Raw genomic sequence first — 144179 nt, 5'->3', positions numbered from 1 at the left:
GAACCTGAACCCAGAGAGAAGCAAGACCATGGAAGGGAGGAACCCAGGAAGACTGAACCCTCACAGCCGTCAGCAGCCATCTTGCTCCAAATAGACTTTGGTGAGGGAAGGAACTTATGCTTTATGGCCTGGTATCTGTAAGCTCCTACACCAAATAAATACCTTTTATAAAAAGCAACCAATTACTGGTATTTTGCATCAGTACCCCTTTGGTAGAACGTCCCAAGACATAGAAAACATCTACGAGGCTTCCTAGTGAAGCAGTAGGGTCTCATCACTGGGACAGTTCCAAGGGGACGTGTCTATGTGCTGGTGATGCCTGAAGGTTGTATTAGAAACCAGGTCTTCAGGGGTGGGTAGATTAGAGGCACTGTTCTTTCTGCTCACTAGGCAGGGGACTGGACAGCTTCCTTCAGCTCCCTGAACCTCAGCTTCCTCGCCTGTAAAGTGGGCGTCACTCTAGCTCTCCTCCAGGACTCTTGTAAGGGTGGGAAAATGTAGCGAGGCATCCAGTGTGTAATGGGAACAGCCCACAGCAGCCACCTTTGGGCATCAGCACATGTCTCTGAAAACCAGCTGGCCCTCTTTCCTGCTCTCCTCCCACCAGGGCCCACTGAAATCATCCGTACTGTTATCTTCTCCTTAGTCGTCCTCCTTTCTGCCTTCTTCATCTACAAATGCAGCCCGTGTGGCGAGTCCCAGAGAACAGGGCTAAACCATTTGTGGAAATGGGAAAAATAGAAGACGGGGGCTAATCCCATGGGTTAATTCTTTCCTCTGCTTTTCCTTTTTTTTTTTTTAAAGATTTTTTCCCAGTTTTTTTTTTTTTTTCAAAATTAATATTAATAGATCGTAAGGAAAACTTTTCTTTTTATTCCAGGGGCAGCTCCTGACAAGATGGCCAGAAAGTAGAGATACTCAGAGAATCTTGTCCACCAGTACTTAACTCTTCTTCCTTCATTTGCTTGACAACCTTCTTTCTTATGTCAAATTTTCTATACCCAAGACCAGCTCCAATGGCCACCTTAGATTCCTCTCACTCTATTCCATATTCTTACATGGATCCTCCACTCCTCACCCCATTTTCTCTCCTTGGATTCTTTCTTCATGGTCCACATTGTGCCAACCACAACCTCCTCCTCAGCTCAGGACCTTTCTGAGCCTCTGGATTATGTGAAGACCCTAGAGTTGGACATATGAGCAGGAATAGGTGGAGAATAAACTTACAAAGACTTGTGCAATGACCTTTATTTACATCTCACTGCCACCAACACATAATGGTCTTGATTTATCCCTCCAGTTTCTTTAGTCTCCAGTGTTTCACTTTGTTTCTCTATCACAGCTCCCACTCTTTCAAGGAACCTGAAGAAGTGGTGACAGGTAAGAAACCTGGGGAATAAGTTGTGAGGGTTTATGTAGGTGTGTGCTTGTGCATATATCAATCTGTGTGGGTGTATTTTTGGGTGAACAGTGTGTGTGCATGTGCATGTATGGATGTACATGATTTGGCATGTGTTTGTGTGGCTTTGTGTTTATGTAAACACGTTGTACACCCATATGTGTAGATATATATTGTGCATTTGAATATGTCTGTGCAGATGGTAGTGTACCTGTATGTGTATGTACGTATGTATGCATATGTGTGTGCTTGTGTGCATCTGTGGATATGTGTGTGAATATGTGTGCATGTATTTGTATAAATATTATATGTGTGCACATGTGTGTAGGTATATATCTTCAGGTGTATAAGTGTGCAGGATGGTTAGTGCACTGTGTGACTGTGAGTTGTATGTGTGTAAGTAGAGTGTGCATGTATGTGTATGTGCTCAAGTGAGTATGTGTGTGCATAGGTTTGTGTCTGTATGTGAGAGTATGCATTTACATGCACACAGGCCTGTGTGTGTTTGTGTGTGCATGTTTCTTTGTTAGTGTGCATGTTGTGTAAGGTGTTTGTACATGAGTATGTGGGTTTGTGAGTGTTCAGTATGCATGTGTGTGTGTGCATGTAGAAATGTGGGATGTGAGCATGAATGCATGGCCCTGGAGCCTAGGAATGGAGCAATGATAATCTTCTCCCTCCCAGATGCATCCACAGAGATGAAGAGAGGCCTGCCTGCCTTGGTGAGTTTCCTCTTTGGTGTCTCCTCCTCAGCTTCTCCCTCATCCCGTGCTTCCTGTCACTTGCCCTCCAGTCTTGCCAGTGGTCTGGGTCTCTGCTCTGGCCCACCTCCAGCCCTTTCTCTACATTCCAGGAGACATGGCCTGGGCTCCCCTGTGCCTTTTCCTGACTATGGGACCATCAGCCCATGTCTTCTCCTGTCTGATGCATCCCCATGGGTAGGGTGGAACACCACTCTACTTGTCGGGTTAATGGAAGGTGTGATGAGCTACCAGCCACAGAGCAGATCCTAGAATGCCAGGCCCAGGATAAGCAGTGCCTTGCAGACCTGGCACACACGGCTCTCCCTCCGTTGGCCTCGGGGTCTTCATCTGTGCAGTGGAGACCATCTTTGCTGCCCCTGGGCCTTGTTGGGGGGCACACGGCGTCATCCTTCTGTAAAGCTCTCAACGGGGTGCACCACACATGGGGTCACACTCCTATTGTTAACTCAGTGTTCTTCTGGTAGCTGTTGCTATTGATTATGCTTTGCTAAGTAACAAATTGCCTTGGGACTGAGCTGCCAAAAGCAGGAACATTTGGCATCTCCCTGTACCTGTGGGTTGGGAATCTGGGCATGCCTTGGCTGGGCCCAAGGGCTCTGGACTCAAGAGGTGTGATAAAGGCTTTGGCCAGAGCTGCAATCGGGGCTCCAATGGGGAAGCAGCCACTTCCTTGCTCATTCAAGTGGCAGGGCAGAATTCAGTTCCTTCCTTGTGGGTTTTTGGGCTGAGGGCTACAGTTCTGTGTTGGCTGGAGGTTGCCCTGTCTGTGAGGGTCTCCATAGGGCAGCTCCTCATCAGAGAGTAAGAGAAACAGAGAAGTCAGAGTGAGATGGAAGCTGCTGTCCTCTACAGCCTTGCCTTGGACATGACATCCCGTCTCTTTTACGTACTGTGGGTTAAATACAAGTCACTAGGCCCAGCCAAGACTCAAGGGGAGGGAGTCCCCAAGGCTGCATACATCATTACCAGGAGGAGGGACCTTCTGGGGTCTGTCTTCAGAGGCTGCCTGTCACGTTGTTGTCATGATTGTTAACCTTCACAATCAGATACTCCTGGGGGCTGATCTTTTTCTCCTCGCTTGCCTTCAGGGTGAAGAATCTCAGGCCTTGAGAGCTTGAGAAGCCCATGGAGTGAACTATATTGAGTTGGACACTGGAGCCCTAAGCCCAGTCCCTCGAACCTTAAGGAGCAGGTTCTTGAGACCTCTGGGTACTGGGACATCAAGATGTAACCTGGAGGGAAGCAGATGTGACTCAAGTGATAGAGCTTCCGCCAACCATATAGGAGGATCTGGGTTCAATCCCTGGGGCCTCCTGGTGAAAAAGGAGAAGAGAAAGTGTGCCCATGCGGCAAGCCAGTGCCCATGCAAGTGCCGGCGTGGTGAGCCAGTGCCCCACACAAGTAAGTCACACAGCAACATGATGAAACATCAAAAGAGAGACAAGGGGAGAGTCAAGGTGAAGCACAGCAGAAATCAGGAACTGAGGTGGTGCAATTGACAGGGAACCTCTCTCCACATCAGCAGTCTCCAGGACCAAACCCCGGTGAATCCTAAAGGAGAGAAAATTAGAAGAGAAGACAACACAGACAGCAAAAACAGCAGGGTAGGAGGAGGGGCAGGGGAGAAAATTAATAAATAAATCTTAAAAAAAAAAATGTAGCCTGGAGTAGATCCTGAGCCCTTGAAGGAAGAGCTTCCCTACAAGGGAATGGGGATGGGGATGGGGTGGAGTTTCCTTAGGGAACTAGGCACATGTCTCCAACGAAGCCTTGCTTCTTTCTTTAAAATTTTATACTTTTTAAGAAGAAAGGTATAATTTACATAGGTTAAAATGCACAAATCTTAAGTGTACAATTAAGTGATTTTTAAAATATGGGAAGCGGACGTGGCTCAGCCGATAGGGCGTCCGCCTACTATATGGGAGGGTCCAGGGTTCAATCGCCAGGCCCTCCTGACCCATGTGGTGAGCTGGCCCAAGCGTAGAGCTGCCGCTGGCATGCAGGGGGGCCCCCCGCGTGGGGGTGCTCCACAACAAGGAAGGCGCCCGGCAAGGAGACCCACCCCGAGTGAAAAAAGAGGAGCCCACCCAGGAGTGGCGCCGCACACATGGAGAGCTGACCCAGCAAGATGATGTAACAAAGAGAGACGCATTTTCCCAGTGCCACTGAGGGTGCAAAGCAGGCACAGAAGGACATACAGCGAGTTGACACAGAGAGCAGACAAGGGGGGGGGGGGGAGGAGGGAAGAGGGTGGGGAATGGAAGAGAAATAAAATAAATCTTTAAAAAATAAAATAAAATATATGTATCCCTTGGTGTAACCACCACTCAGGTCAAAATATTGAACGTTTTCAGCATTCCAGAAAGTTCCACCGTGACCCCCTCCAGTCAGTTGCAAGGTCTCCTAAGATAAACCCTTTGACTTCTTTCACCATGGATAACACTCCCCAATTCTTGAACTTCATGCAGGTAGAATTACAGTGGGCATCCTTTTGTCTGACTGCTTTCACTCAACACGTTGTTTCTGAGTTTTATCCTTGATGGGGCAGGCATCAGTATTTTGTTGCTTTTTATTGCTGAGTGTTATTCCATTCTTTGATTATACCACAAATTGTTTATACATTCTCCCATTGATGGACAGTTAGGATAGCCCCAGTTTCTTTATGAATAAAGCTGACATGAGCAATCTTATAGGTGTCTTTTAATGCACAAATGCAAGCCTCTCTATTGAATTTGTAAGTAGGAGTGGAATTACTGTGTTATAGGCAGGTATGAGCTTAATTTTTTTCCATTTTTAAAAATTTGTTGAAGTATATCACTCATACATAAACATACATAAACAATAAGTGTATAATAATAGTTGTGAACTTAGAAAACAAACATATATAACATCATAAGGACTCTCATACCTCACCTTACCACAAATACCTTGCATTGTTCTTAAATATTTTTAACTAATGATTAAAGAGCACTGTCAAAATATTATTACTAACCAAAGTTTTTTCCTCAACTCACCCTATTACTATTTTTATCTTTATATCATTTACATATGAACATACATAAACAATAAGTGTACAGTAAAGTTGTGAACCTACAAAGCAAACATACATAACATCATACAGGGGTCCCAACACCTTGCATTGTTGTGAGACATTTGTTACAAATTATGAAAGAATACTGTCAAAATCTTACTGCTAATTATAGTGCTTATCCTATATTTGGTGTATTTTTCCCCAACCCACCCTATTATTTTTTTTCAATATTTTTTATTTATTTTTAAAAGATACATAGATCACACAAAATGTTACATTAAACCTTATATGGAAGGTTCAATGCGGATCAGCAGAATATCCATGTCTACATAAAATAACATGACTTTAAAATGCTGTTTGACCTAAAGTAAGGGGGAAATGGAAAGGAGAAATGAGTTTATATGGCTACGAGTTTCTAAAAAAGAGTCTGGAGGCTGGCAGAAGGATTGCCCTCATGCACAACTGAGCAGAGTCAGAGAGACAGATAAAGCAGATACAACCCCCAGATATTGGTTCCTTTGAGGGCTAAAGAGACCCATGGGAGTTATGGTCATGGCCGATGGGGTTAACTACCAGGGCAGATGGCCCCTCTTTGGAAATGGTGTTTATGTGTGATGAATCTGGACTCAGATGGGATCTCCCTTCATAAGACTTTCATGCTAATGTGCTGGAGGTGCAGTTAATGTTGGGGCTTAAGATATATTTAGGGGATTTGAATCTCTGGACTGACAATGTAATAGCCAGGTCCTGAGCCTCAACAGACTCCAGCACCTACAATCTGATCTATTGGACTTACCACACTCAGCTAAGATGGAGTTGAAGAAGGACAACCACCACACCATGGAGCCTAGAGTGATTACAACTGAAAATGGGAGGATTGCATCCAGCATCCATGTGGAATCTGAGCCTCCTCTTGACATAGAGGTGCAATGGACACAACCAATCCAATGTCCACATAGAAGAGGTGGCACTGGATTGGGAAAAGTGGACATGGGGGACGATGGGTATGGGGAAAGGCAGGAAGAGATGAGAGGTGGAGGCATCTTTGGGACATGGAGCTGCCCTGGATGGTGCTTCAGAGGTAATCACCGGACATTGTAAATCCTCACAGGGCCCACTGGATGGAATGGAGGAGAGTATGGGCCATGATGTGAACCATTGTCTATGAGGTGCAGAGGTGCCCAAAGATGTACTTACCAAATCCAATGGATGTGTCATGATGATGGGAACGAGTGTTGTTGGGGGGGGGAGAGGGGGGGTGGGGGGGTGGGATTGAATGGGACCTCACATATATATTTTTAATGTAATATTATTACAAAGTCAATAAAAAAATGTTACATTAAAAAATATAGGAGAAAAAATATAAAAATAAAAAATATATATAGGAGATTCCCATATGCCCCACTCCCCAGATCCCCCACTTTTTCCACATCGACAACTTTTTTCATTAGTATTGTACATTCATTGATGAATACATTTTGTTTTGTTTTGTTTTTTGTTGGATAATGTGCTTATTAAAATTTTTTTACACTTTTTAAAATTAAAATTAATAGCTCACAAAGAATGTTATAATAAAAAACATTAAAAAACATAAAAAACATAAGAGGTCCCATATATACCACCCCCCACTCCCCACCCCCCACCTATCATTTTTGTAAATTGTATTTTTTGAAGATATATACATCACACAAAAAATGTTACATTAAAAAAATGTAAGAGGTTCCCGTATACTCCCTATGCCCCTACCCCACTCCTCCCACACTAATAACCTCCTCCAACATTATGGCACACTCATCGCACTCAGTGAACACATTTTGGAGCACTGCTGTACCACATAGACAATAGTGTACCCTGTAGTTCACACATTCCCCAGTACATTCAGTGGGTTATGGCAGGATATATAAAGTTCAGCATCTGACCATGCAAAATCATTTAGGACAACTCAAAGTCCCCAAAATGCCTCCACATCACATCTCTTCTTCCCTCTTCCTGCCCTCAGCAACTGCTGTGGCCAGTTTCTCCACCTCAATGCTACAATTTCTTCTATTACTTGTCACAATAGTTTTATAGTAGAATATCAGTAAGTCCACTCTAATCCACACTTTATTCCTCCATTCTGTGGACCCTGGGATGGTAACGTCCTCTCCACCTTTAGATCAAGAGGGGGCTTAGATTCCACGTGGATGATGGGTGCAATTCCTCTGCTTGCAGTTGTTGGTGCTCTTGATTCCCTGGTCTGGTGGTTAACCATCTTCACCTCCCTGTTCGTTGACCAGGTAAGTCCAATGAATCAGAGAGTAGGAGTCACCATTCTGCTGAGGCTCAGGGCCCAGCTAGCACATGGGAAGTCCAGAGATTCAAGTCTCCTGAGTATGTACCATCCCTAGCACCAACCACAGCTTCAGTAAAAGTGACAGAGGATGCATGTATAGGAAGGTCACATCTGAGTCCAGCTCCGTCACACTCAGGAGCACAAATTCCAAAGTAGGGCCCTCTCCCATGACACAGAACTCCAAATCCATCTGCCATGACCATAGACCCTGTGGATCTCTGTAGCCTTCAGGAGAACCAGCACCTAGGGTTGTATCTACTTTGGCTCTCTCTGGGGTCCTGCTGAGGTGTGCATAAGTGTGACCCCTCTGAAGACATCCCGACTCTTTTGGGAAGACTCTTAGCCATATAAACTCATTTGTCTTTGCCATTTCCCCCTTTTATTCAAGGTCAAAAAGCAGTTTTTGACACTTGATCAAACATGTAGGCTGAGATATTCTGCTGGTCTGAGCTGATCCTTTTATTCGAGGTCTCTTTCTAGCTGTATCACCAGTTAGTGATTGGTAGTAATACCTCGGTGCTAGGGAGGCTCATCCCTGGGAGTCATGCCCTGTGCTGGGGGGAAGGTAATGCAATCACATGCTGAGTTTGGCTTAGAGAGCGGCCACATGTGAGCAACATTAAAGTTCTCAGGAGATAACTCTTAGGCACCCTGCAGCTCTAGGCCTAGCTTATATTTCAGGCACACAGACTCATAAGCAGACTCATAAGTATCAAGGGCTCATTATTGGACCATCCTTCTTTGATGGTCTTTGCCATTGCACTTGGAAGATTATTGTTGTTTCATTGGGGAATGTGACAGAGCTCCACTGGTTAGGAACGCAGCACTCCCTCAGTTGATGTTTGTAACTGTAACTACTACAAAAATATACAACATATATCAGAACATTTTTATGTCCCCTATATACATGCCCTGGAGAACTCCCCCCCCACTCATGTGCCCCCCATCAATAATACCCCACACCAGTGTTCCTCCCCTGCCATAGTTGTATGTCTCTGTGGTCTAAAACTTCTTCAAGCCTAATATACTGCCAAATTCAATCAATAGGAAATTGAAATATAGTGATGGGTTTAAAGTTTAGAAATAGAATACATAATAATTTAGAAATACTAAAATAAAATAAAAATAAATTGGTGTACTAGTAAAATGAAAAATATAAAGCTTTGTTTCAAACATTTTGCCTTTCATCACTGTAATAGGTGTTGCCCTGTATATACAGTGGCAAGGCACTTTATTTCATTTCTTCCTCAGTGTCTACATCATTTTTTTTCTAATTTTTAAATTTTGTCTTCAAAAAAGTTTTAGATCACAGTAATTCACATACACAATAAAGGGGACTCCCATATATCCAACATCAAACCCTTTACCCCTTTCCTCAGCCATGATCTTTTTACATGTTCATATTATATTTGCTGCAGTTGATGTACAGATCTTGAAACATAGCTATCAAACATGGTTCCATTTTGGTTTACATTATTGTTTATAATTTAGACTGTATAAATTTCTCAATTTTTAGCTTCCTTATGTTTTACATTATGGTTTACATTTTAGCTTATAGACTTTTATACAATTTTGGTGTAAGTTAACATGTCCTATACCCATCATTGCATGATCTTGTGGAGCACTTCCAGTGACCAACAGTTGCCCTGATTCCATCTATTCTATACCTCTCTCCCCCTCCACTCAGTGCCCACAATGACATTCAATCTTCACTACTTGAGGGACCAGATTTACAGATACTGTAACAATGCTGAGGGCTTGATATACTAGACTGCCCTAACTAATTGGGAGCCACCAATTCTCTCGATAGACACAATTCCCTCTTTTTCAGAACATCAGGCCTCCCCAGGATGTGGGTACACCTTCCCACTCATTGTATGGGTCTCCACCCAATGATATAACACACTATTAAAAAACGAGCACCCACATACTCCCTAGAAGCTATCCCCTGTACCAGATGTACCCCCTTAAGCACCCTAAACATGTAATTCTTCCTTATTATATTTTCTGAAGAGTTTTCTCAACATTATAGCTTCAAGCATATACTCGACATTCTCCCATACTCAACAGTTCCCCCAGCCCTCCCCCCAATTCCTTGGGCCATCTGACCCATCCTCCCAACCCTAGCCCCCCTCAAGCCCACAAAGCCCCACCCAGATGTGTTCCTATACCCCCATCTTAGCCCTTCTCTATACAAATACTTACCTCCAACTTATCATAGACTTCACCCATGTAGGCATCAGGTCACAAACTTCCTCTCCCCCCAGATTCCTTTAAGCCTATCTTCCAGTCTCTAGCTTTCTGAGACAGTTTGGTTTGCTTGTTTCATATCAGAGATGTCATGTAATATTTGTCCTTCAATGTCTGGCTTGCTTCACTCAACATAAGGTCTTCAAGATTCATCCATATTATCACATGTGCTTGTACTGTATTCTTTCTAATAGCTGAGTAGTGTTCCATTGTATGTATATTCCACCTTTTATTTATCCATGCATCTGTTGATGGGCATTTGGGCTGATTCCAACCCATGGCAATAGTGAATAATGCTGGTATGAACATTGCTGTGCATATATCAGTTTGAGTCCTTATCTTCAGTTCTTGCTGGGTTATATGGCAAATCTATACCTAACTTTTCTTTTCCCCTCTTTATTTTTTTCAAATGTTACATTAAAAAAATATGAGGTTCCCATATAGCTTCCACACCCCTCACCCCACTCCTCCCACACCAACAACCTCTTTCATCATCATGGGACATTCATTGAGAAACCACCAAACTGTCCTCCAGAATGGCTGGATCCTTCTGCATTCCCACTGGCAGTGGATGAGTGCTCCCATTCCTCCACATCCTCTCCAACACTTGTAGTCTTCTGTTTTTTGATAGCTGCCAGTCTTATGGGAGTAAGATGGTATCTCATTGTAGTTTTGATTTACATTTCCCTAATAGCTAGTGATTTTGAGCATTTTTTCATGTGCTTTTATAAATTTTTATTTATTTATTTATTTATTCCCCTCCCCCCCCAACCCCAGTTGTCTGTTCTCTGTGTCCATGTGCTGCGTCTTCTTTGTCCGCTTATGTTGTTGTCAGCGGCATGGGAATCTGTGTCTCTTTTTGTTGTGTCATCTTGCTGTGTCAGCTCTCCGTGTGTGTGGCGCCATTCCTGGGCAGGCTGCACTTTCTTTCACGCTGGGCGACTCTCCTTTTGGGGCACACTCCTTGCGCGTGGGGCTCCCCTATGCGGGGGACACCCCTGCGTGGCAGGACATTCCTCCTTGCGTGCATCAGCACTGCGCATGGGTCAAGGAGGCCCGGGGTTTGAACCTTGGACCTCCCATGTGGTAGGCAGATGCCCTAACCACTGGGCCAAGTCCGCCACTCCTCATGTGCTTTTTAGTCATTTGTATTTCTTCTTTGGAGAAGCATCTCTTCAAATCTTTTCCCCATTTTTTAAATGGGTTGTTTGTCTTTTTATTTTTGAGATATATAAGTTCTTTATATATGCAGGATATAAGTCTCCTATCAGAAAAATGGTTACCAAATATTTTCTCCCATTGTATAGGTTCTCTTTTCACTTTCTTGACAGACTCCTTTGAGATGCAAAAGGCTTTAATTTTGAGGAAGTTCCATTTATCTATTTGTTCTTTTGCTGCTTGTGCTTTGGGTGTGAGGTTCATGGAGCCATTTCCTATTACAAGGTCCTGTAGATGCTTCCCTACATTATTTTCCAAGGTCTGTATGGTCTTGGCTCTTACATTTAGGGATTTGATCCATCTCGAGTTTATTTTTGTATAAGGTGTGAGATGGAAATCCTCTTTCCTTCTTCTGCATATGGATATCCAATTCTTTAGGCACCATTTGTTGAAGAGGTCAATCTCTCCCAGTTGAGTGGGCTTGGTGGCCTTGTCAAGTATCAGAGTGTATATATGAGGATCTACATCAGAACCCTCAGTTTGATTCCATTGGTCAATGTGTCTATCCTTATGCCAATACCATGATGTTTTAAGTACTGTAGCTTTCTAGTATGTTTTGAAGTCTGGTAGTGTGATTCCTCCAATTTCATTTTTCTTTTTCAAGATGTCTTTGGCTATTCAGGGTCTCTTTCCTTTCCAAATAAATTTCATAGTTAGTTTTTCTAGTTCATTAAAATATGCTGTGTTGGGAAGCAGACTTGGTCCAATGGATAGGGCATCTGCCTACCACATGGGAGGTCTGCGGTTCAAACCCCAGTCCTCCTTAACCTGTGTGGAGCTCGGCCATGTTCAGTGCTAATGCACAGAAGGAGTGCCATGCCATGCAGAGGTGTCCCCCACATAGGGGAGCCCCACGCGCAAGGAGTGCACCCTGTAAGGAGAGCTGCCCAGCATGAAAGAAAGTGCAACCTGCTCAAGAATGGCACTGCACACATGGAGAGCTGACACAACAAAATGATGCAACAAAAAGAAACACTGATTCCCAGTGCCATTGATAAGGATAGAAGCGGTCACAGAAGAACACACAATGAATGGACACAGAGAGCAGACAACTGGGGGGAGGGGAGAGAAATAAATTTAAAAATAAATCTTAAATAATTAATTAAATAAATAAATAAAATATGTTGTATTGACTTTATTGGGATTGCATTGAATCTGTAGATCAGTTTTGGTAGTATACACATCGTAATAATGTTTAGTCTTCCTATCCATGAGCAAGGAATATTCTTCCATTTATTTAGGTCTTCTTTGATTTCCTTGAACAGTGTTGTGTAGTTTCCTGTGTATAAATCTTTTACATCTTTAGTTAAATTTATTCCTAGGTATTTGATTTCTTTTATTTACTACTATAAATGGTATTTGTTTCTTGATTTCCTCCTCAGAGTATTCATCATCAGTATACAGGATTTTTGTGCTTTGATTTTATACCCTACGGCTTTACTGAACTCATTTATAAATTCTAGAAGCTTTCTTGTAGATTTCTCAGGGCTTCCAATGTATAGGATCATGTCTTCTGCAAATAGTGAAATTTTGACTTCTTCCTTTCCCGTTTGGATCCCTTTTATATCTGAGTGTTGCCTCAGTGCTCGAGCAAGTACTTCTAACACAATGTTAAATAGAAGGGGAGATAGTGGGCATCCTTGTCTTGTTCTTTGAGGGAAAGATTTTAGGATTTCACCATTGTAAATGAAGTTAGCTGTGGGTTTTATATATATACCATTTACATGTTCAGAAAGTTTCCTTCTATTCCTATCTTTGAGGTGTTTTTATCAAGAAAGAGTGCTGTATTTTGTCAAATGCTTTTTCTGCATCTATAGATATGATCATGTGATTTTTTTCCCTTTCATCTGTTCATGTGGTGTATTACATTAATTGATTTTCTTATGTTGGACCATCCTTGCATACCAGGAATGAAACCCACTTGGTTGTGGTGTGTAATTCATTTAATGTGTTGTTGAATACTGTTAGCAAGTGTTTTGTTGATGATTTTCCCATCTAGATTCATTAGAGAGATTGGTCTGTAATTTTTCTTTCTTGTGGTGTCGTTGTTTGACTTTGGTATTAGGGTAATGTTGGCTTCATAAAATGGGTTCGGCATTGTTCCTTCTATTTCAATTTTTTGGAAGACTTTAAGCAAGATTGGTGTTTGTTCTCTCTGGAATGTTTGGTAGAATTCACCTGTGAGGTCTCTTCTTAGTTGGGAGGTATTTTTTTTTTTATTTATTATTATTTTTTTAAATTACATTAAAAAAAATATATGAGGTCCCATTCAACCCCACCGCCCCCGCCCCCCACTCCCCCCACAGCAACACTCTCTCCCATCATTGTGATACATCCATTGCACCTGGTAAGTTCATCTCTGAGCATCACTGCACCCCATAGTCAATGGTCCACATCATAGCCCAGACTCTCTCACGTTCCATCCAGTGGGCCCTGGGGGGATCTACAGTGTCCCGTAATTGTCCATGAAGCACTATCCAGGACAACTCCACGTCCCGAAAACGCCTCCACATCTCATCTCTTCCTCCCGTTCCCCACACCCAGCAGCCCCCATGGCTACCGTTCCCACACCCATTCCACATTTTCTCTGTGGACATTGGATTGGTTGTGTCCATTGCACACCTATGTCAAGTGAGGGCTTAGATTCCACATGGGTACTGGATGCACTCTTCCCGCTTCTAGTTGTAGACACTCTAGGCTCCATGTTGTGGTGGTTGACCTTCTTCAACTCCATGTTAGCTGAGTGGAGTAAGTCCAATAAGTCAAAGTGTAGGAGCTGAAGTCTGTTGAGGCTCTGGGCCTGGGTGTCATATTATCAGTCCAGAGATTCAAATCCCCTACATATATCTTAAACCCAGCACCAACTACAATTCCAATAAAGTAGCATGCAAGTCTTGTGAAAAGAGATCCCCTCTGAGTCCATTTCCATCACGCAGAAACACCAGCTGCAAAGAAGGGCCATCTGTCATGGCAGTGAACCCCTTCTGCCATGACCATAGAACCCGTGGGTCTCTTTATCCCTCAAAAGAACCAATACCTGGGGTTGTATCTACCTTATCTGTCTCTTAGACTCTGTTCAGTTGTACATAGGGGTATTCCTTCTGACAACCTCCAGACTCCTTTTTAGAGACTCACAGCCTTATAATCTCATTTCTCCTTTCCATTTCCCCCTTACATTAGGTCAAACCGCTTCCCAAAGTCATGTTATTATATGTAGACAGGTATATTCTGCTGTTCCGCATTGAATCTTTGATTCAAGGTCATTTTCTAGTTGCTTCTTCAGCTGGTATGTGGTAGTGATCCCTCGGTGCCAGGGAGGCTCATCCCCGGGTGTCGTGTCCCACGCTGGGGGGAATGCATCACATCTACACGCTGAGTTTGGCTGTGAGAGTGGCCACACTTGAGTAACATGAAGGCTGTCAGGAGGAAACCCCCAGGCACAATGCTACTCTAGGCCTTGTTCTTATTGCAGGTGCATAGGCTCAAAAGTGTAGCCATTAGTATCAAGAGCCCACTGTTGGGCCCTCCTTCCTTCCTGGTTCTTGCCGTTGCACCTGGAGGATTGCCGCTGCTCTCCCAGGGCCCAAAACAGTGACCCCCCGGCCAGGAGCCCAGTACCCCCCCAGCTGTTGTTTTTAATTGTTTCCACTATGAGTATATATAGACATTACCATATACCCTGGGCATATGCCCTGTATAACTCCCTGTCAACCATATATATCCTGTCAATAACATCCCATATCAGTATTCCTCCGCTGCCATTGTTGAACCACTCTGTGATCCAAAACTTCCCGTAAAGTGAATCCCAACATAATGCCAGCTTCAGAAGAGTCTTAGATCACCAAAATTCATATATACAATATACAGTATTTCCCCAGATCCACCATAAAACCTTTTCCCTTCCACAGCAATAATCTTTTAACTTATTCATATCATATTTCCTGAAACTGATGTACAGATTCCGAAACTATAGTTTTCAAACAAGGTAACATTTGTGCTTCCTATGTGGTCCATACTTTAGGTTGTACAGTTTTCTAAATTTTTTAGTTATCCTATGTTTTGTCTTATGGTTTTCATTATTAGTCTGTCGTCCCCTATATGTTTTTGGTGTAATATTAGCTGTTTTATATTCATCCTCGTGTACTCTCACGTAACTCCTCTTTTGCCCCCTTATTTACCTTTGTTCCATCCATTGCACGTCCATTTTCCCCTCCCCTTAGGGCCCACAACGCCTGCCAATCTAATGCCCTGGGAGCCGTCCTTTCTCACGAGAGATACAGTTCTCTCTATTCGACGGCATTAGTCTTCCCCAGGATATGGGTCCACCCCACCCAATGGTAGAACCCAGCTTGGCAAAATGAGCCTTCAGCTATTCCCTCCGGAGTCCGTCCCGCATCAGACCATACCCCCTGAGCGTCCTAACCAGGTAACCCTCCTACTTATACTATGATACGTTTTACTCAACATTTAGTTCTCAATGAACTTCTGGCACTCTCCCATGTTTGTATGTTGCCCCTCCCTCCCACCTATTTCTTGGACCATATTACCCCTCTTCCCATCCCCAGCCCCCCTCAAACCCAGAAAACCCCACCCGAAGGTAACCCCTTGCCCCCATTTTGTCCCTTCTTTGTGCTCATACTTACCCCCAGCTCATCACAGATTCCACCCCTACAGACATTAACTCACAGCCTTCCTCCACCCCCCAATTTCCAGTAAGCCACTTTTCCAGACTCTAGCTCTCTAAGGCAGTTAACTTATTTCATATCATTGAGGTCATATAGTATTTGTCCTTCAATGCCTGGGTTGCTTCACTCAACATAAGATTCTCAAGGTTCATCCATGTTATCACGTGCGATTGTAGTGTATTGGTTCTTACAGCTGAGTAGTATTCCATTGTGTGTATATACCACATTTTATTGATCCACTCATCTGTTGATGGACTTTTGGATTGATTCCAACTTTTGGCGATGGTGAACAATGCTGCTATGAACATTGGTGTACATATATCGGTTTGTGTCCTTGTTTTCAGATCTGATGGGTATATACCCAGCAGTGGTATTGCTGGGTCATATGGCAAATCTATGGATAATTTTTTGAGAAACTGCCAAACTGTCCTCCAGAATGGTTGGATCCTTCTGCATTCCCACCAGCAATGGATGAGTGTTCCCCTTTCTTCACATCCTCTCCAGCATTTGTATTCTACTGTTTTTTTCATGGCTGCCAATCTTATGGGAGTAAGATGGTATCTCATTGTAGTTTTGATTTGCATTTCCCTGATAGCTAGGGATTTGGAGCATTTTTTCATGTGCTTTTTAGCCATTTGTATTTCTTCTTTGGAGAAGTGTCTGTTTAAATCTTTTTCCCATTTTTTAAATGGTTTGTTTATCTTTTTGTTTTCGAGATCTATGAGTTCTTTATATATGCAAGTTATAAGTCTCTTATCAGATATATGGTTGCCAAATATTTTCTCCCATTGTGTGGGTTCCCTTTTTACTTTCTTGACAAACTCCTTTGAGGTGCAGAAGGCTTTAATTTTGAGGTAGTCCCATTTATCTATTTGTTCTTTTGCTGCTCCTGCTTTTGGTGTGATATTCATGAAGCCATTTCCTATTACAAGGTCCTGTAGATGTTTCCCTACACTGCTTTCTAAGGTCTTTATGGTCTTGGCTCTTATATTTAGGTCTTTGATCCATCTTGAGTTGATCTTTGTATAAGGTGTGAGATGGTAATCCTCTTTCATTCTTCTACATATAGCTATCCAGTTCTCCAGGCACCATTTGTTGAATAGGCCATTCTCTCCCAGTTGTGAGGGTTTGGTGGCTTTATCGAATATTATATGGCTATATACATGAGGTTCTATATCTGAACTTTCAATTCGATTCCATTGTTCTGTGTGTCTCTCCTTATGCCAGTACCATGCGGTTTTCACTACTGTAGCTTTGTAGTATGTTTTGAAGTCAGGAAGTGTGATTCCTCCTATTTCGTTTTTCTTTTTCAATATGTCTTTGGCTATTCGGGGCCTCTTTTTATTCCAAATAAATTTCATAGTTAGTTTTTCTAGTTCCTTAAAGAAGGCTGTGTTGATTTTTATTGGGATTGCATTGAATGTGTAGATCAGTTTTGGTAGGATAGACATCTTAATAATATTCAGTCTTCCTATCCATGAACAGGGAATATTCTTCCATTTATTTAGGTCTTCTTTGATTTCCTTGAACATTCTTGTATAGTTCTCGATGTATAAGTTTTTTACCTCTTTAGTTAAATTTATTCCTAGGTATTTGATTTTTTTATTTACTATTGTGAATAGTATTTGTTTCTTGATTTCCTCCTGATCTTGCTCATTATTGGTGTATAGAAATGCTACTGATTTTTGCGCATTGATCTTATAACCTGCGACTTTACTAAACTCATTTATGAGTTCTAGGAGCTTTGTTGTAGATCTCTCAGGGTTTTCTATATATAGGATCATGTCATCTGCAAATAATGAAATTTTGACTTCTTCCCTTCCAATTTGAATGTCTTTTATATCTGGTTCTTGTCTCAGTGCTCGAGCCAGTACTTCCAAGACAATGTTAAATAGGAGCGGAGACAATGGGCATCCTTGTCTTGTTCCTGATTTTAGAGGGAAGGATTTCAGGATTTCGCCATTGTAAACAATGTTGGCTTTAGGTTTTTCATATATACTCTTTATCATGTTCAAAAAGTTTCCTTGTATTCCGATCTTTTGGAGTGTTTTTATCAGGAAGGGGTGCTGTATTTTGTCAAATGCCTTTTCTGCATCTATAGATATAATCATGTGGTTTTTTTCTCTCAATCTGTTTATATGGTGTATTACATTGATTGATTTTCTTATGTTGAACCATCCTTGCATACCTGGAATAAATCCCACTTGGTCATGGTGTATAATTCGTTTAATGTGTTGTTGAATACGATTAGCAAGTATTTTGTTAAGTATTTTTGCGTCTAGGTTCATTAGAGAAATTGGTCTGTAATTTTCCTTTCTTGTGGTGTCTTTGTTTGGCTTTGGTACTAGGGTAATGTTGGCATCATAGAAGGAATTAGGCAGTGTTCCTTCTGTTTCGATTTTTTGGAATAGTTTCAACAGGATTGGTGTTAGTTCTTTCCGGAATGTTTTGTAGAATTCACCTGTGAAGCCGTCTGGCCCTGGGCTCTTCTTAGTTGGGAGATTTTTAATGACTGATTCTATCTCTTTGCTTGTGATTGGTTTGTTAAGATCATCAATTTCTTCTTTCGTCAGTATGGGCTGCTTATGTATTTCTAGGAATTTGTCCATTTCCTCTAAATTGTCATTTTTGTTGGAATATAGTTTTTCAAAGTATCCTCTTATGATAGTCTTTATTTCTGTGGGGTCAGTGGTGATATCACCTTTCTCATTTCTTATTTTGTGTATTTGCATCTTTTCTCTTTTTTTCTTTGTTAGTCTCGCTAAAGGTTTGTCAATTTTGTTGATCTTCTCAAAAAACCAGCTCTTGGTCTTGTTTATTTTTTCAAGTGCTTTCTTATTTTCTATTTCATTTAGTTCTGCTCTTATCTTTGTTATTTCCTTCCTTCTTCTTCCTGTTGGGTTACTTTGTTGTTGTTTTTCTAATTCCTTCAAATGTGCAGTTAATTCTTCAATTTCTGCTCTTTCTTCTTTTTTGATATATGAATTTATGGCTATAAATTTCACTCTCAGTACCGCTTTTGCTGCATCCCATAAATTTTGGTATGTAGTGTTATTATTATCATTTGTTTCAAGGTAGTCATTGATTTCTTTTGAGATTTCCTCTTTGACCCACTGTTTTTCTAAGAGTGTGCTGTTTAATTTCCAAATTGTCGTGTGAAGTCTGGGTCTCTGTCCCTTGCAAATTTCCAGCTTGACTCCACTGTGGTCAGAGATATTGTTTTGTATGATTTCGATCTTTCTGAATTCATTAAGCCTTTCTTTGTGGCCTAGCATATGGTCAATCTTGGAGAATGTTCCATGTGCGCTTGAGAAAAATGTATATCCTGCTGTGTTTGGGTGTAATGATCTATATATGTCTATTAGATCCAGCTCTTCTAATATACTGTTCAAATGTTTTGTTTCTTTAGTGATATTCTTTTGAGATGTTCTGTCCAGAGTTGATAGTGGTGTATTAAAATCCCCCACTATAATTGTAGATGCATCTATTCTTTCACTTAGTTTTTCCAGCGTTTGCCTCACATATTTAGAGGCGCCCTTGTTAGGAGCATAAATATTTATGATTGTTCGATCTTCTTGACAAATTGTCCCTTTCACTAAAATATAGTATCCTTCTTTGTCTCTCACAATTGTTTCGCATTTAAAGTCTATTTTGTCTGATATTAATATAGCTACTCCTGCCTTTTTTTGGTTGTTGTTTGCTTGTATGATTGTTTTCCAGCCATTCACTTTCAACCTCCATGAGTCTCTGGGTCTAAGATGTGTCTCTTGTAGGCAGCATATAGATGGGTCATATTTCCTTATCCAGTGTCCCAGTTGTATCTTTTGATAGGTGAGTTTAATCCGTTGACATTCAGTGTTATTACTTTTAGAGAGTTATTTATGGTAGCCATATTTTGGTTGGATTTGTGTTTGTTATATTTTGTTTGTATTATTTTATTTTCCCCTTCTATTTTTGTCTTTCTTGTTGCTTTTACACTCTCCTCCATCTCTGACTGTCCTGTTTCTTCCTTTCTTCCTGCAGAATTCCCTTAAGAATTTCTTGAAGGGGAGGTTTCTTGTTGATATACTCTTTCAGTTTCTGTTTATCTGTGAATATTTTGAACTCTCCATCATTTTTGAATGCTAGTTTAGCTGGATAGAGTATTCTTGGTTGGAAATTTTTTTCCTTTAGTACCTTGACTATATCATACCACTGCCTTCTTGCCTCCATCGTTTCAGATGAGAAATCAGCACTTAATCTTATGGAGCTTCCCTTGTATGTGATGGTTTTCTTTTCTCTTGCTGCTTTTAGAATTTTTTCTTTGTCTTGAGCATTGGATAATTTGACAAGTATATGTCTTGGGGTGGGCCTGTTGAGGTTTATGACCAGTGGAGTGCGCTGTGCTTCTTGGATATGTACATCTGTCTCTTTCAGTAGATTTGGGAAGTTTTCATTCATTATTTCCTGCAACACTCCTACTGACCCCTTTCCCTTCTCTTCTCCTTCTGGAATGCCTATAATACGTATGTTTGAGCGTTTTGCGTTATCATTCAGGTCCCTAAGTCCTATCTGGATTTTTTCTACCTTTTTATTGACCACTTCTACTATCTGTTTGATTTCCAGTGCACTGTCTTCCACATCACTAATTCTCTGCTCTGCCTCTTCTAGTCTGCTGATATTTGCTGCAAGTGTATTTTTGATTTCTTGAATTGTGGTGTTCATTTCCATCATATCTGTTATTTTTTTGCGCATGTCTGCAATTTCCCCTCCAAGTGTTGTCTTCACACTGTTAACCTCTTTCATTACTTCATCAAATTTGTCAGTGATAAATGTTCTGAGATCTTTCATTGCTTGTGCGAAGTCCTGCCCCCCTTCCTGATTTTCAGTTTGTTGATTGGATTCAGCCATGTTTTCCTGATTACTGGTTTGGTTTGTAGATTTTTGTTGCTGTCTTGTCAACATTTTTTCTTTGACGGGTTTAATCAGTTCCTTAGCTTCTTTGTCTAGTCTTGGAGATTAATTAGCTGTTGTTTTTGCGTAAGTGTTATATCTTCTCTTTGTCACTTTGTTCTTCTTATTCCAATTTCTTATTGCTAGTTAAGCTCACTTTAAAGGAAAGTATTAGTGCTGGGGAAAGTCAATTGTGTAAGGAAGGAGAAAGTGTGAAGTAGTATTGGTGATATATGTTTACAAAGCAACAATATGAGTTCTGGGAGGATGGAGGTTAGATCATGTAAATTGTGTAGAGTTATAGTAGTAGGAAAGTACCTATAATGAGGTAGACGACTGAATATGGGAGGAATGTGGTACGTACTAAGAGGCTATTGTTTTCGTGAGAGAGGGAAAGAGAAAAGAAAGGTAATCATTTCAGGGACGAATACCAGATGGAGAACTAAACAAAGGTATTAGAAATTAAGAGTTAGACACTTTGTGGATCAAAGAAAGGGAGATGGAATATAGGAGAGATAGCAGATGGTGGAGGATATCAAGTTGTAGGGGAAAGGGGATAGTGTAGATAGGCTAAATCTATTCACAGAGAAATGAGGCAGTGGAGGGTGAGGAAACCCAGCAAATGTGAGGTATTTCCTGTAGGACCTATTGTATTGTTAAGGTAAAATAGTATAAGAAGAATATTGGGGACAAGAAAGAGAGGATTGGAAAAAAAAAAAAAAGAACAACAACAACAACAACAACAACAAATAAAAAAATAAAAAATAAAAAAACAAACAAAAAAAAAACCAAAGAACAGAAACCCCGCCACCAGGCTCGGCTGGGCTCAGCTGGGCTCCGGTCCCCCGCCCGCCGCCTGCCGCGGCTCGGCTGGGCTCGGCTGGGCTCGGCCGGGCCCGGCCTTCCCGCCCGCCACCCGGCGCGGCGCAGCGCGGCTCGGCTCTCCCCCTCGCCGCCCGGCGTGGCGTGGCTGGGCTCGGCCGAGCTCAGCCAGGCTCCGCCCCTCCGCCCGCCGCGGCTCAGCCGGGCTCGGCCGGACTCGGCTACCCTGGCCGCCGCCCGCCGGGGCTCCGCGCGGTGCTAGCTGCCTCGGCTCCACCTACCCAAGGAGGGAATCTTCCACACGTAGCTGGGATCTCCGTGTATATTTCACAGATGGATCCTCTCTGTTACCTTCCCTCCAAATCAATGTCCAGACACCTCCAAACCAGGAAAATTCCCGAAATAGCTGGTCCCAAAGAGTCTCCGACGCCTCCCAGCCGATTCCCCCCAGGAGCTAGTAACCGGGAAGTTCACTCCGCCGCCATCTTACCTCCCCCTCCTGAAAAGTCCCAATTTATATCTTATAGACCAGTCCTTTCCGTTACCTTAGTTGGGAGGTTTTTAATGGCTGATTCTATCTCTTTACTTGTGATTTGTTTGTTGAGATCATTGATTTCTTCTTTCATCAATGCAGGCTGCTTATGTGTTTCTAGGAATTTGTCCATTTCCTCTAAATTGTCATTCTTGTTGGAATATAGTTTCTCAAAGTATCCTCTTATGATAGTCTTTATTTCAGTAGGGTCATTGATGATATCCCCTTTCTCATTTCTTATTTTGTGTATTTGCATCTTCTCTTTTTTTTTCTTTGTTAGTCTAGCTAAACCTTTGTTAATTTTATTGATCTTCTCAGAGAACCAGTTCCTTGTTTTGTTTATTTTTTTAGTGCTTTCGTATTTTCTATTTCATTTAGTTCAGCTCTGATCTTTGTTATTTCTTTCTTTCTTCTTACTTAGAGATTAGTTTGCTGTTCTTTTACTGAATTCCTCCAAGTGTGCAGTTAGTTCTTCAGTTTTAGCTCTCTCTTCTTTTTTGATGTAATCAGTTTATGGCTATGAATTTCCCTCTCAGTACAGCTTTTGCTGCATCCCATAAATTTTGATATGTTGTGTTATCATTTTTATTAGTTTCAAGGTAGTTATTTTTTTATTGATTTTGTAAAAATATTACATTAAAAAAAACAAATTATATGAGGTGCCATTCAACCCCACCACCCCCACCCCACCACTCCCCCCCAGCAACACTCACTCCCTTCATCATGACACATCCATTGCATTTGGTAAGTACATCTCTGGGCATCTCTGCACCTCATGGTCAATGGTCCATATCATGGCCCATACTCTCCCACATTCCAACCAGTGGGACCTGGGAGGATTTACAATGTCCAGTGATTGCCCCTGAAGCACCATCCAGGGCAACTCCAAGTCCCAAGGGCGCCTCCACATCTCATCTCTTCCTGCCATTCCCCATATCCATCAGCCACCATGTCCACTTTTCCCATTCCAATGCCACCTTTTCTCTGTGGGCCTTGGATTGGTTGTGTCTGTTGCACCTCTATGTCAGGAGGAGGCTCAGATTCCACATGGATTACTGGATGCAATCCTCCTGCTTTCAGTTGTAGGCACTCTAGGCTCCATGGTGTGGTGGTTGTCCTTCTTCAACTCCATCTTAACTGAGTGAGGGGAGTCCAATAAATCAGATTGTAGGAGCTGGAGTCTGTTGACGCCCTGGGCCTGGCTATCCTATTGTCAGTCCAGAGATTCAAATCCCCTAAATATATCTTAAACCCCAACACCAACTACAATTCCAGTAAAGTAGGATGAAAGTCTTATGAAAAGAGATCCCATCTGAGTCCAGTTCCATCATGCAGAAACACCAGCTCCAAAGAAGGGCCATCTGACATGGCAGTGAACCCCGTCTGCCATGACCATAGAACCTGTGGGTCTCTTTAGCCCTTAAAGGAACCAACACCTGGGGATTGCATCCACTCCATCTGTCTCCCAGACTCTGCTCAGCTGTGCACAGGGGCAATCCTTCTGACAGCCTCCAGACTCTTTTTTTAGAGACTCGTAGCTATATAAACTCATTTCTGCTTTCCATTTCCCCCTTACATTAGGTCAAACAGCATTTTAAAATCATGTTATTATATGGAGACAGGGATATTCTGCTGATCTGCATTGAACCTTTAACTCAAGGTCATTTTCTACTTCTATCTTCAGCTGGTATTTGGTAGTGATCCCTCGGTGCCAGGGAGGCTCATCCCCGGGTGTCATGTCCCACGCTAGGGGGAATGCACTGCATCTACATGCTGAGTTTGGCTTCGAGACTGGCCACATTTGAGTAACATGAAGGCTGTCAGGAGGAAACTCCCAGGCACAGTGCTGCTCTAGGCCTTGTTCTTATTTCAGGCATATAGGCTCACAAGCATAGTCATTAGTATCATGCTCTCCCTGTTGGACCCTCATTCCTTCCTGGTCCTTACCATTCCACCTGGGGGATTGCCGCTGTTCCCCTAGGGACCACAACAGAGCACCTCCGGCCAGGAACTCAGTACCCCCCCAACTGTAGTTTTTAATTGTTGCCACTATGAGTTGGTTCCACACATTTAACATCCATTTTCCCATCCCCTTGGTGCCCACAGTGACAGCCAGCCTCTGTTTCCCGAGGAGCCCCGTCCAGAGACACTTGCAACATTGTTCAGGGCCTAACTTGCTCAATTACCCCAATGCCCTGGGAGCCACCCTTTCTCTCGACAGATACAGTTCCCTCTATCTGATGGCATTAGTCTTCCCCAGGATGTGGGTCCACCCCCACTCTCATTACTTGAGTCTCTACCCAATGGTACCACCCACTCTGGCAAAATGAGCATTCGGACATTCCCCAGGAGCCCGTCCCGCATCCAACCATTTCCTCCGAGCATCCTAAACAGGTAACCCTCTTAATTATATTTTGATATGATTTTCTCAGCATTTTACTCTCGACCAACACCTGACACTCTCCTATGTTCATATGCTACCCTTTCCTTCCCCCCATTTTTTGTGCAATATTACCCATCCGCCCATCCCCAGGCCCCTCAAACCCGCAAAGCCCCATCCAAAGGCAACCCCTTACCCCCATTTTATCTCTTCTTTGTGTTCATACTTACCGCCAGCTCATCATAAATTCCATCCCTGCAGACGTCAGCTCACATCCTTCCTCCACCCCCCGATTTCCTGTAAGCCTATCGTTCAGTCTCTAGCTCTCTGAGGCAGCTTTCTTATTTCATATCATTGAGGTCATGTAGTATTTGTCCTTCAATGCCTGGGTTGCTTCACTCAACATAAGGTTCTCAAGATTCATCCATGTTATCACGTGTGTTTGTAGTGTATTTGTTCTTACAGCCGAGTAGTATTCCATTGTGTGTATATACCACATTTTATTGATCCACTCATCTGTTGATGGGCATTTGGGTTGATTCCAACTTTTGGCGATAGTGAACAATGCTGCTATGAACATTGGTGTACATATATCGGTTTGTGTCCTTGTTTTCAGTTCTGCTGGGTCTATACCCAGCAGCGGTATTGCTGGGTCATATGGCAAATCTATGGTTAGTTTTTTGAGAAACCACCAAACTGTCCTCCAGAATGGTTGGATCCTTCTGCATTCCCACCAGCAGTGGATGAGTGTTCCCCTTTCTTCACATCCTCTCCAGCATTTGTATTATTCTGTTTTTTTCATAGCTGCCAATCTTATGGGAGTAAGATAGTATCTCATTGTAGTTTTGATTTGCATTTCCCTGATAGCTAGAGATTTGGAGCATTTTTTCATGTGATTTTTAGCCATTTGTATTTCTTCTTTGGAGAATTGTCTGTTTAAATCTTTTTCCCATTTTTTAAATGGGTTGTTTATCTTTTTATTTTCAAGATATAGGAGTTCTTTATATATGCAAGTTATAAATCTCTTATCAGATATATGGTTGCCAAATATTTTCTCCCACTGTGTTGGCTCCCTTTTTACTTTCTTGACAAACTCCTTTGAGGTGCAGAAGGATTTAATTTTGAGGAAGTCCCATTTATCTATTAGTTCTTTTGCTGCTCGTGCTTTTGGTGTGATATTCATGAATCCATTTCCTTTTACAAGGTCCTGTAGATGTTTCCCTACACTGCTTTCCAAGGTTTTTATGGTCTTGGCTCTTATATTTAGGTCTTTGATCCATCTTGAGTTGATCTTTGTATAAGGTGTGAGATGGTAATCCTCTTTCATTCTTCTACATATGGCTATCCAGTTCTCCAGGCACCATTTGTTGAATAGGCCACTCTCTCCCAGTTGAGAGGGTTTGATGGCTTTATCGAATATTATATGGCTATATATGTGAGGTTCTATATCAGAGCTTTCAATTTGATTCCATTGGTCTGTGTGTCTCTCCTTATGCCAATACCATGCTGTTTTCACCACCGTAGCTTTGTAGTATGTTTTGAAGTCAGGTAGTGTGATTCCTCCAATTTCGTTTTTCTTTTTCAGTATGTCTTTGGCTATTCAGGGTCTCTTTCCTTTCCAAATAAATTTCATAGTTAGTTTTTCTAGTTCCTTAAAGAAGGCTGTGTTGATTTTTATTGGGATTGCATTGAATGTGTAGATCAGTTTTGGTAGGATAGACATCTTAATAATATTCAGTCTTCCTATCCATGAACAAGGAATATTCTTCCATTTATTTAGGTCTTCTTTGATTTCCTTGAACAGTCTTGTATAGTTCTCGGTGTATAAGTTTTTTACCTCTTTAGTTAGATTTATTCCTAAGTATTTGATTTTTTAATCTACTATTGTGAATGGTATTTGTTTCTTGATTTCCTCCTGATCTTGCTCATTATTGGTGTACAGAAATGCTACTGATTTTTGCGCATTGATCTTATAACCTGCGACTTTACTAAACTCATTTATGAGTTCTAGAAGCTTTGTTGTAGATCTCTCAGGGTTTTCTATGTATAGGATCATGTCATCTGCAAATAGTGAAATTTTGGCTTCTTCCTTTCCAATTTGAATGCCTTTTATATCTGGTTCTTGCCTCAGTGCTTGAGCAAGTACTTCTAAGACAATGTTAAATAGGAGCGGAGACAATGGGCATCCTTGTCTTGTTCCTGAGTTTAGAGGGAAGGATTTTAGGATTTCTCCATTGTAAACAATGTTGGCTTTAGGTTTTTCGTATTTAGTCTTTATCATGTTCAAAAAATTTCCTTGTATTCCAATCTTTTGGAGTGTTTTTATCAAGAAAGGGTGTTGTATTTTGTCAAATGCTTTTTCTGCATCTATAGATATAATCATGTGATTTTTTTCCTTCAATCTGTTTATATGGTGTATTACGTTGATTGATTTTCTTATGTTGAATCATCCTTGCAAACCTGGAATAAATCCCACTTGGTCATGGTGTATAATTCATTCAATGTGTTGTTGGATACGATTAGCAAGTATTTTGTTAAGTATTTTTGCGTCTAGGTTCATTAGAGAAATTGGTCTGTAATTTTCCTTTCTTGTGGTGTCTTTGTTTGGCTTTGGTACTAGGGTAATGTTGGCATCATAGAAGGAGTTCAGCAATGTTCCTTCTGTTTTGATTTTTTGGAATAGTTTCAGCAGGATTGGTGTTAGTTCTTTCCAGAATGTTTTGTAGAATTCACCTGTGAAGCCGTCTGGCCCTGGGCTCTTCTTAGTTGGGAGATTTTTAATGACTGATTCTATCTCTCTGCTTGTGATTGGTTTGTTAAGATCATCAATTTCTTCTTTCGTCAATATGGGTTGCTTATGTGTTTCTAGGAATTTGTCCATTTCTTCTAAATTGTCATTTTTGTTGGAATATAGTTTTTCAAAGTATCCTCTTATGATAGTCTTTATTTCTGTGGGGGTCAGTGGTGATATCATCTTTCTCATTTTTTATATCGTGTATTTGCATCTTCTCTCTTTTGTTCTTTGTTAGTCTCGCTAAAGGTTTGTCAATTTTGTTGATCTTCTCAAAACCCAGCTCTTGGTCTTGTTTATCTTTTCAAGTGCTTTCTTATTTTCTATTTCATTTAGTTCTGCTCTTATCTTTGTTATTTCCTTCCTTCTTCTTCCTGTTGGGTTACTTTGTTGTTGTTTTTCTAATTCCTTCAAATGTGCAGTTAGTGCTTCAATTTTTGTTCTTTCTTCTTTTTTGATATTTGAATTTATGGCTATAAATTTCCCTCTTAGTACTGCTTTTGCTGCATCCCATAAATTTTGGTATGTTGTGTTATCATTATCATTTGTTTCAAGGTAGTCATTGATTTCTTTTGCGATTTCCTCTTTGACCCACTGTTTTTCTAAGATTGTGCTGTTTAATTTCCACATCTTGGTGTGAAACCTGGGCCTCTGTCCCTTGCAAATTTCCACCTTGACTCCACTGTGGTCAGAGATATTGTTTTGTATGATTTCAATCTTTCTGAATTCATTAAGCTTTTCTTTGTGGCCTAGCATATGGTCTATCTTGGAGAATGATCCATGTGCGCTTGAGAAAAATGTATATCCTACTGTGTTTGGGTGTAATGATCTATATATGTGTATTAGATCCAGCTCCTCTAATATACTGTTCAAATGTTTTGTTTCTTTATTGATTCTCTTTTGTGATGTTCTGTCCAAGGTAGATAGTGGTGTATTAAAATCCCCCACTATAATTGTAGATGCATCTATTGTTTCACTTAATTTTTCCAGCGTTTGCCTCACGTATTTAGAGGCACCCTTGTTAGGAGCATAATTATTTATGATTGTTTGATCTTCTTGACAGATTTTCCCTTTCACTAAAATGTAGTGTCCTTCTTTGTCTCTCACAATTGTTTCACATTTAAAGTCTATTTTGTCTGTTATTAATATAGCTACTCCTGCCTTTTTTTGGTTACTGTTTGCTTGTATGATTGTTTTCCAGCCATTCACTTTCAATCTCCATGCGTCACTGGGTCTAAGATGTGTCTCTTGTAGACAGCATACGAATGGGTCATATATCCTTATCCAATTACCCAGTCTGAATCTTTTGATAGGTGAGTTTAATCCGTTGACATTCAATGTTATTGCTTTCAAGGAATTATTTGTGTTAGCCATATTTTGTTTGTATTTTTTTTCTTGTATTTTTTTCTTTTTTTGTTGCTCTTATACTCTCCTCCAACTCTGCCTGTCCTGTTTTTTCCTTTCTTCCTGCAGAACTCCCTTTAGAATTTCTTGAAGGGGAGGTTTCTTGTTGGTATACTCTTTCAGTTTCTGTTTATCTGTGAATATTTTGAACTCTCCATCATGTTTGAATGCTAGTTTAGCTGGATAGAGTATTCTTGGTTGGAAATTTTTTCCTTTAGTACTTTGATTATATCATACCACTGCCTTCTTGCCTCCATGGTTTCAGATGAGAAATCAGCACTTAATCTTATGGAGCTTCCCTTGTATGTGATGGTTTTCTTTTCTCTTGCTGCTTTTAGGATTTTCTCTTTGTCTTGAGCATTGGATAATTTGACAAGTATGTGTCTTGGGGTGGGCTGTTGGGGTTTACGACTAGTGGAGTGCACTGTGTCAAGGTAGTTATTGATTTCTGTTGAGATTTCCTCCTTCACCCACTGTTTTTCTAAGAGTGTGTTGTACAGCTTCCATATCTTGGTGCCACATATGGGTCTCTGCCCTTGCAGGTTTCCATCTTAATTCCACTGTAGTCAGAGAAATTATTTTGTATGATTTCAATCATTCTGAATTCATTGAGACTTTCTTTGTGGCCTAGCATGTGGTCTATCTTGGAGAGTGATCCATGTGCACTTGAGAAAAATGTATATCCTGCTATTTTGTGGTGTAATATTCTGTATATGTCTATTAGGTTCAGATCCTCTAATATATTATTCAAAGTTTTTGTTTCTTTATTGCTTCTCTTTTGAGATGTTCTGTCCAGTGGTGACAGTGGTGTGTTAAAGTTCCCCACTATAATTGTAGAGGCATGTATTCCTTCACTTAGTTTCTCCAGTGTTTGCCTCACGTATTTGGAGGCACCCTTGTTAGGGGCATAAATGTTCATGATTGTTCTTTCTTCTTGAAAGATTATCCCTTTCATTAATATATAATATCTCTCTTTGTCTCTCACAATAGTTTTGCATTTAAATTCTATTTTGTCCAATGTTAATATAACTACACCTGCCATTTTTTGGTTATTGTTTGCCTGTAAGATTGTTTTTTAGCCATTCACTTTCTTTTTTTTTAAGATTTATTTTTCATTTCTCTCCCCTTCCCTCCCCTCCCCACCCAGTTGTCTGCGCCCTGTGTACATTCACTGTGTGTTCTTCTGTCTGCTTATATTCTTGTCAGCAGCCCCAGAATCTGTCTCCTTTTATTGCATCATCTTGCTGCATCAGCTCTCTGTGTCTGTGGCATCACTCCTGAGCAGGCTGCACTTTTTTTGCACTGGGCACCTCTCCTTATGGGACACACTCCTTGAGTGTGGGGCTTCCCTACATGCCCCTGCATGCCACGGCACTCCTTGCATGCATCAGCACTGCACATGGGCCAGGTCATCACATGGGTCAGGAGGCCTTGAGTTTGAACCCTGGGCCTCCCATGTGGTAGGTGAATACCCTAACCATTGAGCCAAATCTATTTCCTGCCATTCACTTTCTCTCTTTCTTTTTTTTAATACGTGCACCATTTTAATTACCATACATTTCAATTTTTCTAAAACTTCCATGTAGTATTCTACAGGGAATTTGTTGGGTTTTTTTATTGATTTTTTTTCTTTATTTTCTTTTAAATGTTATATTAAAAAAATATGAGGTTCCCATATAACCCCTGCTCCCCCCCCCCCGACGCCACTCCTCCCACATCAACAAACTCTTCCATCATTGTGGCACATCCACTGCACCCCACGAATACATTCTGGAGAACCACTGCAGCATATGGACAGTGACCCTCATTGTAGTCCACACTCTCCCCCAGTCCACACAGTGGGCCATGACAGGACACACAACATCCAGCATCCATCCCTGCAGCACCATCTAGGACAACTCCAAATCCTGAAAATGCCCCCATACAATATCGCTTCTTCCCTCTCCTGACCATCAGCAGCCACCGTGGCCACCCTCTTCACATCACTACTACAATTTCTTCCCTTACTAATCACAATATTTCCCCAGCAGAACACCAGTAAGTACACTCTAATCCATACTCTATTCCTCCATGTTGTGGGCCTGGGATGGCTATGTCCAGTGCCCCTCTACATCAAGAGGGGGTTTAGATTCCACATGGATGATGAATGCAATTCTCCTGCTTGCACCTGTAGGTACTCTTGGCTCCCTGGTGTGGTGGTTGACCCTCTTCACCTCCCTGTCAGCTGGCCAGGGTAAGGACAAGAAACCAGAGGGTAGGAGCTATAAGTATGCTGAGGCCTAGGACCTGGCCGTCACATGGACTGTTCAGAGAGATTCAGATCTCCTGAGTATATACCAACCCAAACGCCAACCACAGGTCCAGTAAAAGTAACAGAAGAGGCATGTGTAGAAAGGTTATGTCTGATTTTTTAAAAAGATTTATTTATTTATTTAACCCCCTCCCCCCCCCAGTCCCAGTTGTCTTCTCTCTGTGTCTATTTGCTGCATCTCCTTCTTTGTCTGCTTCTGTTGTTGTCAGCAGCATGGGAATCTGTGTTTCTTTTTGTTGCATCATCTTGTTGTGTCAGCTCTCCATGTGTGCGGCACCATTCTTGGGCAGGCTGCACTTCCTTTTGTGCTGGGCGGCTCTCCTTATGGGGTGCACTCCTTGTGCATGGGGCTCCCTTATGTGGGGGACACCCCTGCATGGCATGGCACTCCTTGTGTGCATAAGCACTGTACATTGGCCAGCTCCACATGGGTCAAGGAGGCCCAGGGTTTGAACCGTGGACCTCCCATGTGGTAGACAGATGCCCTAACCACTGGACCAAGTCCACTTCCCTGAAAGGTTATATCTGAGTCCAACTCCATCACACTCAAGAACACAAACTCCAAAGTAGGGCCAACTGACATGACCCTGAACTCCAGTTCCATCTGCCTTGACAATAGAACCTATGGGTAACTGCAGCCCTCAGGAGAACAAGCACCTGGGTTTCCATCTACCTTGGTGGTCTCTGGTACCCTGCTGAGGCATGCATAAGCATTTCCCCTGATGACCTCCCAGTTCTTTTTTGGAGACTCATCACCATATAAATTCATTTGTCTTTTCCATTTCCCCCTTTTATTGAAAGTCAAAATGCAGTTTTTAACAGCTGATATCATGTGTAGGCTAAGATATTCTGCTGGTCTGAGTTGACCTCTTTGTTCATGGTCTTTTTTTAGTTACATCATCAGGTGGTGCTTGGTGGTAATCCTTCGGTGCCAGGGAGGCTCATCCCCGGGAGTCATGTCCCACCCTGGGGGAAAGGCAATGCATCTACATGCTGAGTTTCTGCCATTCACTTTTTTTTTTTCAGGTTTCTTTCTTTCTTTTTTTATTCATTTTTTAAAAAATATTGCATTCAAAAAATATGAAGTCCCATTCAACCCCACCGCCCCCACCCCCCACTCCCCCCACAGCAACACTCTCTACCATCATCATGACACATCCATTGCATTTGGTAAGTACATCTCTGGGCATTGCTGCACCTCATGGTCAATGGTCCACATCATAGCCCATACTCTCCCATGTTCCATCCAGTGGGCCCTGTGAGGATTTACAATGTCCAGTGATTGTCCATGAAGCACCACCCAGGACAACTCCAAGTCCCAAAAACGCCTCCACATCTCATCTCTTCCTCCCATTCCCCGCACCCAGCAGCCACCATGGCCACTTTTCCCACACCAATGCCACATTTTCTCTGCGGACACTGGATTGGTTGTGTCCATTGCACTTCTATGTCAAGAGGAGGTTTCGATTCCACATGGATACTGGATGCAATCCTCCCGCTTTCAGTTGTAGGCACTCTAGGCTCCATGGTGTGGTGGTTGACATTCTTCAACTCCATGTTAGCTGAGTGGGGTGAGTCAAATAAATCAGAGTGTAGGAGTTGAAGTCTGTTGAGGTTCAGGGCATGGCTATCATATTGTCAGTCCAGAGACTCAAATCCCCTAGATATATCTTAAACCCCCGCACCAACTACAATTCCAGTAAAGTAGCATGAAAGTCTTGTGAAAAGAGATCCCATCTGAGTCCAGTTCCATCACGCAGAAACACCAGCTCCAAAGAAGGGCCAACTGACATGGCAGTGAACCCCATCTGCCATGCCATTCACTTTCAATCTTCTTGAATCCCTGGGTCTAAGATATGTTTCTTGTAGACAGCATATAGATGGGTCATATTTCCTTATCCAATCTTCCAGTCTGTGTCTCTTAACAAGTGAGTTTAATCCATTGACATTCAGTGTTATTACTTTCAAGGAATTACTTATATTAGCCATATTTTCTTTGGATTAATTTTTGTCATATGTTGTTTGATTTTCTTTTTCTGTTTTTGTCTTTTTAATTGATCTTACACTCTCCTCCTCACTCTGCCTCTTCAAATCTGCTGTTATTTGCTGAGAGTGTATTTTTGACTTCTTGGATTGTGCTGTTGATCCCCATCATATCTGTTATCTTTTTGTGCATGATTACAATTTCTTCTATATGCTCTCCAAGTGTTTTCTTAATATACTTAATCCCATCCTTCACTTCATTGAATTGATCCATGATACATGTTTTGAGAGCTTTAATTATTTTTTTGGTGTTCCACTTCTCTTCCTGGTTTTTAGTTTGTTCATTGGATTGGGTCATGTTTTCCTGATTATTGGTATGGTGTGTAGTTTTTTTGTTGCTGTCTGGTCATCATTTTGTCTTGCTGGGTTTATTCAGTTGATTAGCTTCTTCGTTTCAGGGTTTAATTTGTTATTGTTTTTGTGTATGTGTTAAGTCTTCTCTTTGTCACATTTTTTCTTATTATTCTATTTCCTTGTTGTTGGCTAAGTTCCCTTGAAGGAAAATATTAGAGCCAGGAAAGCAAAAGGGGTAAGAAAATAAAATATAATAGTAGTATTGATAGTGAATGTTAGCAGAAGAACCATGTAAGATCTAGGAGAATGGATATTGAACTCACATAAGCTGTGTATAATTATAACTGTAAAAAAGTGAAGCATCTATAATGAAATAGTAAACTGAATATGGGGAGGAATATAGCATGAATTAAAAGGCCAATGTGTTCAAGAGAGAGGGAAAGAGAAAAGAAAGGACAGTAATGTAAAGAATGAATAAAAGATAGAAGACAGATTAGAGATATTAGAGATAAAAAGTCAAAAATATTGGGGGCTAAATGAAGAGAGGTGGAATGTAAGAGAAACAATAAATGATGGATGATTGAATGATGTAAAGGAAAGGGGATAGCATTGGTAGCCAAAATCAGTACACATAGTAGAGAGGAAATTGAAGATGAGGAAGTACAGCAAATAAATGTTGCCAGCATCACCTAATATTAAAAAAAAGAGAAAAAAATGGAAAATAAAAAATATTTTTTAAAAAGCAAGCAAGAAAAAGAGAAAGAAAAAAAAAGAGGGAAAAAAAGGCCATGATGGGGATAAAGAGGAAAGAAAAACAAGAAAACAAGCCAACAAGAAAGAGCAGACAAGTCTTCAAGGAAGGAATCCTCTTTGCAGTTGAATAAACTGCTTAGGAGTCTTACCTTCCCCCTTTCTCCTGTCCTCACTTCCCCTCTCCCAGGGCAGTAGGAAGGTTGTGTCAGGGCTCCTGGAGGAGATTCAAATGGGTCCCTGGTGAACCAACTCTCCTCAGAAAATAATGACTCTTAATTTCTTGAGAGAGAACACCCACCCCTTGCCAGGCACCCTAAATATGCTATTGGAAACCTGCAAAGCACAACCTCTGTTTCTCTCCCTTAGGTGTGCTACAGGGGACTAGTTAATTTTCTGACTCCACCTTCTCCCAGACCAAGTTTCCTTTCCCAGGGCATTTAGGTAAATTGGTCTCTCTCATCAGATTCACCTCTCCTCTATCCTAGGCTCTCCCCAAGTCAGCTGGTATGCTCCTCCAAACTCAATAAAAGGGGGGGACCAGAAAATTGAACCTGCACTCCTTGGGCTCCTCTGCATCTCCCACCTAAATTTTCCCACTCCCAGAGTTAGTCTGCAACCAGAGGGCTAGGGCAATGCCAGATATCCAGGAGTGCTGGGCTGGGGAAACAGAGCCCCGGGAGAATGTGGACTCAGGGTATGTAAATCTGCAAAATGTGAGTTGTAGAGGTTCAGGGAACACGGGCTTGGGGTTCACGTGTTTTGGGAACATGGGGTTGGGAACACTGCCAGATGACTGACAGCTCTCTCAGAGCACTACACCCTTAGCCCTAGGGGGAAGGAGTTTGCCTTCCCACGGCTTCCTAGGTCAGTGTTAGAAACCCACAGTTCTACCTTAAGCAAGCACTAATTCTGCTGCAGTCTCTCTAGATCAATGTCCAGACACCTCCTTCCCTGTAGGTTCACCAAACAACCCACTCTCGCAGAATTCTGTCACCACAAAGTTGGTCATTTGCAGGAGGATGATGATGGTGTGCTTACTCAGATGCCATCTTGCCTCACCTCTAATCCTATTATTATTTTAAAAATATATTTGTATGACAAGTTGTAAACTTATAAAACAATCATGCACGTATGCAGAATTCCCAAACAACACCCCTCTATCAACACACCACACTGTGGTAGAATATTTGTTTCAGATTATAAGATAATATCATCTGATTGTTACCACATCCATAGTGTGCATTTGGCACACATTTTCCATACTGTTCCATTATCAACACAGCACATCTTTGTCATAAGTTCAAGAATATTATATTCTTACTGCTAACCACAGTCCATAGGTCACTCCAGTTTTATTTTTCCCGTGCTTCTCCATTTTCCCACCACCCTCCAGTAGTGATGTACATTGGCTCTAGCTAGCAAAGGATGGTTGCATCTGTACCAGCAACCACAATTCTCACCCACCTCTTCATTTACCTTTCTATTCAGTTCTTGGATTATTCTCTAGTATTCTGTCGATTGGCATTTACATAACTAGACTACCATTTTCAACCACATACCCATTTATAAACTAGCTGTTACTCACTATGTGTTATCATCCACTCTGTATGTTTCCACACTTTTACAGTAAAGCTAATTAAACCTTCTACATACATTAATATCAGTAGTCCATCTCAGTCCTCCTCTTATCTCCTTTAAGAATCCACCACCTACCACCAGGTCTTGAAGATATTTTACTACAATTTCTTCTAGAAGATTTATGGTTATTGCTTTTATTTTTAGGTTTTTGATCCACTTTGAGTTAATTTTTAGATAAGGTATGAGATAGGGGTCCTCTTACCTTCTTTTGGGTATGGTATCCAGTACTTTCAGTACCATTTGCTGAATGGACTGTTCTGCCTGAACTGTGTGGGTTTGACAGGCCAGTCAAAAATCACTTGACTGTATGTATCAGCTTGACATGGCTATGAATTCCAAAAATAGATATTGGATTATGCTTGTAATCTGGTCTGTACCTGGGTGTGATTGAGTTATGATTAGGGCTTTGATTGGGCCATGTCATTAGGGCATTGAGTCCCCACCCCTTGGTGGGTGGGAACTCACAGATAAAAAACATGGTGAAGGACTGAGTTGAGGGTTCTTAATGTTGGAATTTTGATGTTGGAGTTTTTTTTTGTTTTTGTTTTTGTTTTTTATTGACTTTGTAATAATATTACATTAAAAATATATATATATGTGAGGTCCCATTCAACCCCACCCCCCCACCCCCCCTCTCCCCCCCCAACAACGCTCGTTCCCATCATCATGACACATCCATTGGATTTGGTAAGTACATCTTTGGGCACCTCTGCACCCCATAGACAATGTAAGTTTGATGCCGGTCTTAAACTGGAGCCCTGGGGAGAGAGACAGAGGTGTTCACGTATAGTTTATAGCTGACCTTGTGGAGAGAGGCAATGCCTAAAGAGCCTCATAGTCTGTAGATGACCTTGTGGAGAGAACAAAGAAGCTGAGCCCAGAGGAACCCAGGAAGCCTGAACCCTCGTAGGCTTCGGCTGTCATATTTCTCCAAAACATGAAAATAGACTTTGGTGAGGGAAGTAACTTAAGCTTTATGGCCTGGTATCTGTAAGCTCCTACCCCAAATAAATACCCTTTATAAAAACCAACCAATTTCTGGTATTTTGCCTCAGCACCCCTTTGGCTGACTAATACAGAATTTGTTACCAAGGAGTGGGGAAATGCTTTTGTAATTACCGAAATGCTGGAACGGTTTTATAAATAGGTAAGAGGTATTTTTTGGAGGATGCTTGATGGGAAAGGCCTAGATCACTTTGAAGAGACTGTTGATAGCAATATGCATGCTGAAGAGACTTTTAATGATGCCTTAGAAGTAAATGATGGGAAGTGGATTTGGCTTAACTGATAGAGCATCTGCCTACCACACGGGAGGTCCAGGGTTCAAACCCAGGGCCTCCTGACCCATGTAGGGAGCTGGCCCATGTGCAATGCTGAGGCACACAAGGAGTGCCGTGCCACACAGGGGTGTCCCCTGCATAGGGGAGACCCATGCACAAGGAGTGCACCCCATAAGGAGAGCTGCCCTGCATGAAAAAAGTGCAGCCTGCCCAGGAGTGGCACCACACACATGGGGAGCTGACACAGCAAGATGATGCAACAAAAAGAGACACAGATTCCCAGTGCTGCTGACAAGAATACGAGCGAACACAGAGGAACACACAGCAAATGGACACAGAGAGCAGACAACTGGGGAGGGGGGAAGGGGAAATAAATAAATAAATAATAAATTTTTTTTAAAAAAAGAAGTGATAAAACTGTTGAGAAACAAAAAGCATAACCTTGCAAAAATATCTGATGAGCCTCTCCTGCTCCTGTTTCTGTAAATCAGCCTGCAAAGTACAACCTTGCACCTGCCTTCTGCTTCTATAACCCCACTTGCAAAATTTTGCCTAGCAACACATTAGCCGATGAGCAAAAGTCATGCTGATCCCACATAAAATCCTATATACATCTATGAAAACTGAAAAATGGGGCTCAGAATTTGGAGATTGACTCTCCTCTGGGCCCACGCATAATGAACCTGTTCTACCGCCTCTCTGAGTGCCGTTTGGGTTACTCTGCCATTCAGAACTCCTGTCTCTGCTGCAACATTGGTTCCCTGACCCGGAATCTGAACTGAGAAGACCTTTTGAGAATCCGGTTTGGGATTGGTGGGCATGGCCAGTGGAGAAATTCACTCACAAATGAGGAGGTGCCTCGTTCCCTAGAGAGGGCCTCCTTCGGGGAAAGGATCCCTGTGGGCTGTGTCCTCTGGCCTGGCCTGACTCAGTGGAGAAGTGGATTGAACAAGATCAGGAGACATCAGAAAAGTAAAACCCTGGAGTTCTGAGTCCCAGTCAGGTTCATTTCCAGATAGAAGAGCAGACTGATCACTCCCAAAATCTCAAGATTTGAGATTCCAGGATAAGGTAGTCCCTCGGGTGGGACCGTGTAACCTCTGAGTGATTGAGTGAATGAATGCAGAGGCTGCCCTCTGCTGATCCAGTGTGTGGCTCCACAGCCTGTCCTATGGAGTCTGAGAGGGCCCCAACCTGCACTCTGCAGCTGCATCATATGGCATAACAGCTGATCTGGACTCTACACAGGTGCCTTAGTTAAGACGAGCCTAAGTTCTCATGAAAGACATGACAGGTGGGCTCCTAAGTGGCCTTGTAGAGGCACCCCTCCTTTTTTTGTCCTGTGGCACCGGTTCAGGGATAGGATCATCACAATCCAAACTCACAGTCTTAGATGGTATGTTAAAAAAAACTTCAAGAAAGGCTTTTCCAGGGATTATGGTGTCTGTATGTCCCCTGGAGCTCTCTGGACCTCATGTGAGTTAGAGTGGCCCACATTTGGTATTGACTGGCCCTCAGAAGGAACCCTAGATGTAACCAAGTTTCGTGCAGTTTGGCGTGTAGTCACTGGGGCCCCCAGCCACCCTGATCAGTTTCCCTACAGCGATTTGTGGTTAGAAATTGGCCAAACCCTGCCTCCTTGGGTCTGATTCTGTGTTGGAAAGAAGCATCAGAGTAGGGGTCTAGTAGCTCAAATGGCCAGACCTCAAAAAACTATTATTCTACAAGGACCTCTAGAGGAAGACACTTTACCCCCACCGTATGTTCCAACTGTTCCAGGGTATCTCCCTGCCCTGGAACCTCCACTAGCAGATCTCCCAGAGACTCCTCCACCTTCAGTCTCCCCAGGCATGTCAGAGCCCCCCTCCATGGATCCTGAGACCCCTTTGGCAAGAAGACTTCAGTCTGCACAGCCCACAATTCAGATGCCCCCTGTGACACAGAGTCCAGCCCAGATCGGTGCAGACGGGACTGTCCTACCCAGGAGGCCAATCCTGCTTTATCAGCCTTTCACAACTACAAATCCCTTAAACTGGAAGCACCACACCCCTTCATATTCAGAAAAGCCTCAGGCTCTTATTGACCTCATGTAGTCCACTTTCTAAACTCACCGTCCCACTTGGGATGATTGCTGCCAACTCCTAACCCTGTTCAATACAGAGGAGAGGCACCAGATCCTTGTGGAAGCCAGAAAGTGGTTGTGAGAACAGGCCCCCGCAGGTGTCTTGGAGCCAGAGTAATGGACCCAAGAGCCAGCACTAGAAGCCCAAATAGCCGCGGACTTTAACACAGATCAGGGGCGTGCTGCTCTTCAGCAATATCAAGAAGCCCTCCTCAGGGGGGTACAGGAAAGAACAAGGCAGCCCACAAACATGTCCAAAATGGCCTCCATCACCCAAAAGCTTCTTCAAGGCCTTCAGGATCTACACCCCCTTTGACCCAGAGGCCCCAGAAAGCCAGAGGATGGTCAACACAGCTTTCATCACCCAGGCTGTGCCAGACATCAGATAGAAACTTCAGAAGGTAGATGGGTTCACAGGGATGAACATCTCCCAGCTCCTTGAAGTTGCAAACAAAGTATTCATCAATCAGGATTAAACTGCTGAAAGGGAAGCAAAAAAGCAAATGAAACAGCAGGTCTCCCTATTAGCAGCAGCCTTAGGGAATCTAGACCTGATCAATTGAGGAGGGCCACTCCAAAAAGGGGGGAACACCTACAAGAGAGCACCCCTGGCAAGAGATCAATGTACCTACTGTAAAGAAACTCAGCCCTGGAAGAATGAATGTCCACTAAAAGGCCAGACTAACAAGGGAAATGCTCCCAGAGGACAATACTGGCCCAAACCCCAAGACCACCTGATTGGGCTAGCAGGACTCAACTCCAAATAGGGGCAACTGGGCTCACTAGAACTCGGCCCCCACAAGCCCATGGTCAAAGTAAACATTGGGGGCCAACCAATGGCTTTCATGGTAGATACTGGAACCAAATACCCAGTAGTAACCATGCCAGTTGCTCCCTTTAGTGGAAAGATGGCTAACATTGTAGAGGCAACTGGAAATCAGTCCAGCCAGTGGCCTTTCTGCCAGTCCAGAGCCTGACAGTTGGGTGGCCACAATGTAACCCATAAATTTCTGTATCTACCTGAGTGCCCAGTTCCCCTGCTGGGCAGAGACCTTCTAACTAAACTGGGAGCCCAGATCACCTTTAGACCTGAGGAGTCAATAAGTTTAAACCTCAGGACCAGCCTCACCCTCCTTGTCACCATTCCCCAGAGTGAGGAATGGAGACCGCGTGAAGAAGAAACTTCAAGTCAAAATCCAGAGAGGCTATTAAAACTGTACCCTGAGGCCTGGGCTGAAAGAAATTCATGAGGAATGGCCTGGAACCATGTGCCTCTCATCATAGACCTAAAACCTGTGATCACCCAGTCTGACAAAGGCAATACCCCATGAGGCACAATTGGCATGGTCGAACACATAAACTGCCTAAGAAAAGAAGGGCTCTTAATCAAATGCCAGTCACCCTGGAACACTCCACTGCTGTCAGTAAAAAAAAGCCTGATGGGATGGAATATCAACCCATCCAAGACTTGTGGTCTGTTAACAATACTACAATCACACTGCACCCAATATTTCCTAACCCATACACCTTAGTGGGGCAATTACCACCTGGGACCACCTGATTTACTTGTCTGGATTTAAAGGATGCTATTTTCTGCCTGTGGGTAGCTCCCAAGAGCCAGTCTCTATTTGTTTTTGAATGGGAGAATTCCAGGATGCAACAAAAGCCTCAGTTAACTTGGACTTGACTCACGCAGGGCTTCAAAAACTCCCCCACTCTTTTCAGAGAAGCCCCGGTGGTGGATCTGGCTTCCTACCCATGGGAAAACTTAAAATGTACTCTCCTTCAGTACATAGATGACCTCCTGCTGGCTAGCAAGATAGAAGAAAATTGCTGGGAGGGAACTCAGGCCCTTCTACAACTTCTAATGCAAACTGACTATAAAAGTGTCTTGGAAAAAGGCTCAAATTTGCCAGCAACAAGTTAGGTATCTAGGGTTCATCATTTCAAAAGGACACTGAACACTAAGACTGGGACAAAAGAAGGTAACTTGCCCTATCCCAACACCTACCACTAAAAGAAAGCTCCATGAGTTTCTGGGGGCTGCAAGATTCAGTCTCATCTGGATCCCCGGTTTTGCAGCTATGGCTAAACCCCTTTACAAAGTCCTCACAGGCCCAGAAAAAGAACCCCTCATCTGGAGTATAACCAACAGAAAGCCTGTGAAGAAATTTAAAAACAGCTCAGCCTTGCCCCTGCCTAGGACATCCGGATGTATCTTGGGACTTTAACCTGTTGTATGTGAGAAAAACAAGGTGGCGCTAGGAGTCCTCACTCAAACAGTCGGCCCTTGGCAAAGACCTATTGCCTGTCTATCAAAATAGTTAGATTCTGTAGCTGCTGGGTGGCCTCCCTGCCTGAGGGCTTTAGCAGCAAAAATAGCCCTTGTCAAAAAAACTACCAGCTCGCTCTTGGGCAAGCCATTCATGTCATGGTACCCTACGCCATCACCATTGGCTATCCATACCCAGGCTTACTCATTACCAAGACCTGCTTTGTGAAAACCCCAGATAACAGTAGAAACTGTGCACACCCTGAATCCTGCCTCTTTCCTGCCAACCAAAAGAAGAACTCCTGAACATGACTGTGCAGAAGTAACAGAAGAAGTGTATGCCAGGCACCCTGACCTCCAGGACAGACCACTTCCTTGCCTAGATCAAATCCTATTCACAGACAGCAGCAGTTTTATCAGAGATGGAGAGAGGCTTGTTGGATACACAGTGACCACAGCTGAACAAGTAGTGGAAGCAGCTCTCCTACCTAAAGGGTGGTCTGCAGAGTGAGCAGAACTCTGGGCACTAATTCAGGCCCTACAACTGCCTGCTGGGCAAATGGTAAACATCTACACTGACTCTAAGTATGCACTCACAACTGCACATATCCATGGAGCAATTTATAAGGAGAGGGGACTCCTAACTGCAGGTGGGGAAGAAATAAAAAATAAAGAAGAAATCCTTCAACTACTGGAAGTAGTCTGAAGCCAAGCCAGGTCGCTGTCACCCACTGTCAGGGATATCAGAAGGGAATAGATGCAGTTACTAAAGGAAATACACTGGCCAATGAAGTGGCTTGACAGGCAGCCAAGAAAGCCCTCAAACTGCAAGCCCCACCACTGGTGCTGATGTGGGCTATGGGTGGAAGGCTCTTTGTCTCTTCAGAGATAACTAAGTTGTTTGACTTGTGGGTGTGAAACGGTAAGAGGCTGCAGTCCTGCTCTTAGGGACCAGCAGGCTCCAGTCCCAGGAAATGTTTAACAAAGCAAGGGCTATAAACTTTAAGTATTTAGGGGAAATGCAAAAACCAAGGCTTATCTAAAATGTCTGGAGTCCTTGCTAAAAGCTTACCTAAGATGTGAAAGAGATATATGCTAATTGAAGCCTATTGAGAACTGAAACAAAGGGACCATTTGGCCTTTCCTCTCTGTATAAAAGACGTTTGAAAATCTTGTTCGGGGCTCGGGATTCAAACTGAAAGCTCCCGAGTCCGGCCGGCCGTCAATAAACCATTTTTCCTTCTCAAAATCATTCCTGAGTCCTGGCCTCTCTATTCTCAAATAATTGAACTTCTCTTAAATTCCACAACATTAATGGCAACCACGAAGGGATAAAAATGAAGGCCAGAGACGGTAGCATTTTGCTGCCCCTTCCAAATCCCCGAGGAAGCCGGGAGGACTCGGGTGAACCCCAAATCTGGGCGCCCCTGGATTAAATTTAATCCAGAAAAGATGTGGGCTCCACCAGAATCTTCCCGACAAAATCAAGGGGCAATGGAAGGTCTGAAGAGAAGGATTCTGGGAACGAAAAAGAGCTCCGAACATGGAAGGAGGTAAGACTCCCTGGGTGAGCAGAGTCTGGAAGGCCCTAGCTTTAATTGCTAGGAAGGGGAGGCTGATCACCTCCCGAGAGAACCCTAGTAGCCCCAGAAGGCTGGGGGGAAGCCGTTCTCTCTAGGCTTGGGAAATGGAGGAAAACCGGGGAAAAGCCCTGGTGTTTTGGGTTTGTCTAACTGCATGTTAGAATCTGGTACTGGTCTTATATCCACTAAAGGAGTGGAGTCGCGATTTTAATAGGAAGGGTATTTATAGGTTCGAGTCCTAATATCCTGGAAATTGGTCTAGATTAAGGAAAACAAAACTTGGTTACAGGAAAATGGATCGGCTTTTCTGGTGGAGCTTGGTCTGGGTGTAAAGTTTAACCAGTGGAAAAGTCTAGCTGAAATCTTTTGTTATGGTGCTAATTTGTGAATGAATTTGCTTTATACCAAATGTTAAGTGTTCTGAGGTTTGTGATGGCTGTGGGGGCAGCCGTGGTGAAAATAAATATATACACTTGTGAGTCAGATTAGTGACCTTTGTGCTTCTGTCTGTGTCAGCTCAATGTTAGTGTTGGAGTTGTGTCCTTACATGAAGTAGAATTACAGCTGAGCTGGAGCCCTCCCTTGCCATTGGCAAGGGGGTGAAATGATTCTGGGGCAAAAGCTGAGGAGTCTAGATGTTTGTGCATGTTCTGGTGTCTTGTCTCTGGTCTGGCCCTTTGCCGGGGCTTGGAGGCCATCTCTGTCCGCGCCAAGCACCCAAGTCTGTTGGGAATGTCCCAGTCAGGGCGGCTGGGTTCCTGGGAGAGTTGCCAAATTTGAGTAGGTTCTGTCTGCCCATTTTGGCTGAAAGCTGGAAAGGGGGGAGCGGCTTGCCCCTTTCCAGTGAGTCCACCCTTCTATTCATAAGCCGCATTCCTGTTTGTTGTGCACCCGACTGCCTGGAAGGGGGGGAAGTGAAGGAGGTGAAAAGCAGAATCAGAATAAATGCAGTAAAGTTCCCTCCTTAGGGTGTCAAAGCCAAAATACGTTTGCATTCTGCTCAGGTTCTTAGAAGGTATTGTAGTAACCTTAAGTAAGAGAATGTGTTCTGTGAAGGTAAACTTTGTATTAAGGGTATAAATAATTATAAAAGTTTTACAAAGCATTGTTTAAGGTATTTAAGTGGCTAATTGCAGAAAGTCATTATTTAACAAAACTGAATTGATAATAATAATAATAAAAGGCAATTTTATAACAAACTTATTCGGCAGCCAATCTCCCCTGCCAACTTACTTCCAAAAAAAAAAAAACTGTTTCTGGTATTACATGCTACTAAGTATTTAAAGTGAAGAAAAGTTCATTATTTTAACAAACTTGTTTAGTATTAATGGCAATTATATGTTGTAAGAAGTTTGCCTGGTAACTCAGTATGTGGGATATATGGAATGTGTTTTTATTGTTAAGGAAACAGAAGATGATTTTGTCCTAAGATAAAATGATTGATTATTGGAAAGAGTAGAGTGTGGGACAGAACCTGAATGAATACTGAAAGTGTAGAAGGTTTGTGGAAAGGAAATTTTTATGATTAAATTGAGTAAGATCAATATATAAAGAAAATCTTTTATCAATAGCTTCTTGTGCTTTAACCTCATCATATCCTCAATGTTTGAAGAAGAGTCTTACCTCTTTTAAAAGAACATTTTATGTTCTAGAAATCAAATCCTGAAAAGTAGCCTTTTATTTCAAACTAACTGCAAGAGATTTATTCTTTCACTTTAAAGGAAAAATTAAAGTAATGGTTAAGTTCATTTAATATGTTATAAGTTGAATGAAAGGTATTTAAAGGTGTTATAAAATTAATAGGTTTTAAAAAATTAATAAAAACTGTAACTAAGAGTTAAAATCATTTATAAATGCATTTATATTGTAAAACAGTGGAAAGACAATAACTGAGATTATAGCTGGGTGAATTTAGCCTGAAACTATTATTTAAGTGTAAATTCTACACTAACCTTTCCTTTGTTTATGGTTGCTTCAGGCCTAACCTCGCCCTTTGCCTTTGCCTGTGGTTATTTCATAATTGAGAAGAGCTGGGACATCACTGTCTCCTCTTCTGGTATTAGTAACCCTTTCTCTCATGAATTCAAGTGTAAACTAAATAAATTGCTGCCTGATAGAATAAGGTTAAATGGCCACTGGAGTTTTATTATCTCCAAAATCAAAAAGGGGGGTGGCGGGGGAGAAGTCTCCTGCCTTGACGGTCAGCGTTCCTAAGAGTGGCAATTCATGAGAGAAAGCAGTCTGTCTCCCTGAGGCTTCAAATAGCCTCAGTAAATATATATATAAAACTAATCTTGTTGCTTATCCAAAATTCTGCTAATTTCAAAGTAAAATATAAAGTTCTAAAACAAAATGGTGCTAAGGCATTGAGAACATTTTGGTTATTACAATCCATTAAGTAAGAAAGAAAATTCTTGTGGTAAACTGCATGGTCATAGTGCAAATTAAGAAGAGTTTCAAAAGTCTTTGAAAAGTTTAAAGTAACTAAAGTCATGTTGTTGTGTCAAACTATTCATGTCTGCCTATTTGCTCAAATTGTTGAGGTTAAATATGCAGTTATATAAGTAATATGTATTTCTGGACCCCTAATTAATTAAGTTAAACAGTATATAAAATAATGCAAATTACAAGTAATATCAATGAGTTGTGTTTGTGTCTAACTCTTTGTGTCTGCCCATTTTTAAAAAAAAAGCTCAATGTATGTCTTCATACATCAGGATAATATCAAATTAACAAATAAAAATTCTTAAAAGAGGTCTATTCAAATTGTTAAAAATTAAATATGCAGTTATATTTATAAATATTCTTAAAGCCCAAATTGAACTAAGCAGGATGAAAAAGTCATAGAAATCTGATTATGGAAACAATTGGGAAAGGGCCTCCTCTTTGCAAGAGCTTTTAAGGCAAGACTAGGTGTGGCAGATTAAACCTATCTACTAGGCTAGGGAATTAAGAATCAGTTTGCCTGGTAATTTCCCAGTTTAAACCTTTGTCAGCCATAAATTGGAAAAAAACAAAACAAAACAAAGATTAGGTTAATTTTCACAGAAGAAAAATGTTGATGTAACCCGGCGGCCTGCGGCCTCAGTCTCCCACTCCCGGGTTGGACAGCAGTGGAGGAGACCAGTTTAGGCCAGTCCTATGGGCAGTGGAAGGATGCCCAAGAAGGAGCTAACTAAGTCGGTGCCATTTCAGCACTAAATTCTATTCCTTATTTGACAAAGGGGGGAGCAGGTAAAAACTAAAATGGTTGGAATGTGATAGAAGAAGCAGTTAAATCAAACTTTTGCGTGGGAAAGTTAAATCTCAGATAAGCTGTAACTTCTGAAGTATCCAATCTATGGAAAAACAGGAAGAGCTTGCATGCTAGGCTTAGGGGTATAAATTGTGTCATTTTTCTTTGTTCGGGGCACCAGCCATATCTGGCTCTGCGCCCCTTCTTGCAAGATTGAGAATAAAGTATTTTCTTCTCCACAATCTGGTGAGCCTATTTTCCTCCAGAAGATTTCTTTCCAACAAAATAAGGTAATTAGTGGCTCTATTAACAAATTTCAGTAAGTAAAGGAAAGTCCATAAAAACTATGGAGAGATCTTTCCTGGGTTATGATTTTAAAAAATTAAGTAATTGTGTAATGTGTTTTGAAACCTGGAAGTCAGTATGCATGTGTTTTAAAACCTGGTAGTCAGTTATGCTTTTAAATTAATAATTTTCATAACTTAAAGAAAAGAAGTTTTTAGCTTCCTGTAAGGGAAAAAGAGAACATTCCTTGCATAAACTATTATGGTTTCAATTTTATTTAACTTGAGTGTAATCTCCCATAGTTAATTTATAAACTAAATTAACATATGTACAAAATCTTTACAGTAATGAAAATTGTAAGTGAAAATTGTAAGTTCACATTGGTGAAATTAGGCTAAAGGGAAAAGATTGTAGATATGCTCTCTTAAATAAAGAGTAAATTTCTTTCATTGGTAATTGTAATTTAGTAAGTTTATTTAAACATGAGGTGTCTAGTCAATGCGGTTATAGTCAATTATAAAGAGTTTGTAAAACATCTTCCAAACTGAAAATGTTTAAATAATTCTAGTTGTAGAAGTCATTGTTAACTAAAGAAACTTAGATTGGTATTGGTAGCAGAAATAACTTCATGATAATAAACCTGTCTGAAGGCCACTGCAAAATACACATTTAAGTAAATGGTAATAAAAAGTTGTCTTGATTCTATTGGAAATATTCTGTTTTCATTCTAACAATGAAAAGTATTTTTCCTCTATTACTAAAGTAAAGTACCTACTGTTATCTTCATAGTAAAATTGTGTAAGTAAATAGTCATTTGATATATGTATTGCGTTAAGTTGTTTAAAATATATATAAAACAAGGAATAAACTTTAACATTGTCAAACTCTTGTGCATTCGAACCAGGCCTTGTATACATTACAGGTGGCCTCTCCATGTGAGTTATTGGCTAGGCTGGTCACTGACCCCTCAATTAAAAATATGTGCTATATCAGTCTCTGGTTCTGCTCCTGAAGTTGATGGAAACTATATTGCAGTTTCAAGCTCCTGCAGCCAATAATGACTCGGTACAGCCAAGTGTACAATGGATATCGCCTCCAGACTGGCACTGTTCCATGGTGCCAGAGAGCACTATGCACCAGGCTAGTAGAATACTGGAAAATCTCTGGAATACTGGAAGGATGCTGCAACTTGCTCACTGCGTTGAAGAACATGCTGAGTGGAGCCATGATACCAGGAGACTGTAAGTAAAACTTGAGCACAATTGGCATTATGGCCTGCTCTCATGGAGAGATAACATGTAAAGTATTACAAACCTGAAACTCAAAACTAATAATGGCAACTCTGAATCCTTATGCATTAAGTAATACATTAGTTAATATTAAGTGCTGTACTTTTATCCTGTACTAAATATATGCCTAATAATTGTAATGTTATCTTTTCTATTTTGGATCAAGTGCAGAAGTATATTAGACATGTTAAATTCCTGGTAAAATCATTTTCTAAACAGTTAATAACATGTCTATAGAATAAGGTGGCAGTCTCAGCCAGTCTCAAGTTAGCAAAAGTGAGGCTTGCTTGCTGATGGTGAGTCACCTATTGAACAAGTCAAAATTGCTAGAAATTGTACAATGAAAACCAAGGTGTAAAAATCTTTATTCTGTAGTTCTGATCACTCCCACAGGTGAAAACTAAGAGTATTTCCAAATTAGTGTTCTAATCCTGCGTGAAGCCAGTTGCCCAAGGAGTGCCAGTTCACCAGGAGCATCTGACAGAGCGAATGAGTGTCAATCATTGAACAGCTTGGAATGTGTCTTCAGACAAAGCTAAGTGTCTGTTGCAATTTCTCTCTAAAGATGGATAACTTAAAAAAGAATATATGCTGTTCCCACCAGCTTTTAAGGAGTGCCATCTTTATAGGCACCTAACCTTGTCTACCTCTGTAATCCAATGTGTCCTCTTTTAAAAAAACGGGTATTCCAAATTTTTAATTAAGTTTGTTTCTTTCAGAGTGAACATCTTATTAACCATATGAAAACTTCATCCAACTTCGTACAGAATGCCAGATCCATCTTCCTCCAGTTAGAATAAATTAAGAGTTTTACACCTTATTAGGCAATGACTACAGCCCATGGCCAGCAGGAAGCAGTTACAGAAAAGAGATCGTCTCCCTTCAGCACCCCTTTTAAATTAAAGGTGTAAACTCTTTAAGAGTAAAAGAAAAGTAATAGATGGATCTGGAACCTGACTGGAAATCCACGTGAGTGCCAGTGGCAGCAGAATAACTGCAGGAGGCCCCTGCCCAAGATTCTGCTGTCCAGAATGAAAAGTTCTAAACTTCTAAAAACGGTCCTGGATGCTGTACTAAAGACTGATAAATAATCAGTCAAGACAACAAACAGCCATCCACCTCATAGCTCCAACAATAATTATGCCAAAGCTTAGCAAGTTAATCTTTGGCAGAAAGGGGGGAATGATGTGGGCTATGGGTGGAAGGCTCTTTGTCTCTTCAGAGATAACTAAGTTGTTTGACTTGTGGGTGTGAAACGGTAAGAGGCTGCAGTCCTGCTCTTAGGGACCAGCAGGCTCCAGTCCCAGGAAATGTTTAACAAAGCAAGGGCTATAAACTTTAAGTATTTAGGGGAAATGCAAAAACCAAGGCTTATCTAAAATGTCTGGAGTCCTTGCTAAAAGCTTACCTAAGATGTGAAAGAGATATATGCTAATTGAAGCCTATTGAGAACTGAAACAAAGGGACCATTTGGCCTTTCCTCTCTGTATAAAAGACGTTTGAAAATCTTGTTCGGGGCTCGGGATTCAAACTGAAAGCTCCCGAGTCCGGCCGGCCGTCAATAAACCATTTTTCCTTCTCAAAATCATTCCTGAGTCCTGGCCTCTCTATTCTCAAATAATTGAACTTCTCTTAAATTCCACAACAGTGCCTCACCTGTCCCTTTTAGGGCAACACATTGAAAAACTAAACTATACCCGGGAAGAAAAGGAGTGGGCAAAGAGAGAAGGAGGGCACCAGACCCCAGAGGGAAACTGGCTACTCCCAGATGACCAAGTCTTCATCCCAAAGGGGGCCACCTACACCCTTGTTCAACAATACCACCAGCTCACCCACCTGGGAAAGACTGCTTTAGGAGCCCTGCTTGGGAAATATTACTACATCACCTGGATAATCTTGCTCCGAACCCGTCAGCAGCCGATGCCAAACCTGCACTGAAAACAACTCCTCCCAAGGCCCCAGGTCCCAGTCAGCATCCAACACACTGGAACTTCCCCTTTTGAAGACTTAATGATGGACTTCACAGAAATAAAACCTAGTCAAGGGTATAGTTACTTGCTAGTAAAAACGTGCACCTTCTCAGGCTGGGTAGAAGCCTTCTCCAACCGCACTGAAAAGGCAAGAGAAGTAACTAAAGCTTTGCTCTGAGAAATATTTCCCTGGCACAGGATACCCTGATCCATAGGCAGCAACAATGTCCCGGCTTTCATAGCAGCCATCGTCCAAGAGCTAGCAAAAATGTTAGGAATTAAGAGGAAACTCCACACAGCATATAGACCCCAGAGCTCAGGGAAAGTGAAATGCATGACTCAAACCCTTGAAACCACCCTAGCCAAGTTCTGCCAGGAAACTGGCCTCCTGTGGGTAGATCTGCTTGCATTAGCCCTCCTTAGAGTCAGATGTACCCCTGGGCCCTCAGGCTATTCACCTTTTGAAAGTCTGTTTGGACAACCACCCCCAATTATTCAAACCTTCAAGAGAAATCTCAGACTCCTAGGAGAGACTGACCAGGATTCTATTCTCTAGCAATTGGGAAAAATCCTGGCCCAAATACACAAAACTGTCCTGTCTTAGGATTCCATCCCATTAGGCCACCCAGTACACCCACACTTACCTGGAGACCTAGTTTGGGTAAGAGACTGGAAGAAGGAGCCTCTCCAGTCTACCTGGATGGGCCCACATACTGTTATCTTTGTAACCCCCAGTGCTCTCAGAGTTTCAGGGATTGCCCCTTGAATTCATCATACTATAGTTAAAAAGGAAACAGTCCAATGAAAAGCAAGACAACTGGACAACTCACCCTGTACCTGACTGCCCCTTGAAAATCCGAATTGCCCAGAGCCGTTGAGAATCACCACCACCTGACTAGATGGACTCCTGTTCCCTGTGGTTCCTGCTCCCCTTTGGAAATGTTTGAGACTGGACTAGCAGCTACAGTTCCCAGAGACTGAAGTGTAGTTGAAAGGATACTAATCTTAATAATGTACTTGTGTCTTGTAGGATGCTTTGCTACCTTAAGTTGTTTTTCTTCACTTGGCTTGGGGTCACCACCAACTCCTACCCCCACTGTACCAGACGCTACAAGGCCATCATATCCATCACTATACAGAGGCTAAAGCAGCTCAAGGGACAATGGTCTCCTGTCCCTGCCTTTAATTATTACACCTATGGGCCAGCAAGATGTTATGATATCTGAGTTGTTACCCTATGTTCAGAAAACAGGCAAAAGTTCTGGACAGGCACAATGAAACACTGGGATGACAGCAAAACCTGGGGTAACTCAAGGGAGGCTGTATGCTGGACCTATCTCCCATGAGTAGACATGTCCAGTGGGGGAGGGGTGCAGGACCAAACCCAGGAAAAAGTCTTAGAACAGGCCCACACCAAATTTGTTTGACTAGCCGAAGGCCCCAAATATCAGTGGGTAAACCTCACAGGACCCCACCAACTTACTCAGCTCATAGCCCCTGTTTGGCAGATGGAGTGACTAGTCAACTCTACTTATACCCTCCTCCTTAATGCTCACCCAGATGCCAACATCTGTTGGTTGTGCCTGCCCCTCTCGAGGAAAACCTTTATAGGCAGCCCATCTCCTCTGAAGTGAACCCCCAACCAAACCTTAACTAAAATTAAAAATGAAATTGCCTCTATTGGCCCCATAGGCCTCAACACCTGGCTGGTTCTCTCAGAAGGCAATAAAAATAATATAGCCTGCTATCTGGGTAAAAACTCCAATCTAACATCAGAATCAGTCAGGACCATCTCTGCAAACCTATGTACTATCAATAAAACCCTAGCAAACAACCTGACCTGGTGTTGCCTCCCAGGATTGTTCTTCCTATGCAGAAGCAACGTGTATAGATGCTTAGAAGCCAATTGGACAGGGAGTTGCATCATGGTGTTCTTAACACCAGAAGCTTCAATATACACCAAAAATGAGCTAGAGCAAGCCCTAAACCTGCACCAAGAGCAGGCCAAATGAGCTCTGCTCACCACTGCCCTTATAGGAGCAGGTATAGTCATAGGAGTAGGAACTTGACTGGGAGAATTGGGCTCTTCCTTCAACCTTTATTACAAACTCTCCCAAGAATTAAATGAGGACTTAGAATAAGTTGCTGACTCCCTAGTCTCCCTCCAGAGCCAAGTCAACTCATTAGCCACAGTAGCCCTGCAAAACAGGAGAGCTCTAGACCTACTGACAGCAGAAAAAAGAGGAACATGCATCTTCTTCAGGGAAGTATGCTGTCACTACATCAACCAATCAGGAATAGATTATACCAAAGTGAAAGAGCTGAGAGACCAGATTCAGAAAAGTTAAAGGGAACTAGAGGAGTCGTGGAGCTGGAATCTGGACCATGGTCCTCTTGGCTCCAGCCGCTAGCAGGTCCCCTGATCACTTTACTCCTGTTAGTCACATTTGGCCCCTGCATAGTCAAAGCCCTTATCAGGTTCATTGAAACAACAGTAACCCAGAGAGCAACAGCAAGAGTTCTGGCCCTAAAAGACTATAAGCGACTTAGAATGAGTGATGCCCTATACATGCTAAGGGTGTCAAAGGGGGGGAGTTGTTGAGAAATAAAAAGCATAACCTTGCAAAAATATCAAAAAGCCACTCCTGCCCCTGCTTCTGTAAATCAGCCTGTGAGAACATGGCCTTGCAGGAGAATATCAAACGAATGACTCCTGCCCACCTCCTCTGTAATCTAACAAACTACCCCCTGCCCTCCGCTTCTGTAAATCAGCCCACAAAAGCAAAATTTCACCTAGCAACAATGAACAAAAGTCATGCTGATTCCACATAAAATCCTATATAAACATATGAAAACTGAAAAGTGGGGCTCAGAATTTGGAGACTGATTCTCCTCTGGGCCAGTGCATAATAAATCTATCCTTTCACCTCTCTGAGTGCTATTTGGGTTACTCTGCCATTCAGAACTCCTGGCTTTGCTGCAATAAAACTATTATTGGAAACTGGAAGAAAGACAATCCTTGTTTTAAAGTTGCAGACAACTTAGCAAGATTAACTCCTGGTGTTTTATGGAAGGTAGAATTTGAAAATGGCAAGTCTGGGCTTTAGCTGGAGAAATTTCCAAAGTAAACCCAGAGAATGCAGCTTGGCTTCTGTTTGCAGCTTATACAAAATGCTAGATGAGAGAGATATACTGAGGACTGAAATGTCAGAAAAAAGAAATCAGAAACTGATTTTGGAAATTCCAAGCCTTTGAAAATCAAGCTCCCAGATGAAAGTGCCCCATTGGAGGAGTTAACTAAACTTGGAACTTGCAAATCCAAGATTAAAGATGCAGTTATCTTGGAAAGACTTATGAAAAGCCTTACGTCTGATGGCTTGGACCCCTGCTTCTTGCATGCTAAACCAACAAGGTTTTTGAGAGAGCCGTATGAATAAAACCACTGTCAGCTTGGACTAAAGCATCATGGAAAGGAGAGCTTGAAGAAGAAACAGCTTTAAGAGGAAAACCATGGAAGCTGAGATCTGGAATTGAGACATCACCTTGGACCAAGAGAGGAACCCCACCCATGTGTATAGAGAGGGTGAGTTTGCCCGGGCAGTTGAAGAGGGTGGATGTTCCTGTCTGATGTTCTGGGAGAGTTTTGCTACCACAGAGTACAGAGAGGGTGGAATACATTCCCCAAGGATCACCCCACAGGTCTGAGAGGGGTGGACCTATTCCCCATGGATTAGGAAAGGTCAGGTGGTCAACTTATTGCTCTGAGTGGGTTGAGCCTCTCTGCCAAAGGTTAGGGGGAATGTTGTCTTTACATCACTGTGCTAGGAGGGTTAAGATTGAGTAAGATGTGGAAATCACCCCAACACTCTGGAGGGTGAGGCCTGGAGCTTGGTCGACACCCAGCTGCTTGATGAGGGCAGAACCAAGAAAATGGCTGTTGGCCAAGCCTGTGCAAAGAGTGGGTTCCCATAAGGCACCAAGGAGAAGAAACCATCATCTTAAGAATGACTCTCAGAGTCGAATGGAGGATGCCCTGCAGGTTTACTGAACTGTAGAGGACCTGTGACTCATATTGCCTTCCCAATTTCTCCTTATTTCAATGAAAATGCTTGTCCTTTGTCTGTCCATTTGTGTATTGGAAACAGATAAATTGTTTTGTTAGTTTCAGAGGTCTATAGCAGAGGTGACTTTACCCCAAGAAAAACTGTATTTCTTTAAATTGATTGTGATATGATTTAGTACTTGCATTGTTACTGATTCAAGTTTTTTTTTTTAAATTATAATGTCTTTTTGGAATTCAGAGGGTGGAGTATATCAGTTCGATATGGCTATGAATTCCAAAAATAGATATCGAATTATGTTTGTAATCTAGTCTGTACCTGGGCGTGATTAAGTTATGATTAGCGCTTTGATTGGGTCATGTCATTAGGGTACAGATAAAAGACATGGCAAAGGACAAAGTTAAGGGTTCTTAATGTTGGAGGTTTGATGTTGGTCTTAGGCTGGAGCCCTGGGGAGAAACAGAACCATTCACCGATAGTCTATAGCTGACCTTGTGGAGAGAGGCAAAGCCTAGAAAGCCTCATAGTCTACAGCAGACCTCATGGAGAAAACAGAAGAGCTGAGCCCAGAGGAACCCAGGAAGCCTAAACCCTCACAGACATCAGCAGCCTTCTTGTTCAAACACATGAAAATAGATTTGGTGAGGGAAATAACTTATGCTTTATGGCCTAGTATCTGTAAGCTCCTACCCCGAATAAATACCCTTTATAAAAATCAACCAGTTTTTGGTATTTTGCATCAGCACCCCTTTGACTGACTAATACACCATACATGTGAGGATCTGTTTCTGAACAATCAATTTGGTTCCATTGGTCTACGTTTCTGCTTTATGCAAGGACCATGCTGTTTTTACCACTATAGCTAGGTAATATGATTTAAAGTCTGGAGATGAGGGGTTCGCTTTTCCTTTTTAAATGTTTCTAGCTATTCAGGACCCCTTACCCTTACAAATAAATTTGATAATCTTGTTTTCAATTTTTTAAAAATGCTGGTGGAATTTTTTGTCAGGATTGCATTGAATCTGTACATCAATTTGAGTAGAATTGACATCTTAAGATATTTAGTCTTCTAATCTGTGAGCATGGAATGTTCTTTCAGTTATTTAGGCCTTTTTAGAATGTCTTTTAACACTGAGTTGCAGTTTTATGAATACAAGTGCTTTACATCATTGGTTAAGTTTATTCCTGACTATTTGAGTTTTATCAGTCATATTTTATTTTCACCACTCTTTTGACACTTTTACTTTTACTGATATAATCTTCATTTCTAGACTCTCTTCCAGGCCTCGCTCTCCTGTCTTTTCTTTTCAGGCTCTCGCACATCCTTTAGTATTTCCTGGAAATTGGTCTATTGGTTAGAAATTTTCTCAGTTTCTGTTTGTCTGTGAATATTCTAAACTTGCCCTCATTTTTTAACAGTAATCTAGCCAGCTATAAGATTCTTGGCTGGAAGTTTTTCTCTTGTAGTGTCTTAAATGTATCATACCACTGTCTTCTTGCCACCATGGTTTCTGATGAGAAATCAACATTTAATCTTATTGGGTATCTCTTATATGTTATGCATTGCTTTACTTTTGTTGCTCTCAAAATTCTCTCTTTGTCTTTGGCATTTGATATTCTGATGACTATGTGTCTCAGAGTTGGTCTATTTGGATTTTTTCAGATGGGAGTACATTGTGCTTCTTGGACATGGATATCTGTGTCCTTCAATAGGGTTGGGAAATTTTCTACCATTATTTCTTCAAATATTCCTTCTGTCCCGTTTCCCTTTTCTTCTCCTTCTGGGACACCCATGACATGTATGTTTGCATGTCTTTTGCTGTCACTTAGTTCCCTGAGACCTTGTTCAATTTTTTCCATTCTTTTCTTCACCTGTTCTTTTGTATGTTCATTTTCAGAGGCCATTTCTTGAAGCTCACCAATCCTTTCTTCTGCCTCCTCAAATCTGCATTTATATGCTTCCAATTTTTTTAATATTCATTCATTGTGCCTTTCTTTTCCATAAGATTTGCTATTTTTCTATGTATGCCTTCAAATTCTTCTTTGTGCTCATCTAATGTCTTCTTAACATACTTAATCTCTTTAGCCATCTCACTGAATTTATTAAGAAGATTTGTTTGAACATCTGTAATTAGTTGCCTCAACTCCTTTATGTCATCTGGAGGCTTATCTTGTTCCTTTAACTGGGTCATATCTTCCTATTTCTTGGTATGGATTGTCATTTTTGGTTAGTGTCTTGGCATCTGGCTTTCTAGAGTATTCTTTTTTTTTTTTCTTACACTTTTTTTTTTTTTAAGATTTATTTCTTTCTCTCCCCCTACCCCCTGCCCTGGTTGTCTGTTCTCTGTGTCTGTTTGCTGCGTCCGCTTCTGTTGTTGTCTGTGGAGCAGAAATCTGTGTTTCTTTTTGTTGCATCATCTTGTGTCAGCTTTCCGTTTTGGCAGCGCCATTCTTAGGCAGGCTGCACTTTCTTTCGTGCTGGGTGGCTCTCCTTACAGGGCGCACTCCTTGCATGTGGGGTTTCCCTATGTGGGGGACACCCCTGCATGGCACGGCACTCCTTGCGCGCATCAGCACTGCACATAGGTCAGCTCCACACGGGTCAAGGAGGCCCAGGGTTTGAACCGCGGACCTCCCATGTGGTAGACGGACGCCCTAACCACTGGGCCAAGTCTGCTTCCCTAGAGTATTTATTCTGGGTGCAGTTTTTCTCTTGAGTTTAGGGCTTCCTGCCCTTTCTCCTTTGCTGGTTGTCCAGTAGGAGCCAAGGATACTATAGTAGTTGGTGCTATAAGCTGTGGAGGCTCAAGCTGCCTTCCTTGCCCCAGGGACCAATAAAGCTTTTCCCAACTTTCTCCTTTGCTAGGTGTAGGTACAGGGTCACAGCTGTGTAGAATAATCCAAGTCGTGGAGACCAGGACTGTAGTTGCCCAGAGAAACTGATGAAGCTTCGCATCCCTTTCTCCCCTGCCTGGGGCTGGGATGGACCTGCAGGTGTGGGCAGCAGTCTATGCAGCGTGGGTCCAAGATGACTGCAGTTCCCCCAGTAGACTTCTGATTATTCAGTCTGCACTGCCAAATGTACCTACAGTTACCTGGATAGGCTGGTGCAGGGCTCACCAGCTTCCTCCCTGCTATGGTGAGGCTGAAGCCTAGCCTAGAGCTGCAGGCAGATCTGGGTGAAAGACACAGATCTCTAGCAGCGCTGTGATTTTCAGTCAGCCTGGCTTCCCCTCATTCTGGGGGCAGAGTCAAATGGCAGCTACTGGCCTCTTTCTGACTTGGACAGGTTCAAACTTTAGCTGTTCTTAGGGTTATACTTTAGCCAGCCAAATTTACTAATCACTAGCTGAAATAAGTGACCAACTGTATCTTCCTCCCCCTTTTTTGTGAAATGGAGTTTCCAATTCCAGCCACGAAATAGCTCCTGAGGTGGCCTGCACTGCCAGAGTAGGATGATTACCAGCCTCTGCAGCTTGACCGGTAATTTCCTGGAGATGCTGGCTCAGGTCCCTGCAGCTTCCTCATTGCCAGAGGTTGGGCTGGGGCTTGTGCTAGAGCTGTCCTCTGACCTGGATGGAAAGAAGCCAGTCCCCACCAGCACTATGATTTTCAGTCCACCCCACTTCCTCTCGAGTCAGGCACAGAGTTAAGATCGTGGCTACTGGCCTCTTTCTGACTTGGACAGGCTCAAATTTTAGCTGTTCTCAGGATTATACTTTAGGCCACCGAATTTGCTCATCAGTAGCTGAAGTTGGTGCCCAGCCCTCTCTTCTTTCCCCTTTTTTGGGAAGTGGCGCTCTCAATTCCAGTCACAGAACAGCTCCTGAGGTGGCTTGTGCCTCCAGTGGAGGATGGGCACTGGCCTCCATGCTGTGGAGCACTCTATTTATGAGTCTTCTCTGCAGATAGGCAGTCTCCTCCTTCCATTCCTTCAAAGATGCTGTAGGTCATGCTTCTGGTCTCCTGAAGCCCCCAAACAGGTGCTTCGGCTAGCTCCAGAGAGCTCTGGGTGATTACTAACTGCTCTGTAGCAGAAGCTGACTCTAGGAGCTCCTTACTCTGCCTGCCATCTTGCTGGTTGAAACTTGAATACATTTTGGAATAGATATTATGTCTGAGACACTTCTCTCAGGCTCAAAATATTTAGAGACTGAGCAAGACCTTGATTTGTGCATTAAAAAAAAATATTCATTCCAGAGACAAACATTTGTAAAGTGCATGTTTTAAACAAAAGTTGTTATATAACTTAGGCATTTATAAACCAAATATAAACGTTGTTATCAATGGATTAGTCATTAAAAGAATTATACAAAAAGCAAAATAGAGGTTAAAATAAAGGAGATAAAATGGTATATTAAAAATAACTGAATAATTTTTTAAAACAAAGAAATGGGAAATAAGGAAACATAAAAGAGATGAGAAAATAGAACAGCAAGATGTAAAGTTACATCTAACAATATTAGTAGTTATATTAAATGAAAATGGATGAAGAAATCGAACTAAAAGATTAGGTTAGCTGTTTAAAAAAGGACCAAAATGTATGCTGGGCTTTTTTTTTTCTGTCAAGAGAAATGCTTTAAATGTAAACAAAGATGAGTGAGGGAAACGGACTTGGCCCAATGGATAGGGCATCTCCCTACCACATGGAAGGTCCATGGTTCAAACCCCAGGCCTCCCTGACCCGTGTGGAGCTGGCCCATGTGCAGCGCTGATGCGCACAAGGAGTGCCGTGCCACTCAGGGTTGTCCCCCGCGTAGGGGAGCCCCATGTGCAAGGAGTGCGCCCCCGTAAGGAAAGCCGCCCAGCATGAAAGAAAGTGCAGCCTGCCCAAGAATGGCGCCACACATATGGAGAGCTGACACAGCAAGATGATGCAACAAAAAGAAACACAGATTCCCAGTGCCACTAATAAGGATAGAAATGGTCACAGAAGAACATGCAGCAAATGGACACAGAGAGCAGACAACTGGAGGGGGTGGGGGTCAGGGAAGGGGAGAGAAAGAAATTAAAATAAATAAATAAATAAATCTTAAAAAAAAAAAAAAAGATGAGTTGAAAGCAAAAGGATACAGAAAAATATACCATGCAAGCAAGAACCAAAAGAAGGCTGATATGGCTATATTAAAACAAAATAGATTTTAATGCAAGAAATATTAGATATCATAGCAGTTTAATATAGTCATAGATTCCAAAAATAGATATTGGATTATGTTCGTAAACTGGTCTGTACATGGGCATGATTAAATTATGACTAGGGCTTTGATTGGACCACATGGGTAGGGTGTTGAGTCCCCGCCCCTAGGTGGGTGGGAATTCACAGATAAAAGACATGGCAAGGACGGAGTTGGAGAGTTTTGATGTTGGAGTTCAATGCTGAAGACTTAAGCTGGAGCCCTGGGAGATAAGCACACAGAGGAAAGAGAAGCCAGCCCCAAGAAGAGAGGAACCCTGAGCCCAGAGAGAAGTAAGACCCAGGAAAAGAGGAATCCAGGAAGCCTGAACCCTCGCAGACATTGGCAGCCATCTTGCTCTAACATGTGAAAATAGACTTTGGTGAGAGAAGTAACTTATGTGTTATGGCCTGGTATCTGTAAGCTCTTACCCCAAATAAATACCCTGTATAAAAGTCAACAAACTTCTGGTATTTTGCATCAGCACCCCTTTGGCTGACTAATACAGTGAAAAATAGTCAATTCAAGAGAAATTGATAATAATCCTGGGTATGAACCTAATACAGATACAAAATCTGTAAAAGAAGTTCTGACAGTGCTAAAGAAGTCTAATAAGCCTATAGCCATAGTTTGTATTTTAACACACCTCTTTCAGTAACCACTTTCCACATAAAAAAAAATTCCATAGAAAAAAGAAAAAAAATACTATTCCAAAATATCAAAACCAAAAAAAAAAGTAAATAAAATACCATTTTCTTCTATCAATTTAACAAAAAAGTCTTGATACTAAAATATATTTTTGGATAATGCATAAACAGCTTTTAAGTTGATAAATCAATACTCGTTACCAAAGGGCAACTAAGTTATGAAGCTTAAATATCCCCCCAAAAACGTTTATATCTTTCCACCTGGAAATTTAACTTTCAGTAGTTTAGTCTATAAAACAGTTAAGGCTGTTTAAAAGATTTACAAATTATTCATTTCAACAACATTTATAGTAGGAAATAAATTGGAAGAAATCTAAATGTGCAAAAACAGGAAGTCATTTAATTGCAGGTGTTCACAGAGTAGAACACTATGTAGCAAATTAAAATCATATCATGGAAGTAATTTATAGCTATGCTGTGAAAAAGTATTCTTTGGCATGAAACAGTCTACAATTTATTGGTAAGTAAAGAAATAAAATAACAAACCAGGAGATACAATATCACTTATTTTAGGATTTTTTTCTCTTTATTAGAGAAGGTATGGGTTTAGAGATATAATCCTGCATAAAATACAGGATTCCTACATACCACCCTCTTATTTACCCCTTGCATTGGTATAGAACATTTGTTACAACTGATGAAAGCTTATTTTTATAATTGTACTATTAATTATAGTCCATGGTTCAACCTAGGGTTCACTGTGTAGTGTAGTTTGATGGATTTTTTTTTCCTAGTAATATATGCACAACTTAAAATTTCCTATTTTAATCACATTCAAATATATAATTCAGTGCTATTAATTACACTCACAACGTTGTGCTCCCATCACCACCAGTCACTATCAAAACTTTTCCATCACCCCAAACAGAAACTGTGTACCAATTAAGCACTTCTTATGGTAATGTTTGGATATACTCATAGTGGTAACAATTAAAAACCACAGCAGGGGGGGTACTGGGTTCCTGGCCAGTGGTGCTCTGTCGTGGTCCCTAGGGGAGCAGCGACAGTCTCCCAGGTGCAGCGGCGGGGACCGGGAGGGAGTGAGGGTTCAACAGTGAGCCCCTGATGCTAATGACTATGCTTGTGAGCTGATAAGCCTAAAATAAGAACAAGGCCTAGAGCAACATTGTGCCTGGGAATTTCCTCCTGTCAGCCTTCATGTTACTCAAATGTGGCCAGTCTCGAAGCCAAACTCAGCATGTAAATGCAATGCCTTCCCCCCAGCGTGGGACATGACACCCGGGGATGAGCCTCCCTGGCACCGAGGGACCACTATCAACTACCAACTGATGATGCAACTGGAAAATGACCTTATACGGAAGGTTCAATGTGGATCAGCAGAATATCCCTGTCTACATAAAATAACATGACTTTAAAATGCTGTTTGACCTAAAGTAAGGGGGAAATGGAAAGGAGAAATGAGTTTATATGGCTACGAGTTTCTAAAAAAGAGTCTGGAGGCTGGCAGAAGGATTGCCCTCATGCACAACTGAGCAGAGTCAGAGAGACAGATAAAGCAGATACAACCCCCAGATATTGGTTCCTTTGAGGGCTAAAGAGACCCATGGGAGTTATGGTCATGGCCGATGGGGTTAACTACCAGGGCAGATGGCCCCTCTTTGGAAATGGTGTTTATGTGTGATGAATCTGGACTCAGATGGGATCTCCCTTCATAAGACTTTCATGCTAATGTGCTGGAGGTGCAGTTAATGTTGGGGTTTAAGATATATTTAGGGGATTTGAATCTCTGGACTGACAATGTGATAGCCAGGTCCTGAGCCTCAACAGACTCCTCCAGCACCTACAATCTGTTTTATTGGACTTACCACACTCAGCTAAGATGGAGTTGAAGAAGGACAACCACCACACCATGGAGCCTAGAGTGATTACAACTGAAAGTGGGAGGATTGCATCCAGCATCCATGTGGAATCTGAGCCTCCTCTTGACATAGAGGTGCAATGGACACAACCAATCCAATGTCCACATAGAAGAGGTGGCATTGGATTGGGAAAAGTGGACATGGTGGCTGATGGGTATGGGGAAAGGCAGGAAGAGATGAGAGGTGGAGGCGTCTTTGGGACATGGAGCTGCCCTGGATGGTGCTTCAGAGGCAATCACCGGACATTGTATATCCTCACAGGGCCCACTGGATGGAATGGGGGAGAGTATGGGCCATGATGTGGACCATTGACTATGAGGTGCAGAGGTGCCCAAAGATGTACTTACCAAATCCAATGGATGTGTCATGATGATGGGAGGGAGTGTTGCTGGGGGGGGGGGAGAGGTGGGGTGGGGGGGTGGGGTTGAATGGGACCTCACGTATATATTTTTAATGTAATATTATTACAAAGTCAATAAAATAAAAAAAAATTAAAAAAATAAAAATTAAGCACTTCTTAATCATATGGCACAGTATTCACATTCCTAGGCAATTTCTCAGAGAAAGCTTATGTTCACACAAAAATCTATACATCAATGTTCACTGTAGCTTTGCTTGTAATAGCCCTAAACTGGAAACAACCCAGATATCCTTCAAGGAGTGAATGGATAAAGTAACTGCTGTGCATCGTACAATGGAATTCCACTCATTAATAAAAAGAATGAACTGTTACTACACACCCCAACAGGGAAGGATCGAAAAGGCATTATCCTGGGCAGAAAGAGCCCTTTCTAAAGATTACATAATGTATGATGCTATTTATATAACCTTCTCAAAGTGATAAAGTTATAGAGATGAACAGATCAGTGGTTGCCATGGTACCAGACTGGCTGTGGGGAGAGTTGAGTATAAGAGGATAGCATAAGCGATTTCCTTTGTGGTGATGGAACACTTCTGTATCTTAATTGTCATGGCGGCTCTACAAATCTATACAGATGATAAAATGACATAGAGGAGCAGGTGAAGCCAGTGGTTGAGTGCCCACTTCCCATGTACAAGGTCCCGGTTTCAATCCCCAGTATCTCCTAAAAAAAAAAAAGATGACATAGAACTATACACACAAACATACTAACAAAAAGGAGTATATGCAAAAACTGGTGAATGCTGAGTAAGGTCTTTGGCCTAGTTAACTTTATTTTGGCAATGTCAATTTCTTGGTTTTGGTAATACACTATAGTTAAGTAAGATGTTACCACTGGGGAAAGCTGGGTGATGGGCACATAGACTCCTCTGTGCTATTTTTGCAACTTCTTATGAGACGGTGACTGTTTCAAAAGAACAATCACTTATATATTACCACAATGAAATTTTAGAGAAATCATTTAAAAATCTTTCTTTGGCAGGACTTAGACGGGGCACAGAACTAAGGGTGGGTGGAGCCCTGCCCACGGAGGATTTGTGGCTTAAGAGGAAGATGTTGTCACTGATGGCTTCTTGGTTCCTGAGTCAGTTATGAGCAGGAAACTGTGCATAAGACAAGAACCAGAGGGTCAGAGAGAAAGCTTGACCCACGTATCTTGGGGACGAAGTGGGCAGAAGAGAGCTGAAGTCTCCCCAGCTCTTTGCTCTGCACAGCTGAAAGCAGGATCTTGGTTCAGGCAGAAGGAACGCTATGCTCACAGACTTCCTATGCCTGCTTTGCCTTGGTGAGTCTCCAGCACCGGGACAGATGGGTTGGGCTTGTTGGGAAAACTCATGGTAAAGTGGGAGTTAAGATGGGGAGCCTGGCGAGTACAGAGGTGATGGCCTCTGTGCATCGGGCGTGTGTTGGGGTCTGTGGGATGTGTCTTCACATGCATTCACGGTGCTCACACAGAGGCAGGAAAGCCAAGAGTCAGAGGTCTCTAGTGACATGCTCTGTTGACACAGCTGAGAAATGCGTGACTAAGATGGGACCTCCGAGTCTGCATCCTCCAAACACCACCGTTTAGGCAGGAACATTCCACAGGACTATTAGGGGGGCAGGGTTGAAAGTACAAAGGATGCAAAGCTCTGGGTTTGGGTATGAGGCATTAGAGAAGAGCTAGTAGTAAGGATGAAGGATAAGAAGGCATCTTTGTCTGCCCAGCCCCACTTGCAGGTCCATTTTAACCATCCTAAATTGAGTGTAATGTAGGCAAGGAGAGGTCAGTTTGTGAAAAGGAATCTCTGGACTGTGATCTTAGTTTGGTCCTTAGGCACTCCAGACGGGAGCCGGCAGCAGGTCCTAGCTCCTCAGTATTCTTCCCCTGTCTCTCCCTCCTCCTCCCTCCTCTGGCAGTAGCCTCTCCCTACACTCATTTGTGTTTAAAGATGACCTTCAGTCAGGACACCCCAAACCTGCCAGGGTAGTGCAGAGTAGGCTGGCAATCAAGGGAACGCTCTCTTCTGCCCTTTCTCCCCTGACCATCATCGTTGTTTCTGAGGATCGGTCTATCCTGCAAGAAGCTCCAGTCCAATTCTGTTGGAAGTTTCCAGAACCCATGTCGAGGTGGATGTTCTGCTCTCTGTGATGGGACATTCTGAAGACGTCCGCAGCCCTGCTCCAGGTCCAATGCCGCCAACATTCAGGGAGCTTAGAAATGGCCCGACAGCACTGAATCCGTGCATCAGGCGTCCTGGAGACCAGACATGCCATTGCACTGTTGGACATTGCTTACAGGAGCTGGTGCACGTAACCATTCTTTACCTTAATCTTACCCCAGATTTTTGATATTTGAGGCTATATATATCTTGACTAGAGAGGGTTAAAGTACCTAACTTAAATACTTAAAAATAAGTTTTTAGACATTTATTGAGGTAAAATTCACATTACAGTGGAGCAGGTGGAGCTCAGTGGTTGAGCACATGTTTCACAAATACGAGGTCCCAAGTTCAATTCCCAGTACCGCCTAAAAAAAATTCACATAATATTTTAAAGTGTACAATCCAGTGGCATTTAGCACATTCACAATGTTATGCAACCATCACCCCTGTCTAGTTTTTAAACATTTGACCACCCCAAAAAGGAATCCTCTACCCATTAAACAGTCACTCTCAATTTCCTCTTCCTCTCAGCCCTGGAAACCATTAATCTGCATTCCATCTCTATGGATTTACCTGTTCTTGATATCCCATCTAAAATGGTATCATACAATCCATTACCTTTTGGTCTGGCTTCTTTCACTCAGCCTAATATATTTGAGATTCATCCATGCTGTAGTGTGTATCACTTCATTCTTTTTATGGCTGAAAAATATCTTACATGAAAATTTTAAGCTTTCTAGATGATGTGTTTGAAAGGATCTGTCAAATTGTAAATACCCAGTAATTGGTAGTTTTCATTATCATCTTCTTTAGATGGTACCTCCTAAAACAAAAACAAACAAGCAAAAAAAAAAACAAATCTCACTGGGGAGCAGCTGTAGTTCTGTGACTGAGCACCTACTTCCCATGTACAAGGTCCTGGGTTCAGTCCCCAGTACCTCATAAAAAGAAAAGAATAATGGGAATTAGGGTCTGAAGAGAAGACTGGCTAGTTGCAGAGCTGAGATGTCATGAGTCTAAGTGCAGGAGTGGGGGAGGACCTGAAAGGAGGCCACGAGAACTGACCTCCTGGACCACCCATGAACAGATTTCCTACCATCCAGTCCGGCCATCGTCAGCCATGAACAAGCCCCCATCTCCTTCCTTCTCAGTGGAGCCTGGGGCATCTTATTCTGAATCGATACATGGGTCACGACAAGGCACGGACATCATCAGACACTACATGCTCCAGAAGATTTCAGGAGCTTTCCTCAGAAACAAGTCCCAAAACTGGTGTCCAATTAGTCCCACAGACTTATGGTAGAAGAGGATATAAAGAACAGAGCACAGAAAAGGGCAGAAGAAGAGGATGGCTGAATAAGGTAGAGTTCAAAGTTGTAAGTGAGAACATCTGGGACCAGAAAATGTCTTGAATTTCCTGTGAAGAGAAAGATCTGGTCAAAGAGAGCAAATCTCTCCCTCCGAATGATGGAGGAAACTCTTCTCTCATACTCCACAGTAAAACAACCTTTGCATTATTTAAGAAGTAAGGGTAAAAACTGCCATCACGCAAAATATGAGAAGAAAATGTAGGCGAATACTGAACAATTTCTAAATGGAAATCTCAATAAAGAAGGTCTAATGGTGAAAACCAACAAACAAAAAACATCAGAAAGGATTGCTGAGATTTTTCTACATAAACTTAACTTCTGAATGACAAAAAATGTGACAAAACTAAAAAGGTAAAAGATAAACCTGGGGAAATATCTACAAGGATTATGACAAATCTTGAGCAAATCGATAATGCTTTCTCAACGACAAATACATTATTCACTTCTCATGAAGGTTTCTCTTACAGGGCTATGTCTGGGTTATGAAGATGAGAAAAAGAATGGTGAGTGTTCTCCCACTTAAACTTTATTTCTTCATGCCTCCCAAGCTTCTTGTCATATTTCCTTTAGTCCTCTGAATTTCAAGGTAAAAAGTCAAATTAACTCTGAATTCTTTCCAGAGAAATTTCCCAAGCCCTCCCTCCTTGCCTGGCCCAGCTCAGTGGTTGAGCGCAAGAGCAATGTAACTCTCAAGTGCCAGTCTCCTTTCCAGAATGTTACATTCCTGCTGGAGAAGATGCACGTCCCTGGGTCCTGGCAGCAGAGATCATCAGGAAACGATGCTGAATTCCTCCTCACTGACCTGGAGCCCAAAGATGCGGGGAAGTACTTTTGTACCTACAACACAGCCACCTCCCACAAGTGGTCAGAAAAGAGCGAATCCCTACAGCTGGTGGTCACAGGTGAGGGGCAGCCTCAGATGTGTTCTTTGACTCACACATCCCCTTTCCTGGGATGTTTCCTGGCAGGGAAGAAGGAATCCAGGAAACCAAAAGGTGGAGGCAACATCTTCAGTGTTAGGGACCTGGGAAATAGGAGTGGAGTGTGGAGACAAACGGATTCTGAGTGGGTTTCAGTGACATGGTGTGGGGAGATGGTGAGTCCCCAGGTTCAGTGGAGGACGAGATGCCCTGGCCCCACCTTCACCTCCACTGCCTTGTTCTCTTCAGGATCACTCCTGAAACCTTCCCTCTCAGTCAGCATGGACCCCGAGAAGACCCCAGGTCAGAGCGTGACGCTCCGATGTCTGATTCCATACAATGGAACGGAGCATATGGCTATTGCACTGCTGAAATCCGGCACTCCAGGGCCATTACAAGTCGAGGAAATAAGGAAAAACCAAGCTGATTTCGTGCTCTCGACGTTGACTAGCAATGACACCGGAAACTACAGCTGTGTATATTACCAGTGGATTCCACCCCACTTGGGTTCCTTCCCCAGCAACAGCCTGGAGATCCAGGTGACAGGTGAGGATATGGAATAACACTAACATTTGACATTTGTCCAGAACTTTCTACATTCCAGTCTTCATGATAAATATTTACCTCCCATTAGCTCCTATGAGGAACTTCCTATGAGGATGGTTCTGTTGCTAGTCCTTTCTTGCAGATGAGGAAACTGAGGCTTATGGAGATTAAGTGACCTCCCTGATGTCATAAAGATAATCATTTCCACATTAGGTATTCAAAAATAAATGCAAAATCACTTCCTTTTTATTCTACAGCAGAAGAAACAGGAAAGGTGACCAGCACACCATGAGAGTTGCAGGGAAGGTGAATAATGGAATATGGGGGGCAAAGAGAATTTGTTGATGAGGGCATGGTGCAGGGAACTGAAAAAGAAAATAATAAAGAGAAGGAAGAGAGGATATATGTGGGAGGACCATTATGGTAGTGACCTGAGGTCACAAACAAGCAGGATAGGGGATAATTTCCTACACTGACCATCCATCCATCCATCATCTTTTCATTCATTAACCACTCAACAAAATCTTCCAATTGCTTAGAGTTACTTCCAGAAGGTCAAAAGGGCTGTGTCATGGACAATCCCTGAGGAAACCCCACAATCATCAGTGTTGTGTTGAAGTAGCCTTGTGCCAGCCTCAACAACTTACCTCGGGCTTGGGGCATGATGAGAAAATGAGCACTTAATAGCATTTCACCTCTGATTACCCTCTTTCTGAGGCTCACCTTCTCATCACTTTATGAAGCTGGGACCTCTTTTGTGGGAATAAGGTGCTCAACTACTTAAGCTCCATCTGCTCCCAACAATCTTACTACTTATGCTCTAAAAATGTGCTGATCACCCTGACATTGGTTTCATATGGATTTCCCAATAACTTTTTATTGCAGTTTTAAGAATTGTCGTATCCACAGTTAAACATCCCAAAAAACTGACAATGAGTTGCCACTTCCGACTCCATACCCTGGGGAATCATCTGATTTCCCCTTTCCCCTGAATTCTTCACCTCTATCTCAGTTATGACATTATTTCAGAAGATAAGCTATGGTGACAATTGTCAGTCGTTCATTTTCCAAGTCAGCCTTCCACATGCTGACTATACTCTGCTTTGCAAATCGCTTTATTATTCTGCTCACTACGTATTGACTAATGGGAATATGGATGCTTCTTGTGCAGAAGAAAATTAATTAAAAGCATCTTCACAAGATGTCTGTCCATTCCCCCCACAAATTCAGGAATTTTGCTATGTCCTGGACATACCATGGTGACTGAGGCAAATCAGGTCTTTGGACAAAAGATGTTTACATACTCAGTTGAAAGACAGAAATAAACAAAAATGTCAGATTAATATTACTCCATTACAGATGGAGAATAACTGAGCAATGTTGCATTCCTAACCTGGTCTTCTCCTTTGGGTTTCACGAGGTGTCAGCCAGGACTGGGCTTTCAGCTGGAGGCTCAGCTGGGTGGGCATCACTTCTTCACAGCCAGGGTTGCTGCCACCAGTCAGTTCCTTGCAACTAGGATTTCGAGAAACTTACTCAGAGCCTACAGGGTGAGACAGCCCCTAGGGTGAATTCGCCAGCAAAATGGAGTCTTACAGAACAACGAAATCACAGGAATGACATCCTATCACCTTTGCAATATCCTATTGGTTAAAAGCAAGCTGATGTCCCACTCACACCCCCTTACCCACAAGGGCAGGAGCACCAGGAGAGGGGCACACGAGGCCCACCTTGGGTCTGCCCACCACAGGCATGAAGGATGAGGATAAGGTCTGGGAGACTAGCAACGGCAATGTCCAGAGGTGTGAGTGTTGTTGGTATGGTCGAGAAAGGAGAGCAGAGAAGGAGAGGGTGGAATGGGGAGGGGTTGGGATGGTAGGGAGGATTCAGAGCCTGGATGCATTTGAATCTGTCCTAAAAGGACAAGAAGCCATTAGTCGGATTGAAGCAGGAACATGGAGTGATTTTATTTTAATGCTTTTAGGGTCACTCCGGCTGCATTTAGAACATAGGGGACTGAAGTGGCACAGAAGGATAGCAGTTGCTGCATTCCAGACAACAGGGTATTTTAATTTGAACTGAATGTCACTGAGGAGATAGTGATATGGATTGATCTTTAGACATATTTTTGAGATAAAACTCACTGCTATTGGAAATGGACTGGATGCAGTGTCAAAGGGAAGGGAGAAATATGTGAATTGCTCCTAGATTTTGAATCTAGGATATGGGCAAATGGTAGTGCTCCTTGCTTATGTAGGAAAGATTGGAAAGTATTAGGACTGGAAGGAGAAAGTAATGATGTCATGGAAAATAATACCAAAATCCAGGAGTATTAAGTGAAACGTCCTGAAGCTCTCGCCATGGTCTGGAGACACAAAAGTACGTAGGGGATGGAAAGCACCATCTCTTCTCCGCTCCACACAGAGGATGTGCAGTCCACAAGCGGGACATGAGGACCTGAGCCTGAGCATTTCCTTATAATCATTGTGACTTTCTTGCATCCTGATTCCTAGATGAAAATGGAGGACAAGGAGTGCTCTTAATTAAAAAAGCAGGTAAGACCATTAGGGCGTAGGAGCTCAGCCTGCCTCCTGGGGTGGGGGCTCCCCTTTGCTCTCTGTCCACACACAGAATCTTCATGCCCATGTCTACAATGGCACTGGAAGGGGAGCCCTTCCTTGCCAGGGAGATGACCTCTAAGGCACTTCCAGATTCTGAAAAAGCGGGCGAGTAGATATGATTCCAAAGAAACAACACAGAGACCATAATCTACCATTTTGCATAGTGACAAACTGCAGGGAGTCAGGGAGAGTCTGGGAGTCCAGGAACTTTGGGAATATGTATGATCTGGGACTTACTAAAATTTTAAACTTCTCAAAACACAGGTGAATATTAAGACTGTTTTTCTGATATTTTTCTAATGTTGCTCTCCCAGGAAGTACAGACTACAATTCTGTACTTTATACTCAAATTCTCATAAAATTAAGAGCCTCTGGCAACTATGAGCTAAAACAAGAACTTTTCCAGTCTTTTTAAATTTTTTTAAAAAGATTTATTTATTTATTTCTCTCCCCTTCCCCCCCCCAGCCCCAGTTGTCTGTTCTCTGTGTCTATTTGCTGCGTTTTCTTTGTCCGCTTCTGTTGTCAGCGGCACGGGAATCTGTGTTTCTTTTTGTTGCGTCATCTTGTTGTGTCAGCTCTCCGGGTGTGCGGCACCATTCCTGGGCAGGCTGCACTTTCTTTCACGCTGGGTATCTCTCCTTACGGGGCGCACTCCTTGCACGTGGGGCTCCCCTATGCGGGGGACACCCCTGCGTGGCACAGCACTCCTTGTGCGCATCAGCGCTGAGCATGGGCCAGCTCCACATGGGTCAGGAAGGCCCGGGGTTTGAACCGTGGACCTCCCATGTGGTAGACAGACACCCTTACCCCTGGGCCAAGTCTGCTTCCCATGGTTAAACATTTTGACGCCAATTTATATGGTCAAATTGGCCATTAAAGACTGGATAATGGGAAGCGGACGTGGCCCAGTGGTTAGGGCAAATGTCCACCACATGGGAGGTCTGCGGTTCAAACCCCGAGCCTCCTTGACCTCTGTGGAGCTGGCCCATGCGTGGCACTGATGTACACAAGTGCCCTGCCACATAGGGGTGTCCCCCCGCATAGGGGAGCCCCATGCACAAGGAGTGCGCCCCGTAAGGAGAGCCGCCCAGTGCGAAAGAAAGTGCAGTCTGCCCAGGAATGGTGCCACACACACAGAGAGCTGACACAACAGATGACACAACACAGATTCCCGTGCTGCTGACAACAACAGAAGCGGATAAAGAAGAAGATGCAGCAAATAGACACAGAGAACAGACAACCGGGGCAGGGTGGTGGGGGAGGGAGAGAGAAATAAATAAATAAATAGATAGATAGATAGATAGATAGATAGATAGATAAATAAATAAATAAATCTTTTTTTTTTAAAGATTTTTAACCATCCAGAAACTCATACTCTTCCTGTGATCTACTCCAAAGAGTCAAACTTGTTAAAGGAAGGATTTGTTTGAGTCTATGCTGGTGAATCAACTTTAAAAAGGATGCCAACCTGCAAATTAATTATTTATTTTTGAAAATATTTGATTTATTTATTTATTTCTCTCCCCTTCCTCCCCTACCCCAGTTGTCTGTTCTCTGTGTCCATTTGCTGTGTGTTCTTTGTCCGCTTCTATTGTTGTCAGCGGCATGGGAATCTGTGTTTCTTTTTGTTGCGTCATCTTGCTGTGTCAGCTCTCCGTGTGTGCAGCACCATTCCTGGGCAGGCTGCACTTTCTTTCATGCTGGGCGGCTCTCCTTACAGGGCGCACTCCTTGTGCGTGGGGCTCCCCTACGCGGGGGGACACCCCTGCGTGGCAGGGCACTCTTTGCATGCATCAGCACTGCGCGTGGGCCAGTTCCACAGGGGTCAAGGAGGCCCGAGGTTTGAACCGTGGACCTCCCATGTGGTAGACGGACACCCTAACCACTGGGCCAAATTCCGCGTCCCCTGAAAATATTTTTATTCACCATTAGCAGGCTTAAAAAATGACTGCTGCTACAGCTCTATGAACACAATTCACACCAGGAACTTTTTCTTGCAATGATCTGAGATCTGATAGTGTAGAAGAGGAAGGGCATGTCAGAAATGAGGTGGGAGATCTAGTAAGCTGTGAGAAAGAAATGGAAGAGAAGCTTTTCTATTTTAAGCTCTTGTATAATTTTTCTTTCTTTCTAAAATTGAGATATAATTCATACACCATAAATTCGTCCTTTTAAACTGTGCAATCCAGAGTCTGTCAGTATATTCACAAGATTGTGTAATCATCACCACTAGTGAATTTTGCTATATTTTCATCACTCCACAATGAAATCCCATACTGAGGTGAGGAGCCCCCGCTTCTCTAGTCAGGGGGCTCGGGGTGGGGAGGCGCAGGCGTGAGAGGACGCGCAGTGGCTCGAAGGACAACTGCAGAGACGAGGCGGATGGCGCAGGTCTACTTTATTGAGGAAGTACAAGCAGTTTTATAGAGTATGAAGAGAGGGGATTGGTGGAGGGTGATTGGGTTCTGATAGGCTAGATTAGCTGTTGTTGCCTTATAAGGGCATAGAGGCAGAACTCGTCTACTAGGCTGGTCAGTAGTTACTAGGGAGAGCTTAAATTTGAGAGGGCTGAGCTGGATAGCTCCCTGATAGGTGGAAGAGAGCAGGCGTGTCTTTACGAGGTAGGAGGCCCTGAGATTGGCCCAGACGGAGGTGGTGTGAGGGGGCTTGCGTGAGTTTCCCCTGCGGGGAGGCGTAGGTGCATACCTCGTCCTGAGGGGCCAACCAAGGGAGGCGTATTTCATGCCTCAGACCTCGGAGGCGGCCAGTTCTTAAACTTTTGCATGCTTGCCCTCACCATACCCATTAGCAACCACTGCTCTTTTCCCCACTTCCCCTGCCCCCAGCCCTAAGCAAACACTGCTCTATGTTTTGTCTCCATGGATTGCCAGTTTCGGGCATTTCTTATAGATGGAATTATGCAGATATGTGGCCTTTTGTGACTGGCTTCTTCCACTTAGCATACTATTTTCAAGATTCATCCATGTTGTAGCATGTATCAGTACTTCATTCTTTTTTATAACTGAATAATATTCCATTTTACATATATACCACATTTTGTTCATTCTTTCATCAGTTGATGGGCATTTAGGTTGTTTCTACATCTGGGCTATTTTGAATAATGCTACTATGAACATTAACACACAATTTTGTATGAACAGATACTTTCAATTCTCTTGGGTATGTACCTAGGAGTGGAATTGCTGGGTACTACGGTAATCTTATGTTTAACTTTTGAGGAACTGCCAGATCATTTTCCAGAGTGACTGTACCATCTTACATTCCCACCAGTAACACTTGTGGATTCCCACAGCTCCACATCTTTGCTAATACTTTTTCTTTTCCATTTATTATGGCTCCTAGTGTGTGTGTGTACATATGTACTTTCTTAAAACCTACTTTCTGAATTCAAATTTACACTATCATAATTCTAAACAGAATAAAATGTCCTTAAGTACAGGTGTGTTGTCCCCAGCCCATATTTGTACTCTTGAAGCCATCAGAAGGGGGCCCCAGACTCAACTACCATGAGAAAAGAATGATGAGTTTCATCGCCTAACCTTAACCCAAGGATAGACTTCCTTGGTGGTTCCTGAGACTTCATTTTTGTCTCACCTAAAACTGTATCCCATTGCTCTGTCTGCTTCCTTCAGACCAAGATCTTAGATATTCTGTAATTTGTTTGGGCTGTTTGTAACTAGTGGTGTGAAATTTGGCCAGCTATGTGGACATCACAGGGTGAGCCAAGTTCAGCTGGTTATGAGGCAGTATGAAGTGGGTACTGTTGCAAGAATCAACTTCTCTTATCTATAGAATTGCTGTGTGGAGGAATCTGTGGCTAGAAGAGGGGAAACAAAGGACAAGGCAGAGCTGCTGCTTCTCTGCTTCCATCAAGAGACCCAGCTAGTCCAGGAACTCCTGTATCAACCCAGCTTCCATGCATCCATGGGGCTGCACTGATAGGATTGTTATTTTGGAGGGGTACTTGGACTCAGTTTCACCGGAAGCAGACTCTTAGTTAAGGATTAGCATGAAAATGACATTTAAGGAAGTGGGGAAGCAGAAGTGGGTAGAAAAGGAGACCAAACAAGGGTGGGATATCAAAGTAACTTGGATGGTGTCCACTACTTATTCCTGAGGAATGCTGGAGATTTACTCAGGGAGACAAAAGACCCAGAGCCTTCCTACTCCCAAGAACAGCAGTCATGGGTAGAGGGAAGCCTGGGAGTCACATAAAGTCAAGATGCTTTGGCTTCTCCCAGGCAGTCCCCGAACAAGGAGATACACATGTATGCTTGGAAGGTGAAAGCAACCATGATTTAAAGTGCATAAAGGGAAACGGACTTGGCCCAGTGGTTAGGGCGTCCGTCTACCACATGGGAGGTCCGCGGTTCAAACCCCGGGCCTCCTTGACCCGTGTGGAGCTGGCCCATGCGCAGAGCTGATGCGCGCAAGGAGTGCCGTGCCACGCAGGGGTGTCCCCCGCGTAGGGGAGCCCCACGCGCAAGGAGTGTGCCCCGTAAGGAGAGCCACCCAGCGTGAAAGAAAGTGCAGCCTGCCCAGGAATGGCGCCGCCCACACTTTCCGTGCGGCTGACGACAACAGAAGCAAACAAAGAAACAAGACGCAGCAAATAGACACAGAGAACAGACAACCGGGGGAGGGGGGGAATTAAATAAATAAAATAAATCTTTAAAAAAAAAAAGGTGCATAAAAATGGTAAAAGGATCTAGATGAATATGGGTGGAGCAATGATAGTGTCTGTTGCAAAGGAAGATGGGTGCGGGTGGCATATTGGATGAGAAAATAATCATTATGACTATGATCTCCTTATCTTACAAAATGAGTCAGATTCTAAACTGGATGCTTTAAAGCCAGGATTTGCATCATTACCCAACTCTTCAAGTTGAGTATTATTATTTCCCTTCCCCCTCTTTTAATTTAACCAAATAATAACCTATTTCAGAAAGGGAAGGGGTGCTTTCAAAGTGTATAAGTTGGAGACCCATACCAGAACTCAAATATATCTTACACAAACTCTCCTCCATACTGGTCAATTAAGAAAGTACCTCATTTCAGAGATACAGATAGAGAGATATTCCAAGATAGATAGATAGATAGATGGTGGATAGAAGAGACATAGACATAGATGTAGACGTAGACGTACTCATAAACATAGTCATAGACATAGATGTAGACATAGAGTCATAGACATAGACATAGATGTAGACATAGTTATAGACGTAGATGTAGACATTTTCATAGACATAGACATAGATGCAGACTTAGACATAGTCATAGACATAGATGTGGACATAGTCATAGACATAGACATAGATATAGACATAGCCATAGATGTAGACATAGATGTAGACATAGTCATAGACATAGACAAAGACAGATATAGACAGACATGGATGTAGACATAGTCATAGGTATAGATGTAGACATAGACTTAGTCATAGACATAGACATAGTCATCGACATAGACGTAGTTGTAGACATAGACATAGACATGACCTAGACTTAGATGTAGTCATAGATATAGGCATAATCATAGATGTAGACTTAGATATAGATGTAGATGTAAACATAGACGTAGATGTAGATGTAGACATAGACATAGACGGAGATGTAGACATAAATATAGACATAAACATAGACGTAGACGTAGACATATACATAGACGTAGATGTAGACATAGGCATAGACATAGATGTAGACATAGACGTAGACGTAGATGTAGACGTAGGCATAGACATAGACATAAGCATAGACATAGACATAGACTTAGATATAAATAAATGTAGATATATAGATAGTGATGGGACCTAGTGAGGAAAAAGTCTAAGTTGAAAGAGCCAGCTGCTGTCTAGGGTCTCAGACCTGGCTTTGCAATGTAATCATGGATTTTCATGTATCTGGGAAAAAATTTAAGACCTGAATTTCACTAACAAAGACAGTGAAGGTCTTGATGAGGTGCTTCTATGGTTAATGAGAACACTGTCTTTAATCATTTCTCTTCATGCCTCCCTCTCCTCAGAGGTGTGTTTCTTTAGTCTGAGGTATCAGGAAAAACAGAGGGAGGGGATTGTATGGAATCTGCTGACCAGCCTTGATTGCATTTTGCTTGCTCTGAAGTAAAACATGGAGCTTTGGATTCAAATCTGAATTCCAATCCCAGGACGCACATATATGTGTGACTTTCACTAGTGAGATGAAGATATAAAGTTGTAAGAACTAGAAATATTATGACGTAGTTCTACATATAAGTACTGAGAAATAACCTGTTCCTTTTCTTGGTGGGAATTTCATCTCTTGAGAATGATGCTTTCTAATTTTACTCATTCTTCTCTACTCTGGACTAACACTGTTGTCATTATAAATCCTCCCTGAATTCCATCTCAATCCTGAAAGCCCTCCATACCCAAGTTACTCCTACTCATTAGCAAGCGTCAACGATCCCAGTGAAATGTGTTTGAAGTAAGAGCTGAGATCTTGCCCTCAGGATAGGACAAAGTATGGCCAGAGGTAGGGATGACCCATCATCACTTCCATCTAGGAACTGACTTCTTTATATGAATCGATGGAGCATGGGTGTTTGTTTGGAGACTCGGAAACACCAAGACCCCAAAAGGCACCATTTCTGGGAGTTAATTAGTCTGGCATGGGTGTCTATATGATGTGGAGTCCACTGGGAGGACAAGGAAGAGAAACAGCCTAGAAAATTGTCTAACCCTTTGTAGCATTTTTGTAATTGTGGTAAAATACATATAACATAAAACCTGTTTTAACCATTTTAAAGTGTGTAATTCTGTGGCATTAAGTACACTTGCCATCTTGTACAACCATCACCACTGTCTAGTTCTAGAACTTTTTATTCACTACAAACAGAAACCTCAGTATATACCTTAAAGAATTTAAAACATGTCAAGCAGAAACGTGTACATAAATGATCATAGTAGCACTATCCACAATCACCAAAAGGTAGAAGCAAACCAAGTGTCCGCCAATGGATGCATGGAGAAGTAAACTGGTATGTGCATGCAATGGCATGCTATTCAGCCATAAAAAGATATGAAATACCGACCCATTCTACAACATGGATGAAACTTTGTAGAGTTTTTGAAAGAACCCTCTTGAGAAGTCCAATGTCTGAGTCAACGTTGGAGGTTGCTCTATGCCAAGGACACATTCAAGTGACAAGGAGAACCCACACAGGGTCACAGAGAAAGTCAGGACCAAAGCCTAGAATCAAACCCTGTTATTTTTTTCTTACAAGCTGTTCCAGGTTTTATTAATTTTCTCTCCCAAGGAGTCTGTGTAGCGACTATAACTTAGAACAAGAAAGGGATGGTTAAGAGAATAAGAGGAAGAGAATCTGGCCAGAGAGGTGCAGGTTGGTTGTCCATCAAAGTAAGGGATATTTTCCCTCTTCTTGCTTCCTGTTTTTAAAATGAAGAATATCTAAGAGTGGGGATGATAATGAAATCATGGGCTTAGGTCCTCAGAATGCTTAAAAGTCTATTCAAGGGCCATCTGTTTCCAATAACAGATGCTCAGGTGGTATCTTGGGATTCAGGACTAGGAAGCCAGAAAAATATATAGCTTTGGGGATTGGATTGGTTCCTTCCTCTATTGCTTTTGACCCCCTTCTCCTTTCCCTCCAGCTCTGTGGGATGGGCTACATCATCAGCAAGGCAAGATTCACCCCTAACTATGGCTCTGCTTGTTTTCAGATCTGCTCCCCAGGCCCTCCCTCAGTGCCTCACCCAGCTCAGTGGTGGCCCCAGGGAGTCAGGTGACTCTCCGATGCTGCTCTTCTCACCAGGGTGCAACTTTTGTCCTGGGGAAGGTAGGAACCTTGGAAGTCGTGCAGCAACAGAGAGCATCAGGAAATCATGCAGATTTCTTCTTTCAAGACCTAGATTACAAAGATGCTCAGAACTATACCTGTCTTAATTATCTAAGGAAGGAGAACCTCATCTGGTCTGACTACAGTGAGTTCCTGCAGCTTATGGTTACAGGTGATCAAGAGACGCTTCAGGGTGAGTCTCAGCCTCACATGCTGCTTTGGTTTGTCAAGGCTACTGTGATAAATACCTCTCAAAGCATTGGCTTTGACCACTGGAATTTATTGTCACAGGGCTTTAAAAGCCAGAAGTCCAGAATCAAGATCTCGACAGGATGCGTTGTTCCAGAGTCTGTAGCATCTGGTGCTGGCTCGCCACAATCCTTGAGGCTCCTTGTCTTGCATCTCTGCCTCCATCACCTGGCTTCTCCTTCTGGCTTCTACATCTTCTGCTCAGGTTTCTGTGTCTCTGTCTAGATTTCCTCTCCTTACAAGACTTTAACATATAGATGAAAGCCCACCCTGAGTCAATTTGGGCTCATCTAAATAGGTTCCTCGAGGATCCTGTTCACAAATGAGTTCGCAGCTTCACTAATAATAACATCCTCAAAGGTCCTAAAACAAATGGGTTCAGAGTAGCACAGATTAAAACTTGAACATGTAGTTATGGGGGGGTGCATGATTCAATCCCCAACACATGCTAAACATTTCCCTCCCAAAATTTTGGACAAAAGGAGAAATGACACTCCCTTTTGTGTGTGTCACAGGGGAGAACAAAATTAAAACTCTGAGCATTCTAGGAAGACTTCTCTGTTCTAGAAGATCACAGAGTAAGAGGGACATTTGTCACCCTTTTTGTAAGTGTCCCTCTCAGAAACCAGGGGCAGGAGGATCCCTGACCTCATTCTTTAACTCTAGTGTTTCATTCTCTTCCAGAAACCTAGCCTCTTTGCTTTGACAAACTTCACATTGACTCTAGTGTAAATTTTAATTCAGAAAGTAGTTGACTCTATTCCATATGTCCCATGTGTATGGAATTTGTTCTCCTGGGTGATGGTAGCTCAGAGCCATCACAGCACCAGTCTAGCAAGTAGTCAGGCTACCTTCTACTCCAGTCTATGGCAGGCAAGGATCCTGGAAGCTACAGCTTGTGCCTCTTACAAAAGGGAGGCTCCCTACTTGGACTCACATCCCTTTGACAACCCAGAGATTGTGATAGCAAGTAAGGGTCTTAGAGGACTTGAGAATAAACTCAGAGATGTCCAGAAGAGAGGACTGGAACCATGGAGCCAGTCCTGAGTTAGAGTGATTGGAGGCCAATTCTTTTCAGGGTGTTGAAGATGGATGAACCACTTATGAGGGACAAAATGGTGCCAGTATCTAGGATGATGGAATGAATAACCTCTGAAAATAAGAAAAGGAGCATGGGGTGTGTGAAGTTGATAACAAAAATAACTGGATATTCAGAATAGGTAAGATAGGGAGGCTTCCCCTCCTCCATGTGACCTGAGCAATTCTCCTGAATTTCCTGACAAATTAAGAGTTTTAACACCCTCTTAGTTTCCTAGACTAGCAAAGTACCACAAATTTGTTGTCTCATGGTTCTGTAGGTGCCAAGTCCAACATCAAGGCATCAGCAGAGCTCTGTCCCCCTGAACCCTGTAGGACAGCATCCTCCCTGGCCTCTGCCATCTTCTGAGCTGGCCAGACATCCTCGGTGGTCCTGCACTTGTAGACACAATACCCAATCTCTGCCTCTGTCTCCACACGGCCACCTTTCTCTCTTGTCTGTCTGTCTTTCCTCTTCTTATAAGGACACCAGCTATACTGGGTTCATCTTAACTAATTCCATCTACAGTGACAGGTAAGATCATACTCTGAAGCACTGGGGGATAGGACTACAACCTAAGTTTTTTGGGGGTACTGTACAACACATAACAGCACCTATCATGGGAAAGGAACAAAAATTGGAAAGAGAGTAGAGAATATTAAGGTCCTGGAGAATTCTATCCCTGAACTATTGCTTTGAAACACCCATCAAACCTTCCTCCTCTGTGTGACTTACTTCATTGGCCAAGAGTTTGTGTGTCAGGGTGAGGTAGATTGTGGGATGGAAAGACTATGAACACACATTTCCTGGGGATTGGTCAAAGGCTTTGGTTTTCTGTGAGGAGTTTAGGGGTCCCATAACTATGACCTGGAAAAGTTTTATTTCTTTCCAGTCAAAACTGGAATTATATGGCAGTGACTCAGAGGACCCCTTGTAAGGCCATACAGGTCAAAAATCTCTTGGCAGAGGTATGGGTTGGACAAACTCATTGCCATTCTGAGTCTTCTAATTCATCAATAAAGACCTTATCCTGCAGAATGCCTACAAATTCCTTCTTTCATTTCCCCCTTCTTTCATCCGCCTCTTCCTCATTCTCCTCTTCTCCTGCCTTATTCTAATACCAGGAAAACACTCCATGGAGCTGATTCAAATCTAGAGACAACTGCAGCCACTGAGGAAAAGAAGATTTTTCTCTCCACTTCATGGGTCTATCAGTAAGATAGGAATGTTTCTTTAGATAGATGCATCCTGTCCCCATAACCATTATAATGTAATCTATTTTCTAGGTGGAGATGCAGGATCAAGTATTACATCCTCAAAACAAGGTAATGCTAGCAGTGAAATTTACAAATGTTTGAGCTGTGCTGAAATAAGATGAGCAGTTTGGGGTGTTTGTTGGTTAAAAAAACGGGCCTTAGAATCAGATCTTCCAGATTCTAAATCTCATTTCCCTTCTGTGTGACCCTGGGTAAAATTATTTCACCTCTCTGAGCCTCAGTCTTCTTTTTGCAGAAGAAATGAAAAGTCTACCCAAGTCAACTTTGCAATTGTATGTGAAAATGTAAAGAGATGACATATAGAAAGCATGAAACAGGCAGTGATTGGTGGTTGTTGGTATTACTAATTCATTAGTCATGATAAAAGTTAAGATTATTTCTGCTTTAGGTAGGACTTTAGACTTTAAGGCTCAGAAAAAGAAAAGCTTACGATCACATTATTATGAACCAAATATATTGTGTAACATATTGTATGATTTTTTAAAAAAAGGATAGGTATCCAGCACATTTAATTTAAAAAAAGAAAAGAAAAGCTATTTTCTAGGTTCTGACAAAAGAAGATAGATGCTGATGTTGGCAAGTCTGTCTAACTCTTGGTTCAGTAAACTTTCCGTAACAAACCACATAGTCAATATTTTAGTTTTTGTGAGACAAAAGGCAAAATTGAGGACATGGTGTGTGTACTTATATAATGAGGGTGGAAACTAATTTCCACCACTGTCTTCCTGTCCCAAGATGGCCCCTCGTCTGTTTCTGTTTTTTCTTTTTGCTTGTGCTCATTGTCTGCTCATTGTTTCTGCTCTTTGTCTGCTCATCAGGTTTTTTTTTCCTCGTTGTCTGTTTGTTTTTGTTTCTTTTTCCTTTAGGAGGCACCAAGAACCAAACCTGGGACCTCCTATGTGCTAAAGGGTGCCCAACTACTTGAGCCACAACCACTTCCCAGTATATATTTCTTTATTTTTATTATCTCATTTACCTTGGGTAAAATTATTTCACCTCTCTGAGCCTCCATTTTTGCTTTGCAGAAGAAATAAAAAGTTAACCAAGTCAACTTTGCAGTTGTATGTGCCTGAGATGGCTCCCTCATCTGTTTGCTTGTTGTTTTTGCTCAATGTCTGCTCATTGTTTGTTTGTCTTCTTTAGGAGGTTCTGGGAACCAAACTTGAGACCTCCCATGTGGGAGGCAGGTACCCAACTGCCTGAGCCACATCCACTCCCCAAAATGTCATTTTGAAATCAGAAGGGGAGAAAATGATTCTCAAAACTGGATGGAAGTTTAGACTTGTCAGTCTCTTTATATCACTATACTGAGTTATGTAAATTTTTAGCTCACTGGATTAGGAGTTCCCTGGAACGAGTTCAGAATATCCTTTATCTCATATTTCCACATCCATTGCCCAAAACAGACGTATGCTGACCTCGCCTCGCCATGGAGACTAGCCTAAAAGCTGGGCATACCCCGGTTCAGAACCCAGCCCGGTTCTGTAACTTTGGGCAATTAATGTTATGTCTTGGAACTTACTTGTGAACAAAATGGGAATAGTAAACCTATCTTGTTCACTTATTGTCAAGATGAGAAAGATCATTTACGAAGTACCTAGCACAGAGCCAGTTCACAACAAATGATCATATTATTGCTATTGGTTAAACATTTATTGGTAATTTCCCATGTGAGATTCATTGTTCTAACCTTCTGTATATATGTATTGACTCAGTTCATCTCCTGACCATGTAATAAAGTAAATACTATTGTTAACTTCATTTTACAGATGGGGAAATCGAAGCACAGGAAGGTTAAGGAAATTGCCCAAGGCAATTGGAAGTTCCAGCTTGGAAGTGGCAGAGCCAAGTTTGAACCCAGGCAGTCTGTCTCCTCTTAGCTGTTCTGACAAACTGCATCTGTCCACTTCAGGAACCAAACTGATTCACTGATGTGCTCTTCTTTCACTAGACAGCAGAGTCGTCTTCCTTGTGGCTTTCAGCTGCCTCGCCATCGTTCTCCTCTTCCTCGCCATCTTCTTCATCTACAGGTGCACTCAGCATGGTGAGTTCAGAGAAGAACACATGAACAGCTCTGGGGAAGACAGAAGTAAAGTGGAGGATGTTCTCATTAGAGAAATCCCTCCCCGATCTTTTTTTAGATTCAGCACATAACGAATCCACTGAGAGGTAGATTATGCGTCACATCTTTCATGCCCCACTCTGCTCCTGCTCTTGAGTCACTCTCATGCGCTGTCCCCCCAGCCCTCACCCTGGTATCTCAGCCTTGCTGTGAGCTTGCTCCTCTCCAGTCCCCATGTCCTCTCCCTAGTATCTCCAGATCCCATACTTTAATGTGTTTTTCTCTCTTGGAGTCAGCCATTCCAGGCCTCCCAAGTGGGAGGCAAGAGGGACCAGGGAAGAAATCATAGGTGAATCATGGCTTGGAAAGAGCAGATCTGATTCTGCAACATGGGAACTGATTTTTTCTCTCTCTCCTCAGATGCAGCTTTAACCAAGCAAGAAAGGACATCCCTCTCAGTGAGTTTCTCTTTAGGAATGCCCCCAAGGGCCCACTTTCCACATATGCCTGCTGGTTTTGTCTTGCTCTGGTCCCCGAGCTTTATCTATCTGGCAAGCTCATACAATGAACAGGGGGTCGGTTAGCCTAGCGGTTGAGAACATGGGCTTTGAACTTGGACTAGCTGGATTCCAGTTCCCAGCGGCTACTATTTATCGTCTGTGTGATCTTAGAGGAGCACTAAATCCCTGCAGGCACTTCATGTCCTCCCATGTTTAAAATTCCCATTTAAAGGCTTGTCGTGAGTCTTCAGTGATACCATGAATATGAAGAATTTGGCAATAGGAACACTCATCCATTGTTGGCAGTAGAATAAAAGGCTCAGCCACTGTGCAAGACAGCTTGGTGGTTCCCCAGAAAGCTAAGTCTAGAAGTACCATATGACCTGGCAATCCCACTTCTAGGTAGAAGTGAAAATGTCAAAGGAATTGAAAATTAAGACCCGAACAGATACTTGCACACAGATGTTCATAGGAGCATTATTCACAATTGCCAAAAGATGAAAGCAAGCCAAGTGTCAAATGGCTGGATAAACAAAATGTGGTAGATACAAACAATGGAATATTCTTCAGTTGGAAGGAAGTTCTGACCCATGAGACAACACAGATGGACCTGGAAGAGATCATGTTGAATGAAATAAGTCAGACTGAAAGGGACAAATATTATATGATCTCACTGACACAAAATAATTAGAATAAGCAAACTATTCATAGAGTCAGAAACTAGAATGCCGGTTACCAGGGGATGGCATGGGGTAGGGAATGGGGAATTAATGCTCTCATTGTACAGCTTGGATTGATGGAAAAGCTTTGGTAATGGGCTGTGGTGAAGGTAGCACAACATTGTGAACGTAATTCACAGCCCTGAATTATACATCTGAAAGTGGTTAAAAGGAGAAATTTTAGGTTGTATATATGTTACTAGAATAAAAATTTTTAAAAAAACATGTAAGACTGTACAACACAAGCAATGGACCCTAATGTAAACGATGGACTATAGTTAATAGTACAATTACGAAAGCGTTCTTTCATCAAATGTACCCACACTTATGCAAGGTGTTAATAATAGGGTGGTACACGGGAACTCTGTATTTTATGCAAGATTTTTCTGAAACCTACAACTTCTCTAATAAAAAAAAGAACTTAAATCAAATTTTTAAAAATTACAAAAAATAATTGATCAGAGTATTTAGCTGACTTCAAATGTTAAATTATAGGCATTGATTAACAAATTGTTGATCTGGTATATTTTAAGAGTTGGATGACTGGTAGCAATTAATTGTCTATAATGAAAAATGTTATAGTAATATAATAACATGATATTATGTAACTACATCAGATGCTGTTATACGATGGTAGTTCTTCTCAAAACCAAACGTTCAGGGAGCGGATGTGGCTCAACCGATTGAGTGCCCACCTTCCACATGGGATGTCCCAGTTTGGTTCCTGGTGCTTCCTGAAAAAACAAAAATATATGGCAAGCAAAACAAATGAAAAAATTAAAAAAAAAAACAACTCAAGGAGGCCCATGTGGCTCAGTGGTTGAGCACCAACTTCCCGCATATGAGGTCCCGGGTTCAAACCTTTGTTCCCAGTGCCTCAAAAAATAAATAAATAAATAAAGTTCCCATTAATTTCTATGAACAACAGTTACAGTTGACAGTGTTGGTTTATTATTACTATAGTCAAAAGCCCCTCCTCCTTGAAGGATAACATTTCTAGAACAGGGCTCTCCAATAGAACTTTCTGTGATGACTGAAATGTTCTAAAACTGTGCCATCCAATATCAGAGGCTCTACCAAGATGTGGCTACTGCACACTGTCACTTGTGTGACTGAGCACCCGGATTTAAACTTTATTTAATTTAAATTGATTTATTTATTTTAAAGATTTGTTCTATTTATTTCTCCCCCCACCTCATTGTTTGAGCTTGCTGTCTGCTCATCTTTTAGGAGGCACAAGGACCAAACCTAGGACCTCCCATGTAGGAGAGAGGAGCCCAATCACTTGAGCCACCTCCACTCCCTGCTTGTTGTGTCTCTTATTGTGTTTTCCTCATTGCTTCTCTTCGTTGAGTCATCTTGTTGGGTCAGCTCACCGTGCCAGTTCCTTGCATCAGCTCACTGTCTTGCTTGTCTTCTTTAGGAGGTACTGGGAACCAAACCCAGAACCTCTCATGTGGTAGGCAGGCAACCAACTGCTTGAGCCACATCTGCTTCCTTAATTTAAAATCAATAGCTAGCCGTGACTAGTGGCTGCCATATTGGACTGCACCCCTCCAGCAGTCCATCTTGGCCTCTTTTCCCCAAAGGCTGAAGACCCCCAGGAAGAGACTGATGCCGAGCTGGATGCAAGAGCCACGTCTGAGGCAGCCTCTGCGCCACTGAGGAGCCCCCAGGATCTTGGGGATATGCAACCCTGAACAGGTCGAAGTTGGACAGCAGGAGCCAGTGGAGCGAGGAGCGACGGAATCCAGACGGCCTCCATGACTGGAAACACGGAAATCTAGATGTCTCTGTGTCCCTCACTCACAGTCCGTATTAATAAAATTCAGTTCCTCTCTTTTTGTTTCCACACCTCTGGGAAATCACTGGATGGGTTTTCATGAGCTTTGGAATGTGAGTTTAGAATGACATAACTTAAAACATAGGCTAAGAATAAGATTTAAATTCATATAGCCTGATGGTATTGATAGTATCCATTGAGAAGTCCTGAGGGTGACACCTGGAGAGGGGAAATTGTCCTCCGAGAAGTCCACGGGTGGCTGATCAGATGAGTCATCCCCTCCACACCGTGATTTCAAAAAGGAGCACAAGACACGAGTCACGAAGGCATGTTCAATTGTGGCTAACAAAGGGGACCCAAGTAGATGCACCTAGGCAAGCAGCCAAATGTATTTGGTTAATGATTCTTTCAAGCCATGTTGGGTTCCCCTCTGGGCTCAAGTCTCTGACAGTGGCACTGAATCACTGTTTATGCTCTTTCTTAGTGTCCTTCCTTCTCCTATAAGACCAGCCAAGCCCCACATAAAAGCAGCTTCAGCTAGCTGCTCACTGATCAGCTAGAAACCAAGGAAAGTGTGGCAGCATCGGTGGCTTTGATTTCTGGAATGGAGTCTTCGTCCCACAATAAACACGGGTGTATCTTTCTTTGGGCAGGAGACAGGCGCTGGGTATTTCATCCCTGACCTCTGGTTCTGGCAAGACTCTGAGGACTCTGGTTTCCACTGCATGTGTTCTCCACTCATCTTTCTGTGGGGTCAGGCCAGGCAGAGAGGAAAGGGCTATGGGGAGGGCCCCCAAAGAAAGTTAAACTTAGGGCTCCTCTGCTGAAACTGGAATCCAGATTCCACTTTCCTATATATTTGTTAAACAAAGAAGGCTTTGTACGTTGCCATTTTCTTTCTGCTTTGAAAACCCAAAGGACTCGTTGGGGTTAGACTTGTAGAATATATATGAATTTTATCACTTCAGGCCTATAATTTAATTACTTTATGTTAATATATAATTGTGAGGACATTTCTGAGTGTGATTTTTTGTTACAATAGCACCAAATTATCACTTATGTGCAAACACAAATATATGGATGTTGCTTCCAAAGTTATGTCATTGGATAAGATTTGAAAGTCATTTTTAAAAAATATAAAAATGTATGAAAATGTAAAGCTTTTGAATGTATATATAAATATTCTTAACTCATAAGCACATGCTGGCTCATTTTTCTTAAAATTGTTTTCTTAAAAGTGTTAAACTGTGAAATACTTCAACCATAAAGAACAACACCAGATAATACAAATGGAAATACGCACACTGACCTGATTTTCTAGATACTAGCATTTTGCTATTTCTTTTTACTTCTACCACTCCCAATCTATTCTCCTTCCTTGTGTCCCCAGAGGTAAACACTCTCCAAGGTGGCGTGTATTATTCCTATAAAATTTTCATACTTTTACTACACAGGCATCTATCGATGATCAACATACGGTAATATTTTGTGTTATTAAACTATATATGTATATATATGTGGAATTAAATTGTATACTACAATTCTACCCTCACCTTTTTGCTTTTAAGATTCATCTACATGATTTTTATAGGCCTAGCTCATTAGCTACTATATAGAATTAAGTAGTCATCCATGCGGTGCAATATTATTTAGCCACGAAAACAACTGAAGTGCTGTGGCATGCTACAAGGACGAACCTTGAAAACATTATGCTAAGTAAGAGAGGCCAGACATAAAAGGTCACATGTTGCATGATTGTATTTGTATGAAAACTCCAGGACAGGCAACTCTAGAGAAAGAAAGTGGATTAATGTCTGCCAGGGCCTCAGGGAGCAGAGAATGAGGAGTGACTGTGAATGGGTTCCGTGACCCCTAGTGGAAGGTCACAGCACCGACGGTAAGATAGTTGTGCCGAACAATGGAAGCTGAATCAGATAAAGTCTCTATGAATGTGCAGGCAATACAGCGGGAACATGTTAAATAACATTATCAGGATGCAACCAGCCAAATTCAGACTGGAAAAGTCTATAAGACAAATAGACCAATATCCAGGCCCAAAATTATAGAGAGAGAAAGAGAAGAGAGAAAAGAGGATGTGGAGCCAGATGGCCTCCCCATCACTGAAAAGACATATCAGCTGAGCACCAGGTTCAGGCAGAGATGAACCAAAATTGGCCGTGAATTGATAATTTTGAAACTGGTTGGTGAGTGCGTGAGGATTCACTGTATTCTTCCCTGTTGTTTAAAATAGGTTTTAAATTATTTATAGAAGAATATATAGCATTTTAAATAGAATTATAGAGAAGTTTTACAAAGAAATGGGGAGAGGCAGGATAGAAAAGAGCCTTGTCGATTAATTTTTGAGAGAAGTTTTGGTAGTCAGAGGAGCTTGACAAGAGGGAGGTTTTGAGGTGTGTGGGGCGTGTGTGAATCAGAGATTGTGATAAAGAAATTCAGGGAGTGCTAACCTCTAGTGACTATAGACTTGCAAATAAATGCTTGGATTATTGCATATTTCAGATGCTGGATCACATTTTTTAAATATTTATTCCGCAACAAAGACTGAACACACTGGGTCCCGGCTTTTGTGACTTAACTATTGAACAGTTGGAAAGTATTTCCTTTTCCAAGCAGCTGTTTTTACCCCTCAGCCAGAGGACGAGTGAGATGGTTTCAAGCAGCTGTTTGTGTTTGCAGGTGGGGAAGGCCCTGGGCAGGGCTTAATCCGTCTGTGCCTCCTTCCTGCCCTAGAGACATCACTGGCTCCCCGCAAAATGGGCATCACAGAAAGCTGTAGATCTCAGCTGGTCTAACAGCTGAAGGTCAGGGGTGGCCTCCGTCCTAGAACCAGAAGGCAGGAGGTAAACAAAACAAGACCAGAAGGAAAGGGCTTCCAGCATTGACAAGCCCCCGGGGCCGTGTGAATCTGGAAAGCACTGGGAGGAGACGGTTTGGGGGATATTCTCCACGGCTTCCCACCAGGCTTCTTGCACCCCAATGCTATATCGTGGGAAGGAGTTATTGGGCTGTAGGAGGAAGAACAAGGGGCAGCGGAGCTGGGGAATCACGGGAGACACCGGACCTGAGCAGACCTCAGCCCCACCCGCACCTTCGTTGCTCAGCATGTCCTCGAGGGTGAGGTCACTGGCGACGTTGGCCAGCGTCAGCCAGACTCTTCAGCCGGGGGAGAGAAGGGAACACTCAGAATGGATTCCGAGGGGAGAGGGCAGGAGGAGGGGGTCTCAGCTTTCTGGGAGAAAGCAGTGGAAGCCAGTGGAAGCTGGCTGATGGAAGGGAGAAGGTGTCAGTAGGAGCCAGTGCGGTATCAAAATGGCCCTGTTGGGATTTATTTTACAGTGACACATGGAGTCCACTTATCTGATCACCTTGAATATCCAGAACACAACCAAAAATTTTAAAGCAGGAAATAGTGCCCCAAAACCCAAATATACACAGAACAAAATCTCTGAGCAGATAATGTTTGAAAACCAAAGCACAGTCATCCATTCTTCATATACGAATGAGACTAGGAGGGTCTCATTCACCACTGATTTCCTTTTCTCCTATAAATATCTCTAACAAAATGGCCAGCAAATTAAAAGCACCCAAAAGGACAGTACTGGCAAAAAGATGGTGGGAACATACGCCAGAGGCAAATCTGATCATATCATCATCCCATTTGATTCAGGGTCATTCAGTTACCTGAACGTCTGATTCAAGTTCAAGATTGTCTGCTTGAGAAACCTCGTGCTTTAGCTTCCTTGTCCGCTCAAGCAATTGGCACAAAATGGGTCCAGCTAAACACTGGAAGTTTATCTACACATGGATTTGAGGCCAGGGAAATGTCCAAATCAAGCCATCATCAAGGAGACGCTTCCTTCCAGGAGACCAGCTGCTAGTGGTCCTTGGCTCCTCTGTCACATGGCAAGGCACATGGCAGCACCTGCTGGGCTCTCCCTTCTCTTCTGGGTTCCGCTGATGTCAGCTTCTTGCTTCCAGGGCTTTCTCTCTGTGTGTCTGCATTTCTTTATCTCCTAAAGGACTCTGGTAATAGGATTAAGATCCACCCTGGGCCACACCTTAATTGAAATAACCTCATCCTATGCACGGTGGTTTCACACCCACAGGAATGGCTTAAGAACATGCTTTTCTGGGGTGCATAACAGCTTCAAACCACAACACCACGTTTATTCACAATGGACTTACGACAAGGGCATATCCCTTAATAACTAAACAAATCTCCATTTCCTCATTTTAAATGGAAGGGGTGGAAAAAATCTTCTTTCGGCATTTTAGAAAGTTTACTATCTTTCTTTGGTACGTAAACACTGCTAAGTCTCATCAGTCTGGAAATTGTATGTACAGAGAAAGCACTGGTTGTGAATGCTCTTTGCTTTTTTTTTTTTTCCTGCTTTCCCAGCATCCCTTCCCCCTTCTCATAACATTTCCCAGATTTTCCTTTGAGAATAACCTGCCTGTCAGACACTCTGATTAGGATGAAGCTGATCCTACCCCCAGCTATGAGAATGGACGCGTGATGCAAGCCTGGCCAACAGAACCGCAGTGTTTCACTCAAGGGTGGACACGTGATTTCTTAATTCCATAAAGGCACCGCTGAGTACCTGGGACCTCTCCTGGTGTCAGAAAGAAATACAGACCTCCCTTTTAACTCACAGAAAGCGCGGATCAGAAAACCGGGGTTCCCCTTTAAGGGTGGCAAACGTCTTTTATGCAGTGTAGTCCTTTTCATTAAAAAATAAATTCAAAGCAAATACAGTTTCCTCATCTTCTTTATGCAGTAGCCTGCATTCCAAAGGCTAGCAATAATACTTTCTAAAGGATGATAAGAATTCTAGGGCCATCAGTCAACGTTTTACTTTCCTGTTCTGAACACTGAAGTCCTTTACCTCGTTTCAGATTCTTTGGAAGCGTTTTCCAATCAATCACATGGCTCATAGCAATGGCCTCTGTGCCTGGGGGTCCCGGGGGGGCCATCAGTACATTTCCAGCTTCTGTCTGCAGTGCTCACCCACCACCTCCAGGTGGTGCTCTTGGGAAGGATATAAGGGCCCCTCCTGCTATCTCTCTCTCCCTTTCCCTTCCACCTCTCCCTCCCTCTCCCTTCCTCTCCCTCCCTCTCTGTCTCTCTCTCTCTTTCTCTCTCTCTCTCTCACACACACACACACACACACACTCACACAGCTGCATTTGGTCCCACGGAACCTCTCACCCGCCTGCTCCCACGCAGCCCTCTTGGCTGTCTTCAGAGCCCTCAGCTACACTCCCGAGCCCCTGAGTTTTGTCAAGCAGGACTCAGCAGCTGCTCTCAGCTCTCCGTGGTCCGGTTGCAGCTCCCTCCCTTGGCTTGGCCCCTTTGTTGGAGAGGGGACGGTACCCACAGCACTCTAGTCCCTCTCCTGAGCAAACCACAAACAAGACCTCTTCCAATCCCAACAGCCCTTTTACACCTTCAGGTGGACAGGGCACTAGGACTGGGGACTTGGGCTTCAGGCACTGTCTCTGGAGCCGCGGGCAGTGCCCCTGCTTTGGAATCCGGCCCCATTTGGACCTGTGGTCCTTGGGCCTGAGCAGAACTGTGACCACAGAGATTCTGCTTTAACATCCTCTTGACGTGTGTGTGAGGCACTGGGAATACTGCATCAAAGAAGGTTTTGCAGCAGAACGGGTGCTATGAGTTCATTTTCATTAAAAAAACAAAAGCTCGAGAATAGATGTATGCAAAATGGCATTCACCAGAATGACAATGGTTGAAAAGTTGAATAATTCCGATTATTTTTTTAATTATGTGGTTGTTCTATTTCTTCTATTAAAAACATTAATTGCATAATAAAGTAGACTGACTATAATGGTTAACACATGATGCGTGGGAAAAGCATGCATAACATTCATTTCAAGAAAGGTCATTTTATTTCCAGTCTTTCAGGCTATTGATTCATTGTCTCGGGACAAGGAACGGAAATGGCTAAGTCTTTTCTGTACCTGTTTTATTGATTGAACCACAGGTAAAGAAGGTTCCTTTTTGGAAGAGGAACAGGAAGTTGAAGCATACAAATGTGGATTGGGAGGGCGCTACTGGCATGCTAGGGAACCAGTGTCTCCCACCAGGAGGTGAAAGGTTAGAGAGCTTGCCTCTGACCCAGATCTACATTAAAAGGCTTCAGGCAGGGCAAGCGGATGTGGCTCAAGTAACTGGGCTCCCGTCTACCATGTAGGAGGTCCAGGGTTTGATACCCAGGGCCTCCTGGTGAAGGCAAGCTGGGCTACACAAAGTGCTAGCCTACACAGGAGTGCTGGCCCACGCAGAGAAGGGGGGCAGCAAGATGATGCAACAAAAAGAGACAGAGAGGGAGACAATAAGAGAAGCAGCAGACCAGGGAGCTGAGGTGGTGCAAGAGATTAAGTGCCTCTCTCCCACTCCAGAAGGTCCCAGGATCGGTTCCCAGAGCTGCCTAAGAGAAGACAAGCAGGCACAGAAGAACGCACAGCAAATGGACACAGAGAGCAGACGACAGATGAGGTGGAAGAAAGAAAGAAAGAAAGAAATCTTTTTTTAAAAAGGCTTCAGGCGGAGGAGAGGAAGGGGAGCCATTGCTTCATGGATACAAAGGTTCTGTTTGGAGTGATGAAATTGGTTAGTAATGGATGGTGATGATGGTAGCACAACATTGTGAATGCAGTTATGGCCACTGAATTCTACACTTAGAAAGGGCTAAAATGGCACATATTGTGTTGTGCTTATGTTACCACAACAGGAATGTGTGAAGGCTTCCGCTGGACACCACCCCTCGCCATGCACACACCCAGACGTGAAGAATGACGTTTTTAAACCGCATGCCAACATGACACTTGGCATTAGGCACTGCTGCTGACATCTCCTTCCTCAGAAAGCTGGCAGAGGGAAGCAGACATGGCTCAAGTGACTGGGCTTCCATCTGCCACATGGAGGGTGCTGGGTTCAATTCCTGGGGCTTCCTAGTGAAAACTGGCCCGCATGGTGCGGAGAGCTGGCACAACAAGATGACACAACAAAAAGGGACACAGAGGAGAGAGCAGTGAGAGACACAACAAAGCAGGGAGCTGAGGTGGCCCGGGTGATTGCGTGCCTCTCTCCCATGTCAGAAGGTCCCAGAATTGGTTCCAGTGCCTCCTAAAGAGAAGATGAGAAGAGAAGACAAGCAGACACAGAAGAACGCACAGCAAATGGACACAGAGAGCAGACAGAGAGCACGAGGGGCAGGGGGCGGGGCAAATAAATATTTTTTTTTAAAAAGCTTGCAGGGAAGCAGATGTGGCTCGAGTGATAGGGTTTCTGCCTACCATATGGGAGGACCCAGGTTCAATCCCTGGGGCCTCCTGGTGAAAAAGAAGAAGAGAAAGCGTGCCTGCATGGTGAGCCAGTGCCGGCCCAAGTGCCCACGTGGTGGGCCAGTGCCTGAGCAGCAAGCCAGGTGCCCATGCAGTGAGTCAGGGCCCGGGCAAGTGAGTCACGCAGCAAGGCGATGACACATCAGAAAGAGAAAGGAAGGGGAGAGTCAAAGTGAAGTGCAGCAGAGACCGGGAACGGAGGTGGGCAATTGACAGGGATCCTCTCTCCACAACAGGAGTCCCCGGGACCAAATCCCAGCGAATCCTAGAGGAGAAAAAATGAGAAGAGAAGACAAAAAGAAATAGATACAGAAGATCACACTGTGAATGGACACAGACAGCAAAAAAAGCAGGGTAGGGGCAGGGAGGAGGAAAATAAATAAATCTTTTTAAAAAAAAACTTGTGGAGATAAAAATGAACGGGAGTGATTACAGACAGGGATGTTCTAGGGGCAAAGTTCAATGGACTTGTGGAATGCCCAGACCTCCATACCGAATGCAAATATATGAGGAATGAGGCAATTTCACTCCAATAATTTAAATAATCACATTTTAGATTCTATTTCTGCCACCCAAAAAGTAAAGGACTAAGTGTAAAAGGAAGAAAAGGCAAATATCATGTCTTGACGTGGAAGGAGCCCCCACTCCAGCCCTGTGAAAAGGCAGCTGTCTCCGGGGCTCAGCCGGGCTGGGGGGCAGACGCGGGGCAGAGTGGAACGCGTGGGAGAACGTCATCACGTGGCCAGCTCTGAGCACCACCTGCTGTCCTGCTCTCCCTGCCAGGGCTGGATTAAAGAGCCCTTGCAACGTCATCTTTTTTCCCCTCTTGCGTCCAAATTCCAGCCTGTCTAATAAAAATCCAGCTGCATTAAACTTCCTGAAAAGAAACCCTTAAAGAACTTCAAGTTTGCACAAACAGAAAACAACAAACGAACAAAGAAATGAAAAACAAGGAAGTATGAAGTTGTACTCGGCCAGTTGAACTAACTTGTGAGCTGTTTACAGAAAGAGAACTTGGGCGTTACCTCACAAACATTTCACAGAAATTGGAAGGAGGAAGTAGACGCCATCCCTGGACTTGCCAGGGAGAAGTGGAGTTGTGAGGACTGACATTGATGAACGAATCACCCATCGAGGCTGGACGCGTGGGCAAGAAGGGAGGATGACTGTCGAGGAGGGAATTCTGGCAGTGGAGACCCTAGATCTGACGCTTGAATCTTTACCTTAAGGGACCAGGAGTGGATACTAACCTGGTTCCTGCTCAGCTGCACTCTATGGACAAACGCTCACTTCTGCAGATGCGGCGTCAGCTCAGGGCCACGTGACATCAAGAGCCCCTGGTTTCCAGGAAGGCAGAGGACTGTGCATGCTTGAGACAGATAAACGCCCTGGGCAGTCTTGAAATGCATGTTGGGTGGCCTGGGCCAACTCACTTGAACTCTCTATGCCTCGGTTTCCCTCATTTGTTTTTTGTTTCATTTTGTTTTTAGGTACCAGGGACAGGAGATTGAACCCAGAACCTCATATATGGGAAGCCAGTGTTCAATTGCTGAGCCACACTGGCTTCTCTTCCCTCATTTGCTAAATGAAATAAAAGCAGTAGCATGCCGCTCTTGATACAGATGTGGAGTGGACACAACCATTCTAAGGTCAACAGGATGGAGGAATAGAGTATGGATTAGAGTGGACTTACTGATATTCTATTCATGACTATAATGATTAGTAATCGAAGAAAATGTGGCATTGGTGTGGAGAAAGTGGCCATGGTGGCTGCTGGGGGTGGGGAGTGGGAGGAAGAGATGAGATGTGGAGGCGTTTTCAGGACTTGGAGTTGTCCTGGGTGTTGCTGCGGGGACAGTTACCGGACATTGTATCTTCTCCCATGGCCCACCGGGTGGAACGTAGGAGAGTGTGGGCTATGATGTGGACCATTGACCATGAGGTGCAGCAGTGCTCAGAGATGTATTCACCAAATGCAATGAACGTCTCATGATGATGGAGGAGGTTGTTGTTATGGGGGGGAGGAGTGGGGTGAGGGGGTGGGGGGTGTAGGGGGACCTCATATTTTTTCAATGTAACATTAAAAAATCAAATTAAGAAAAAAAATTTTTAAAAAGCAGCGGCATGTCATAGCTTACATGTGTTAATTCATGAAGAACACTTAGGACGGTGAAGTTAACTAGGTTTGGGTAAGTTCAGGCACATAATAAAGGTGAACGTTATTATTAGCAATAGTAATATGAAGAGCAGAAGGAGAAAGGAGGAGGAGAAGGAAGGAAGGAGGAGGAGAGTAGGAGAGAAGGAAGAGGAGGAAGAGGCGAGAAGAGGGGAGGGAGAGGGGTGAGCTGCGCTCAGGGCTCTGGGCGCAGGCTGAGGATTCTCTCGAGCCCATTGTCCAGGGTGCACTCGTCTTCTCCTGCCTGTCGCCGGCTCAGCCTTCTAGGAAATCGCTGTACCAACGCCTCCGTTTCCAAACCACCTTCATCGCTTCTCCAGCTCCCTGCCCTCATGGGGCGCTGGGCCTCTGTCCAGCCCTGGCCGAAGCCTGGTGCTTGCCAGAATCCTCTGAGGACAGGGCAAGGTGAGAGAGCTTAAATGAGAAATTGAAAAGACGACGCCCACTTAGTGGACGCTGGGCGCATGCTCCCAGCGTCAGCAGCAGCGATGGCTCACGTTTACTGACCCCTCGCCACTGGAGAGGCGCAGAACTGAACACTTCACGTGACTCACTAATGTCCCAACAAACCGATCAAGCGCAACGCTATTGTCTCAACTTCATAGATGGGGAAACTGAGGCACAGAGAGGCGAAGCAACCTACCCGAGGTCACACAGCTAGAAGTGACTCATTCCTCTCCTCTCCTCCCCCGGAGCTCGACCACTTCCCCTTTCCTGCCCCAACAAGGTGACTGCAAGAGAGAAGGTGGCTCCACTTTCCCACTGCCCTCTAAATAGCCACGCGCCAACACGCGTAGCGACAGCACACCCGTCACTGAGACACAAGCCCGCAGACGGACACTCAAGCGCATACGAAGGCGCGCTCTAGACCCAAACAAAATTCAAAGAGCCTTGGACTCGCAGGGGCACCCACAGGCACCGACACAAAGAAGTCTCACAAATGCGCCCACAAAGACAGATGCTCGGAGACCCCCGGACCATGCACTTGTTCAAAATAACCCGAACAGAAGCATGACTGCAGAGAGCCACCACCGCCCAGAGGCCCCGGACACAGAGGAACACGTGCGCCATCGGCACTGACAGAGGCAGGTGCACCGGGGAGGCACCACCCACTCAAGCGCAGAGGGGCGCGGTTCCGTGGGGACACAGAGACACTCCCGGAGATAAGCACACAGGCCCGCTGGAGTCCTGAACAGGTACCCCGTCCCCGCCCGCCGACTCACACGAGCTCGCGAAGGTGTGCGTACGCACGGCCCTTGCACGGGCACGTCACAAACAGCACACACACAGCCGCACAGGCACAGCCCTAAGAGCTGCAGAAGCCGCGGCGGCCGCGCCAGGAATGATGCAAGAGGGGCGGGACGGCAACGCGCCCGCCAAGGGCATCGTCCCAAGGGTCAGCCTCTGCCAACCAGACCAAAGGTCAGCAAACCGCGGCTGCGGGCGGAAGGCAGCCCGCAGCCCGCGTTCGCGCAGCCCGCGCTGGGAAGGTGCTGCGGCTGGACCTGGGGTTCTTTCTGGCACAGGGTCTCCCCTGGGTGACCGTCGAGCTGGGGGCCGGGGCCGCAGCAGGGAAGGGTGGACGGGGGTCAACTTCCCAGCTCCCTCGGGTGGCTGTCGGCAGGAAGCTTCCCGCGCGTCCCCCCAGCGTGGCCCTCTCCACAGGGGCTGATCGTGGTAAGGCTGCCCACAGAGTGAGCCGAAAGACACAGAGAGAATCCTCAGCCTGCCCGGGTGTCTTTTACAACCGAGCCTTGGGGGGGGCTATACCACCGCTTCCCCCGTTTGCGATTTCACGCCGAGACCGTTCGAGGCACAAATATGAGGAGGTGGGGCTCCGGGGACCACAGGCTGGCTACCGTCGGTGATGTGGAAATAATCTCACAATAAATATACTTTTTTTTTTTAGGTACCGGGGCTGGGGGTTGAACTCGGGACCCAGTGTGTGGGAAGCCGGTGCTCAACCACTGAACCACCTCGGCTCCCCACCAAAAAAAAAAAGTGAAGTATAAAATTATTTCTTCTAAGTCCTATCCCAGGCAGTGGGGCTGGTGGGAAATGCACAGTCAGTCGTTCTGGGGCCTCTTCTAAGCTGGTGCAAAGTTCAAGGATGGTCTAATGGAAGTTGCAAGGCATCAGGGATACCCGCCAGCATGCAGGTGGATTTAAGCTCGCACACCGAAATAAAACCAAAGGTCTAAATACTGTGTTTTGCTTTTTAAAAAAAAAACTTTTAATTCCTGCCCGATGGTATTTATAAGCCATCTGGAGTCAACATGGTCAATTAGGAAAACAAGCCAAAAGGAAAGCGGCCATCGAGCTTCTGTTTGCTTATGCAACTGTGCGAGCCAGAGGCAGAAACTGGCTTTGATTTCCCGTGAAACAGGCCCGAGTGAGGGTCAGGGGATGAGTGTGTGACGGCGGATTGTCTCTCTGCCGAGGACCCCCAAACGAAAGAGTCTCGCCCGTTCGTGGGCCATGGGGAAGGAGGGGTGGACTGAACCCGAGTGGGGGAAGCACCTCGTCTGCGGCTGGCAGGCAGAGTGTTGTCTGGAAGATCCCACAAAGGAGCCAGGCTTCTCAATAAGCATTACAATAGTTCAGAAAAATCATGAGCGGCCTGCAGCTGCAAGCAGGAGAACTGCATCCATCATCCACGTGGAATCTAAGCCCCCTCTTGGTGTAGAGGGGGACTGGACTTAACCATTCCAGGGTCCACAGGGTGGAGGAATAGAGTATGGATTAGAGTGGACTTACTGGTGTTCTGCTATGGAGCTATTGCGATTAGTAAGGGAAGACATTGTAGCATTGACGTGGAGAAAGTGGCCACGGCAGCTGCTGAGGGCAGGGAGAGGGAACAAGAGATGTGATGTGGGGGCATTTTCAGGACTTGGAGTTGTCCTGGGTGGTACTGCAGGGACAGATGCTGGACATTGTATGTCCTGACAAGGCCCGCTGGGTGGACTGGGGGAGAGTGTGGACTACAACGTAGACCACTGTCCATGTGGTGCAGCAGTGCTCCAAAATGTATTCACCAGGTGCAGTGAGTGTGCCACGACGATGGAAGAGGTTTTTGATGTGGGAGGAGTGGGGTAGGGGGTGGGGGGTATATGGGAACCTCTTATTTTTCAAATGTAACATTTAAAAGAAAATAAAGAAGAAGTAAAAATCTCCCAGAGAAAAACTAAAGTTACTGGTAAGGTATGCATCATTTTAGACCTTTCAATGATCAGAAATATATTTCAATGATATTTTTATAGAAATGGAGTTAAACCACACATTCTCTGACATGTACTCCCCACCTCCATTTGACAATATGATTCAGACCCCTTTTATATCAGTACCTAAAAACATCTCCAGTGTGATGATGTGACCAATCCCCTACACTCGACATTCAGGTATTTTTGTTTGCTTTGATGTTGTTGCGTTTCCTGTTTTCTTTTTTTTTTTAAGATTTATATATTTATTTAATACCCCCCCCCCCCCGTGGCTTGTTCCATTCTTTGCTGTCTCTTCTCTGTGCCCATTCGCTGTATTTTGCTGTGCGTTTTTTCTGTATCTGCTTGTCTCCCTTTTGTTGCATCATCTTGCTGTGCCAGCTCTCTGTGGTGCACGGGCCAGCCTGCCTTCACAAGGAGGCCCTGGGACAGGAACCCAGGTAGGCAGGAGCCCAACTGATTGAGCCACAGCCGCTTCCCTATTCCTGTCTTCTGTTCAATGTTTGGGGTTATAAACAACGCTGCTATGGACATCTCTGTGGCCAAATTGCTCTACACACCTTACTGATTTCTTGAGGACCAGTGTCTTGACTCTCAGTCCCTTGTTTTAAGAGAGGGAAACAGGCCCCAGAAAGGGGAAAGAGCTCACCAGATCACACAGCAAGCAGGTGGTACTGATGGAAAAGAGGCCAAGGTTTTCTATGCCCAGATGTAGCAGTTTGATATAGCTATGAATTCCAAAAATAGATAGTGGTTTATGTTTGTAATCTGGTCTATTACTGGGCATGATTGAGTTACGATTAGGGCTTTATTTTTTTATTTTTTTAAGATTTATTTCTCTCCCCTTCCCCACTCCCTCTCCCCAGTTGTCTGCTTTCTACGTCCGTTCTCTGTGTGTTCTGTGTCTGCTTGTATTCTTGTCAGCGGCACCTTGGAATCTATGTCTCATTTTCTTGCGTCATCTTTGCTGTGTCAGCTCTCTGTGTGTGCGGTGCCATTCCTGGGCAGGCTGCACTTTCTTTCGCGCTGGGCAGCTCTCCTTACAGGGTGCACTCCTTGAGCGTGGGGCTCCCCTAGCGGGGGACACCCCTGCGTGACACAGCACTCCTTGCATGCATCAGGACTGCACGTGGGCCAGCTCACCACATGGGTCAGGAGGCCCTGGGTTTGAATCTTGGACCTCCCATGTGGTAGGCGGATGCCCTCTCCGTTGGGCCAAATCCGCTTCTCTGATTAGGGCTTTAATTGGGCCACATCATTAAGGCATTAAGTCTCCATGGTGGGTGAGAACTCACAGATAAAAGGCACGACAAAGGACTAAGTTGGAGTTTTTGAGGCAGGGGGATTTCTGATGTTAGAGTTTGATGCTGAAGACCCGAGGAGTCAGCACCCAGAGGAAAAAGAAGCCAGCCCCAGGAAGAAAGAAACCTTGGACCCAGAGAGAAGCAAGCCCCAGGAACGTAGGAGCCCAGGAAGCCTGACATCAGCAGACATCAGCAGCCATCTTGCTCCAAACAGACTTTGGTGAGTGAAGTAACTTATGCTTTATGGCCTGCTATCTGTAGGCTCCTACCCCAAATAAAACCCTTCATAAAAACCAACCACTTTCTGGTATTTTGCATCAGCACCCCTTTGGCTGATTAATACACCAGAAGAGGCCCCTTTCACAGAAGGCAGGATCCTACCAGGTTAACAGCTGGGGCTCTGAAGTCAGACCCCTAAACATTTTCTGACCACAAAGTAATCAAGGGAGAGACACTAAATATCTCAGACGCTTGGTTTTTCTTATGTAAATTGGAGACAGCACCTATGTCAGGAAGTTTTGTGAGAATCAAGGATATCTACACATAGACATTCACACACATATATAAACATACATATGAATATATAGTTACCATAATGCACTTACCATAAATGACTGTGGTTGCTATTCTCATTATTATTTTAGACAACATGAATCATGTAAATCTTAGTCCACAGCACAGGTGAGCAAGAAGCATTGCACATGGGAAGCAGATGTGGCTCAAGTGATAGAGCTTCTGCCTACCATATGGGAGGACCTGGGTTCAATCCCTGGGGCCTCCTGATGGAAAAGGAGAGAAAGCGTGCCTGCACGGTGAGCCAGTGCCAGTGCGATTCCCCGCATGTTGAGCCAGTGCCCATACAAGTGAGTCATGCACCAAGATGGTGACACATCAAAAGAGACACAAGAGAAGAGTCAAGGTGAAGTGCAGCAGAGATCAGGAGGTGGCACAATTGACAGGGAACCTCTCTCCTCACCGGAGGTCTCCAGGATCGAATCCTGGTGAATGCTAGAGAAGAGAAAATGAGAAGAGAAGACAACATAGACAGTAAAAACAGCAGGGCGGGAGGAGGGGAAGGGGGGGACATAAATAAATAAATATTAAAAAAAAAAAAGAAGAAGAAGCACTGCATACTTCATTTTCATTAATCACCTTAAAATTTGATTCCAAGTACCCAGAAAGGGCAGATGGCGCTGGGGGGAACTCAGGACCAGCCGCTGCTGTGCGCCCTCTCGGGTGGGCTGCACGACGTTTCCGGCCCTAACAATGTTACAGGGCACTAGGTGGGCCTCGGCTCGTCCCTACTGGGGAGCTACTGCCCCAGCTCTGAGGGGTCCCATTGGGTCTAGCGGTTCTGCTGTCTCTGGGTAGCTAATGGCGCACAGGAAGTCGCACGTGGGGCTGGCCTGAGCCCGGCCCGCCCCCGGCCCGCCCCCCAGCCCGCCACACAGTTTTCCTGCTCCTTGCAGCAGGACCACCGGGGCCCCAAGCTCTTTAGCTCCACGAAATAGTCTCCTTCCTTGTGTTGCCCTCCAGTGCACTTCTTCTCCCCCCTTTCTCTCTAGAAACAACAACTACCAAGTCTTCAGCGTGAGTAGGTCGTAACTCAGACACTTGGAAGGATCAGGAAGGCAAGACAGACGCGTGAAGCGGTCAATCTGCTGAAAACTGCAAACCCGTTTCTCAGCAGACACCGTCGAGCTGCAGTTCAGCCCCTCCGCCTCGAGGGGGCAGCGCTTCCTCGGCCCGCCCACCGCGCCAGCGTCCCCTCAGGCCCAATATTCCCACAGAAGCGGCAATCCCAGATTTTTATGGGAAATCTTCTGGTATTTATAAGTGGGAAGCTAATTCAAAACTAAATGCTTAAACAGGGAAGTGGAATTGGCTCAAATGATAGAGCACCCACCTACCACATGGTAGGTCCAAGGTTCAAACCCCGGGCCTCCTTGACCCGTGTGGAGCTGGTCCACGCCCAGTGCTGATGCACGCAAGTAGTGCCGTGCCACGCAGGGGTGTACCCTGCGTAGGGGAGCCCCACGTGCAAGGGAGTGCACCCCGTAAGGAGAGCCACCCAGCGCGAAAGAAAGTGCAGCCTGCCCAGGAATGGCGCTGCCCACATGGAGAGCTGACACAACAAGAGGACGCAACAAAAAGAGACACAGATTCCAGGTGCCACTGACAAGAACACAAGCAGACACAGAAGAACACACAGCGACTGGACACAGAGAAGAGACAACAGGATGCGGGGAGAGAAATAATAAATCTTTTTTTAAAATTTTAAAAAATAAATGCTTAAACATGCGAAGGTCAAATAAATCATGTCTGGCCATACATTCGAGTCCTCTCCTTTGGATTTTAAAAAAAGAGACCCTACACACACACAAACTACCTATAGTAAGATTCAAAATAGGCAACCCTGAACAATGTATTTTATGGATAGAATTATAGTTTGTGAAACTATAGAGAAAAACAGGGGAATTTATTTATTCAAAATTCAGGTTGGTGGTTGGTTACCCCTAAGAGGTGGGAGTCAGGGAAGGGTGGGGGGCTCCGTTTTCTCTCCCGGCTCAGGCCTTGCCATCTCCTGCAAAAGTAAAGTCCCCCATTGGGCCAAGGGCCGTTCCCCCAGGCCCGAGCCCACCCAGCTCTCAGGGCTTCCCCCAGCTGGCTGGAAAAAACATCGCTGAAGGCTCTTTTCCTAGTACTTATCGCAGTTCATAATTACACATTCATTAGTATGATGATGTGATCAATATCCTTCGCCTTCCCCAGACTGCCAGTTCCTTGAGGGCCCCTTTGACTCCCTCCCCACTGTATGCCGGGCTCAGTGCCGCTCAGTAAATAATAATAACAGCTATGACTTCTGGCACACAGCTTGTGCCAGAGAATCTTCCAGGACCTTTACACGAATTCTTACCTCATTTACTCCTTGCAGTGACCCTACAAGGTAATCGGTATAGGTACTATTACGAGCCACCGTTAGAGGTGAAAAAGCTTATTAAATGTTGGAGGCAAGTTTCCAAGTCAGAATGTCTGTCTCTACAGCCCACGCGCTCAGCCACTTCCCAACACTTAGCCTGCGTGTTGAATGAAGTAATGCAATCCTCCTCTCTCCCATGTGTCACTTTGGCTAGGATATGGTATCCAGTTGGCTCAAGCACCAGTCTGCATGGTAATGTGAAGTATTTCAAAATGGGGTTTGCATCTATAATCAGCAGATTGCATCTACAATCAACATAGGCGGTTACCCTCAGCAACATGGGGGAGACTCCTCATCCAATCAATTGCAGGTCTTAAAAGCCAGAATGGAGGATTCCAGAGAACAGAAGGATTCAGTATCAACTTCAGCACTGGCTCTTGCCACAATTTCCAGCCAGCCAGCTTCTCCTGGGAAATTCAGCCTAAAGACTTCAGCATCACCTTTACGTTTTATGAGCAAATTCCTTATAATCCGTCTTTTCATAAATGATGATAGATATGGGCATGGATATGGATATGGACATGGAAATTGATATGGAAATGGAAAAATGATAGAGGATAGATATAGATATATGTAGATATAGATAAAGATGATGTAGATATAGATAGACAGATATATAGATATAGATACAGGTACAGAGATAGAGATAGAGATAGAAATAGAGAGATAGAGATATCCGTTGGTTCTATTTCTCGGGAGCGCCCTGCACTAATACACCTTGATAGCCTGCCCACCAGGCTGAGAAGGAGCTCAGGGCGAAACGGAATGCAGACAACGTGCTCTGCCGAAGAACACACCCGCTGAACACCACCGACTCTGAGACTTAGGGTGCAATCTCAACTAAACAAGAAAGAGTCACCCTACATTTCCTTGATGACATTATTTCCTCATGAGGAAGACTCTTTCAACCCTGGAATGATTTATAATTAGATTTAGAAATGTTTAAGAGACTTGAACTCAGAGTATTAACATATTTGTGTTTGCACATCTACCCGGATTTGAATCGTACATTTTCCGCACAATAGCTGTGTGGCTTTGAGAAACTCACTTAACTTCTCTGGTCCTCCACGTTTCCATCAGTCAAAGGGACCTATTAATGGCGTCAGCAGCTTGGCGGCGCTGTGGCGCTTCGCCCAGCACCTGGCACGCAGGTGTGCAAGTAGGTGTAGCCCAGCCTTCCCTTTTTGTCCAAAGGACTCACAGGCCCAAGGCCAGGTCCTCATTGGCTGTGGGTGGTTATTCCGGCTCAGTGTCTGTGTTTCTGAGCTGCTGAGTTTTCCACACTCTCGCCTGCCGCTTTCCACGCGTGCGTTGACTTCGGAACTGGCAGCGGCAGACCCCGGAACCCCCAGTCACGTCACAAACGGACTCCAAATCAAGGCTTTCCGTTCCCAAACCTTTAATCCCGAGTCAGGCCGCGGCAGGTCCGGCCCAGGGATTCTCCTCCGTCCCACCACCCCAGCCAGCCCGAGGGGCAGGGTCGTCCTGAGACGGAGGTCCCCCCGCGAATCAGTCCAGATGTGGGACGTGAAGGCCCATCTCCCCCCAAGACCCCGGGCCTCACCCCCACCCGGTACCCCATCGGGTCCCCAACGGCCTTCCTCGGGGACCCTCGTTTGCAAAAAAAAAAAAGAAAAGAAAACCCTCTCTCCGCCCCCACCCTCAAGCTACCTAAACTCAGCCCGTTGAGAAAAAAGTATTTACAGGAGGGACAAGATGGGGGAACAAGAGGCCCGTTTGTGGAAACACAGTGGGCCCCAGGGCAGGGAGGACAGTTTCTCTAGGAGACTGGCCCAAGGCTTTCGAGGGGCCGTGGAGGAGGGGCCGGAGCCCCTAGGAGCCCCGGGGGCCCTGCCTGGGACACAGCGTCCCCCAGGGCCGGGCAGGCAGGGCGAGCAGGAGAAAGCAGCCCCCGGCCAGCAGCAGGACCAGGCCGGCCGCCAGGCCGCAGGCCAGAGACCACGAGTACTCGTAGGCCAGGGCGGGCGCGCGGGGCGCAGCGCTGGCGCTCTCCAGGAGGGCGCTCACGGAAAGCCGGAACACCGCCAGGCTCCCCAGCAGCAGCAGGCCTGTGGGGAGACAGCACTGCGGTCAGGCCCTGGCAACCCCGCACCCAGGACACCCAACGCCCGCTCCTGAACAAGAAGGCTGGAGAACCCCCGACACCCATTCATTCCTCCAACGAGCACTTGCTGAACACCCGCCAGGGAGCAGGCACTGTTCTGGAAGCTGGAGATAAAGAAGGAGCACGACAAAGGCCTTCTCCTCCTGGAGAAGGGGACAGATGGTTCACCAGGGGCTGTGACTGTCAGATGCCTACAGGGACGATGAGAAAGTCGAAATAAATGAAGCAGGAGACTTCAGAGGAACGGCAACAAAGGGTGGCCAACACCCAGTTTCAGTCGATTGTGGACCTTTGGAAATGGGGCCTCATGTTGCCAGATCGTCTGATTATTTTTTTCAAGAAAAGTCAGAATTATTATAATTATTATTATTTTCATGGGAATGCGCTCGAACCTTAAATATTGGTGCAGAGAAGTCTTTAAACACTGCCCACCAAACAAAGGGCATCTCTTGGCCATCACTGGTCTTTGGGCTGACAAGTTGCGACTTCCAAAGTAAGCAAATAAGGGGGCAAGATCATTTCAAGCGGATGTTGCATGCTAGGAAGGAAATAAAACAGGGCGATGGGAAGGAGAGTGAAGTCCCATGGTAGAGCAGGGGCTTTGGGTGGTGTCATCAGGAAAAACCACTTGAGCTGAGACCTGAAGGGTAAAAAATGAAACAAAACGTATCCCAAGCAAAAGCAACATGATAGCTGATGCAAAGGCCCTGAGGTAGAATTAAGCAGGTGGTGGCTGATGGAAAAGAAGAAGTGGGCAGGGGCCAGGTCGTGCTGGGCCATCTGATGGTCAATTCTGAGTCAAAGATTCTGACTGTCTCCCATCTCAGACCCGGGAGTCTGGCCCCAGCCTCAATCCCTGACCCTTTTCCTCCCTGCACCTCAGTTCCTCCATGGTTCTGTGCGTGTTTTCCCCTTAAAGTTTTCCTTTTGGGAAGCGGACGTGGCTCAACTGATAGAGCATCCACCTACCATATGGAGGGTCCAAGGGTTCAATCCCCAGGGCCTCCTGACCCGTGTGGTGAGCTGGCCCGCACGCAATGCTGCCGTGTGCAAGGAGTGCCGTGCCACGCAGAGGTGTTCCCCTCGTAGGGGTGCTTCATGCTTAAGAAGTGCACCCCACATGGAGAGCTGCCCCATGTGAAAAAAGCCCAGGAGTGGTGCTGCACACAGGGAGAGCTGACACAGGAAGGTGATGCAGCAAAAAAACCCCAGCAGTTTCCCAGTGAAGAACACACAGCGAATGGACACAGAGAGCAGACAACAGGGGGGAAGGGGAGAGAAATAAATAAATCTTTAAAAAATTTTTTTTTCCTTTTACCATAGTAACATGTATACAACTCTAACTTTCCCATTTTAATTAGTGGCTTGGAGAATGCAGCCTAGAGTCTGTGCACTGCAGTTCAATGGCCTTTATATGACCTTTTCCTGGCCCTGTGCAGCTGAGTCTCGGGGTCTGGGGGTGGAAAAGGAGCTAGGAAACGGGGAAAGCACCAGCCAGTGCCCTTCTTTCATGCTCCAATTCCTGCATCCTTTCCTTCATTCCACAGATGTGTGTCGAGTGCTTATTATAAATAAGACTAGCAAAGCCCTGGAGCTCCTGGAGCTTCATCCCAGCAGGGAAGACAGACAAGAGTCAGGTAAATGCATAAATATTTCACTGCGGGGAGTGATCAGTTCTAGGGAGAAAAATAAGTCAGCCTAAGGGCACAGCGGGTTCAACGAGGCGGTCAACGCCAGCCTTGGTGAGGAGGCGAGAGCTGACCAGAGACTCAAACAACACGGGGGAGGGAGACGTGTGAAGATCTGGTGGGAGAAGGTTCCAGGCTGAGGGGACAATGGTCCAGAGGCTCGGGGGAGGGAATGTGCTCAGGGCACCTAAGCAACGACAAAGAGACCAGCAGGGCCAGAGCAGAGGGAGCAGGTGCCGGCGATGACGTCACAGAGGTCGCGGGGGGTCAGGCTGTGGGCGGCCTTGGGGCCACTTAGTCTAGTGGCCGGAAGTTATCGGTGGCTTTGGGTGGGGAAGGAACCATAACCTGATTTATGGTTTAACAATATCCCTCTGTAACTGTAAGCTTTTACCCCAAAATAAATACCCTTTATAAAAGCCAAAACAACAACAAAACAAAACAATATCCCCCTGCATGGATGAAACTTGAAAGCATCATGTTGAGTGAAACAAGCCAGATGCAGGAGGTCAAATATTGTATGATTCCCCTCACATGAAATGTCTAGAACAAGCAAATTCCTGGAGAAAAAGTAGCTGGGGAAAGGGGGAGAAAGGGGCATTATTGCTTAATAGGTACAGAGTTTCTGTTTAGTGTCATGAAACAGTCTTGACAATGGATGGTGGTGATAGTAGCACAACATCATGAATGTAATTAATAACCACTGAAGTGTACACTTAAAAGTGGTCTAAATGGGAAATTTTGGATATATATATGTTATCTCAATTTAAATATATATATACATATATTTCTGACTCCTTTATGGAGAAAGGACTTGAGAAGAATAAGAGTAGAAGTTAGGTGTCTAAAGAAATTATTGAGGGAAGCAGATGTGGCTCAAGTGATTGGGCTCTTGCCTACCATGTGGGCAGTCCCAGGTTTGATTCCTGGGGCCTCCTGGTGAAGGCGAGGTGGCCCTTGCAGCAAGCAGGCCCGAGTGGAGAGCTAGCGTACCAAGATGATGCAACCAAAAAGAGACACAGAGGAGCGACAATAAGAGACGGAGCAGATCAGGGAGCTGAGGTGGCTTGAGAGAATGAGCACCTCTCTCCCACTCTGGAAGGATTCGGGATTGGTTCCCAGTGCCGCCTAAGAGAAGACAAGCAGACACAGAAGAACACACAGCAAATGGACAGAGAGAGCAGACAACGGGCGTGGGAGGATAAGTAGATAAATGAATCTTAAAAAAAGAAAGAAAGAAATTATCAGGAAGCAGCTGTGGCTCAAGCAGTTGAGCTCCCACCTACTACATGGGAGATCCTGGGTTCAGTTCCCGGTGTCTCCTAAAGAGGAGGAGCAAGACAGTGAACTGACATGATGGGCAGGCACGATGACATGATGCAACAAGAGACACAAGGAAGAAAACATATGGGAGGAACCACGAAGCAGGGACGGGGGTGGCTCAAGCGATGAGGCACCTCCCTCCCACATCAGAGGTCCTGGGTTCAGTTTCCGGGGCCTCCTAGAAAAAGAGACGAACTGACACAGCAAGTGCAAACAACGAGGGGGTTGTTTGCAAATAAATAAAAAAATTTATTTTTTAATGAAAATAAAAGCAGTTACTTTAAGTTTAAAAAAAAAAGAAAGTATTTATCCTGGGGATTATGGTGGTGGTGAAAATGGAGGGAAGTTGGATTCAAAATATACTTTGGAGTTAGTGACAAAGGAATTTGCTGATGGATTGGATGTGAGCTGTGAAAAAGAAAAGAGAAGGATCAAGGATGACTTCTAGATTTTTGGACTAAGCCCGGGTCTGCAAACCACAGCCACATTTACAGCCAGATAGTAAATATTTTCTGCTTTATGGGTTTTCCACTCTGTCACTACTCAGTGCTGCCACTAGAGTTCGAAAGCAGCCATTGACCATACATGAATGAATGGGTGTGGTTGTTGCTCCAATAAAACTTGATTTATGGGCACTGAATTCTGAATTTCATAACATCTTCACATGTCACAAAGTATTGTTCTTTTGATTTTTTGTCGACCACGGTTTGGCGGATTGGCTGGTCTGGACACACTAGCTCTGTGCTAAGAATCTAACCAACTGCTTTCACTGTCATCTCTTCCATAGGGACTTAGAAGTGCGTGTTGTTATGATCCCCACTTTACAGGTGGGAAATCGAAGCCTAGAGAAGTGGCGCTTGGGTTTGACTATTCTCTTAGCCACTTCACTATACCTCCTTCCTGAGCAAACTTGACTTCCCCTGAGCGTCCTAAAGGCCCCTGCCCTCCCGTCCAGCCTCCTCTTGAGCTCCTCTTCTCATGCTCCAGAAGACGACTTGCTTCAGGTCTTTAAATGCGTCGCACTCTCTCGGGCCTGACGTCCTTTATGATGCTGGGAATGTCCTTCCCTGCTCCTGCCTTATGCATCCTCGTCCTTCACGTCTCTACTTGGTCTACATGTCCTTAGTCTACATGTCCACTGACCGCAGCTTCCAAAGTCTACATCAGATCTCCTTGTTAAATATTCTCCTCACCTTTATTGTATAGCATTTATCACTGCTGGTAATTATCACTATATATTGATTGATATGAGTAATTGTGTATTTGCCTGGTTTCTACCTCCCCACTTAGACTATAAATTCTTGAGGGCAGGAAACTTACCTGTATCATATCTCTAAAACATAAGATAGCACCTGACATGTGTTTTATGGACAGAAACAGTGTAATCTGATTGTATCTCTTAACCTAGGGAGACCTCAGAAGCCCCTAATACTCAATATAACCATAGTAACTACAGCATCAGAAACTTCCCCTCACTTTCATTCAGTTTCACTGTTTGCAAAACATTGTAACACCCAATACTTCCCCAACACACTTTTAAATCCACAACTTCATGGCACCCATAGGATACACAGAGCTTACTAACACCACCACCACCAAATTCCTACCAAGCCACTAGAACAAAGATCACATTGATTAATCATATTCATTAATCAATCTCCGGTGACAACCAGCACAGCATCTAGCACTACTAAACATTAATATTATGGAATATATCTAATATTCTATTATTAGCATTGTTCCACTTCTAATATTGCAATATAAAGAATGCTTGTTGGATGGATGGATAGATGGGTAGATGGATGGATGGATGAATGGGTGCGTGGATGGATGGATGGGTGGGTGGGTGGATGGATGCATGATGGGTGGATGGAAAGAAGGAAAGAGGAAACAGATGAATGGATACATGGATGGATGGATGCAGGAAGGGAGGGGGGAATTAATGCATTATGGAAAGATAAATGGATGGTTAGAATAGGATACTTGATAAGTGGATACCTGGGTGAGTGACTTCATGAATAGGAGATTTAAGCCCAGAAATAGAAAATGGTTTTCCCAAGATCACACAGCTCTTATGGACTTAGGACTCCAACCCAGATCTTTGATTCTGGGTCAATCTTCTGGACCACTTATTTTTTGCACCAATACCTAACTCAATTTCCATGCTCTAGTCACATTGCCTTTCCAGACTTCAGATCCACCAAACTCTTTCCAGCTTGGCTACACATACTTTAACACCTTAAATGTCAATGCTTCAGAGAGGTCCACTCTACCTCCCTACTTTTCATTGTACACTCTCATAGAATTCTAATTTTCCTTCATAGCATTCATTGGAGTTTATAATTGTGGGATTATTTGCCTTATTTCTCTATCCTCAACCAGATAATAATCTCCATGAGGGCAGCTTCCTGTGTGTATGTATTTGTGCATATGTTTATATGAATGAATGAAAAAATGAATAAAAGGAAAAGAGATATCTAAATTTTTTCTTTAGGCAGATCTTTAAGATGACAAAACAATTTTAAGAATGTGATCTTTATTGTTTTCCACTCATGTGTGCTCTTAAACACTCATTATAACTCTCTGGCTTCATCTTGCACCAGGCATTGATCTCATTCATAAATCAAGACCACCGTGTACAACTATGAAAGCTGTGCCCTGCTTTATGCTCTGAACTTCACTCTGTTCCTCAATTTTGCCAAGTCTTCCACCACCACCACCACCTCCACCTCCACTACCACTTCCACCACCACCTCCACCACCACCATCTTCACCACCACACCACCACCTCCACCACCTCCACCTCCACCACCATCTTCACCACCACACCACCACCTCCACCACCTCCATCTCCACCATTACTACCACCACCACCTCCACCATCATCTCCACTTCCACTACCATCTCTACCACCATCTCCACCACCACCACCCCCACCTCCACCACCACTACCACTGCCACCACCTGCACCACCCCAACTTCTACCTCCACTACCACCACCATCTCCACTTCCACTACCATCTCCACCACCATCTTCACCACCACCACCACTGCCATCACCTCCACCACCACTACCACCGCCACCACCTCCACCACCGCCATCTCCACCTCCACCACCTCCTCCACCACCTCTATCTCCACCACCATCTCCACCACCACTACCACAACCACCTCTACCTCCACCACCACAACCACCTCCACCTCTACCACCTCCACTTCCACCACCATCTCCACCACCTCCACCATCTCCACCACCATTACCACACTACCACTTCCACATTATCAATGCCACTGCCACCATCACCAATGCCACAACACACCACCACCTCCACCATACCACCACCATCTCCACCGCCACCGCCACCGCCACCACCTCCACCTCCACCACTGCCACTACCACCACCATCACCACCACCACCACCATCACCACCACCGCCATCACCACCACCATCACTGCCACCTCCACCACCATCACCACTAAATACCACCATCACCACAGCATCATATGTCACCTGGATAATTCCTATTCATCTTTCAGTTATCAGCTTAAATGTCAGTTTCTCCAGGAGTTTCTCTGACAAGACCCTCTATCACCAAATGGATCCTTAATGTGTCTTGTAACTCTCATCATAATTATAGTTGAACTATCACATGTGTAATTATTGGTTACTATCACTGCCAGAATCTAGGCTCTATGAGGGCAGATACAATGTCTTCTTAATTACTCTTGTATCTCCTGTCCTTAGCACAGTACTGGAACATAGTAGATGCTCAATAAATATCAATAAGTGAAGAATAGAAATGAAACTTACACAATTACTGGCTTTTCTATCCACCTTAGAAAACATTTAATCCAACAAGGAAACCAAAATCTAGTGAACAAAAGGTACCTGTCCAAGATCAGTAGTTGATTCTGGGCACAACTAGGCTAGAACCCACACCACCTGACTCCCAATTAAACATTCATCCTATTAGTCCATGCTCTGATCCTGCAAAAACCGTACAATAATATGGCTCCCAAAATGTGGGGATGGGGTGCAATGTAAAGAAGACCTAGTTTCAAGTCTCATGTCTATCATCATTGGCTGGGTGACCATGGGTAATTCCTCTGACTTCTCTGAGCCTCAATTTTCTTTTTTATAAAGTGTAGGATAATAATCCCCACCCAGCAGAGCTGTTGTGAGGATTAGAGTTAGATGTACAACAAATTAAAGTTATTATTATTGAGGACTATACTTCACAGGATGCAGCATTTTCTTTGGATCCCCAGTTTCCCTGGGGACTCCAGATCCAAATCTAAAAGACAGTCTGGAGACCCTCTAATTGCCAGCCAACAACTGGGCTTGGCACTCTTTCTTCTTTGAGCCTACTAAAGCCCATGCGCTCGCCCCACCTCCCAGCATGCAACAGTGCTTAGAGACTCCACTTCCCAGCATACAGCAGTGCTTTGAAACCTCTATTCCCAGCATGCAACAGCTTGGAGACTCTACTTCCCAGCATGCAACAGTGCTCGCAGATCCCACCTTCCAGCATGCAATGTCCTCAGCCTCCAGGCTCTCTCAACTCTCACCTGAGAGGCCAAAGCAGATGGCTCCAACTCGGAGCAGGAACTCTGCACCTTTGCTGAGCACCATAATGATACTGAGGCACCCCAGGGCCATCACTGTCAGGCTCAGCATGGCTATTACCGCAGCTGCCAGATTCACCTCTGTTGGGGAGGAGAGGGCGTATACAGAGAACATGGGAATGAGGAGGAGTCCCTGTTAGGAGCCAGGAAGATGGAGGAGTCAAGACTAAAGAAAAGAATTTTCGAGTACCAGTCTGGCATTTTATTTATACTGTTGAAGGAACTAAGACTCAGAGAGGGTCACCGAGCAAAAAGAGGACAGAGCCAGGACTAGAAGGGAAATGTGAGCTACCAATTTTTACTTATGACCTGGTCACCATTGGTTTACAAGTGAGGGAACATAGGCAATAAGACATGTGGGAGACAATAGTGGAAATTAGTGTTTTATAGTGGAATGATCCAAGTTGGGAACTTCCCCAGTCACTTTCTAGCTAGAAGATTCTGGTAAAGTCACTGAACCTCTCTGAACCTCAGCTTCCTCCACAGGAAAATCAGGATTGAATTCTCTATCTGACTAGGCTATGATGAGGATTAGAAATCACTGTGTATAAGTGCCCAGCACATAGTAGGTGTTTCATAAATATGTGCAAAGCTGTTTTGCCGTCCCAGAGGAGTGCAGTGACTTGCCCAAGCTCACCCAGAAGAAAGCCAAGAAAGAAAGAATTGGAGAGAGTAAGGAGCCACCATTCATTAAGGGCCTACTGTGTGCCAGACAACTCACAGTATGTTTGAGCTTCATCATCTTATTAAATCTTTACAAAGACCAGAGACGATTGATGACATAACCACAATTCCTTCATCCATGGGGAGACTGAAGCTCTGGGGTGCTGGCGAGGCTGAGATCAGAGTAGAGAGGGCAATGAATTCAGAGCTGCATTGTGCTATACGGCAGCCTCTGGTCATGTATGGCTTTTTACATTTAAGTTGGTTCAGATTAAACAAAATATAGCATTCATATTCTCAGCCACAGCAGTCATATTTCAAGGGCTCAGTCACCACATGTGACCAGTGGCTGCCATATCGAACAGTGCAGACAATAGGACATTTCTATCCTTGTAGAAAGTTCTATAAGATGGCACTGCATTAGAGTCCAAATTACTTGGGTTTGATTCCTTTCTCTGCTCTTGCCACGTCTGGGGAAAATTATAGCCATTTCTGAACATCTGTTTTCTCATCTGGAAGATTAAGGTAAAGTCCCAGCCCTGCAGGGATGCTCAAGGACTGAGCTCCTGCCATGAAGCTCAAATGCCATGGCTGGCATGTGGTAGGTGCACTTTCATGAGTTGTTTGAGCACTACCCACAGAGAGGAGCTGTGACTTGCCCAAAGCTACACACTGCAAGTGGGAGAGGCTGAGCCAGGGGCAGGTGGACAAGGCACAGAGGTTTGGAGGGCCACACCCCTACTGCTACTCTACCGCCACCACCCCCCAAAATGGGACCTCCCAAAGGTATGGAAGCTGAGCCCATCCTGGGTCAAAGTAGAGGAAAAGACAAGGCTATCAACAACTCCTCTAGCATGGCCAGCAGATCACCACCCCTCCACACAGTTCTCACCTTTCTTTGTGGTTCTCTGAAAGATGCGTGCATTCTCCCCCGTAGTGAAGAATTTAAAATAGGTGCAGTTTGCTTCTGTGGGAGCAGGAGAGAGAAAGAGAAGGGGAGTGATGGCACCAAGGTCCCTTGCATAAGCTTGAGGTTGGACGCTTACATAGCACACTAAACATATGGCATCAGTGTCCCTGATACTACACACAGAGGAGAAAAATGATGCTCAGAGAAGGAAAAGTCGCTGATTCTGCAGGATCCAGGATTCCAGCCTTGAAAGGGCCATTGACCTCTCCGGGCCTCTCATTCTTCACCTGTCAAAAGAGACAATCTCTTTCCTGACTCCTCATATGGGTTTGCTGAAGGTCAAGTGGAATAAACACATTATTCAACAAAAGACAGCAAGAAAGAGGTAACAAGGCTAACAGACTCAGGCAAGAGATCTCTTATGTATAAAACCAGTAAACAGTTCATATCTAGGAAACGCAAGAAACTCCTGCAGATCAGCAAGAAAAGATAGGTAACCCAATGGAAAGAACAGGCAAAAGATACGAGTAGTCAATTCATTGAAGAGGAAACCTGAATGACTTACAAGTGCATAAAGAGATGCTCCAGCTCACCAGAGAGCCGAGAAATGCAACTTAAATCAGCAGGGGGATCCCACTTCTGATCAATTAGATTGGCAAATATTAAAAGTGTAATATCAAGCATTGGGAAGATGAGAGGAAGCAGCTGGGAGTGGAAATTGGTCCCGTCTTTCTTCGTTTATGAGATGAAGTATGTTTATATCCTATGACCCAACAATTTCACTTATGAGTATAAATCTAGAAAAGAAAAATACATGCAGGAATATAGATGGGGATATCCATTGTAGCATCATTTATAGTAACTACCCAGGTGTCCATGTCTAGGGGAATAGACACATAAATGTGATGTTTCTTCTATGGAAATCTCTGCAGCACACACAGAAACTAGAAAAACAAAAAGCCACACGGAGAGGTCTGAGAAGCACAGTGTTGAGAAAAAAATTCAAAACAGACAAAATCTCTAGCATAAAATAACTCATGTAAATAAAAACATATACATATATATAAAGTAACACTATATATTTTCCAGGTTAAAATATAGATCCACAACCTGTATCAGACACATGGAAGAGATTAGTTAGGAAAGAATGAAAAAAAGGAATAATAATATAAAATAAAGCAGAAGCTGATAATGATTTTACAGCATAAACTGAGGAGGATAATTAACTCAACTTGGTGTCCTTGAAACCCAAGAGACCTCAGACTAAAAGAGGGGCACAAAAAGCACTTTGTAAACTGCCTTTTGGAGCCAGAACTCCCTCAGAGTCTATCTAGTCTTACCTGTCCTCTCCTTTATTCTGAAGATGAGGAAACTGAGGCATGGAAAGTGAGGAGAGAGGTCAAGGATGCCAGGGGTAAAGGACACACAAGAGGAACCAGGCAGCCTGGGAAACTGGAGAAGAAGGTCTAAGTGGAGGTACAAAGGAGCCGTGGGCACGGTGTGGAAGGAGAAGGGCACAAGACATCTGATACAGAGCTGTGGAAGATGTGAGTCCTCACCCCGCAAGAGCAAGCGGTAAAGGATGCTTCTGCTGGCAGAGCAAGGTATGAGGATGCTAGTTGTAACAGTCAGTGGGGAAACAAGGTCTACAGCAAACACGGTCGACAGCTGTGAGAGAAACATGACGTGCCATCTAAAGAGTGAGCTGGTGCAGAGCATTTGTCTGGGACAATGAAGAGACTCGGGCACACCATTGTGGCTACCAACCATTTGGGATACCCTGTCTCTGACCCCAAAGGATATGGCATATCCCATTTGCAAAGGCGTGGGCTTGGGCCACCCTTTTGCAACTGAGGGAGACACGGGATGTCCTTTGTTGGGCCGTGGGAAGTGTGGGGTACATCTCTGAGACAGTGAAGGCTGTGAGATGTCCTCCAAGTGCTAGAGTTTATGGGATGGTGGCTATAGTCCTGTAAGGAAGTTGAAGTCCTTTCTGACAAATAAAGGGGACAGCAAGAGGTGAGATGGATTTCCTCTTGCGCCACGAGGTGGGGCAGGACTCCCCTTCCAGGGCCGTGAGGACCTTTGGGACATGTTTATACACAGATGCAGTACAAGTTGAGTCAATTAAAATTTCTTGATCCTCATTTTTTTTTTCTCTTCTGCAGCATGAGAGTAATAATAACACTGCCTAGTCATAGGGTTGCTATGAGAATCAGCAATATGTGCAAAGTACTTAGAACAGAGCTTGACACTCTATATGCATCTGCTATTTTTGTTGCCAGGACGTTCCACTCTGCCAAAGTTTGGGAACATCCTGCTTGAGACCCTGAGGGGCGAGAGATGGTCCATCTGCAGAAGTGATGAGTTTAAGATGTCAATCTAGACGCCAGATGGTTGTCTCAGACAGGGAGGGCTGCCTGGAGCCCCACTTCGCTGTCAAGGGAGTGGGACATCCAATTTTGGACTCCAAGAATGTAAGCTGTCTCCTCCGGAGAAGTGAAGGACGAGAGGAAGCCTAGCCCAGGGCGGGTAGGAGAAGCTCTTCAGGGATGCCGAGATTGTAGGGCACTGAGTAGAGCGTGTGGTGACCTCATGTGGGTGGCCCAGCATGTGACATTCTGAATGGTCCCCTGAGTGGGGTCCAGTATTTCCTTGGGTCAGGAGAGGTCCCCAGGAGATTTGGAGCGTCCCCGTGGTATAAGTAAAAGGTATAGCATGTCCTGTCGGGGGGACAGCGGTATGGGGTAGCTCTCTGATGTAGCTCAGGGTGGCAGAGCCACCACGGGGATGTCTGGAGAGAAAGGGTGAAAGGATGGCATGCCTGTCTGGGCATTCACAGGTGAGAGGGGCAGGAAGGGAAGGACATTTCCCAGGAGGCACGATGTCTGCCCTGTGATGCGGGGAGGTGTCTGGGGAGAGCTTCGTTTGGGGGGATTGGTGGGCGGGAACTCTGGGTGAACGGCATGGACATCTGCCTCTCCAGGCCCGCAGTGCGGTTGCCTGCGGCGTGGGAGGAGCTAGCGGACACAGGAGCCCAGGCTTCTCAGGGGCACAGGTGGTCTGTGGGCATGAGCACAGGGGCTACAGGCAGGGCTGGCGGCACAGGCTGGGCTGGGGGGGGCACAGACTGGACAGGGAAACACAAGCTGGACAGGGGGCACAGGCTGGGCTAGGGGACACAGGCTGGACAGGGGGGCACAGGCTGGGATGGGGGACACAGGTCGGACAGGGGGGCACAGGCTGGACAGGGGAACACAGGTTGGGCAGGGGGCACAGGTTGGGATGGGGGACACAGGTTGGACAGGGGGACACAGGCTGGGATGGGGGACATAGGCTGGGCAGGGGGCACAGGCTGGACAGGGGGACACAGGCTGGACAGGGGGGCACAGGCTGGACAGGGGGCTCAGGCTGGACAGGGGGACATAGGCTGGGCAGGGGGCACAGGCTGGTCTCAGGGGCACCAGCTGGGCTGGGGGCACAGGCTGGGTTGGGGGACACAGGTTGGACAGGGGGGCACAGGCTGGACAGGGGGACATAGGCTGGGCAGGGGGACATAGGCTGGGCAGGGGGGCACAGGCTGGGCTGGGGGACACAGGTTGGACAGGGGGGCACAGGCTGGACAGGGGGACATAGGCTGGGCAGGGGGACATAGGCTGGACAGGGGGCACAGGCTGGACAGGGGGACATAGGCTGGGATGGGGAACACAGGTTGGACGAGGGGCACAGGCTGGGCTGGGGGACATAGGCTGGGCAGGGGGGCACAGGCTGGGCTGGTGGACATAGGCTGGGCAGGGGGGCACAGGCTGGTCTAAGGGGCACAGGCTGGTCTAAGGGGCACAAGCTAGTCTAAGGGGCACCGGCTGGGCTGGGGGCACAGGCTGGGTTGGGGGACACAGCCTGGTCTAAGGGGCGCAGGCTGGAATGGGGTATAGGTTGAGCTGGTGTACAGGCTGGACTGGGGGGCTCGGGCTCATCTAAGGAGCAAGGCTGGAATCGGGGTTCAGGCTGGGCTGGGGAACACAGGCTGGACTGCAGCACAGGCTGACCTGGGAAGAGGCCCTTTCTGGGGGTACATTCTCCGTGGGCTCAGGCTCTCTCTGGGGGCACAGCTCTCTCAGGCACGGGCCTGGCTCGCTGCCCGCGGCCCCCCAGGCCCCGCCTCGCAGCGCTCACCTCCGGGCAGCTCCGCGGGGCCGCAGGTCTCCCTGCCCGCCGGCACGTCCGCCTGCCACAGCCGCTTGGTGCACATCTTCCACAGCCCCAGGTGGGCGGCGTCGCACACGGCGCTGCCGTTGGCCTTGTAGGTGTTGAGCTCCACCCAGAACTCGGTGCCCACGGCCAGCACGGCCAGCGTGCCGCCCACGGCCGCCAGCAGCAGCAGCAGCTTCATCTTGCCCTCGCGCTCCGGCGACAGCCGCGGGCTCTGCTGCCCGTGGGCCCTCCGCCGGCCCGGCCCCCGCCACCCGTCCTCCTCTTGCAAGAAGAAGTTGGGCCACATCATCATCTTTATGGCCCGGGGGGGACTCCGGGCGGGACGAGGGGGACAGCGCGAAAAGGGGGCCTGCAGCCTTGGGAGGGGATGAGGGGCCTCAGGTCCCACCGGAATATGAAAGAGGAAGAGTTACAGGGGAGGTGCTGGGGTCCCCCAAACGGGGGAGTTGAAGTCACCTCTGGGGCTTGGAAGAGAGATTTAAAAAAAAAAAAAAAAAAAGACCCCCCTGCTGGGGGCCCTCTGAGGCTCAGAGAAAAGGATGGGGTACCCACAGGATCTCAGCAAAGGAGATAGGCTCCCCCAGGCTCAGACACAGAGCCTGGGTGCCCAGGAGGGGCCCTGGGGGCTTTGGGAGAAGGAGAACCCGCTGCTCTGGGTCCCCACCGGTCATTCATAGAAGGGCTGAGTTTGGGGTACACAGGAAGGGGCGCTCAGTATGAGAGGGGACTCGACCTGGGTTCTTTCAGGCTCAGTCTGGAGGACGGAGACCTGGAGTCCCCAGGAGAGCTCAGGAAGGGGGTTGGGGATCGTGGGAGAACAGCAGAGCCCGGCTGGGGTTCAGAGAGGAGGGTTGGGGTGCGCGGCGACCCACTGGGGCGGGGTGTCCCCCGCCATCAGGGGAGAGATCAAGGCCCCACTGGGCTGAGCAAGGAGACTGGTGGCTGACACAAATGCAGCCCAGGAGGGGGTGGGGGCGGTGCTGAGGTACTCCCCCAGGGCTCAGGGCGCAGGAAATGGGGACATAGTACTCCCGGGGTTCAAGGCACAACCGAAACCCGAAGGCGCGCTGGTCCCTTGGGGATCAGTCCGTGCCCCCTCCCCCCGGCTCCCAGGGCCTGCCCGGCCGGGACGGCGCCAGGCTCAGCTCCAGGCCGGGCCCCCCCGTCGGGCCTCCCACCCCTGGCTCCCGGGCAGGGGCCCCTCTCGCTCTCCTGCCTCCGCGTGGCGCCGACCCCAGCTCCGCGACGCCTCCGACCCGCCGGGCTCTGCACGCCACCGGCTCCTCGGCCCGCGGGACCCGCCGCGCGGCTCGCTCCCAGCCTCGCCCCTGCCACCCACCCCCTTGACCCTCCCCGGCTATTTCGGGCTCGACCCGTAAATAACACCCGCACCTGTCGCCTGGCGCCTGTTGCCATAGGGATTCCGGGTATTTTAAGGGGACGAGGGCGGGAGCTGGGGCGGGGGGGGGAGGGAGGCCACAAGGGGAGGAGGGACTGAGGGCGGGGTCCTAAAGGGTCGAGGGCTGGGGCTGGCGGTCCGGACTGGAGAGTCTCCGAGGTGCGGGGAGGGGCGGGCCAGGGAACTTGGATTTCTGGTCTTGAGGAGGCGGCCTGGGAAGCTGAGCTGCGGGGTTCAGAGGCAAGAGGGGGCTGGGGGTGAGGCGAGCTGGACTCCAGGGTCTCTGAGGGATGGAAGGGTTGAAGTCCGAGTCTTGGGTCCCTGAAGGAAACGAGACCTGAGGACCTGGACACCTGAGCACTGCGGCAAGGGTCTGGGGCCCCAGCATCCTGGTCTCAGCAAGAGGGGGCTGAGGAGGGCTGGGGCCTGGACTCCCAGGTCTGAGGGAGGAGGATTGGGGGCCTGGACTCCCAGGTCTGAGGGAGGAGGGCTGGGGGCCTGGACTCCCAGGTCTGAGGGAGGAGGATTGGGGGCCTGGACTCCCAGGTCTGAAGGAGGAGGGCTGGGGGCCTGGACTCTCAGGTCTGAGGGAGGAGGGCTGGGGGCCTGGACTCCCAGGTCTGAGGGAGGAGGGCTGGGGCCTGGACTCCTGGTCTGAGGGAGGAGGGCTGGGGGCCTGGACTCCTGGTCTGAGGGAGGAGGGCTGGGGGCCTGGACTCCCAGGTCTGAGGGAGGAGGGCTGGGGCCTGGACTCCTGGTCTGAGGGAGGAGGGCTGGGGGCCTAGACTCCTGGTCTGAGGGAGGAGGGCTGGGGGCCTGGACTCCCGGGTCAGAGGGAGGAGGGAGGTAAGGTTTTGGATCTGAGGGAGGGAGCCAAGGTCTGGTCTCCCATGCCTGGGGAGGGAGGGGCTGGGATTTGGGTTTCTAGGTCCGGGGGAGGAGGGCTGGGGCCTGGACTCCTGGGTCTAAGGGAAGAGAGGCTGTTGGCCTGGACTCTGGGGTCTGAGGGAGGAGGGCTAAGGACCTGGACTCTTGGGTCTGAGGCAAAGCTCCTGCAGGAGGGTGAGGTAGAGGATCCATGGGTCTACAGGCCCTGGGAGAATTGAAGGGCCGAATCCCATGTTGGGGTCCTCAATGCCCCACAGAGTAGAAAGGACAGGTTTCTGGGGAGGGCTGGGTGTTGGGGCATGGGAACCACAGCAGCAGTCCTCTTCATTGAGTTTATTAGATGGGGCGCCCCTGGGGGACCTCCCATGCAGCTTCAGCTCCCCCAGGGGAAGGGGCAGGGACAGCCATGTGGCATTGGCAGCGGGGCCTGATTGTAACCCTTCACCCCCTCTCTCAGCCCTTGAGAGATGGCCCCAGAGGAACCCACCTTTCACCAACTCCTTCATCCACGACTGATTGCCCTGGACAGCCTGGTGGGCAGCCTGACGGGGGTTGTGGAGCCCATCCCTGCTCTGGACGACCACAGCACCCCACTCATTGGCTGAGACACTCTTGTTGGTGGCTGGCTCTCCCACCAGACCTGGCAGGAACCAGGTCCAGGAGGAACTCAACTGTGCGTCCTCAGCTCTGCCCAGCTCAGGTACACAGGAGGCCTTAGGAGATGTGCATTGCATGAATGAATGACTGAATGAATGACAGAATGAATGAATGAGTGACTGGAAGAAGTGAGAAGGTGACACATAGACACCCCCACCCAAGCCAGGCAAGGTGCTGGCTGTGTTTCCTCAATACCCCTTCAAAGCACACCTCCCTCTGTATTCTCACTGTCCACCCAGAGGTGTCTGTCAAGTGAATGAAGGAAACCTGTGCTAGCCCTTCACCTCACTGGTTCTCCCAGGAATCCTAGAGAGCGACCCGCCAGGTGTCTCCAGCAGCAAGAGCAGCCCTGGGTGAGGGTGCCCCAGAGCCTCAGGTCCCAGCACAGCCTGCCATGCCTCCCAGCTGCACCTCTGACCCATCCCCTAGTTCACCGCCCCCCCATCCTTCTCAATCTTGCTTCAGATCTCAGGGTGGACTTTTCTGCGTCTCCTTTCACTGGGAAAGGACCGCCTGGGTTCACGCTGTCTTCCCTTTCCCATCCTCTCCCCCACCCCTCCCGCAGGGTGCCAGGCCCCCCTTGCTGAGATGCCCTCTCATCTAGGTCATCACCCACACCCGCCTCCTCATCTTTCTCTTAATTCCTGGCAGCATCTGGCACGGCTGGCTCTTTTGGAAACCCTCTATTCTCTTGACCTCCATGGCTCTCCTGCTCTCCCGGTCCTTCTCGCTTCTCTTTACCAGACCCCCTTCTCCCTCTGAGGCGGCTACCCCCAAGGCTCTGACGGGGTCGTCTTCCCTCTCCACTCTCATCCATGCTGACCTCATCCAGTCCTGTGGCTTGAAATGTCTTCTCTATGCTGATGTTTCCAAAACTTATATTTCCAGCCGTGACCTCTCTCCCAAGCTATGGGCTCACATAACCAGCTGGCTACTTGATCCTCTTGCTCAGATTTCTAACAGGCATCCCCAGCTTGGCATGTCCGAAGGAGAACTCCTCGACTCTTGATTCCTCCCACCCAACTCCTGCTTCCTCTTCTGCCTCTTCTGGTCTTGCAGCTCAACCCTCACCCCCAACCCCAAGTTTGCTCAAGCCCAATACAAAGAGTTCCTCTCTTTACCTCACCTTGGGCCTCCACTCCCTCACCCAGCACTTCCAGCTCACCTCCAAAATTCTACACCCAATCCTTCCAGTTCTCTCTACCCCAACCCTCGTCCAAGCCACCATCCCCCAGAACTGGGGTGACTACAACAGCCCCCTAATTCATCTCCTTGCTTCCACGTTTGAATCCCGGTATCCATTCTCAGCAAAGCAATGTGATTATTTTTATTGTGCTTTGCTTTGAATGAGAATCTCATCGTGCCACTCCTATACTCAAAGCCCTCCGATGGCTTCCCACTGGGTCTAGAACAAATTCAAATTTCTCTCTCCGGCTGCAGGACCCTCTACGACCTCGCGCTTCTGAACTCATCCCCCTTTCCCTCGCCCTGGCTTACCCCGCTCACGGCACAGGTCTCCTCGCTGTTCCTGGGATATGGTACACCTGTTACACCCCAGAGCCTTTGTGCTGACCTTAGGGCCTGGAATGCTTGTCCCCAGATTGTCCCACATCCATTTACCTTCTCATCATTCACGTCTCTGTTCAAACGGGACCTCCGCAAGGGGTCCTCTCTAACCACCCCTCTGAGGTCAACCCTGCCTCCATCACTGTGCTACCACGTCCTGTTAATTTTTAAAGCACTCATCAGTAACCAGAATTACCTTATTGTTTTCTCTCCCTGCCACATTCCTTGGGCTTAGATTGGATCTGGAAGAGTTAAGCACCCGAAAAAAAATATTTCTGGACTATGAGAACAAAAGAATCCCTCTTCTGCATTTCCTTCGGAGACTCTCTCCACATTTCTTTCCGTGCCTACCCAGGCATCTTTCTCTGTTTCAGTGCTTCTACCTCGCTCTCATCTATCTCTGGGTACTTTGTATATCTCTGGGACTTCTCTCCTCTGATCTGCATGTCTGTTTGTCACACCTCTCTCCTGTCTCTTTTTCTCCCCTCTGTACCATCTTCCTGTGCCTGCCTTTTCCTGCAGGTCTCTGTGGGTCTCCCCTTCATCCACTTTTTTTCTCCTTTCCCATCTCTTCCACCTGCCACCCTCCACGACACTTGTGCTTTTTTAAAAAAAAATCTAAACCACAGTCCCTTTTCAAATTTAATTAATTGTCCCACTAATGCCCTTTGTAGCTATTTGTTCTCAGTGCATTTAGTTGTTCTTTCATGCTCTTGCTGGCTCTTGGGCTTTGGAATCCACTCTTCTCTGCCACCAAATCTGACTCCACCTCTCCCTCTCCTCTCCATTTATCATTCGCTATACTGGGTTCTTCTCCATCTCTTTAATTGTATCCCTCCCCCTACATCAGCGACTGCCCTTGACACTGCCCCAGACTCCCCCCTCCCCCCGCCAGGTCTCCTGCATCCTTCTGCTTTCTAGGCCATCCAGCTGGGCCCCAGAGGGGAACTTCTAATGCCCAGCTCTGGCCCGTCTCCTCCCACCACCCCATGTTCTTGGGGTGAAGCTCCTAGCGGCCTGGCACCATCACTAGCCATTTCCTCCCTGGTGCCGCCGGCCTTCCCACCCGCCTGGGAACCTCTTGGGGGCAGGGCTGGATCTGCAGCATCGGCTGGCACTGGGGCTGGCACTGGGGCTGGCACATGGGAGGCCCTGGGAAATAGTATGCCGAACGAAAGAGAACCCCTCCAAGCCCCGCCCCTCTGCGTCCCTGTGACCTTGGAATCCATCCTCTCCACCCACCGCGCTGTCGTCCCACTCAGCTGCCATCCTCCCTCAGCCATGCCACAGCAGCGGCTCCCGCTCACCCCTCTCCGTGGTCCCAGATGGCTTTCTCACACTGTCGCCTGATCCTGCTCTTTTCCTCTCAAATCTTTCCCGTACCTTTGGGATAAAGTCCAAACCCCTCGGCCTGGAACACAGGGCTCTTTAGAACCTGACTGCTATCTCTCCTAGTCTCACCCCACCCCGGACTCAGTCCCTTCACCCTTCCCAAGGCATCACGCCTGCCTCCGCCTCTCCCCCACCTGGCCAACTCCTACTCGTCCTCGGAAGACCCAGGCTGGGCTTCAGGCTCTCTGGGAGGCTTCTGCTGTTCACTGGCAGATGGCCGTGCTGTCCTCTGCTGCATGTTCTTTGGGGTCAGCCTTGCAGCCCTCACCACCCTGCCTGGGTTGTGGCTGGCTGTCCAAGTGTGTGACAGGGATGAGCATCTCAAGAGCAAGGACAAGGTGTGTCCCATGCTAGGGGTCCATAGCCTAACTCCCCGCCCTGGTACATTCGCAGATGCCCCACATCTCCAGCGAGTGAATGGCTGAATTAACGAATGAGTGAAATGCAAATCTTCAAGTCCCAGTGCTCTAGATACCATGCCTGAGCTTCAGCGTTTGTGTAATTATGCGCTTCCTCCCACCAGAGCGTCAGTTCCAAAAAGGCAGCTGTGTCTGGTGCCATAAGCGAGCTGCCTCTCCCTCTTGCGCTCGTCTGAGCTCGCCGCCCTTAGTACACCATCCACCATACGCTGCTGCTGAACGCCAGCCGGTGCTTCCCCACCACCCTCACCTGACGCCCTTACCTAACCTACAAGCCTCTGCACAACCCGGCCCTGTCCATGTCCCCAGGTCCAACCTGGGCCATCCCTACCTTGCTCACTACCCGTCAGCCCTCGTTGGACGCTCCTTCTCACCCCAGGACCTTTGCATCTGCTCGACTCTCAATTTGGTCTGGTGGGCTTCTTGTCGCTCGTTCAGGGTCAAGTAAAATCTCTCTTCTTCTTCAACTGGGTTAAAGCCCCCGATGGAGCATCTGAATTTCTCCAACATCCTAACTGTAACTCACTGTTCACGTGTGTGATTCTTTACCGCCTGCCTCACGCACAAGATGTATACCCCGTAGGTTGTGGGGGACCGCTTTCCCTCCAGTCTGCACACTCAGTCCTCTGCACAAGGCCTGGCAAGTGAGTGCTCAGTAAATTACCAGTAATGAAAGGACGGGTTTCTCTCTGCCCTGTCTCTTCCTGTCCCCAGTGCCTTCCTGGGCACCCCGGTACACAGCGGGGGCTCCATGAACCGTTGTGGAATGATGCATGAGAAATGAATGGATGCACGTGTTTCCGGACGTTGTCCTCTCCGGTGCCCGCGTTCTTCCTCCGACTCTTGTCTCTTCGCTTTTCTGCATCCCTCCTCTTTACAAAGAGCATGTAATAGTCTTTCGCTGTTACTACGCGTTCGCGTTGCAGACCCTCTCCAGGAGCTGGGCTGGGCTGGGAGTCCCTCTCTCCGCCCCCCGCCCCGCCCCCACATGCACACAGCGAAACGTTAAAAAGAAAACATCTCAAAACTGCAAAAAACACCACCGCCCTCCCCCTCCCCCCAAACCCCGCCCCCGGAAAAAAATAAAACACGACGCTCCCTCGCAAAGGCCCCCACCCTTCCCCCTCCCTCGGGGTCCCTGCTTCGGAGGGGGGTGGGAGGAGGGCGCTCCCCACGCCCGGGGGGATGGAGTGCGGGGATGAGGGCCGGGGAAGGCCAGGCAGTCTCCAGCGCGCTCACGGGGAGGGGGGGCGCCCCCGAGCCCCGGCAGCCTCGTTGCACGCGCGCCCGCGCACGCGCCCCGGACACGCCCCCCTCGGCGCCCCCGCGCCCCTACACGGGCGTGGTTTTCCTGTTGAGCGTGTTGGTGTTGGAGGCGGCGGCCTCCTTGGCCAGGGTCCCGGGGGCCGGAGCGGCGGGCGCGGGCGGGGCGGGCGCGGGCGCGGCGGGCGGCCCCGTGACCGTGACGCCGCCGCCCGCCTCCTTGGGGAAGGCGTTGTGCAGCGTGAGGAAGCCCGGCGTCCCCCCGCGGTCCCGCTCGGCGCCCGCCCCGCCGCCGCCGCCGCCCCCGGCGCCCCCCGCCGCGCCGCCGTACGCCCCTGCGCCGCCGCCGCCGCCGGCCCCCGCCAGCCCCGCGGCCACGCTGCCCTTGGACGGGTCGCGGCTGAGCGTGTACATGGAGATGTCCGTGGAGGCGAAGCCCGGGCCCCCGGGGCCGCCGGGAGACGCGTCCCGCGACGGCGACGGCTCGCTGGAGCGGGAGCTAGAGCGGGAGCGGCGGCGGTAGCGGAAGCGGTAACTGGGCAGACGGAGGATGGCCGAGGGGCCGCTCCCGCCACTGCCGCCCGCGCCCCCGCCGGCCTTGAGCAGGTCCGAGCGAGACTGGCAGTGCGCCTCGCGGCTGCGCTCGATGTAGATGTTGACGGCCAGCACGCCGATGACCTCGGCCAGGATGAACGAGAGCCCGCCGAAGTAGAAGGACCAGCCGTACGAGTAGTGGTTCTTCTTCTCCTCGTCGCGCTTCGGGCCCGGCTCGCCCGCGTTGGCCGAGATGTACACGATCACGCCGATGATGTTGCTCAGGCCTGCGCGGGACGGAGGAGGGAGCCTCGAGGCCAACCCCGGCGGCCCGCTGCGCCCGCCCATGCCCCCGGCCGGGGAGGTCCCGCCCGCCCCTCCAGAGGGCCCAGCCGCGGCCCAATGGCCCAGCCCTGACGGTCCAGTCCCGACGGTCCAGCCCCGACGGCCAAGCCCCGGCCCAATGGCCCAGCCCCAATGGCCCAGTCCTGGCCCTATGGTCCAGCCCGCATGGCCCAGCCCAGCCCCAACGGTCCAGGCCCAGCCGCGGACCGGCCTAAGCCCTGCCCCTGATGAGGACGCTGGCCTGGATCTCTAGACCCTGCCTGGTTGGTGTGACGCCACCCTCCCGGGCAGCGCTGGGGTCCCGGGCTCGCTCCAGGCTCCAGCCCCGCAGGTTTAAACTCTCCTAGGGCTGCAGCGAGGGCCGCCCCTCCAGGCCTGCCGTCTGCGGGGGTACACTCTCCCAGCCTGGATGGAGAGTGAGGTGTCCCACTGCTGGTCTGAAACGCGCTCTTTGGGGAGCTGGCTTCCCCTTCTGCCCCAGGTCCTGCCTCTAAATTCTGCTCCTCTGGATTCGGCCCCTTCAAAGACGCTGTTTCCTGGAGTTTCCCAAGACCATTCATTCCACGTGGGACGGGTCTTGTGCCCCTGGAGAACGCTGTTCCGTGGCTCTAGGCTCATATAGAACCTCCCTCTAGAAAGGGCCCAGCCCTGTCCTCCCCGGCCGAGGTCTAGTTTTCGGACTCCACCAGGCTGGCCCCGCCTCCCCAGGCCCTGGGGGCCTAGCCCCGCCCCTCCTTTCCTACTCTCGCCTCCTTAAACAAGCCGCGAGCCAGGCCAACCCAGGCTCCCCGGCCACACCCGGAAGGGATCCTCTAGGATCTGGAGTCTCGCCCCCAAAGCAAGCTCCTCCCCTTCGGCTCCAAATCACCGGTTCCCTCTGATGGCCCCGCCCCTCCACCTTCCAGACCCCAATTGTCTCAAGGCCCCACCCCTCCCGCCGCCCAGGCTCCTCCCCTTCCGTCTCCTGGACCGCGAACTTCCCAACTTAACCTCCATGCGCCCCGGAGCGCGCCAGGGGCTGGACTTGTCTCATTTCTCCAAGAAACGGCGAGAAGGCGACGCCTACCTTACCCGGAGGGTGGCGACGGGGGTTGGGAAGAGCCCAGGAAGGCTCCGCGCCCCAGGGGGCTCCCGAGGCAGGGTCGCGTGCAGACACACAGACCCGCGCGCAGCGAGGCGCGCGCGCGCGCAGGTGGAGCGGCCCGCGACCCCCTCCCTCTGTCTCTCACCTGCTGCGACAAACAGGATCCCGGCGCCCAGGATGATGTTCCTCTTGGACTTGTAGACCCGGGAGGCGGCCACGCACACGCCCCCAAGCAGCAGCAAGATGGCGCTGAGGATCGGGAAGATGCTGGAGGCGCGGACGACGCCTGCGGGGCGCGGGGACAGGGGCGCGCGGGTCAGGGGCGGCGCGCGCCGGCCGCGGAGCTCCGTTTCTGCCTTAGCCATCCGCCCTTTCTCGCTCTCTGGCCGTGTTTTGGGACGCTTTTCTTTTCTTGTTTTCTTTCCCGCTTCATTTTCTCTCCTCTTTTTAAGATTTCCCTGTTTCTCGGTCGTATTTCCTTCTTCCCCACCTTTCTCTCTGCGCTGAGATTTTGTTCTCTTTCTCCAGATCCTGTTCCCTTTCTGTTTCTCTCTGAATTTCTCTGGACGACCCTCTCCCTTTATCTCTTTCTCTTACCCGCCTGCCCCCTCACTCCCCCTCTCTCTGCACATCTCTTTCCTTTCTTCGGGGTCCACATTCAGAAATTAAAATCCTTAAGTCTTTCTCTCTCTCTGCTTTTTCTGCTCTTTGTGGGTCTTTCTCTAAGATTTCCTCCTATATTTTTCCCTCTCTTTCGCCTTCCATCTTTCTCCCTCCCGCTATCTCGGCAGTCCTTTCCATCCACCCGCAAAACCCCACGCAACCAGATTTTCCGATTTCTGAGCCTGGCTAAGGCCAATCAAAATTCAAGGTTTGCCGCGTTCTCGGGGTGGCCGCCAGTCGCAGCCCAGACCTCCCCCGGCAGCTCCACGGAGTGGCGGGGGCCCCGTTGCAGACTGCCCGGCGGCCCCGGGGCGCAGGGACCAATCCCGGTCAGGGAATTCACCACCGGCCACAGCCCAGGGCTGCCGCGGGCGCCACCGAGGGCAGGCGGCCAGTCAGCTCCCGGGGTCCCCCCTCGGCCCGCCCCGAGCTGAGAGGGGGGGCGGGAGGGAGGCGCTCTGCCAGTGGGGAGCCAGAGGATCTCGGCCTCTGGACGTGGATAGGCTGGGGCGCTCAGCTGTGCGCGTAGACCCAAGTGCCCGGCCCCTGAGCCGGTCCCTTCCCTACCCCCTTCCAGCCGGGCAGCGCCCCCCCGACGGCCCCGGACCCCCAACGTACGGAGCAGATACTCCGCGCTGTCATGATCGTAGTCGGTGTCCTCCGGGAAGTGGTTGATCTTCACGCAGACTCCTCTTTTCAACCCTGGAGCGGGACGGGGTGGTGATGCGGGCTTCAGAGGTGGAAGCTGGGCAGTCCCCGGTGAGAACAGACCCTCCCCTTCCCCCAAGACACAGCTCTCTCGGCGCTGTTTGGGAAGCGGGAAACCCTGGCTCCTGAGCCCGTCTTGGGATCTGGGGCAAACTTTCAACTGCTCTGGTCTCAGTTTCCCCACCTGTTAAAAAAGAACAAACGAGGGCCTACCGCCCTTACAGTGTTCGCTAAGCCTCCAGATAAGTCACGCAACCTCTCCGGGCCTCTGTTCCCCCCTCTTTAAGAAAGCCGATCTTGGTTTCAACAACTGCAAGGCGCCCGTCCATCGCCAAACTTGCCGACACGTCTGAAAACGCGTGGGAAAACAAAGACTATGCCGGGGCAATGGGAACTACATTTCCCATGAGGCCCTACGAGGTCTTGCGCCCAAATGTGAGAAGAGCGGCCCCAGTGGTTCGTGGGAGTTGTAGTCTCTTCAGTCCTGGCATTTAAGGGAAGGGATTCCCAATCTCTGTGCGTTGAATCTGGAACCTTCTGGAGAAAGATGGAATGTTTGAAGCAAGCAGAGGCAAGCGAAAGAGGTGGAGTATGCCTGCCCGGGTCACGCAGTGTCACCTACATCCTCTTTCCTAGAATTAGCCGCTGGAACCCCCCTGCTGACATCCTTTGGGAATATATCTTCTCATCATTGGGGATGGTTCGTGTGTTACTACCTCTAGCACATAGCCGCAGATCAGTCAATCAAGCAATATCAATATATTCAGGTCTGCTCAACTCTGGAGGCTCCGCCAGGCTTTTCCCGGAGCCGTGAACCACTCCTTTCACCTCTCCGCTACTTACCCTTGGGTGCGCAGCTCAGAGGCACCCCTTAATGGCGCACTCCCTGAACACACACGCGCGCGCGCACACACACACTCCTCACACCAAAGTCGGGTCGATTTCCTCCTCTAGGGTTCAGTAGCTCCCCTTCTGACAAGCATCAGGTCTGTGATCCGCCTCCTCAGCAAGCTGGGAGTTCCTGGAGGGGAGGGCACGGGGTCTGCCGCCCGGCATCATCTGACACGGAGCCGGCACAGAGAGGCATCATGAAATGGGTGTTGGTGGGTGGATGGATGGATGAAAGTTTGAATGACCATAAGGCTAGCAGAAGGGAAGGATAAAGGCAAATGATTACAGGGAAAGGAATGGGAGAAGGGGAAATCGGAGAGCAGGAACAGAAGGCAGTAATACCAGCAAGAGCTAACATTTGTTGAGTGCTTCCCAGGTGGAAGAATTCATCCAATGCCCCCAGGAGTCCCAGAAAACAGATAATGTTGGGGTCGTGTGGTGGCCAGTCACTTGGGTATTGAGGTCAAACTGCCTGGCATACTCTGTGAATTTGGTGTTACTTGGCTCAACTGGCTTCATTTCCCTCACCTGTAACAAGGGGGTCCCAGGACCCACCTCACGGGGTGGCTATGCAGACTGGGTCCAGGTAAAGGAGCTTAGCGCTTTGCCCGAAACACAATTAAGTGCTCAGTGGGTATCAGTAGATACATCATCCCCATTATCAGATGGGGAGACGGAGGCACTGAAAGTGCTCACCAGGTCACAGCTGGTGGTGATAGGGGCAGAAGAGAAATGCACAGCAGTCTGCCTCACTGGAATGTGAGCTTCTGGCCTGGGCAGCACTGGCCTCCAGCAGCTAAAGCAGTGCCTAGCACAAGGCAGGTGCCTGATAAATATTTGTGAATGAATGAGTGAATACATAACCCCCAGGTGCACACTCCTTCCCATCCAGTCCAGTGTGGTGGGTAAGGTGGTGGGCTCGGTCCCCTCCTTCCTTGAATGTGATCAAGGACAATTAAACAAGACTTGCACACGGACTCTCTCAACAGGTGAGCAGCACCTATGAAGGCTAACCACACACCAGGCACCGTTCTATGCATGTGCTGGGTATAACTCACTCACTGCTTAGGGCAAACCCTGGGGGCGGGCAGGAATAGCATCCCTGCTTGGCAGATGAGGAAACCGAGGCACAGAGAGTTGAAGAACTTGCCCCAACCAACGTAGATGTTAAGCCCAGGGGAGGAGATTCAAACACAGCCCTGCTTCAGGGGCAGGAGGTGTGAGTAGTTATGGTGGCTTCTGGTGCCGGCTTTGGGATTGGACTCTGTAAGCCCACACAGGCACTGCGGCTTCCCAGCTGTCCCTAAGTCTCAGCGTCCTCATTCGGGAAATGAAAATGATAATTTATAGGATTTCAGTGAGATGTCAGTGGAATTTGATGAAGCACGCAGCCAAGCACAGAATACGAGGTGCTTTGGTTGCGTGCCTCTTCATCTGAGCTGAGCCAATGGGGCTGGAACATTTTTTGTGTAGGGTTAATGGTGATGTGTCCCTGGCGCTCTCGCAGGGCTTGCCTAGCCCAGAACTGGATCAGCAGGGGTTAAGGGGAAGCACGTGCGGTGGTCAGAACATGGGGAGAGCTGGGGACTCTTACGTGAGGGCTGACTCACCACCCCTGACTGGCCATCAGCTTCCAGCTCTGACAAACAAGAGTGGTAATAATGCCTTCCCCCTGGTGCAGTTGTGAGGGTTCCATGAGCTAGTGCATGCAAAGTGCTTAGCTCACGGGGCTTTATGTAGTTGGGGCTCACAGACAGGGCTGTGGGTCCAGATTTCTGAGACATGGGACAAGGGAGTATAGCTGAGAGCCCTCAGCAGGGGCTCCAGCCTGCTTTCCAACACTGACACCAGCCTCGAGTAGCTTTTGAGTATCTGAACCTTGGTGAGTCCAAACTGAGATGAGCTATAAGCATAAAATAAGATTTCAGACTTAGTGGGGGGGGAGATACTTCATTAATAATTTTTATATTGATTACATATTAAAATGCTATTATCTTGGATAAGTTGGTTTAAAGAAAATAGATGACTAAAATTAACTACACCCGTTTTCTCGACACTTATTTTCACGTAAACTACGAGGAAAGTTAAAATCATAGCTGTGGCTCGTGGCGCATTTCTATGGAAGGGTGCTGGGCTAGAGGCTGCAGTATGGGGGGGGGGGAGGGTCCGAGGGTCTGGTCCCTTGAATTCACAGTGACCATCAGAAGAATGAGATGAGGAAATGCAGCAGTAAAATAGAAACAGTGATCTAGCACTTACTCTGTGCCTGCTAGGCTTTATTATTATTGTTCAAAACGTATCCTGTTAGCCTTTTAAACACTTTGCATATATTAGCCCTTTTAACTCTCCACTCCCCTGTCAGTCTATTAGGGACCGCTACGTCACGTCACCCATGGTGGAAATGAGGCACAAAGAGCTTAAGTGTGTGATTCAAAGTCAGCCTGCGGTGGGAGGCAGAGACCTTCTTGGTCCAGGTTTTGTGTCTCTCTCATTGTACCCTGCTGTGTTTCTCTGAGAGACTCCAAAGGAAGGTGGGATGGAGCCTAAGGACTCCTGGGGAAACAGTGACTTCAGGTAGCAATGGCTTGGGGCCGGTTTTTACACTCCTGGTTCTCTCTTGGGCTGGGGGCGCTGAAGGATTTGATGCTCTGTTCTCCTAGGAAACAAAACAGACCTGAGTTCAAATCCAGACCCTATCAGCTGTGTGACCTTGGGCAAGTTCCTTCACCTCTCTGGGCCTCAGCTTTCTCTTCTGGCAGCATGGAAGTAATATTCGTACCCATTCACAGGGTTTTTGTGAACATCCAGGGGCGAATGCATGACAAGTATAGTAACAATAAAGTCACCTTCGTTTATTCCCCTCCTTAAAACTTACTTCCTTTGGCTTCTGGGATGCCCCCTTACCTGGTTTTTCTGAAATCTCTGGGGCCTTTCTCGTATCCCTTTGCTGGTTTCTTTTCATCTCCTCAAACTTTTCAGCGTCAACTGTCTCAGCCCTTAAGCTGCATTTTTCCTTGTTTCTGTCTCTACTCACGCATTCTCTAGGTGCCCTGCATATGTCAGTGACCCCTTCCCCAATTATATCTAGAGGCCAGATTCTCCCCTGACCTCCAGATTCAGCCTACCTAGGTCAGGGATCAGCAGACTACCTCCCCCGGGCCCAATCCGGCTACAAAGGGGCTTCACGTTTTTAAATAGTTGAGAAAAAAGTCAAAGACTAATATTTCACAGCATAGGAAAAGTATATGCAATTCAAATTTTAGTGTCCATAAATAAAGTTTTATTGGAGCACAGCCACAGTATCCATTCACAGCGCCTGCTGCAGCTCTGTGAGTGGGTGTGATATGCACAGTGTGGCCCTCCGAGCCTGAAATATTTACTATCTGGCCCTTTACAGAGGAAGTGTGCCGACCCCTGTCTTAGATGCTACCTCTCATCGGCATCTTAAAGGTAACAAACTGAGCCCAGGAGATCCTTCCTTACAACAAATCAGATATGAGAAAATAAGAATAAATAAATTCTCTGCTGTCTCCCACCACGCTCAGGTGCTCAGACCAAGCTGACTGTCGACTAGGGGGGATTTGATCTCCCAGGGGATGGTGGACAAGGTCTAGAGACAATTTACAGTTTTGGTCATCACAGCTGGGAGAAGGAGTGCCCCTGGCATCAGGTGGGTGAGGCCAAGACACTGCTTGCCATCGCAGGTGCACAGGATGGCGCCCGCACACGGACTTATTCGTGCCCGAATGCCCCCAGCGCTGAGGTTGAGAGAACCTGCTTTAGAGGCACCCCCGACTCCTCTCTCATTTACCGCAGCGGAGCCACCGCAATCTCTCTCCACTGGAGCTTCAGCGTTTCCTCTGAATTCAAACTCCACTGCTCCCACCCTTGGCCCACCACCTCCTGCCTCTCCTCAGTCATCTCTCTACACAGCAGCTAGAGCTAATCCTGTTAAAAGCCAAGCAGCTCACGTCACTCCTCTGCTCAAGAACCTTCAAGGGCTCCCATCTCATAATAAGAAGCAAAGTGCATCCCAGGACCTGTAAACCCTGAGAGATGGGGACCCTGTTACCTCTTTGACTGCACGACCTACTGTGTCCCCCTCACTCACTCTGTCCCAGCCATACCGGCCTCCCACTGGTGCTCAAAACCACAGGTACGCTCCCACCCCAGCCTTGGTCCTCCAGCTGAAGCACTGTCCCCCAGGTATCCACGGACTCACTGGCTCACTCCGTTCAGACCTTCCCTCAGATGTTATCCTCCTAGTGAGGCTTTTCCTGGCCTCCTTATCTATAATTTCATACGTGTACCTCTGACACTTTCCACCACCTCCCCTCCTCCTGAGCCCTATCTAACACCCTGAGTGTTTTATTTATCTCCCTTATTATGTCTCTTCTTCTAAAATGTAAGACGGACAAGGACAGGGGTTTTTCAGTCTGTTTCCCCCACACATTGGGTATCCTCAGAGTCAAGAATAGTGCCTGACACACAGTAGAAATACAATCGATATTCACCGTTGAATGAACAAATGATGAATGTGATGCTTACTATCTGCCTCACACTGTCCTAGGGGTTTGGCGATGCAAGCCCCACTTTGGGCTCTGTGCCTGGTGCTTGGCCAGACCAGTGAACGCACATGAATGTAAGCACAGGAACAAGCAGATAACATATTGACAGAAGTGGTAGGATGTGAGGCAATAGGGAGTGGAGGTGACTGTGGTGAAATGGAGACCATATGCCTATCTGAAGAAGCAGATGCCAACTCATATCTGGCCCATCATGGCCACTGCAGAATGCAGTGGTCAGACTTTCAAAAGAAGGCAAAAATCCGCTATTCCATTTGAAGTCTCCCTAATTTTTCAATGTTAGCAAGGGATTCTGATTTTGGTTTCAATTTCAAACACTCTTAAATCTACCACTTCCATCCAGCAGTTTGCGACCTGTGTGATGGGCAATCGGGAATTCTCTGGCTCTATCCCTTTCAGCGCTGGGCAGCCTTGAGTAAATGGCTCAGCCTCTCTGAACCTCATCTTCCTCATCCCCAACAGCTTCATAGGACAACATGAGATAATAACATTTCTGGCTTGTCATGAGCGAGCAGTAAAAGAGAGAGAGGAAGGAAGAAAAGGGGGGGCTGTGAATGGGCGACAGGAGGCATGGCAATCTTTTGATGCTGAGCCGGGCCTTCAGGACTGGCTCGCCCCACTCCTTCGTGGCGCAGCCCAGGAGCAGGAGGCCGGGGAGGTGAGAGGCAGTGGCCGCACGGGGACCAACGCACATTGGGACTGGAACCCGAGTTCCCTGCTTTCCAGCCCGAGGCTCCGTGTAAGGGTGCAAGCAAGAGCGAGGCTGCGACGTGGCGGCGGAGGAGGGGCGGAGGAGAGGGCAGGAGTGGTGGGGGGGATAGGTGAGAGGAAAAGAAGAAAAACGGGGATTAGAAGAGGCAGCGGGGGTCGGGGGAAAAAGAAGCCTTAGTGAAGGAAACGAGGCAGGGAAGGAGGCACCGCGGAAGCGGATCTGGGGCGGGGGTGGGGGGGTGGGAAGGCAGGTGAGGGCGAGGGCGCGCGTGGAGGGAGGGCGAGGCGGCGGCACGCGGGGAGAGCGAGAGGCCCAGGCCCCGGGGGAAAGGCGTCCTGCTGGCGGCCGGGGTCCCCGGCGCGGGCGCGTCTGGGGTGGGGGGGCCAGAGGAGAGGCCCCGAGGACGTGTGCGGGGCCCCAAGAGCGCGAGAGGAAGGGGGGGAGCGAGGCGAAGGTGACGGGGCGCCGCGGGCCCGACTCTACCTTCCAGGCAGCAGATCCTCCAGAGGCCCGAGTGCGTGAGGCCGCCGGGGTCCTTCCTCTCGGCCGCGCCCGCGCCGCCGCGGTGCGGGGGGCCGTCGTCGCCGGCGGTGAGGTTGGTGGTGTTGCAGATGAAGGCGCGCGTGTAGAGCCAGTAGTCGGTGCTGATGGCGATGGTCATCAGGCCGAAGGCGGCGAAGGCGCCCACGGCGGTCAGCAGCGCCTGCACGCCCTTCTCGCACCACAGGCCCCGCTCTTCGTTCCAGCGCTTCAGCGACTCCAGCTTGACCGCGGGCAGCCGGGGGGCCGGGGGCCACCACCGGGGCAGCGGGGGCGGGGCCGTGCCGGCGGCTGGGGGGGCTCACAGCGCAGGCGGAAGCGGGGCCCGGGGCCGGCGGGGCTGGGGAGGGGGCGGAGAGGAGGAGGCCGCGGCGGGCAGGGGGTCAGAGGGCGGCCATGGGCGCCTGCTGGTGGAGGCAGGGGGCGGGACACAGGGTTAGACGGGAAGACAGCGGCACCGCGTCTAATCGCCACCGCCCCCCCCCCCAAATAAAAACCACCGATGTCCTCTGTTAAGGAAACTCCTCCCCTGCTGCCTCCTTTCTCTAGAAAAATCTCCCTCAACTACCGTCCGGGAAAGTCTCTCCATGAATCCCTCTCGGAGGAACTCCCCCCTGGCTTTCATACCCAGGACCCTCCCCCGGGGCCCTCGCCAGCTCCTCCCCTCGCTCCAGCCCCCACCCCCTCCCCGGAAGGAACCCCCTGTTCCTCTGAGATTCCTCTCTGACGAGCCTCCCCCCTTCCCCTTCACCGTTCTCTCCCACACCTACTCATTCCTCTGCTCAAGAAAATTCCATGCTTGTCTCCCCAACTTTGCCTGAAATACCTCCACAACTTAGCGCCGCCCCAGCGCCACCATTTCCACTACTCACTGGAGAAGTAACTCCATGAGCGTCTACTGTCTGCTTCTCTCACTCAAGTGCCCCCACTCTTCTACGACTCCTCCATGCTTTCTCTACTATGTCCTCCACTGCAGGGGGGGGGGGGGATCTCTCCATCTTTCCTCAACCAAAAAGGCATTTTTCCAACCGACCCCGGGCATGTGCACGGCTGGGAATAATCCGCCTAGCTCCATAGTCTCCTCTGTTGGGGTCCCCCTTCCCTGCTTGAGCCCCTGTGTGTCAAGGCACGATTTTCAACTCTGCTGCACCTTGGAACTACCTGGGAATCTTTAAAAATGCTGATACCTGGATCCCACCTGAGAAATTCAGATTTAATTCCTCCGGGATGGGGTGTGAGCACCCAGGTTTTTAAAAGCAACCCCCCCCCCATTCTAAAGTGCAGCCAACAGTGGGACCCATAGACTTAAAGAATGCCCGTCCTATCTCCATCACATTCTCCTCTCACACCAAGCCCCATCCCCTACTGTGTCTTCTACTCGAGGAAAAAAAATTCTTTCCTTGGCCTAGAAAAGTCTTCTGAATCTATTCTCTACAACTTAGACAAACTCATCATCACCATGGCTTTCTCCTCCATTAAGAAAAAAATTCCTACTCGTGGGAATCCCTTCCTCCAGACCCCAAATTCCTCTCCATTCAGAAATCTTCCGATCCCTGACCTACACTCCCACTTCTGACCAAGCACAAGCCCCCTCCTCTGCCCTTCCTCCAACTCCCCCTACCACCGCACAAGAACCCCCCAACTCTAGATCTTCCCAGCTTTCTTGGACCCCCACCCTCTCTTCATCCCTCTACCCCCCACACACTTTTCTTACACCAGGAAGAGTCCCCTTTGCTCTCCCCCCTTCCTCCACCCCAGGCTCTCAGCATCTGCTCCACTTGGGGACAACCCTCTCAGGCCCCACTGACCCTCCTTGGAAACGCCCCCACTGCTCCCCACCACCACCACCACTGCTCCTCCTGTGCAGGAACATGTCCTGTAGCCCCCGTCATCTTTAGAATTTAAAATGAGTTCCCCCATAGACTGTGATCCTCAGGAAAATTTCATCCACAAGACTGCAACTCTCTTCTCAAGTAGGAACCAGTTCCCCCAGTCGTCCGGCCACTTTCTCTTGCCCAGCAGCTGGCCCACCACCACGCCCCCAGCCCTGCTGTCTCCACCTTCCCCCGGCCCTTCTCAGCCTGTGTCCTGTTCCCTGCTCCCATCGTTCCTTCCCGGACTTCTTCCCCTAAACTCCGTACAGTTAAGAGCTTGGGGGTCTTAGAGGAAGGGGAAGAATTCCTGGGTCCCAGCACGGGCGACCTTGGTCTCCCCGTGTCTTCTGACCATCCCACCACCCTGGCTGGGTCAGATCCGAGGAGGGGCTATTGGGAAGGGCGGTCTGGGGGGTCCCCATGGCAACTGGGCCTATCTGCCCCCCCCCCACCTCCCGCCGGCCCACTCGCCGTCCGGCCACTCCCGCCCCCGCCTCCCACCCCCTCTCCTGACCCCTTCCTCTCTGCCCAGAGTTTCCTCTCCTCTGACCTCCTGGCCCCTTCTCCCTCCTCGGTGCCCCCTACCCCCCGGCACCGCCACCTCCACCGTCTTAGCACATTTGCGCTCCCATCCCGGATCGGCCGGGACCCCTCCCCTACCACCCCAGCAAGAGAAGGGGAGAGGGGTCAGGGAGGGAAGTGCCCCGGCTTCAGGTTTGAGGGTCTTTCCAGTTGGTCAGTTTGGGGGGCAATCCCTTCAGCCTTAGGGACTCTTCGTTCAGTCCACCCGTCGGCGGGAGAAACCTCCTGGTCCCCATCCCCTCTCTCTGAGGGGGCCATGGTGGAGCTCCAAACCGGCCCCCTTCTTCAGAATTAGAGGAGGTCCCAGACCTTCCTCCACAGCCGCCCACCTCCGATTAATAAAAAGATCTGTCTCACCTCTGTTAACGATAGGTCAAATCTCCGATGCACTGGGGAGGAGACGATGCACACCCCCCGTCAGCACCCCCCAGGGAAACCCTCTTGGCCCCCGGTCCTCACCACTCCCTTCCCCCAGCAGCGAGGAACCCAGGCGTCCGGCCCGGCAGGGGGGTGGAAGTGAGGAGGCGTAAGGCAAACGGGGGTGACGAGGAGAGAGGGGAGCTGGGGGGCAGCTCTGGGCTCGGGGCCCCAAGGGAGTGGGGGTCGGGATGAGGGAAAAAAAGAAAAGGTGAGGAGACAATTTGGTTCTCGTGTCGCTGGGTAAAGTGCGGAGCTGGAGGACGAGAGAGGGAGGGAGGAGGGGGAGAGGGGGAGGGGAGCTGCCGAGGGATGGGGGAGCCACGGAGAGGAGAGGGATGGGGGAAGGGAAAGGACCGGGGGCGAGCAAGGTCTGGGTGGCAGAAGAAAGCTGGGGGGGAAAGAGGGGGACCCGGGGAGGAAGGGGAGAGATGAGAGCGAGAAGGAGACGCGGAAGGAGGGATCCAGAGGCTGGGGATCAGAAATGGGGGAGGGAGAGATTTGGGGGAGGCCGCGACTGATCGCAGAAGGAAGTTGGAGACACACACACACATGCACACACAGAGAAAGAGAGAGAGAGGGAGACGTACAGAGAGGGAAGGGGACCCGGAGAGAGGACCCAAGAGGTTGGGGGTGGGGGAAGGGGGAGTGAGGGAGTGGATGGGGGGCTCAGGATCCGGATAACAGAAGGAAAGAAGAGGGAGAGTCATCCAGAAAGGGGGGAGGAGAGCCAGATGGGGTGAGACAGACAGAGAGATGGAGAGGAGGGGGAGGGGGCAAAAGAACTAGAGAGAGGGAGCGAGAAATTGAGACTGAGGTCCTGGCAGGGGCAAGGTTGCTGTAGAGAGGGAAGAAGATCCACAGTGGGAAAGAGACAGAGAACAAGAGTAAATAATGAGGGGAAATGTAGGAAGACCGGTCTGAGGGGCAGCAGGTGCCTGGAGGCCGAGGGGCAGGTGCAGGAGGAAGGGGAAAGACCAGAGAGAGAGGCAGATGGAGAGAGAAACCCAGAGAACCAGAGGGCTAGAGACGGAGAAGGCACCGAAAGGTAGGGGGGACGGGAGAGGGGCCAGGCAGGGGTGCGTTCAGGAGGTCAGAGATAAGGGCCCTCCCCCACGGCCGCCCCTGCCCCCGCCCTCCCCCCACCCCATTTCACAGCCACCACCCCCACCCCCACTAGCCTCCAGCTCTCCTCAGCATCGCTTGCCGCCGCCACCGCCTCTTCCTGTCGTCATAGCAACAGGATCCAGGCGCCCAGCCAAGGCTGGCAGCCGCGGCCGGAAATGAGAGGAGGGCCTCTTTAAAAGGGCCCCCTTCCCCAAATCAAGGGGAGGCTCAGCCCTCCCCGGCCCTCCCCACCCGCAGTGCCAAGAGCAAAGAGCGCTCCCCCCCCCCCAAATTAAATGCCATTGCATTAGCAGGACCAGGATGGCAGCCCTGCCAGTTGCACCAACAGATATTGTTCGTCCTGGCCCCCTACACACCCCCAGCTCCGACTTGATGGGGAAGAAGGGGTACGCCGGGCGCGGGTGGGAGCTGGGAAGCCGGGCAGGAAAAGCTTCATGGAAACAATTCCTAAAGAAACCTGCCTGGCGGGGCCAGGGAGGGGGACAGCCGACGCAACAGTTTTGGGAAGAAGGAATCTGTCGGATCTAGAAGCTTGTCTGGGACCTCAGAGATGCCCTCTGTCCACCGTGTGACCTTGGGCCAGACCCTTCTGCTCTTCTAGGCTCAGTTCTTCTTGGTTCCAGTGGGGACGGAAACTGCCTCCCATTAAGTGAGAAAATGGATGGGGAACGTCGCTGCACTTAAGCAGCTCCAGGACTGTGTCCCCGCCGGAGGCTTGTCAAAGAGGACGAGCCGTCCACCACCGTGGCCTTGAGCCAGGCGACCAGCACGCTCCGTTATCTGATGGGATTCCTACAGAATCCTCGCAGCCTGCGGTGGGCGGTCCCACATCCTAGATGGGGAAACTGAGGCTCCGAGGCAGGGAGTCATCTGCTCAAGGTCACCCAGGGAAGAAAAGCCAGAGCTGGGGATGGAGAGGCTTTTTTTTTGGGGGGGGGGGCAGCTCAGGAGTAGGTGAACTCCAGAGTCATTGAACTCAACACCCCCTGACGGGGCCACCTACCCCCCTCTGGAGGTGGGGCGGGGGACCACCTGTGCTGCCTCAGACCGCATCACCCGCCTTCCCTCGTGCGGTCCCTTCTCCAGAGCCTTCGGTACCCAGCATCTCGGGTGCCCATTGGAGTTGCTTTAGGTCAGCTTATTTAACTCTCACCGAGCCCCCGGGGCAGTTTAGAGAAGCATCCTAACACCCCTGGTTCAGTAGCAAAGAAGCACCAGCGCCCAGGGAAAGGGGCATGGAATTCACTCCCCTGAGAACTATTTGTGCGGTCTCTGCGCCTCGCCAGGGAGGGCAATCGGCAGGAAACAACAGTGATGGCCAATATAAACTGTGTGCTTAGTATCACAGGCCCCAGCAGAGCGTCGGCGCCGATTCAGGCTTTCCAGCCACTTTGAGGAGCGGGTTCTGCTATTATCCTCCATTTTAAGGACAAGAAAGCTGAGGACGAGAGAGAGAGGTAAGCAGATCACTAAATCACGGCCAAGGTACCTAACACGAGGCTGAACTGCTTCTCTGCCCTTTTTTTTTTTTGAGGGGGACTGGGATGAGGAGGGGGTAGGATTTATACCCTAAATGGAGAAATGAAAAATAAACAGTGATCAGAACATACCCTTTCAAACAGTGACAAGAACTAGGTAGATAAAATAAGCCAGGCTTTCTGAACCTCAACACTACTGGCATTTAACTGGACCAGTTAGTTCCTTGGGGGGCGGGGCATCCTCTACGTTGCACGGTGTTTAGCAGCATCCAGGAGAACCACACACACACCCAGTTATGACACGAAAAAATTTCTACAGGCATTGCCAGAAGTGTCCCCTGGGGTTGGGGGGAGGGACACAAAATTACCCTGAGAACTACCAAATAGACTGAGCACCTGGAAGAGAATATCTTATTTTTATTAGAAATTAAATTTTATTTCCCCATCAAATCAGATATGCTCTGGCTTTTAAAAAATGAAGAGTACACAAGGGACTATAATACAGATAAGTCAGTCCGCCCCACCCCAAAACCTGTTCCTTTTAGGGAAAGGCTGTGAACTTTTTTAGCTGTTTCTTCTCTTATTTACCTTTACATCTCTAACTAGTAATTATACTCTTGATATGTCCCTGCTATACAATAGCTCGATCTACAGATTTCCTCTCTGGAATAGATAAAGGTTCAATTCACGTAGACCAACCGTTCCCCACCCCCCTTCTCTCCATAGAAGAGTTTTTCTTTCTCCCATTGGTCACTTTCATGACATTAACTGGTAGACGTAGCCCATCATCTCGTTTCAACGACCATCTCTTGGCTTCGTTTTGCGAGGAAGGAATAGCAGCCGCACTGGTCACGCCTTGGGCTCGCAGAAGGGTCCTTCAGAAAGGGGCGCCAAGGAAGACGCAGGCTAGACCCTTTCCGATCTAATGCCTGCATTCACTTGGGCCTTCATCTCACGTTCACCAAGGCTCCCCGCGGGCCTGATCCTGTGCTGTAGGCAGAGATAATCAGATAGGTCCGTTCCCTTGAAAAGGCTTTCCACTCCCATTTCCCCCGTCCCATGTGGTAGGCAGAATTCTAAGATGGCCCCAAGGGTCCCGCCCCTGGCAGACCTAACCCGGGTAATCCTGGTCCCTTGAGTGGGGGGAGAGCATTGTGATCAGGTTGTATCATATAGCGAGACAAAAAGCATTTGGCAGGCACAGTTAGGGCCCCTAATCACCTGACTTTAAGTTAAAAGAGAAAGTATTGCAGGTGGGCCTGACCTAATCAGGGGTGCACGTAAAGAGGTTCAAGAAACCAGAGCGAGTCTAAGCAAGAGAGCTCCTGCTGTCCCCAAAGAAGCAAACTGCCATGTTGTGGAGAAGGCCACGTGGCCAGGACCTAGGGGTGGCCTTTAGGAGCTCAGAGTGGTCTCGCGCCACCAGCTGGCAAGAGAACAGGGACCTCGGTCACACAGCCGCCAGGAAGTGGATTCTGCTCAACTTGAGCTTGGAAGCGGACCTTCCCCATGTCGCGCCTCCAGATGCGCATGCAGCCAGCTGACACCTCCTCGATGTCAGCCTTGTGGGACCCTGAGCTGAGGACCCAGAGGACGCTGTGCTGGACTCCTGACTCCCAGAAACCGTAAGAGAAAAACTCTGTGTTGCTTTAAGGTACTAAGTCTATGGTAATTTGTTACGCAGCCACAGATAACTAATACACCCTGTAAATCACATTGCTCTGTGAAGGTCACAGAGGGGCTGCTCCGCCAATGGGAAACAAGAGCCTCCCTCTTCTTCGCTCCCATCAGCCAGTGAGTTCCCATGTGCTGCTTTTGCCTGCACTCTCCCCAGTCCAATTTCCACATAGCACCTAAAGGACCTTTTCACCACACAGAACTGACCCTCTCCCTCCTCTGCTTAAGGACTCCCCTATGGCTCCCTATTGCTTAGGAGAGAAAATCTAAGCTCCTCACCTGGCACCGGAGGCTCCCCATCCTCTTGCCAATAGCACCAGCCTCATCTTGTGCCACTCCTACTGCTGCCTCCTGCAAACTGGAAGAGTTTTCCCTAGCATGGCCAGCACCTTCACGCTTTTGGGATTTCCACGCATGACTCCCTTGCCTAGACTCTCCATGGATCTCTCAGCCGAATGACAAACTCTCTACCCAGTCTTCGAGATTCAACGCAAACGCTTCCTCCTCCAGGAAGCCCTCCCCGACTTCCCGAGGCTGCAGGAGGGGCCATGTCTGTGTTTCCACCTTGCTCCACACTGCTTCCATTGGCGCGCACTCACCCTACCCGGTGGATGGCCAGTCAAGCTTTCCCCACCCAAGCTGGAGATGTTCAAGGACTGGGCCCTGGTCTGTGCCCCCCAGAGCCCAGCCTGCCCGGCCCTGGTAGACAGTGAGCGGATGCTGGAAGGACGGCTGGGAAGATGCATAAGGAATGAGCGGATGCATATCCCAGGGTACCCCCCCGCCCCGCCCCCCCCGCCCCCCCCCCCCCCGCATCCTGAGTGGTGCTTTTTCACAGGTGCTTGAGTGTTTCTCATCAACAGCAGCTGAGGCCTTTGTGTTTGTTCGAGAGGAACAGAGTGGTGGGGGCATGCTTTCCCGCTGTGCCAGGAAGAGGGGATCAGCGTTTCTAAAACGTCCTCATTCAGGGCGAAGTGGAAATATTCCAGCGCTGGGAGTCAGGTGACCCAAGTTCCAACCCTCGGCTCTTCCTTGTCTCCCCGAGTGACCCGGCGCACTCCGTCCTCTGGTCCGTGGGTGGGGAGGGGGTTAGTGAGAGCCCTCTGGGTGGGAGGCTTCACGACCCTGGTTTGAAAAGCACACACCCAGAGCATCCTGCTGGGGCCCTTGGGGTGTCTGTGAAGCCCCTGAAATTCGGGACAAAATTTTGTGCAAAAGTTTGCCTTTTCCTGGGGGTCCTTAGCTTGTGGCTGATTCTCCAAGGGGTCTCTGACCCCTTAGAAGGTAAGGATCACTGCTTGTAAATAGAGTTCGCAAAATCTCATTTATGTTAATAAAAGACAAAGGCAGAAACAATGGGGGAGAAAAGCAGGGGGAGAATAAGTGCCTGGATAGTGTCCGAGGCAGGGCTCCTCGCCTCAGCACGGCTGACAGTTTGGGTTGCATCGTTCTTTCGTGTGGGGGCGTCCTCTGCTTTGTGGGATGTTGAGCAGCGTCCCGGACTGTGACCCCCGGATGCCAGTAGCACCCCTCCCCACATGTGACAACCAAAGCTGTCTCCAAAAATTGTCAAGTGTCCCCTGGGGCAAAGACTTCCCCCAGCTGAGAACCACTGGTCTAGAAGGCCATACAAGCAACTGATAACAGTTGTCCCCTTGGGGAAATCAGAATGGGATTGAGAGCAGGAAACAGAAGAAAGTCACTTTGTTCTTTTTTACACTTTTTGGCTGCTTGAATTTTCAAATCATGACTAAGCATTAAATCTGTAATAAAAATGA

The 144179-nt window shown here is 46.7% G+C and overlaps 3 protein-coding genes across 3 annotated transcripts; 1 reads left to right on the top strand and 2 right to left on the bottom strand.

Annotated features, from left to right (window-relative positions):
- Positions 1-63013: 63013 nt before the first annotated feature.
- On the top strand, positions 63014-102874 carry VSTM1 (V-set and transmembrane domain containing 1). Its single transcript, XM_071209011.1, has 10 exons — positions 63014-63143; positions 65840-65875; positions 65993-66274; positions 66542-66838; positions 69352-69393; positions 77200-77508; positions 81871-81963; positions 95742-95967; positions 100633-100657; positions 102785-102874. The coding sequence occupies exons 1-10, from the start codon at positions 63110-63112 to the stop codon at positions 102872-102874; spliced, it is 1434 nt and encodes a 477-aa protein (XP_071065112.1). The 5' UTR covers positions 63014-63109.
- Positions 102424-118828, bottom strand: CACNG6 (calcium voltage-gated channel auxiliary subunit gamma 6). The gene is made up of 4 exons (XM_058280782.1): positions 117560-118828; positions 113366-113440; positions 111754-111891; positions 102424-104116 (listed from the first exon to the last, which is right to left on the bottom strand). Exons 1-4 carry the CDS (start codon positions 117888-117890, stop codon positions 103881-103883), a joined length of 780 nt encoding a protein of 259 aa, XP_058136765.1. The 5' UTR covers positions 117891-118828; the 3' UTR covers positions 102424-103880.
- A 1375-nt stretch (positions 118829-120203) lies between these two features.
- Positions 120204-135546, bottom strand: CACNG8 (calcium voltage-gated channel auxiliary subunit gamma 8). Its single transcript, XM_058280781.1, has 4 exons — positions 135189-135546; positions 128427-128510; positions 127291-127431; positions 120204-126003 (listed from the first exon to the last, which is right to left on the bottom strand). Exons 1-4 carry the CDS (start codon positions 135364-135366, stop codon positions 125252-125254), a joined length of 1155 nt encoding a protein of 384 aa, XP_058136764.1. The 5' UTR covers positions 135367-135546; the 3' UTR covers positions 120204-125251.
- Positions 135547-144179: the final 8633 nt, after the last annotated feature.

The sequence above is a fragment of the Dasypus novemcinctus genome, chromosome 18, assembly GCF_030445035.2.
Source record: "Dasypus novemcinctus isolate mDasNov1 chromosome 18, mDasNov1.1.hap2, whole genome shotgun sequence".
In the NCBI taxonomy this organism is placed as follows: Eukaryota; Metazoa; Chordata; class Mammalia; order Cingulata; family Dasypodidae; genus Dasypus; species Dasypus novemcinctus.
This window is presented reverse-complemented; position numbering and strand designations above follow the sequence as displayed.

Bases quoted from the DNA above. Each gene is read 5' to 3' on its own strand.
- VSTM1 (XM_071209011.1), top strand. From the start codon at position 63,110: ATGCTCACAGACTTCCTATGCCTGCTTTGCCTTG. The intron at 66,275-66,541 runs GTGAGGGGCAGC...TGTTCTCTTCAG, and splicing joins CCTACAGCTGGTGGTCACAG to GATCACTCCTGAAACCTTCC. The intron at 66,839-69,351 runs GTGAGGATATGG...CCTGATTCCTAG, and splicing joins CCTGGAGATCCAGGTGACAG to ATGAAAATGGAGGACAAGGA.
- CACNG6 (XM_058280782.1), bottom strand. From the start codon at position 117,890: ATGATGATGTGGCCCAACTTCTTCTTGCAAGAGGAGGACGGGTGGCGG. The intron at 113,441-117,559 runs GTGAGCGCTGCG...CTGCTCCCACAG, and splicing joins CCCCGCGGAGCTGCCCGGAG to AAGCAAACTGCACCTATTTT. The intron at 104,117-111,753 runs GTGAGAGTTGAG...GTCTCCCCACAG, and splicing joins CATCTGCTTTGGCCTCTCAG to GCCTGCTGCTGCTGGGGAGC.
- CACNG8 (XM_058280781.1), bottom strand. From the start codon at position 135,366: ATGACCATCGCCATCAGCACCGACTACTGGCTCTACACGCGCGCCTTC. The intron at 128,511-135,188 runs GTAGAGTCGGGC...GTCCCGCTCCAG, and splicing joins GAGGATCTGCTGCCTGGAAG to GGTTGAAAAGAGGAGTCTGC. The intron at 127,432-128,426 runs GTACGTTGGGGG...CGCGCCCCGCAG, and splicing joins CAGCGCGGAGTATCTGCTCC to GCGTCGTCCGCGCCTCCAGC.